Below are 144,179 nucleotides of genomic sequence, written 5' to 3' on the forward strand. Positions count from 1 at the left end.
ATATTATGATAGAAATAGTGCTGTTAACTGTATATACAAAGCATTCAGAATTAATATTGTTATCACTTAATGACTTAAATCAAATGTCTGAATTACAAAAAATTGTCATAATTGTTCAGATGTTACAATAGTGACACAGGTATATTATATAACACACCTGTTTCAAAATATTGGCTTTCAAATAAACTTATTGTATTTATTTTAAGAAATGTAATATTCTTTTTTATCAACAATAAAATAAAATTGAAAAATATAGTACATGTATCCCCTTGTCATAATTGTTCAGATGTTATAATAGTAACATAATTATATTATATAACACTCATGTTTCAAAATTTTGGCTTACAAATAAACTTAATGTATTTATTTTAAGAAATGTAATATTCTTTTTTATCAACAATAAAATAAAAAGTGACAAATATAGAAACCCCTTGTCGTATAAGCCTAGTACAATGGCTTTACATCATAAAGTCATCAGTGAATACTAAAAGATTTTGTCACAAGTTTTGAAATGAACTGGTAGAGGAAAAGATCTTATCAGTGATATAAAATCAATATAGTAAGGCCAATCTCAGTGGACCAGAAAAATCAATACTGGCTTATCAAATAAACTACAGACTACATTAGTTTATCAATAGTGCACAAATTGTTCACTAGTAGTTCACTCCTAGTGCACAAGGGTGTAAAGTTTGGTCTTAACAGTACTGTAGTATTACGAGTGCATGGCAGCGTGTTGTTCGCCTACGAAGAAGGAGCAATAGTATAACGAGTACATGACTACGTGTGGTTCGCCTACGAAGAAGAGGAAATAGTATTACGAGTGCATGACTGGGTGTGGTTCGCCTACAAATTAGAGGAAATAGTATTACGAATGTATGGCTGCGTATGGTTCGCCTGCGAAGAAGAGGTAATAGTATTACGAATGCATGACTGGTAGTGGTTCGCCTTCGAAGAATGCCTGTGTGTGGTTCGCCTACGAAGAAGGGGAAATCGTATTACGAGTGCATTGGCTGTGTGCGGTTCGCCTAGGAAGAAGGAGAAATAGCATTTCGAGTGCATGACTGTGTGCGGTTCGCCTATGAAGAATGTCTGTGTGTGGTTCGCCTACGAAGAAGGGGAAATCGTATTACGAGTGCATGGCTGCGTGCGGTTCGCCTACGAAGAATGCATGTGTGTGGTTCGCCTATTGAAGAATGCCTGTGTGTGGTTCACCTATTGGAAAATAAGCTATATATATATATAAAATCAACATTTCCGTTAAATCTATTATTTCATAATTTTCAGGATGGCATCGCCGCCTGAACAGCCGTGCCGGGATTGCGCCGCCATTCTACAACCTCGTACGGCTGCTCAGCCTTGAAGTCGATTCCATTGACAACCAAATGAGCCTGGTATCGGAACAACGCATACAGCGCAATCAAAAGGCAGCGTACAGGTCCATGCAGGGACGTGTGTTTGCTGCATGGGACCTGTACCGATCTGGAGATCTAACCGACACCGGTCTACTAAAAAAGATTGAGTCCATATATGTGCACACCATCCCCAAACCGAACGAAAGTAAAAACTGAAGAACTTTATTATTATGTGTTGTGTTGTGAATAATATGTAAAGTACTTTAAAATTAAAAAAGGTTACTGTATATCATATATTAATGTTATTATTTAATTTTGCTGCGTAATCAATATTGAAATAAAGAAAAACACCAAAAAACAGATTTATCAAACACCAAAAAACTGATTTATTAATATAAAAATAATGTTATTTGCACTTAATTCAATAAAAATAAAGGTTGGAAAAAGTTTTGGGATAACATAAGTATGCACATAAACATATATAAAAAAGTGGGGGCGTTTTTTGGGGGCTATTTGACCAATTTTTAAAAGTGAGTAGGGGCTATTTGACCAAAATGGGGGCTATTTTACTTGGGGGCTATTTGACTAGGAAGCATTCTAAATATAGGTCATTGGAATTTACGGTTTTAATACTTGTAAATAGGAAAGTAGAGAAACTTTGATCGTAATTATATGCCGCTTAACTCACATATATAGTTAACAACCTTTTTTATTAAAAGAAGAATTTCATACAGAAGTATTTTTTGAATTATCGATTATATTTGTTTTATTCTTTGCTCAAAATATCTTAATTCAGATAATGTATATATTTCGGACACCGTCGAAGATTTTCGGATGCCAAAATTAAGAAGGCTTTTGTTAAGTGCACATGAAATCCCCTGCCAGAATAAGAATCTGAATAAAGGAAATACCGTGTGATATGCCATGAAACTATATTAACAAAATTGATACATATTTGTGAAAGGCTAGATAAAAGTAGATTGAGAATGAGAGCTACATGTAGACCTACTACAAGTACGTGCTGTATACTGATTGATCAGACCGCGGACATCGTGGTTTATATGTCCGTTCTCAGACTGAAAATGAATAATATGAATTGAAGTTTGTCTTTAAATGTTTTAGGGATGTTTTGTGACGGCTTTCCTGTTGAAATGTTGCAGACAATATGACACTCACGGGGGTGAAGCCGGAATACTAAATGAACTATGTCTGCGTTCCCTGCTGAATCGTATAGGCTGTTTCCGTGGACAGTGTACCCTAAGCCTGGATTTTTCAGGGCGCGATATGTAGACCTCCATCCAAGATTCAGAAGGATTATTGGTATTAAAAACATTATATTGTATATTATCTTATGTAAGAACATCTTTTTATGTACATTTTAGGATTTATCACATTTTTCTTGTGTTTGCTGTATGAATACAGTAGGACACGCCTGCAAATTCCATGCTTCTTGGTCATTTGTTTGCTTGCCCTACGGCATTCATACAGCATAAACGCAATAAAAGGTGTGATCAATAAATATATTTATATTTTAGGCCACACCAAATTGATAACTTGTTCATCGGATTTTTTCCAAAAAAATAATGGGGCGAGCGAGCGAAATAATAATAAAAATAAAAATATTTGTTTTGCATTAAGCAAAAAAGAGGAGCGAGCGAAGAGCGAACAAATATATATAGTGATTTAACTCACTTTTGCTCACATTTTATTCACTTATTATCTAAACAATGATATTGTAAACAGTACAAGGATAACATCCAGTGAAAGAATGAAAACACTAAAATATAATTCTATACAAATATTAGTTTTGAGATCAAGCAAATGCTATTTGAGATCAAGCAAATGTATTTCTTTAAACTATTTCATAAATGAGAGAACTCAAAACCACAGTTTTCCAGTTTTTTAGCTCTACTGGCCAAAGGCCAGAAGAGCTTATGCGATGGTAATGTGTACGTAGTATGTGCATCCGTGCGGTCGTGCGTCTGTAAACAATTGCTTGTGAACACGATACAGTCTTCAGTTTTGATTGTATCTCGATGAAACTTGTACAGTATCTAGATATCCATTAGAGCTCGGTTCCTGTCGAAAACCAGCCAGATCCGCCCATGCATGCCCAGATTATGGCCCTTGATAGTATAAAAAAATGCTATTGTGTAAACAATTGGTTGTGAACACGATACAGTCTTCAGTTTTGATTATATCTCGATGAAACTTGTACAGTATCTAGATATCCATTAGAGCTTGGTTCCTTTCGAAAACCAGCAAGATCCGCCGATGAATGCCTAGATTATGGGCCATGAAAGTTTTAAAGAAATGCTTTCTATTTTTAGCCAGGTCTGCATGAGCGAATTCTATTTTTAGCCAAGTTTACATGTATATGTTAATTCAAGTCTAAAGTTAAGGGAGACAATTTGCAAGTCTAGGATTTTGAGAGACAATTTGCTTTTTGCTTCTGCAGTTGATTTTGTGAATTACTCTACCTTGTTCTTGTTGAAAGCCCAAAGGCCATTTTTTAGCTTTAAGTTCTGTAGTTTGCGCATTCATCTTAACAAAATTGATTGTGAATGTTTAAGTTATGCACCTGGTGTCATTACTGGCCACACCCAGGGTTCACAGGTTTGGTAAACATAAATCTGGAAAGGTTTGAAAATCTTTTTGTGTGTTCGTGCATCCATCTCAGCACAATTGATTGTGAATGTTTGTTCAAATTGATCAATGTTGTCCTAGGATGCCCTTGACTTTGACCTTTTGACCAACTTTTTTTAACTTTTAAAACTACAGAAAATTTTACTATGAGTACAGTTTTGAAAGCATTTTTTTTTGTCAGATGACTTTTACTTGGCACATATTAAAATAGTTCACGCAACTAATCTGCTTACAATACTTTCTGGTCTCAGATGTTGAACGTGCTACGTTTTCAGGTAACCCAAACACAAAACATAAACTATATGTCTGTTGCCTTTTACCCATACATACATGCTCTGGATTGATATGACCACAAAAGCCATGCCAGTAGAGCATAGGCCCTTTTGGGCCTCTTGTTTTAAACCTTTTTGAAAAGTTTTTTCAAAATACCCTATGCATGGCTAAGTAAAAGCCTGGACACAAGCGCCAATGGTCACAGCCACCTGCCTGCACATGGCATATCCAAATCTATTAACTAGGTTTTCCACTTTTCCTGAGGAAAACTTGGTTAAAAATAATTATCTATTAAAATACATTGTCATATCTCATGCCATGGAAATGACTAGACAAGGTGACTTGAAAAATAACTCACAAAATGAATATAGGCATTTGCAGTCAAATATAAACTACAGCTACATGTATCACTCTTGCTTTGACTACATGATTGGCCTTGGTAGCCATCTAAGTTCTGGAAGAGAATTTACAAAAAACCTACACCTTATTGTTAATCATTACAGCTGAAAATATGTCACCGAAAATTCCAGCCAGCGCCAGTTTGATTTTAGGCTTTCTCAGAATTTAATGCCTATCTTTTTTAAATTTGCAGATTTTCCTTAATTTTTTTAGATATCTTATTCAAATTTAGACAAGTAATATAAAACATAAACATAAATACAAGACACTTTTACTTCTTTTGTACTGCAAATACTGATTGTGTCAGTTTTCATATATGGCAAAAAAATATTTCAAGAAAGTACAAGAATATGCAATATTTTTTCATAGACAAAAACATCAGCATAAATATTTAACACTTGAATGTTTTCATATATATATAGTTTAAATATACACATGAACATCTAATAAAATCTACAAACATTTATTCGCAACACAAAGCGTGATTAATACTTTTTTCCAATCACATAGTCAGGCACCATTTTTTTTATCCCTTTTGACTAATATTTACAAAATATACACAATCCGGCTTGTTTGATGTTTTTGTGTGAATGGTAAAACTCATGGGATTGCATGAAGCACATATAAATGTCAGTCAGGTTAATTTTTAGCGTCATCCTACTGTCCATGAACATTGACTCATCGGCGACCAAGGCCTCCACCACAAGCATGCCCTTGTTGCCTCATCGGGACAGGAATTTCATGATCCGCTGCGTCGGAGGAATCTGAAATTTTGATAAGCAATTTATACATAAATGTTCATTGTAGTATAATGTAGTATGCATTACTGAAACAGTTTGATGATGACACAAGAAAGGTGGTGTTCGTTTCTTGGCCAAACTTTAATTTTCTATTACTGTACATGCATTGCATATGAATTAAATAAACACTATACTCTGATCTGTAGCAAAATAAAAACAAACATGCATAAATCATTAAATGTACTGTATCATTATTTTTGAAGGAAACAAATAATACAAAAAATACATCATATTTGCTATATTAACAGCAAAACAAAGAAGTTAAAATACACACCTGAAGTTTTTACCTGGACAGGTGTAGTAGGTAAAGATGAACGGTTGGAAACTGTCTTTTCACTGTAACGATCATCCGAATTCGTTATGATAAAAATGTAACCCACAGCATACGTTTGTTTGAAAGAACAGCTGGTTTTCGGCAACGTCGTATATCATTGGTTATATTACTGCGTCGTGCTAATCAAATCGGAGCACAATATTGAAACAAACAATGACGTCATAACTACTTGCATATTACAAAATATAAATGTCAACGTTCATCTATACTAAGGACTAGGCGACTGTAAATATACAACTATACTGTACTGAAGTTCCATACATGGGTAAACATATTGCCTTTACATAGGCAGTCTAAAACTAACTATTTAACACAGTATCGAGCATCACGAGTTTGTCAAGTTAATTACCTGTTTGAGAATTAGCATTTATTATAGTAAACCAACAGTTTTAATACAAACCATCTTTTTTACAGATTCACTGCCGGAAAGTGTTAAAAACCAAGAGCTTCTTAATAAACTGGATGGAGTAAATGAACAACTAAAAGAATCTATTCGGATAGATGTTATAAGCGACGCTGATTTAACACATAAACAGTACATTCTAGATGAGACAGTATTACAAGATAAGGCTGACATCCTAGTGCCATCGTCGCTTGAAATATGCGTTTGCTACATACATTGTGCAAAATTAGATGATGCTTTTGCAATGGTAAGCCACTTTCATTTACACGGATTATTCAATGTTGACACTACATTTATAATTGAGCATGAACTTAACTTTGGAAAGTAAAAGCTTTGGCGCAAGAACATCACCTTGGGAAGATATCGTGATACAATAATAGATATATTTATACATTTGCAACCCTACGGATCTATGGTTTGTAGGGACGTGGCAATACATACATTTTCATGTACATTTGTATATGAACTTAAACTGAAAAAAGTAGTTTTAATACATAAACACTTGTTTATTTCTATATTACGCCTTACCTATTTTGAACGCAAATGACCCCACTGTAAATAACTATAAAAAACGATTTTCATTCATCGACTGACCTATCGTCGGATATCCACGACTGGCCCTCACCGTTCACCCGAATGGATACTATTGAAATTGGTCGCACTTGCGTATCCGACGACGGGCTATCCTACATTGAAGATCTGAATAATATACATACATTATTTCACTATTTCCAGCATACTGACGAAGTGTTGCGGAGCCTCATAAACGTGACAGGCAGGAAGTCAGCAGACACTGCGTTTCTTGCGTTCGATTTCAACTGCCCAGTTTCCGCTGAAGATATTGATCGAGTGACGAGCTATGTTTTTCAAAAGCTCGGGTTGCACGCGGAAAGTGATAGAGGGAAGTTGAAGTTCGTCTTCGTTGAAAATGAAGAATCATTACCTTTAGCGATATCAGAGTACTTAGAAAGTGAACTCGTTCAAGTTTTTCATGACATGTACTCATTTGTACTGTCGCTCATTCCAAAAGAAGGACATAAGAGATGTGTAACTACTTTGGAGGACTACACTCGAAGAAAGGGGGTGCGCTCAGCCATTCTTGCTTTTATGAGTGATGCACATATGCAAGTTGGGTATGACGAGGGATTTAAAGACGAACAGATTTTAACGAAACTAGGATGCCTTTTCAGATGCATTATATTAACACCATACCTGCAAAATAAGTATGGCATCCCTTCGTGGATTTGTTCTTCCGTGTTAGGTTCAATACACTTTGAGGATAGCTTCCAGTCTAGCGTAACTGAAGACACTTGTAGATTCATCAAGAAGTTTATTGAAAATAAACAAATGGCAATCACGGATTTTATACTCGTTTTTGGAACCCAAACAAAATACAGACGTATTAGCTTGGTAAGTTCCATGTTGCTTACAGATTTAGAAGGTTTGCTGAAAGAGACTGAACAGAAAATGGGATCAGTTGCCAGAGTTGTGCGTATTGCGAAGGAACTAGCGTTCGAAATTGAAGGGTTTCTGGAACAAGCAATCGGGAACGACTTTAGGCCTCATGCAGAACCGCCTATAGTATTCTTCGAAATGCGAATGGAGATTCTCAGGTATGTTTATATTTAAATCAAACGAAGTAGTCTTAAATCGTCAGCACAAACAAGACCGTAAAATCGCTGAGAACTTTTGTCAAACATTTTGATACTCGTAGGACTCCTGTGATACAATTTAAAAACTGATTGCAATTTTGAAAAAACTACTAGCTACGAAATATGTGTTCAGGTATGCGTGTGTTTGCAAGCTGGTTATGTAGTGTTCTCCTAATTAGATAAAATGTTTGGTTAATTGCCACTTAAGAAATCACTATAAATAATTCATGATGTTTTTTACTTATTCAGGTTGAACTATGTGTATTCAGTTGGCACAGTGTATAACGACTTCGTTATATACCTTAACGGACAAGGCTTTGAACCTACGACAACGGAAGAATTGGAAGAGGACCGGTTTTCAACATTGAAAATGTCCGCAGAATACGACATTAAAGCTGTGATGAAGAAACATTGCACCTTCTTTCCGTACAAGATTCAAGTTTTTTCGATGCCTATCTAGACATCTGCTGATAATCACTACTTTCCTGGTTCGAAAAGTTCAAAAGTTGGCAGTAACGGATGGGGAACGCTTGGCGGATTTTTCCGGAATTAACACGGCTCATTTGCAATCACCGGCGACCATGTGCTTGAGTGCGTGAATGAGGCGGAGATGATCGAGATTCACGACGTGACATTAGACCCCGCGGTAATTGGGTTGACCTCGCGAGATATGAGTGTGCGCGCGGGAGAAAATATTAATTTCAGCTTGGTGGATATTGCAGCAATAAATATCAACGAATGTGATAAATGCACAGTTGGGTTTTTGGATGCAGATTGCAAGCTTAGAGTGGCGGAGCGTTTTGAAGGACGTACCGTTTTTATACACGGGGCAAACTCATCTCTTACGACTGGTATTCTTGTGTCAGGCGATTTTGAAAGGAGTTCGACAGATTGCACGAGCAATTATGTTGTTTTCATAGAAGACAAACCTGGTTCAGCGGAAAGATTTGCCATGAAAGGAGATAGCGGGTGTGCAATGAGCGTGACCAAACTTGACGACCACAGTGCAAGACAACCCAGGAAGCTCCTTGTGCCTATTTTATATAGCGGGGAAAATGCAGATGTTGCGGAGACTTTTGATAACATTGAAGAAGCAGAACCGCAGGTACCTGAAAACACCGTGGCCTCCCGATTAAATGTGGCGTTGAATGCTCTTCGGGAAAAGAACCGACGTTTGCTATTTCCAGAAAATTGAGTGTTTCTCCTTATATCTTCCGAACTAAACTTAGGAAAGAGACGTTTTTTCTCCCACCTCATATAAGAAGATCCAATAATTTAACCATGCTAGAAATTCTTATCTTACCCGCGGGCGAAGGTAAAATGCCCTTATGGAACTCCTTTTTAATGTTCACCACACCAATTACCTCCATTGTTGAAGACTGTCGTCTGTAGCATCACTGAAACCTTGTCTTGTGGCAATATTTAGAACGCTAATTAATTATTTCTCACTTTAAATGTCACCATAAAACAGTTTTCACGCATATTTCAAGAAATAATGTTTTACTCTCCTTAGAACTATTTAAAGACCGATTTCATTATTAACATAATCTGAATCACTGCGCGCATATCCATGACAACCACGAATTATCGCATATCTATACGCAATTATTTTCACTAAGCACAAAAGAGTTCCAGCAAAAAATACATTTATACTTAATTTTGTTTAACTGAGATGGGAGAAAAAGTATCTACCATAGCCGCTCGTGTAAGATAGGTTCATCCCGACCCTCGCGCAGGGTGTTTTGCGGAAACGAGGTTAACCGCAAAACACCCTACGCTCGGGTCGGAATGAACCTATCCTACACTCTCGACCATGGAATATCCTCATAATTTTAAACTATAACGTTTTATATTAACGTTTTTCATCATGGTCCTGGAATTTGGAGTGACATGTTTCTTTACGTCGTGAAAGTTTATTTCTTTCAATTGTATTTTTTTACCTGCAACTAAAATTGCAAGATTAATTATTTGGCAACGATTACTTTTTTTATTGCTTGATTGTATATTCAATGATTATGCTACACGTTTGCTTCATTTACAATGTTTGCTTTGTTCACTTTCTTTAATTATTTACAAAGTGAATAGAATCCAGATTCTCTGAGTTTTGTATATTGCCGCGATTTGCCAAAAAAACATTTATGATTTTAAAAATATGGTAAATGATTTCCTTTTTTGTATGTAAATGTTGAAAATATATTGATTGAATGTGGTTTTACTGAATATATCTACATTATTTACAATATGAAATTATTGTAATTTATAATCATCATATTAAACTGAGTTATGTTTGCCGAAGAAATGTATGATAGTGATAGGTGATAGTGTGATTGTATGTTTTTTTATGTTGCTTAATATGTAACTTAGTATATGTGTTTTTGTAATACTTTTTGTGTGAAGGCCATGCTGAAAATAAGTAGTACGTCTGTAATGATTGTACACTTAGTATGTAACCTTCGTTAAATAAAGTTATTATTATTATTATTATTATTATTATTATTATTATTATTAATACAGATATCTACAGTGAATTATGAGTTCATCGATAAAATTATGCACGGTGCCATTAATTGATCTTTTTTAAGGAAATATTGGCACACTCAAAATCATGTTAACGGGAAAAAGGAATGCAACCCAATCTATATTCTTAAAGATATCGGCTCTTTCATATATAATTAATTGACAGCCATTATGTTTTTATCTAGCCAATAAAAATGTCTTGTTATTATATTGTTATTATGTTTTTTTGCTGACGAATATATGAAGCGCTGTCGAAATCTGAGAACCACCTATATACCTACTAAGTACCACTTATACTTGTTCATTTGATGTTCTTGTGTATTAATTCATTTGTTAATTATAACAACTTTTAACAATAAACCTAGATGTTAATGGCTTTGTATAACCGAGTATTGTCCTCCATAATCTGCAGTGACTTCTGTAATCATGACATACAGGTGAAATTACACCAATTCGGAAGCTTATCAGTGTGGCATGTGTTTTTAGCTCAACCTGTGCACAGCGTGAGCTATTTTGATAAGTTGTTCGTCGTCAACATTTTTCCTTCAAACTTCTTCTCCTCCTAAACCACTGGGACAATTTCACCTGTACAGGAGTGTTTCTTGGGCGGTCTTCTTCCAGATTCCTTCAATTAATGTGGTTCCATGCAGAACTCGGATTGCCATTGCAACCAAAATGATTTTTTTAAATTTCCTCATAATGCGCTGGCCCGACTTCAACATAATTTCACAGAAATGTTCCTTAGAAGAGCGTGTATTAAATTCCTTTACCCTAATCGTTTAAAAACATGGCCGCTAGGCGCGGGGCTACGTTTCACTGTACGTTTATGGAAAACTTTGAAATAAAAAATCCTCATAATCTGTTGGCCAAATTTTCAAATAAGTTCACAGAAATGCAAGTAAAGTAACCCTCTATCAAATTTTTGGCTACTTTTCAATGTATGTCTATAATGAAAACTTTGAAAATCTTCTCTCAAGAATCCGCTGGTCCTATTTTAAAATGAGTTCACAAAAATGATCTTTAGATGGCACTATCAAATTCCTTCACCCCATGTTGATTTTATCAAAAACATGACCGTCCGGTTCGGGATTACTTTTCACTATATGTCTATATGGAAAACTTATAATTTCACTGATATATTCCTAAGGTGACCATCAGTCTGTTGCCTGGGGCAGGGCTAGTTTCCACTTTATGACTAGATGGAGTTTTCCAAACGGGCGAATTCACCGCAATTGCCTATCCGGTGTGCTAGAAAAAGAGGTCTACTCACTCGGAGAGTTATTGTCCATTAATTGGCCTTGTCCAATTGCCTATGAAGCCTTTCTCCAATTGCCACCAAATTCAATCAGAACGTGTATTGGTATAATATCCCGAACAAGATCGATAAACAGACATATCGCTGAATAACCGAGAGTCATCGCCCTCTAATTATTAAAATGATCTCTTTATCGGTTTTGTCCGATCAATAACGTTTGAATCCTATGTCCAATCATTCCAAAATTTAGTCAGAATGTGTATTGGCAGAATATCTTGGTCAGGTTCGATATCCACTCCAGAGATACGACACTTGAATTGTCAAAAACTGTCTTGACATAGTGTTTTGAAACTGTACTGTTTTGTTCCCGTGTATTTGTATTGCCTTGATATTATTAATGTCTCGATTGTTTATAACAATCAATAATTTTGTTTGTGATCGTAACAAAGAAATGTGAAATATATTCATTGAATTTATATTTATGTTATTTTTTTTTACAAAATATAATTTATCAAAAATATCGTTTGTTTGTGTTGAAGAGGTTGTATAGGTTTGTATAAGTTGGTCTGCCTGTTTCACTGTAGATGACTCCTCTTGTTATGAAGGCCAAGGTCAAGGTTAATGTCAGCACAATACCATGAACTATTAGACAAGTTTGACCTAGAACAATACAAATTCAATTAAAGCTTTAACTTTCCCTGTAGATGGTCACTGTTCTTTTGGGATCCAGTAGGTCAAAGATTCTTCTGAAAACATTGACCTCACACTTACTGAAAAACACTTTGACCTAGAACCATGCAAGTTTTAGTGGTATTCAAAGTGAGGTAGAGAAACACCACGTATACGTGTTGTTGTACATGTACATGTAACACATACCTGGATGATGAAATGCACAACAATACTTATGTCCTCATACATGTACCCTTTCAGATGTAGTGGTTCGCAACATGCCCAATACTGCCAAATGATGATAAAATTTAAGCAAAACCTGGCAAATGTAAATGTGTCTAAGTTTCCAGAAAAAAAAGTCCTGAACATATCTCTTCTTTTATATGGAATGCATTGTAAAACAGGAGTTCGCATCAATTTTATGACATTTTCTATTCAAGTCTTTGGAAATGGTTGTCATTAATACGCAAATACATGCTTCTACAGCGTATGAACTCGACTGAACACATATTTAAACGCTTTGTGGCCTTCGCAACCAACCCGAAATGAAAGCGTAGTTTAGACTGGTCAGCTATGGTCAAAACCCTTGAAAAAAACGCTTAACTAAGCCGAACTAATAGTGCATTAAGACTTAACCTTGTTTACAACCAAGCCCCGATGGCATCGAGACATATCAGTGGCTTAACTATAAAATTGTAATTAGCGTACCAAGGGGATGCACCACTGGCATAATTGTATGACCTAATTATATCAAATGAATATGCCTTATAATATGTATTTCATCACATTTCGTTTCGAAGGGGATGCGATTATGTGAGCTTACGTTCCAAGTTTTAATTTAACAAACTTAATTTTACTGCATTGTTTTTCAATATTTTGCATTGTAAATGTCGGTGAAAAATAATTACAAGTGATTAACTTAACCGCCATTGATCTCGTGTCGTGCAAGACAGCTTTAAGCGACTAATACATGTATGTTCCTCATAATGACAATATAAGCAATAGTCACTTATAAATGTTTGAACAATACCAATTCCAGAAGCTCACTCATTCTATTCTCAAAACAGGTACTAAAGATGTCCAGCCTATAGAACAAGGGTCATACCTAACTCATACAGCAGCAGGTGCTAGCAATACTTCTGAAAATGACGTTTTCATGTCACCTGCCAGACATTCAAACAGAGTTCAAATTGAACAAAAAGAAACGTCAAGAGAACTCGCTCTGAAAGAAAATAAACTTGGTGAAACTAAAGAACCTACCTAAGTATAAGCATATGCCCAACGAATAGCGGCCAGGAGTATACACAACGAAACCCCTTTATAATGGAATTGAATACTTAATACTGCCTTGTTCAATTCAACAAACAGTACTACTGAGGTCTACGTGCGCATCTGAAACAAGCAAATGGGGTTCAAACTATCGATAGCAATATCTCAAATATGATATTCTCCATATATACATAAAAGGGAAACCCCCTTACCAGCCAAACGCCAATGTTCGACACTAGCAAGCTGACTAGACAGGGAAACCCCCTTTACCAGCCAAACGCCAACGTTCGACACTAGCAAGCTGACAGGAAAACCCCTTTTCCAGCCAAACGCCAACGTTCGACACTAGCAAGCTGACAGGGAAACCACCTTTACTAGCCAAACGCCAACGTTTGACACTAGCAAGCTGACAGGGAAACCCCCTTTACCAGCCAAATGCCAATGTTCGACAATAGCAAGCTGACAGGGAAACCCCCTTTACCAGCCAAACGCCAACGTTCGACACTAGCAAGCTGACTAGACAGAGAAGCACCCTTTACCAGCCAAACGCCAATGTTAGACACTAGCAAGCTGACAGGAAAACCCCTTTTCCAGCCAAACGCCAACGTTCGACACTAGCAAGCTGACAGGGAAACCCCCTTTACCAGCCAAACGCCAATGTTAGACACTAGCAAGCTGACTAGACAGGGAAACCCCCTTTACCAGCCAAACGCCAACGTTCGACACTAGCAAGCTGACAGGGAAACCCCCCTTTACCAGCCAAACGCCAACGTTCGACACTAGCAAGCTGGCAGGGAAACACCCTTTACCAGCCAAACGCCAATGTTCGACACTAGCAAGCTGAGAGGGAAACCCCCTTTACTAGCCAAACGCCAAGGTTCGACACTAGCAAGCTGACTAGACAGGGAAACCCCCTTTACCAGCCAAACGCCAACGTTCGACACTAGCAAGCTGACTAGACAGGGAAACCCCTTTACCCGCCAAACGCCAACGTTCGACACTAGGAAGCTGACTAGACAGGGAAACCCCCTTTACCAGCCAAACGCCAACGTTCGACACTAGCAAGCTGACTAGACAGGGAAACCCCCTTTACCAGCCAAACGCCAACGTTCGACTCTAGCAAGCTGACTAGACAGGGAAACCCCCTTTACCAGCCAAACGCCAACGTTCGACACTAGCAAGCTGACTGGGAAACTATTACGATATACAGCAAAAGAAAATAGATTCGTCGAGCCTCCATCTTACAAAAAGCAACCAAAAGAACCAAGACCTTTGTATAATCAACCCAGTGGCCACATCGATTCTTCATACGTGCAGATAACATTTACAGCGTATTATCACCACGCTCCCATCTATGATCATAAATCGGTGGCTATGCTGTTAATTACGTTTTTTTGGTACCAGGACCATAAAATAAACATTCACATCGAAGTCAAAGCGGTAACAGAATACTGTTCAACGTGTCTTCGTGAATAACGCATCAGATCCTAACTCGGCATGTATGATAGAAGAATTGTATAGTAAAAGTCAATATGAACGACGACAATACGTCTCCCAAGAATGTTATATCACTTGATGCTTAGTCAACGTTTGATGTAGTTGACCACAACCGCATGCTTAGAAGACTTCGAGACGAATGTTTACGGGGCTTAGTTCACCTCTTCTGAATAGATTTCGCGCAGAACTGTAAGACTGCGCACCAAGCTTCAGCTTGCAGCGGGGATATATGTTCTGTAAACAACAAGGAAATATTTACTGATCAACACCAAGTATATATGTTACATGTAATAAAACTTTGTGTTACTATACCCTGCTTGAAGCATACGCGTGCAACACTAGTTGACATTGATTCCGATCGCATGGACTTCCTGGATCCAATATGCTATGAAGGGTTGGCGAGTAGTGTTCTCTCGAATAAGAAAGCCTTAGCGATCCCATGAAGTAAAGCGTCAGTGAAAATGTTATTCATTTTGGACGTTGCTAGAATTAGGGCTGTGGGTAAGCGGAACACTTCACGAGGCATTCGGCAGGAGACCAAATTTAAAAGTCTGCCAGTTATTCATCACTGTGGTCGAAACAAAGAAACAAAATGGAAAAGAAGGAGAAATAGAATTACGAGTGCATGAATGCGTGTGTTACGAGTGCATGACAACGTGTGGTTCGCCTACGAAGAAGAGGAAATAGTATTACGAGTGCATATCAACGTGTGGTTCGCCTACGAAGAAGAGGAAATAGTGTTACGAGTGCATGACAACGTGTGGTTCGCCTACGAAGAAGAGGAAATAGTGTTACGAGTGCATATCAACGTGTGGTTCGCCTACTAAGAAGAGGAAATAGTGTTACGAGTGCATGACTACGTGTGGTTTGCCTACGAAGAAGAAGAAATAGTATTACACGTACGAGTGCATGACAACGTGTGGTTCGCCTACGAAGAAGAGGAAATAGTATTACGAGTGCATGACAACGTGTGGTTCGCCTACGAAGAAGAGGAAATAGTGTTACGAGTGCATATCAACGTGTGGTTCGCCTACGAAGAAGAGGAAATAGTGTTAAGAGTGCATATCAACGTGTGGTTCGCCTACGAAGAAGAGGAAATAGTGTTAAGAGTGCATGACAACGTGTGGTTCGCCTACGAAGAAGAGGAAATAGTGTTACGAGTGCATGACAACGTGTGATTCGCCTACGAAGAAGAGGAAATAGTATTACGAGTTTGTGGCTGCGTGTGGTTTGCCTACGAAGAAGGAGAAATAGTATTACGAGTGTATGGCTGCATGCGTGTGGTTCGCCTATGAAGAAGTGGAAATAGTATTACGTGTGCATAAATGCGTGTGGTTCGTCTACCTTGAAAGAAGGAGAAATAGTATTACGAGTGCATGACTGCGTGTGGTTCGCCTAAAAAGTCATCGGTTCGCCTACGATGAAGAGGAAATAGTATAACGAGTGCATGATTGCTTGTGGTTCGCCTATAAAGGAGAAATAATAGTATTACGAGTGCATGAATGCGTGAGGTTCGACTACTGCGAATAAGGAGAAATAGTATTATGAGTGCATGACAGTGTATGGTTCGCCTACATAGAAGAGGAAATAGTATTACGAGTGCATGACTGCGTGTGGTTCGCATACGAAGAAGGAGAAATAGTATTACGAGTGCATGACCGTGTGCGGTTAGCCTACGAAGAAAGGAAAATAAAATATATATAGACAACATGCATATGGCCAAACTATTTCTTGTACGTTAAATTCCTTAGTGTCACTTATTCAAATATTTTCAAAGCTAAACAACCGGTAAACTTCAAAAAAAATTACATAATAATGGTGAACATTACATTCATAAATTATTGAGTAAGCGGTCAATCGACAGTAAATCTAGTTCAATAGTTAAACCTAACCGTACAAATTTACTTGCATTCTTTATGTATTGCTCAACGTCAAGGTACTACAGGCCGGGTCGAACTCGTATGGATGAAGGGAAAACGTAACACAAGCTTTGAATGAAAATAGGGCATTTATTAATGCCATAAAATTGTTTTTACGAAATATCGTAAAATAACACATTCAGTGTCAATAGCATGTGTATAACAACATTTCATTCTAAATATAGTTCATTGGAATTTCCGGTTACTTGTAAATAGGAAAGTAGAGAAACTTTGATCGTAACTATATGCCGCTTTACTCACGTATATAGTTTGCAACCTTTTTTTTATTAAAAGAAGAATTTCATACAGAGGTAATTTTTGAATTTTCGATTATATTTGTTTTATTCTTTGCTCAAAATATCTTAATTCAGAAAATGTGTATATTTCGGACACCGTCGAAGTTTTTCGGACTCTTAAAATAAGAATAAAATCTGAATACTGGTAAAGGAAATATCGTGTGATATGCAATGAAACTATATTTACAAAATTGTTAATATTTGTGAAAGGCTGGATAAAAGTTGATTGAGAAAAAGAGCTACATGTTGAGTATATACTGATTGATCAGACCAAAGGGGGTTGTCATGGTGCCAGGACTCTATACAAGGGTCAATTGTGATCAAAACTAGGTCCAGACCCCCAAAAAACATGTGACCCCCCTTATATATATATATATATATATATATATATATATATATATATATATATATATATATATATATATATATATATATATATATATGTTACACCCCCCTTTGGATCAGACCACGGTCACCGTGGTTTATATGTCCGTTCTCAAATTTAAAAAATGAATATTGTGAAATGAAGTCTGCCTTTAAATGTTTCAGGGATGATTTGTGACGGCCTTTCCTGTTGAAATGAAGGGTGAAGCCGGAATACTAACTGAACTATGTCTGCGGTCCCTGCTGTATCGTATAGGCTGTTTCCATGGACAGTGTATCCTAGGCCTGGCTTTTTCAGGGCGCAATATGTAGACCTCCATCCAAGATTCAGAAAGATTATTGGTATTAAAGACATTACATTGTATATTAGCTTAATCGGGGACATTTATTTGAAATCAAACGCTTATACACTCCTACGCACAGGGTACAAAAGGTAGAAAATTTAGCTCTATATATGCTTATCAAATAATGCTCACCATGAGCCATTTTCTGACCACTGTGCGCAAGAGTGTATACTCATGGAGGATGACTAAAGGAATTGTTTTACTTATGTAAGAACATCTTTTTCTGTAGATTTTAGGATTTATCACATTTTTCTTGTGTTTGCTGTATGAATACAGTAGGACACGCCTGCAAATTCCATGCTTCTTGGTCATTTGCTTGCTTGCCCTACGGCGTTCTTACAGCATAAACGCAAGAAAAGGTGTGATCAATACATATATTTTAACGAATTATCCATTATGATGAAAAACAAGCAGTATCTTTTTCAATTGAGCATTTGTTCTGAGAGCAATGTAACCCACAGCATACGTTTGTTTGAAAGAACAGCTGTTTTTTGGTAACGTCGTATATCATTGGTTAAATGACTGCGTCGCGCTAATCAAATCAAAGCACAATATTGAAACAAGAAATGGCGTCAAAACCCCTTGCATATTACAAAATATAAATGTCAACTTTCATCTATACGAAGGACTAGGCGACTGTAAATATACAAGTATACTGTACTGAAGTTCCATACATGGGTAAACATATTGCCTTTACATAGGCAGTCTAAAAATAACTATTTAACACAGTATCGAGCATCACGAGTTTGTTTAATAACCTGTCTGAGAATTAGTATTTATTATAATAAACCAACAGTTTTAATACAAACCATCTTTTTTACAGATTTACTGCCGGCAGTTGTTAAAAACCAAGAGCTTCTTAATAGACTGGATGCAGTAAATGAACAACTAGGAGAATCTCTTGGGATTAATGTTATAAGCGACGCTGATTTATCAGTTAAACAGTACATTCTAGATGAGACAGTTTTACAAGATACGGCTAGCATCCTAGTGCCATCGTCGCTTGAAATATGCGTTTGCTACATACATTGTGCAAAATTAGATGATGTTTTTGCAAAGGTAAGCAACTTTCACTTACACGGATTTTTCAATGTGTTGACACTACATTTATAATTGAGCATGAACTTCACTTTAGAGTAAAAACTTTGGCGCAAGAACATCACCTTGGGAAGATATCGTGATACAATAATAGATATATTTATACTTTTGCAACACCACGGACCTATGGTTTGTAGAGCATTGGCAACACATACATTTTCATGTACATTTATATATGAACTTTAACTGAAAAAAGTAGTTTTAATACATAAACATTTCTATATTACGCCTTACCCAATTTGTACGCAAATGACACTACTTGAAATAATTATAAAAAAGATGTTCATTCATCGACTGACCTATCGTCGGATATCCACGACTGACCCTCACCATACACTCGAATGGATAATATTGAAATTGGTCGCACTTGCGCATTCGACGACGGGCTATCCTACATTGAAGATCTGAATAATATACATACATTATTTCACTGTTTGCAGCATACTGACGAAGTGTTGCGGAGCCTCATAAACGTGACAGACAGGACGTCAGCAGACACTGCGTTTCTTGCTTTCGATTTCAACAGCCCAGTTTCCGCTGAAGATAACGATAGAGTTACTAGTTATGTTCTCCAAAACCTCGGGGTGCACGCGGAAGGTCATCGGAGACCGAATTTGAATATTGTTTTCGTTGAAAATGAAGTTTCATTACCTTCAGCGATATCAGAGTACTTAGAAAGTGCACTTGTTCAAGTTTTTCATGACATGTACACCTTTGTACTGTCGCTCATTCCAAAAGAAAGACATAAGAGATGTGTAACTACTTTGGTTGGCTACACACGAAGAAAGGGGGTGCACTCTGCCATTCTTGCTTTTATGAGTGATGTACATATGCAGTTTGGGGATGTCGAAGGATTTACAGACGAACATATAAAACGGATTTTAACGAAGCTGGGGCGCCTGTTCAGATGCAGCATATTTACACCGTACCTGCAAAATAAGTACGGCATCCCGTCGTGGATTTGTTCATCCGTGTTAGATTCAATACAGTTTGAGGATCACTTCCAGTCTAACGTTACGGATGAAACCAGTCGATTCATCATCAAGTCTATTGAAAATGTGCGAAAGGAAATCAAGGGACCAAATGATTTTGTTCTCCTGTTTGGAAACCAAACGAAAGAAAAACGTTTTAGCTGGGTTAGTCCCAAATTGCTGACTGATTTGCACGATTTGCTACAATTTGCCGAAAGGAAGATTGCATCAGTTACCCGAGTTGTTGGTATTGTAAAGAAACTAGCGTTCGAAATAGAAGGGTATCTAGAACAAGCAATCGGGAACGACTTCAAGCCTTATGCAGAACCGCCTTTTGTACCAGGCGAAATACGAAAGGAGCTTCTAAAGTACGTTTATTTAATAAAAACGAAGAAGGTTTAAATCGCCAAAAACATAATCATGAACTCGTTGAGATAAATTGTTAAATATTGATCATTTCCGTTATATTCCGGTAGTACAATTTACTACAATTTTATTGCAGTTTAGAAACCACTATCGCCTACTTCCTAAGACTTATTAATTAGGTGTTTCTAGACTAGAAAGTTTTGTATTTGAGTCTTTTCTAAATTGATTAATTGTTTGGTAATTGCCACTTAAGAAATCAATATGAATAGTTCATGATGTTTTTCTCTTTTTTTTTCAGGTTGAACTATGTGTATTCAGTTGGCACAGTGTATAACGACTTCGTTATATACCTTAAAGGAGACGGACGTGAACCTATGGAAACGGAAGAATTGCAAGAAGACCGGTTTTCAACATTGAAAAGGGCCGCACAATACGACATTAAAGCATTGATGAAGACCCATTGCACCTTCTTACCTTACAAGCTGCAGGTTGTTTCGAGGCCTATCCAGACATTTGCTGATAATCACTTCTTTCCTGGTTCGAAAATTTCAAAAATAGGCAGTAACGGTTGGGGAACACTTGGTGGATTTTTCCGGAATAAACATGGATCATTTGCGATCACCTGCGACCATGTGCTTGAGTGTGGGGATGAGGCGGAGGTCGGGATTTTCGAAGGGACATCAAATCCCGTGGTGATCGGGTGGACCTCGCGAGATATGAGTGTGCGCGCGGGAGAAAATATTAATTTCAGTTTGGTGGATATTGCAGCAATAAAAATGAAAGAATGTGATAGATGCACTTTGGAGTTTCTGGATGCAGATTGCAAGCTTAGAGTGGCGGAGCGTTTTGAAGGAACATCGTCAGATTTACGCAGACGTACCGCTTTTAAACACGGTGCAAAATCTTCTCTTACGACTGGTATTATCGTGTCCGGTGATTTTGAAATGAGTTTGGCAGACTGCACGAGTAATTATGTTGTTCTTATAGAAGACAAACCTGGTTCAGCGGAAAGATTTGCCATGAAAGGCGATAGCGGGTCTGTCATAAGCGTGATCGGACTTGACGACCACAGTGCAAGACAACCCAGGATGATCCTTGTGTCTATTTTATTTGGCGGGGAAATGCAGATGTTTGCGGAGACGTTTGATGACATTGAAGAAGCTGAACCGTTTGAGCCCGAAAACACCGTGTCCTTCCGACTAAATGTGGCGTTGAATGCTCTTCGGGCAAAGAACCAACGTTTGCAATTTCCAGAAAATTGAGTGTTTCTCCAAATTTCTTCCGAACTAAACTTAAGAAAGAGACGTTTTTATCTTAAACTATAACGGTTTATGTACGTTTTTCATCATGTTCCTGGAATTTGGAGTGAGATGTTTCTTTACGTCGTGAAAGTTTATTTCTTTGATATGTTTTTTTTTTACCTGCAACTAAAATTGCAAGAAGGAACGACCAGATAAATTATTTGGCAGCGATTACTTTATTAAATTGCTTGATTGTATATTCAATGATTATGTTTTACATTTGCTTCCAATACAATGTTTGCTTTGTGCATTTTCTTTAATTATTTAAAAAGTGAATAAGTCCTGGAGAAGATCCTCTGATTTCTGATGGGCTGTAAAACACTTTAAAATCTATTACACGCATAGGTCCTGCCCCAATACAGATAACCACAGTGCGCCCATAAATAATGAGTTCATCTATAGAATATGCACGTTTCCCTAAATTTATCTTTTTAAGGAAATATTGGCCCACCCAAAATAATGTTATCAGGAAATGGGGATGCATCCTAATCTAAATTATTAAAGAAATCGGCTCTTTCATATATAATTAATCGACAGCCATTTTTTTTATCTAGCCAATGAAATGTTATCATTTTTTTCTGCTGACAAATATATGAAGCGCTGTCGAATACTGAGGACCACCTATACTTACGGAGTACCACTTATACTAACACTTGTTCATTTGATGTTCGATAATTATTACAACTTTTAACAATAAACCTAGAATTGCATGGCTTTATATAACCGAGCTTTGTCCTCCATAATCTTCAGTGACTTCTGTAATCACACCAATTCGGAAGCTACTTAGTGTGACATGTGTTTTAGCTCACATGCGCACAGCGTGTGCTATTGTGATAGAGTGATAGTCCGCTGTCCGCCCGTCGTCAACATTTTCCTTCATACTAGTTCTCCCAAACCATTGGGACAATTTCACCTGCACAGGAGTGTTCCTCTTCCAGATTCCTTTAATAAAAGTGGTTCCATGCAGAACTCGGGTTGCCATAAATTTTGCAACCAAAAGGATTTTTTTTTAAATCTCCTCAGAATGCGCTAGCCCGATTTCAACATAATTTCACAGAATGTTCCTTAGATAAGCCTGTATTAAATTCCTTTACCCTAATCGTTTAAATCAGAATCTGTTGGCCGAATTTTCAAATAAGTTCACAGAAATGCAAGTAAATTAACCCTTTATCAAGTTTTTTTAACCCATGTTGATTAATTAAAAGACATGACCGCTGGGGGGGGGGGCTACTTTCCAATGTATGTCTTTATGGAAAACTTTTAAACTCTTCTCCGAAGAATCCGCTGATCCTATTTCAAATTGAGTTCATAGAAATGTTCTTTTGATGACACTCTATCAAATTCTTTCACTCCATGTTGATTTTATCAAAAACACGGTCGCCCGGTGCTGGGTTACTTTTCACTATACGTTTATATGGAAAACTTATAATTTCACTGATATATTCCTAAGTTGACAATCAGTCTGTTGCCTGAGGCATTTATGACTAAATGGAGTTTTCCAGCACAGGCGAATTCACCGCAATTGCCTAACGGTGTGTTAGAAAATGAGGGATAACGCTCTACTCACAGTTATTGTCCTTTAATTGGTCTTGTCCGTCCAATTACCTAAGAAGCCTTTCTCCAATTACCACCAAATTCAATCAGAATGTGTACTGGCATAATATCTCGGACAAAATCGATAACCAGACATATCGCTGAATAATCGAGAGTCATCGCCCTCTAATTATTTAAATGATCTCTTATTGGTCGTGTCCAAACAACAACTTCTGAATCCTCCGTCCAATCATTCCAAAATTTAGTCAGAATGTGTATTGGCAGAATATCTTGGTCAGGTTCAATATCCACTTGTCTATTCAGTCACTCCAGAGATACGATACTTGAATTGTCAATAACTGCCTTGACAGTTTTCGCTCTCTTAACTTTGCCTTAGTTTAACCACTCATCTAAAAAACAGTTTGCGCTCCTGTTTTGCAATATCATGATATGTATTGGTCAGTTCAAGCTTAGTCAGATTGTTCTCCTTGATAAAATTTCGACCGCTTGTGTAAGTGGGTCACATCGAGTCACAAAGTCGGCCACTAGGTTAAATGCTAGAAAACTTTGATTTGGAACACACGAGATACATTATATTTGGTCCAATATTCAAGAATCTTAATCAAATCTTAGATTGTTTTGTCTGGAATCTAAACTTTTTGTATCAGTTGGTCAGACTTTGTAAAACAACTGTGATCAGAATGTTCCCCTATATATGTGTTATCTTGGTGGACTTTAAAAGTGGGTCACATGGGATCAAAAACTAGATCATTAGGTCACATCTAAAATCTAACGAACAATCAGGCAATTTATCCACTTCAAGCTTCATGAAACATTATGAAATGATTGTCTCGATGAAATTCTGGATAAGTTTTAAACTAGCTTGCCCACCGGCGAAGATAAAATGCCCGTATGGAACTCCTTTTTTATGATCACCACATTGTAATCACCTCCCTTGTTGAAGACTGTCGTCTGCAGCATCATGGAAACCTTGTCTTCTGCCAATATTTAGAAAGCTAATTAATTATTTCTCACTTCAAATGTCACCATAAAACAGTTTTCACGCACCTTTCAAGAAATAATGCTTCACTCTCCTTAGAACTATTTAAAGACATATATTTGACTCTTAACATAATCTGAATCACTGCGCGCATATCTATGACAACCACGAATGATCGCATATCAATACGCAATTATTTTCACTTAGCACAAAAGAGTTCCATCAATAAAGACATTTTCACTTTATTTTGTTTTACTGAGGTGGGTGAAAAGGCATCTACCATAGCCGCTCGTGTAAGATAGGTCCGACCCGAGCATAGGGTGTTTGCGGAAACGAGGTTTACCGAGTTTCCGCAAAACAACCTGCGCGAGGGTCGGAATGAAAATCTTACACTCTCGACCATTGAAGATACTTATAATCTTGCCCACGGGCAAATATAAAACAAGTACCCGTATGGAAATCCTTTTTTATTGTCATCATACAATTACCTCCCTTGTTGAAGACCGTCGCATGTAGCATTATGCAAACCATAACTTGTGGCAATATTTCAAATCATAATTACTTATTTTTCGCTTCAAATGGCACCATAAAACAGTTTTAACTCTCCATTAAAAAAAATGCTGCACTCTCCTCAGAACTATTCAAAGAACGATTTGACTATTTACATAATCTGAATCACTGCGCGCATATCAATGGCAACCACGAAGTATCACATATCTATACAGACATTTTTTTTCACTACGCACAATAAAAGGTTCAACGGAAAATTTCATTTATACTTTATTTGGTTTAACTGAGGTGGGAGAAAAACCTAGTTTCCGCGAAACATCCTACGCTCGGGTCGGTATGAACCTATCTTACATTATCGGCCATGGAAGATACTTATACTCGCATATTCAACGTTCATAAAAGTCCATCATCACACTTCGGCCGTTTTGCATGTTTCGGTTGGAATATTTCACCAACATTTGATTTCCATTCCATCTTCTTTGCCTGAATCATGTGGAGGATATCAATTCAACAAGTTTCCTTGTTTTCTTTCGTTTTAACTTATGCCAGCGAATCAAAGCATGGTTATTCCATCGCAGACTCTCAAACAACACATTGAATCATGAAAACAAATTAATGACTGATAAGATTTTTTACCGATGTTTAGGTTTGAAGCCCGATTAAACAGAACCAGTTCGGTCACACCGCTGGCTGAGACATGGACATGAACCAAGCTAGCAACGGCAAACATCGGGCCGACATAAAGCCGATTTCACAAGCCATATCGGCCATGCATTGGATTTTAGGTGGATGCTTCACCTTTTTATGGCGTCTCAATATCAACTAGCCGCCTTTAAGACGAACATTGAAACAACTTTGACGTTTCAACTTTCAGATTACTGGTGTTTCATCGTCATACTTTAATCAGCGTATTTTTTAACACTCAGTATTTATTTTTTAACACTCAATATTTAATGCAAGTTACATAAATATTATTTCATATTAAAATTTATTATACAATGTTAAAACAACATAATTAGTTTAAAAACATTTTAAATGTGATATGTGTTACACCTGGTACCAATCCTGTTCCCAGGTTACATATACGAATTATTGGTTTCTGGAATTTTGAAATATTGTGTAATAGTTACTTATTAGAATAAAACATACACACTGTTCGTCAACGGACAGCTAAACCAGAGACGAATGAGTCTAACAACTTAAATATACAACAAAACCGATTCACACGGAACAATGACAACTTTTCACAGAGATTTGATTGCAGTTAGTCATGCGACAGACAACAGTGGAAGAGAAAATGGCCATTGAAAAGTAGTATACATGTATGATATTGGCACGACCGATCGACCCTGGTCGGATAGATATAGTAGTAACAACTCTACTTTAGCATGCTCTTCAAGAAATGTAAAAATGTAATTGAGTTTCCTTTGTCGATAGTTGACTCATAGCGAACTGCCATGCTTGAACACCTAATCTTTATTAATTTAATACAACATCGGCAACGTGAGCCGCCTACATCAGCCCGATGTGTATATCTCAGTGTGGACATACCACGTGGTTTGTGACGTCACATTTAGTTATAACGTGAAGTAAAATACCGCTCGACTCAAAAAGGATTATCGCTGTAAGTGTGTTATTTTTATATCAATTTTTATAAAACCTAGCGGAGGCTAAGCGGAAAAATGTACACTACACTCGGTTACTAAGCGGCATGTTCAGTAATTTATAGTTTTTTTCAAAAATCGTGGGCAAATGCTGAAAATGGACAAAGTATTGTTTGTTATGACGAGAAGCAAATTACGTTTCTGGTCCAAAAAGTTGTTTATATATATATTCACCATGTTTGCCTTAAAACGGAAGTATCGGAATTCATATTCTATTCTCAGGGTATATACATACCTACAAATAAGGCATACAGTAAATAGAAATATCAAACGTTTGTATTTTGTTATGACGAAAAGCAAAACCTATTTGGTTATGACGAAAAGCAGTTTTTAGGAACAATTGCCGACCTCGCTCCATCTTGCAATGAGCCCACTTTGAACCTGTCTTGCATCGAGCATCGGTTATGTTTAACAGCAATTAAAAGACATATACATATAGTAATATGACAACTACATGTCACTGCTAAGTATGTCACTCAATTTATTGATCAGAAAACTTTATGATTCCAACAACACGTTGCATGTTCTTCATAAGCTTGTCTGGTATTTTTTGAGAAAAATGGAGTTTGTGTCGTCGGTAGATTAGAAGTGCAACTTGATTAAATGCATATTTATAGACATATGTTAAAGTGAATACATAGTGATAAACCTTGATGTCGAACAATTGAAGCAAAACCATGTTTACTGGCACAATAAAGAGGGTCAATGATTTAATCAAACAAAATGTTTTCTTTTTTTAGAATGATGCGGCCTCCCCTTGCCATGGGGAAGCGCTGCAGGCGAGCAAAGAAAAAACAAGGGGGAGGACGTAATTTCGTTTCATGCAAACATTAAATGAGAAAATCGTTTCATGGCAAACAAAATGGCGGATTTAGAATGAAAAGTACTGATTCAGGAACCAACTTTTGCCTGGTAAGTGGACTTTTTCTTAAAATTTTGAAAAATGTATGCGTCCAGTATGTGGCGAAAACATATTCTTCGATCTTAGTTAGGTATCAAAACTTTAAAGATAAAAAAGTTATTAAAAAGATTGTGGCTTAGGAGGCAATGTGTACAAATAAACGTGTTGATTTTATCCACAAGTTTTCGTATTTTCTCGGCAAATATGGCATATCGATCGTGTTGTAACGGTGCTTCCATGTATGTATTCCTATTTTCAAAACTTGGTTATTGCTCGACTGTACACGTTTCCTGGCCGATTTTTTTTCCTTAACCCCACCCTCTCCATTTTGTTTATTGCAAGCACATTATCCACATTTTGGTGAAATGTAAACAAACTTCTGCACAATTGTTTAGCCTTGAGAGGCTACGTTTTTAGTTCTGAGAATCGCTAATGATCACGAGTCTTTCAGTTTGGTATGTGATGTGTATCTTAATTTGATGCCTAACTAAGATGTTTTCGCCACATACTGGACGCATACACTCAAATTTTTAAGAAAACGTCCACTTACCAGGCAAAAGTTGGTTCCTGAATCAATACTTTTCTTTCTAAATCCGCCATTTTGTTTGCCTTGAAACATTTTTCTCACTTAATGTTTGCATGAAACGAAATTACGTCCTCCCCCTTGTTTTTTCTTTGCTCGCCTGCAGCGCTTCCCCATGGCAAGGGGAGGCCGCATCATTCTGAAAAAAGAAAACATTTTGTTTGATTAAATCATTGACCATCTTTATTGTGCCGATAAACATGGTTTTGCTTCAATTGTTCGACATCAAGGTTTATCACTGGCGTATACACTTTAACATATGCCTATCAATATGCATTTAATCAAGATTGATAATGAAAAAAGACAAAATGGCAACGTTTACTTCAATGAACGTTTGTTAAACTTACTTTCAAATGTTTTAAGGGTTTTAATTGAAACAGAATTAATGTAAACTACATGTAGGTGCACTTCTAACCTTCCGACGACATATAAACTCCATTTTTGTCAAAAAATACCAGACAAGCTTATGAAGAACATGTAACGTGTTGTTGGAATCATAAAGTTTTCTGATCAATAAATTGAGTGACATACTTAACAGTGACATGTAGTTGTCATATATGCATATGTCTTTTAATTGCTGTAAAACATAACCGATACTCATTGCAAAACAGGTTCAAAGTTGAACAAAACAAAATAACCCTTAAAAGACTTGATATCGAAGGAACTTATTGACGTATGCAGTGAATACAAATTACTGCGCGTCATGACGTCAGTAAACATCATCGCACGCGCTTATTGGTGAAATGTACAAAAACGCGCTTTCTTATGTATTTTCTTCACAAAAAATGTTATTTAAGGTATGCTAGAAAAATATCTATCATGTGTGTCCGTTCCGGATAGAAAAATCCGACCCTCGGGCACGCTGCGTAGCCGGTAACTCGGCAAGCCTCGTTACCTGGCAACGCAGGTGCCCTCGGGTCGGATTTTTCTATCCGGAACGGGAACACATGACAGATATTATTAATCCGGTGTGCTAGAAGTCTATATACTGTATGCCTTATTTGTAGTTATGTATACATCCTTAGGATGGAATATGCATTCCGGGACTTCCGTTTTAAGGCAAACATGGTGAATATATATATAAACAACTTTTTGGACCAGAAACGTAATTTGCTTCTCGTCGTAACAAACAATATTTTGTCCATTTTCAGCATTTGCCCACGATTTTTGAAAAAAACTATAAATTACTGAACATGCCGCTTAGTAACCGAGTGTAGTGTACATTTTTCCGTTTAGCCTCCGCTAGGTTTTATAAAAATTGATATAAAAATAACACACTTACAGCGATAATCCTTTTTGAGTCGAGCGGTATTTTACTTCACGTTATAACTAAATGTGACGTCACAAACCACGTGGTGTGTCCACACTGTATCTGCTAGTGCGGAAAACTCAGTACCCCCCGGGTACAAATTACGAAGGGAGGGTTGGATGGACGGAGTTTAAAATGGTATTCATCGAAGATATATGCAATGAAATATGTAACACAAATATATGTTTCTGAATGCAGGTTTGTTTAGATAATCCCTGTGTCCGGTGCTTTTATAACTATCTATAGATTGTTTGTTATGAATGCAGAAAAGAAACTTCAGTATCAAACCCTAAAAACGCCAACTTTATAAACTCAAATATTGTAAGAGCTCATAGATTAATTATAGACCTCATCAATTTCATTTAAGAGCCTGTGCTCCACTATGATCATGGTATGGATAAAATCAATGGTGTTAGAGAAAATTCCAAATAAGTAGGATATCTCTACAATTCGATGGAAGATATTGTAAGATCAACCTTATTGAATAGGTCTTCAATTGAATTAAAGCTAACTCCATATCAATAAAAGACCTTCCGTATAACTTAATTGTAGATATATTGCCAAATTATTATAATAAATGTTGTTGTTTCAAGTATAACCGAATTAATGATCTCAGCAATTAAATGAAATAACTCATTATCAAAATAAGAGCTATAAATCAGTTATAGATAAATATGGAGATATTATTTTTATAACTTTGACTAGAGCTACGTACAAATCTGTTGTTACCCTCAATTATTGTTTAAGAGTTCTCTTCAATTGATTTGTCGCTTGCAATAATTCTTAATGAAAACAACAACAAATTAAACACCTGTTCAAATCAAATTAAATGGTTTTCAATTGAAGAGCTCTTCAAATAATTTAAAGAGGCCCTTTAATATTTGGAGAGCACATCGAATCTATGAGTTTTATATCTATAGGTTTAGGTAATCTGGAGTCCTTTCCCTTTACACTATCGCTACGTACTGTATTGAATATCAGTATGCAGGGAACCAGACAATGTTTGGAAAACCATTAACTACTATAAATAGCTTTGTTGCTAATTGGAAATCCCACTTGGAAACGAAAGTCGCTGTTTTTAATGAAAAATATTCTTTCAGCGTATTTGTATCCGCTTTTTCTCAAGGTAAATAGTTGATTTTACAAATAATAATATTGGCGAAACGGCTGAGTAACTTTTTACTCATGGAGATTCATAAAAAAGGCTTAATATCAAGCTTATAAGAAGTGCGTTTATTTTGAGATATATACTAATGAGTAATGGTGACGGATAAACTCATTTTAAAATCATCTTAACATTAGCTTGGCTAATATCTTTGGCTTATTTTAGTTTTCTTTCCCAAATTTCTTCCAGTTTATTCAAGTAATGTGCCAAATTCCTGTGATTGAAAACAAAATCAGACGTTTTATTGGAATTGGATAATCTTATTTTAGGCATGTGATTCTGATATTTATAATTATACCCCTCTTTACAAAGTAAAGGGGGGGGGGGGTCTATATAGGAATCACGCATGTCGTCAGATCTATCTGTCCATCGGTCAGTCCGTCCCGTTTTTGCACGATCAATATCTTTCTCCTTCTAGGTCCGATTTAAAGAATATAATATATATATAATATATATATATAGGATCAAGTTCACTCCGCAATCGTCCGAACTAGGTCATGATGTTTTGTTGTACAAGCCTGAATGGTATGAGGACATGTCGCCCTAAATTCAGAATGGTGTTCCTACCTTCGAGGTCAAGAACACAGTATCTTTTTAACTATGTATGTTTTACTATATATAGGCCTTATTGATAATGATGTAGTTTGTGTCCGGATTTTTTTTGCATAGCAATCATCATAGTAAAAGGACGTGTCGCACACAATATCCGTGTCCCTCTCTTCGAGGTCAAGCTCGAAGCAACTTTCTGAACTTAGTATGTTTTGATTTATAAGCCTTATTGATGATGTGTCACAGAACAGTACCAATATTTTACAATCTTCCTCATGCCACTACATTATTGACAATCTTGTGGCACGTTTACCTTCAGTGAGACACGTTCCACGTGATTTTTTCGTTGTTATACCCATGTAGTATTTCCGACACTTGGGCATGTGGGGATTCGGTCTCATTTTGTGATAGCCCTAGTTTCACATTTGTTTGCAATTGGTCACTGGAAGGAAACAAAAATAAAATCCGATATCAACGATAAATGTATTGGTCTTGTTCTGAAAGTACAACATTATTAATATTTTGATGTTAATATCAAATACATTGATAGTTTCACTTATTACAGATCAATTGATTTGATGTCATCTAAGCTTCAAACCGACTTAATTCGGGCCACTTAAGTAGGAGGGATGTCTCAGCCAAATTTGAATGCCCGGAGGGAGGTGATCCCGACGTGGCGTGTCTATCCACGGGCTCATTACTACAGGAGGCGGCTTCTTGATCTTTTCCCGAGGTTTAAAAGGGTAATTGGTAAGTTTTTCGATCAATTAAAATGTGTTCTAGATATCTGAAATTATCAATTTTGCTCTACATGTACTATAAATAAAGCAATAAATTTTCAGTACTTCCGTTTCGCAAATAAGGCCACTGGAGAGGTTAAAAAATACTGTAATATATATCGTATTGTGAAATCATGTTTTTCTAATGCAAGGTATGATAAAAAAAAACACAACAATTTCAGTTTAATCATTGTACTTGTTTAAACAATCTATATAAGACGCCGAAAACGCTTGTATTATTTTGAAAGTTGTTGAATATAATGTATCACGATATCTATTTTAGGAGCATTCCCGAGCAGTTTTCACAACACAGGGAACCTACAGTATTTGGAGAAGCTCACCACGATCTATGATATGACGCTTGAGATTAATGTTATTGGAAATGAACCTTTACTGTTAGACAACATTCTCGTGGACCCCGTCCCGCTGAAAGAGGAAACATTTGCAGTCATAGATCCAGCTGGAGTCAAAATTAGCGTGTGTTTCATTAAATGGCCGAGCATTGATGAACACTTTGAAAAGGTATGTTAATTCACGCTCCAACATAGTATTCCAATTACACAGTTTATAGATTAATTAAGTTTATTAAATCAAACAAAGAGACATCGTTCATAAACTGTTATTTTCTCAACTAAATGAAACTAATATATACACATATATCATAAAGGCTGGTCTTTTTAGTTAAACTAAGTATTGCATGTTAATTTATCTTTATTTTTAGATTTTGAATCAGGCCATCGATAGATTGAAAACCACAAGGAAATCTGGCATATGTGGCTCCTTTTTCTTTCTGAACGTAGAAAATGAAGCCACAACGGAACAGCAGTTTTTGCTGAAAACCTTCATTCTTGGCAAGATTGAAGACAAAGAACACTGCCATGTTGTGTTTGATAACGACGGTGTCAAAGTTGCAGACGAAATCTCGAAATACTTGGAACAAGATATTTGCATTGGTTTCCACAAAATCTATGACCACCTTAGATGGTTCTATCCCGCTGATAAAAGATCATCTGGATCTCCTTTAGCGGATTTGGAGCAATTTATCAAATGTCACCCAATGCACAGTACGATGTTCGGTTTTTTGCAAGACGCGCTTAAACACGACAGCGATGACGTAGAAGAGATGGAAACGGAATCAGAGCTTGAACAGGCGCAAACAGATAAAAGTAGCGTTTTGACCGAAAGTGCAATGCAAAAGTTGGCAAGAATGTACAAATGCAATGTCGTACATAACTTCATTCTTCAAAAGTACCCACTTTCCACTCAAGTTTGCAACTTGATGCTGGAGGAAGCAGAGTTTGAGAAGCGCTTCAAGGAAAGTGTGTCCGAAAATACCAAGAGCTTCATGATGAAGGCTGCAGATCAGGTTCTCCAGGCAAAAGGTAAACCTTTAATGCATCGGACACTTCTAAAGAAGGGAAGCAAGAGAACTTTCAAAGAGAAAGAAATTCGGTATGATTGGTTGGTTGACAAAGTAGTGGCGGACATTTCGAAACTAGTGTTTGATGTTGAAAAAAGCTTGGAGTCTGCGTTACGTTATGTTGAGATTGTGCGTAAAATGGCGTACGAGGTCGAGGGTTATCTTCAACAGGCGGACGAAAACTTTCATCTAGCATCCAAAGCCCCTGACGTATCACAGGAGTTGAGAAAGGCTCTCCTAAAGTATGCTTACATAAGTTGTTAAAATAATGCTCTTTTGCATCATTTCAATGAAAAATGTTTGATAAAATTACTACATGTACTTAAAAATGGGTATTATTCACAATGTTTTAAATTAATGAATTTTAATTTTTAATTTCAAAAAATGAACCAATTACATAAAGTGTTTCTTTTCAGTCTGAATGCTTTGAGATTTACATTTTACTTTATTTCAGATTATCAAATGTTTATGCTGTTGGCACGATGTATGACGAGTTTGCCGTCTATGTACGAAGCCAGACACTCGAAAGCGGTGGAGAACCAATGACTGAGGATCGATCGTATTACAATGCCATTGAAAGGGAAATCAGGTCCTTGATAAAAGAACACAATTATGTACACTCGTACACTGTAAAGATCGTCACAAAGGAGCTACAGTCTTTCGTTCTTGTCCAACACGAGCATGGAAAAACAATTCATTCTCCATGGCCTGACCAACAAGCCAGATCAGATTTAAGACAAGGAACGCTTGGTGGGTTTGCTGTGGACGAAGCCAACAAGCTGTATGCCCTGACGTGCGCTCATGTTGTGAACAATCCAAACAACACAAACTCCGTTTTTGTTCACGAATCCGGTGCAATTCTTCGCCTTCTGGGGGAATGCGATCCGCAGTTTTCTTTGCTAGACAACGAAATGCGCATTGACTTTGCAGCGGTAAAAGTGGAAGAATCAATCGAGCCAAATTGTATTCGGTTCCTTAAAGATGAAGATGGCATGTACAGAGTTTGGAAAGTGTTTACGGGGTGTTCAGAAGACTTACGGCGTCAACAGGTGTACAAATTTGGAGGCCGAACTCAGTTGACATGTGGCCTAATTGTATGCGTCGACTGGGAACTAGCATCTCCAAATCTTCCTGGTCAACAGAATCCAGTTGCTTCCTCGATTGTTATCGACACAATGCCTGGTTCTGGGGAACATGTTCGCTTTGCTGAAGAAGGTGACAGTGGCGCGGTCGCATGTATGATGCAACTCCTCTCAAATGCGATGTATCGAGATAATCGGCAGGCACGAGTTTCTGCCCTTTCAATGATACATAAAGGAGGGATGCAAATCCATGGTGTCAGTGCTGAACAGACTGCTTCGTTTGATTTGCAAGCTGGTTTTGACAATTTAAGAACCAGAGGCATAGCTACCTTGAGTCCGCCAGTGTAAATTCTCATTATGTAGCCATATTAACTGTTTCGAGATATTCAACTGACTTTAACAAACCTGTTTTTTTATTATATCATTACATTATATATCCAAAGTAACAGATGAAACACATTCTGAAAATGTGCTGATACCCTCAGTGTTAATAATCATGATTTGCTGATTGATGTTATACTGTATTTATTTGCTGGAACGATTAGTGCGTGGACACCTGGCTTCATGGACTCGTAGGCTTTACAATCAATTGATTGAATGTTAATTAATTCATGTTTTATTATCAATTAAAACAATATATTACAACTTACATGTGTGTTTATTTATAGCAGTATGTTTTGCCCATCTTTATCAACAATCAGATTGTTAACGCTCTAGAGGTCACATTGTGTATCCAATCTTCATGAAACTTGGTCAGATTTTGTGTGTTTATGCAAATCAGGACAAAATCAAAATTTAGCCAAAAACTAGGTCACAAAGTCAAAGTTAAGGAAAATATTGTTGGCACTATAGACATAAAATGTTTGCCCCATTCCTCATTGGTAATGGTCAGAACGTTTGTACCCATTAGATCTGGGTCATGTTCTAATATTGATCATGTAGTGTTAAAAAACAAGGTCACTAGGTCAAAAACTTAACACTCTAGAGGCTGCCTTTTCACACCAACTGTCATAAAATTTTGTCAAACTATTGGTTTTAATGATATGTGGGTTAATTTTGAATATTGGTTATCATACTTATGTCGGGTCAAAAACTAAATCACCAGGCTTAATTTCAGAAAAACCTTGTGTACACAAAAGAGGCCACATTTTCAATTGGAATTTCATTAGAATTGGGTGTATCGAATATAGGTCATCTTGGGTCAAAAACTAGTTCACCAGGCTATATTTGTCTTAAGGAGCAATGGTACTCATGTGAGCGATTTAGAGCCTTCATGACCTTCTTATATGCTATATGGCTTACGCAAAAAATGCTAGGAAAACATTGTATGTCAACTTTGTAAAAAATGTGCTCAATTGTTTATTACATCTTCAATTCATGCATAATTTTACCATTCCATATATGTTTTGTTCCATTGTAAATATTTGCAAATATGTGTTAAGCTTTTAAAGTCGGTATGGCCAGAGCTGGTACTGACATGACACATTGTTTTGGAACAAATCATGATGGTGTGTATTTTTAATTTGTTTCTGTCAGTTGTTTGTAGCATATTATTTTCATAACACCGACCATGTTCCAGCGCCAATTTTCCCCTAAAATTGGGCATTTTAGTATGCTGAAGAGGTCTGTAGTTTACGGGGAATGTGTGTCACAAACCTAGAGTGAAAGCATGGTCAGTTCATGCTTAGTTAGATTGTCATAACAAATTTTCCTTCCACTCAAAACCTGTGACATGCATTCCGGGTAAACTACAGAACTGTTCGGCATAATTATAGGCAAAATTGGACAAAGAATCTTTTACATATGTAGTAATCAGGAGAAACAAATGAAAACTACATGACATCTCAGCTATTTTAATGCTTGGTTCCAAAACAATGTCACTTATGGCTTATGGATTGGAAGGAAAACATTGTTATCTTCACTTCTATATAATTTACCATTTTATTTTCTCTTGAATGGCATCTCTATATATTTTATATTGTTAAATTGCTATTCAAATTAAAACGTTCAGCTCATTTCCTATGTTTATGTTTAATTTTAGAATATAAGGTATATTTAATGTATATGCTTTTTACATAATATGTACATGTGTGTACATACATAGTGTACAATTCAGTTCGAACAGCATTTGCTAACAATTCTTTAATTTCAAATATACTATAATGTAACTTTGATGCAATATTCTAGTCTCTTTATTTATGTTAATACATGTCATTATTCTTATTACTTTCTGACTGATGCAGACAACATCTAGGCATGTAATCAGCTAAAGCTAGCCATCATTTTATTTTATTTGAAAATCTTAATTGTTTTTCATAGAAAGAATTTAACACAAATTATTATGCATGCCATAAAAATATGTTCAATTTGCGATGTCTCACAAAGTACTTTTTCATTTTATCATATCATTTTCCGCTCATCATTGTAAAGGAAATACAGTTGTCCATTTGCTTACCATATGCATGTTTCAATGTACATATTTGCACATACGGTTGTTTTTTTTAAAAAAATGTTTGGCTATATGGCTTATAGGATTGTAAGGATAACATTGTACATAAGTGATAAATGTTATTTACTCCTGATTCAATTTAGTAGCATTTGAAGTGCCTTGTATTTCGTTTTGACAAGAAATTTGTTGCATTGCTACTCAAGTTGTCTCCAATTACATACAGTATATATAAAGAGTTTGATAACGTGTGTATAAAATAGTTCTTATGTGTCTTGTATTTCTTTTCGACAAGGCTGCCCTTGTTGGTTTACATGCAATATTTAAGCTTTACTTGAAAAATAAATGTAATGTATGCTTTTTTGAGTACATTTGGTCATTTTAGGTGTGTATATGTTCTGATATTTTGAGCTCATCTGATTTTTTGAGAAAAAAATGATGAGCTATTGTCATCACCTTAGCGTTGTCGGCATACACACAGATATACCAATTATGAGTTCTTGGTTAAGATTTTTGTTCAGGTCACCCTTTCTCCTTATCTATCAAAACTATATATTTAAGAATACAGAGACAACAAATTCACATGACCGTTGGTATTCGCTCTGCGGTGCTCTTGTTTTGTTTATTCGTGTACATACATTATAACTATCTGCAAATCTTCTTTGCATAATTCAAGTTTAAACAGTAAAAGATTCTCTGTAAGGCATAAAAAGAACCATTGTTATATTATTGTTAAGCAAACAAATAAAAAAAATCTGCTTCAAGTTTTACTTTTAAAAAGTCACACAATTAATATAGATGCTTTTTAACAATTTCATTACATAATATGCTACAGTGTGTTCATATCATTTACTTCAGTTACATTTTAAAACAACAATAACTGTTCCTTTGCTACATGCTTAAAACTCATGCTCATTTTTAGCTCTACTGGTCAAAGGCCAGAAGAGCTTATGCGATGGTAATGTGTACGTAGTATGTGCATCCGTGCGTCCGTGCGGTCGTGCGTCCGTGCGGTCGTGCGTCTATAAACAATTGCTTGTGAACACGATACAGTCTTCAGTTTTGATTGTATCTCGATGAAACTTGTACAGTATCTAGATATCCATTAGAGCTCGGTTCCTTTCGAAAACCAGCCAGATCCGCCCATACATGCCTAGATTATGGCCCTTGATAGTATAAAAAATGCTATTGTGTAAACAATTGGTTGTGAACACGATACAGTCTTCAGTTTTGATTATATCTCGATGAAACTTGTACAGTATCTAGATATCCATTAGAGCTTGGTTCCTTTCGAAAACCAGCAAGATCCGCCTATGAATGCCTAGATTATGGGCCATGAAAGTTTTAAAGAAATGCTTTCTATTTTTAGCCAGGTCTGCATGAGCGAATTCTATTTTTAGCCAAGTTTACATGTATATGTTAATTCAAGTCTAGAGTTAAGGGAGACAATTTGCAAGTCTAGGATTTTGAGAGACAATTTGCTTTTTGCTTCTGCAGTTGATTTTGTGAATTACTCTGCCTTGTTCTTGTTGAAAGCCCAAAGGCCATTTTTTAGCTTAAAGTTCTGTAGTTTGCGCATTCATCTTAACAAAATTGATTGTGAATGTTTAAGTTATGCACCTGGTGTCATTACTGGCCACACCCAGGGTTCACAGGTTTGGTAAACATAAATCTGGAAAGGTTTGAAAATCTTTTTGTGTGTTCGTGCATCCATCTCAGCACAATTGATTGTGAATGTTTGTTCAAATTGATCAATGTTGTCATAGGATGCCCTTGACTTTGACCTTTTGACCAACTTTTTTTAACTTTTAAAACTACAGAAAATTTTACTATGAGTACAGTTTTGAAAGCATTTTTTTTTTGTCAGATGACTTTTACTTGGCACATATTAAAATAGTTCATGCAACTAATCTGCTTACAATACTTTCTGGGCTCAGATGTTGAACGTGCTACGTTTTCAGGTAACCCAAACACAAAACATAAACTATATGTCTGTTGCCTTTTACCCATACATACATGCTTTGGATTGATATGACCACAAAAGCCATGCCAGTAGAGCATAGGCCCTTTTGGGCCTCTTGTTACGTTATACAGCTCCGATATTGTTTTATGCAATATTCTAGTCCCAACAGTTTATTTAAAAATAACAGCTACATTTCTATTTTTCTGCATGTTATTATATTCATAATAAATGGTCTTTTTTAAACATATCGAGTTACTACTGATTTCATCCCTTTCATGATAAATCATCCTTTTAAATATTTCAAGGTTTCACCTTGCCCAGCTAAGCATATCTTTCACACTATTGTACTTGTTTGTTTAGCTCGACTATTCACAACATTAGTACAGCTATAGTAGTCCCCATGCCCATGCTTCCCAACCAATATGCAAGTTAGAAAACTTTGTCATGCATTAATTGCAAATTAAAGCCTTTTTTGTACTCGGTAAGTGTACATTGGAGTCCATGTCAATGACCATTTGATTTATTACATTGAAGCTTTATTCAACGTATCTCAACTATTTCACTGACTAATCAAGTAAGTTTAACTTTGCAATGCTGTGCTAGCTGCAACATGCTGATGATCTTGCTTATTTCTTTGTTTCAAATTTTGTAAAGGAAACCCCAATGCTCACTATGAAGTGAGAGTGGTCTAGTGGTATAGATGTCCTTCTCTCACCCAAGAGATTGTGGGTTCGATCCCCATCAGGGGTACTTTCTCATGGCCTCTCAAAAAGGGACACAGTACTGGTTTCTGCCCAGAAAACGGACTCGAGAGTGATTCTATAAGCTTAACTTTCGTCACAATCGAGCTAAAATGAATTACTAATGATCATGCAGAGAATACGCCAGTGCTTTCAGCGCTTTGATTATTGAACGTTTTCCTTAACAGCATGGTACAAAATAGTTACTCATCCGCAAATCTCGTGATTGAAATTATACATTAACGCTAAATTGAATACCATTTGATGATTCTAAACACTCGTGCACTGCTTGATAATTGTTTACGAACCTTAAGAGACGTTTAGTAACGAATGAGAGGTGCGCATTGGCATATGTTTTCATTTCACTCTATATATATACGACAGCGAGAAGGAACCAATATGGTGCAGACATGATGGGCGTCAATTGCAACCACATTTTAGTATGCGTTTCAACAGATAATTACGATTAGTTGTCTTTTTATTGAGTTCAAATCCTTTGGTGATTCAAACTTACATTAAAACAGCTGTCGTAATAAAAAGTGCGTTCACCATTATGGTATTCAGAAGTTAAAGAAATCAAGTTTTAAAACTATTCATTGCATAATTAAGTTAATATCTTGTAACACCTGGCTCAGCTGTTTTCAGTTAAAAGTTTACTTGCAAGTGTATATCAGTCCATTAATCGGCAGAAACTGATACTTAAGTTAGATGTGTTTGGACTGTATTCCTTTGATGTTCGCTCTTAGGCAAATAGAGAATAACATGACTTGATTTTACATAATTTGTTGCTCCTTTTATAAGCTTCTATCATTCTATTAGGATAACGCTATTATTAAACCAATTCGTAATAATATAAAGACCCGTGTTTTTCTAATCATTGGCGGGATTACAATATCAATGCGCGTCACTGTGGTAGAAATGTGTCTAACGAACATCGATTCCTCGCAAGACAAACAGTTCTAAACAGGGTTTTATCTTCATAGCATGCATTCCGGTACCATGGCAACCAAGATGAACACTACACTTCTTGGTTTGACATGGTCACATTGAACAATTTGCAATCATCATATAACGTATTTATGGCTAAAATCTCACATTTATTTTGTCAAAAGACGAGGAATTGTATAAAAATTATTAACAAATAATTACAATATGTTTTGCAAATGATTCTCTAACCACCTTAATCTATTATTGAATTGATATAAAGAGAAAACAATCTGAAATCATTTGAAATAAAGAGAGAGAGAGAGAGAGAGTATTTGTTTATTTCAGTGTAAGATCGTATTTTATTTCACGAGAGTCATAAACATATATTCACGAGTTGCGAAGAAAAAATGTAGTTTTTCTATGATCACGAGTGGATTAAAATACGATCTTACACTGAAATAAACAAATTTTCTGTTTCTTTTATGCTTATTTTCGGAGCTTTATTAGTTTTTGAAATTTATTTCTTAATTACCCCCTTTTTTGAAAAGGGTGTTATTTACGCCGCTACCCGTGGGGCGCCCCTCACGCAAAATTATAGCTGTCAACTTTTTTATTTCCGGTTTTTTGTGAAATAGTTCTCTGCTATTCATTCTTATAGTTTATTATCGCTCGTTTTTAAGTTCAAAGATTTTATGTAAGTGCACATATGTTCCAAAAAATAACGAAAACACTTTATTTTAAGTGGGGCATGAATAAATAACCAAATTACTACGCCACTATTTAATGAATGAAAATTTGGAAGGTCAAATTAATGTGTTAGCAAAACAAATGCGGATACTCATTGGATTTTAAACGTTCTTCTACGTTTAAGACTGCATGTGTTTCATTATAAATGAATATTCAGTCATCTTACTGTCAGAGACCAGTCTGTTTCGCTTGAAAACGGGTTTGTTTTCCAGTTAAAGAGTGAAGGCCACGCTAGTTTGTTGACAAATTTTGAGGCGTGGGTATCGTAATATCGTAATTGTAAAATGTCGTATCATCTGTAAATTGTTGTGTGAATTCTCCGGGAAGCTCATTTTAAGAATTACAACGGCAAACAGTTCAAAATACATTTAAACGATGATATAAAATTATATTAATGTTCGATTAGCTGTTTTTGTCTGTAATTTGTTTGGTATCAAAGCAAATGTTCGAACATTCAGCTTCAAGATCAAGAAAATGTTTGAAAATCGGGATAACCGGTAATAAACGGTAAGTTGTTAATTTCCAAATATATATTTATTTACATTTATAAAACATTTCTGTAATTTTTAAACATTTTTTTGCCAACATCTACTGGTTCAAAGTGAAGTGTTCTGCTTTGATCAAGGCAAGTATTAAACTACAAATGAATTCAAAAGTAGTTCTAAAAGTTGATATTTTCACTCATTATTTTGCAGTGAAAATATCAAATTGATATTTTCACTGTTGTTATTTCACTGTTAAAAACCCATATTTCATCGAAAAGCATGAAAGAATATATATTTAACCTGCTTTAAAAATACAACAACACAAAAACCCTTCTCTGAGGTTTAGTAGATCTAGTCGATTAAACTGCTTAATAACTCAAAGCTAACAAATAGAGGAAAATTGTTTGTTTCAATGTAAGATCGCAATATATTTCAATAACACCAATAATTCACTCATGAAATAAAGCTTTTGGTACTTGGTGCAGTATATTCTATATATTTCTAAAGAGGATGTCAACTGACAGTTAATTGTAGTTTTTCACGAAAGTGCGTCAAATTGAAGCAAGTGTAACGTCATTTTAGATATTGTGTCCCAGTGAACTCGTATATCAAATATGTATTATCACTGTTTGAAACAGTGAAATATTAGTTCTATTTCATTGATGAATATATATAAACCACCGGAGAGCATTTAATAAATAGGATCTTGCATTTTATGCACACCGGATAGGCATTTCTTGCACACCGGCTAAGCATTTCTTGCACACCGGCTAAGCATTTCTTGCACACCGGTTAAGCATTTCTAGCACACAGGATGGGCATTTTCGATGAATTTAGCCATGCTGGCACCCCCTCCCACAATACCGGATGAGTCACGCACAGCAACACACGATCTCTGATAAGTTTTTATTGTATTATAAAAATTACATATCATTTAAAAGAAGTGCTGTATAATAATTGTACTCAAAATCTTTAATTGAAATAGACATATCTACTCGTCCAAAATGCGTTTTTTAAGAACTATTTTGACGTCAACAGCGATCTAAAATTACTACGCGTCATTGCGTCACCAAACAACGTCGCCCAAGCTTTTTGGTGATATTATTTGATTGATTATATGAAAATGAGCACACCTGTATCAAACCTGGCCTGGCATTTTGTGTCAGGCCAGGCCATATATATATGAACACGTTATGTATAGTCCCTACTTTATAATTGAAAACGCTGTCTTCAAATGGCATGATGGTCACTTTTCCAAATGTTCAAGTTCTTGTTTCTATTTCTGATATCTCGTAGATCACTTCCAAGTTCTTGTTTCTATTTCAGACATATCGAAGATCACTTCAAGTTCTTGTTTCTATTTCAGACATATCGAAGATCACTTCAAGTTCTTGTTTCTATTTCAGACATGTCGTAGATCACTTCAAGTTCTTGTTTCTATTTCTGACATCTCGTAGATCACTTTGGGGTTCACTCTCCGAGACTTTATTCTGAATGTTCGTTTGGGCAATCGAGGTTTGGAAGGTAGGACCCCAGAACAAGCTCGCCTGAATCTCCGATTACGTGCACAATATATCACAGGGTAGAGGGCGCTTTTGAGACAACCAATAATCAAAAAGAACACATTCACAGGATCACTTTGTGATTCTTCGTTGTTGTTGTTGTTGTTGATTGAGATTCGTTTTGCCATGTAGGGCAACCAGCACATAAGTGACGTCACATACAGGATGATAATTGTTCCGAATGCTCGTCGCTTTGCGTCAAAATCGCCGGTGACGCGGTATGGGTGCGCCACTGGCGGAAGTCCGAGTTGGCTGCTGTACTGTGTCACAGAAACGTTAACTGTACTTCCAGAATGATTGTGAATCTTTTTAGATGTCAACTGAACCGTTCGTAAGATTGTCGCGTAAAGATAAAACATGACCACCATGGGCAGAAAAAACGTTAACGTCACCAAACTTGTAGTGTAGGCTAGTGAACTCTTGGAATACCCTCTGTTGTCTTTGCAAAGAAAATCGTCATGAAACACAAATCCATCAACGTTACTTAGAAACTGCACAGACGCGAGAGACACCGACAACGCCCAAATGACCGCCATACAGCACTTGGCGACGCAAACACTGAGGCGGTCCCGCCGGAAGACGATTATTAAAAAGCGATCCATGCTGATTACGAGCAACGTGCACGCGGCCACAGACACCGCACTGTCCTTGGCCACTGACAGACAGACGCATACGTTTAGGGCGACGTCACTTGAAGGAGCGGCCAGTTGGTACAACATGAACGGCATCAGTGTGAGCGCAAGGAGAAGGTCGGCGCACGCGATATTCGTAAGGAGCAGATTTATGGCGGACCGCATCGGTCGTTTCCGGTACACGATTACACATGTGAACACATTGCCTACTGCGCTGCAGCACGTGGTAAACAGGAGAATGGCTCCAAGGATGATCCGGTCCCCGAGCGAAAGGTTCACGGAAGACTCGTACAGGTCAGCACCTGAAGTCAGGTTTCCTAGTGACATGTTTTTCGATTAGTCCCAAACTCAAGAGTAATTCCAACACAGTCTGAACTGAATTATATGAATGTATCCTACTTATGCAACACTTCATCCCTGATAATAGCATATTTTCATTATACGAGGACTAATTATTTTATTTACCGGCGTATTTATAATTCCTAATGCAGTAATGCAAGAAAATCCTGTAAGTTCTCTTCATAACCAATAAATACGACAATAATCGCCCAGAAGTACAGCTAGCCGTAAGAATCACACAAGAGCATTTTATCGCAGATTTTTACTTCATGTTTAGAGAGAAACTCTATCTTGATCTAAGGCAGTTGACAATATCACGATTCGACGTGCTAGCAGTTGATTTTATCATGTGAGTTCTAACGAGATAACGGTTCTAGTTTAACTGATTCACTTTTGCCCGTGACATTTTCCAAAATGTCATTTCACTCTTGTGGACCATTTTTGTTTCGTTCTTTTAACAAATAACAAAGCCATCAACAACTGAAGTGACAAGGTGATAGATGTGTAACTCAAATTCTTTAAATACATCTATGAAAGGGTTGTTTATTTAACCAACATGACGGTAGGCGGCATCGGAACGCCCGTCTATTGCTTTCTGTTGGGCAATAGTTAGTATATTTGCGCTAGATTGACATTGTCAGTGTCATTGTTTTATGTTACCAAGATGGATGTTGAGTCATGGTCAAGGCTTAAGTGATAACACGATGTCAACTAGACCAGAACGAAGGCGATGCCTCGATTTCTTTTCATAAAAATACCAACAAAGAAGAGGACCATGATGGCCCTGAAGCGCTCACATGAGATGAGAAGAAAAACACTGCCTATTACCATTTGTTGGTTAGTACACCCAGTTGACATGAAGTAGGCCATTAGTCGACTTTGCGCTTCAGCAGGGAGTTGAGATTATTTGATATTATAAAAGGTATAGTCTAAGATCACTACTGACCAAAAACCTACTTTTTAACATCACAAATTACAACAAGAGGGTCAAATGGCCCTGAATCGCTCACCTGTCATATATTGCACATTGGTTTGATAAGAAATCTGGATGGTTCAAAGTAGTTAAGGTTTTTTAGAAGTCTGGGTCATTTTTTACCCCTATGCCAAAGTTTGGACAATAAAGGTAGAGGTCCACTTAATGATGTATTATGCCAAATAGCTCTAGTCCTTGTGAATTCGGAGAGAATTTTTTTAATGCTTCTATTATATACAAATATTGAAAACCTAAGCCTATGAACACGGGGCGTGGCCAATTTTGACCCCAGGGCTAAAGTTTGAACAATCTTAATAGTGGTCCAATAAACGATGCTTCATACCAAATATCTAAGGCCTTCGCCTTTTGGTTTCGTCGGAGAAGTTTTCATCATATACATGTACATATATATGGAAACCCATGACCGCCCGGGTGGGGCCATATTTTGACCCTAGGGCCAAAGATTGAACAATATTGGTACAAGTCAACTAGATGATATATCATGCCAAATATCTAAGCTCTTGTCACTACTTGATTTTACATGTGTATCTATATATGTATATTTGTTATTATTTGTTGTATGTGGCCCATATTGAAAATTGGTATGTGTACTGAATATGTTATCCAGTTTAAATTAAGACGTTACTTGTCTTTGTGAGTTCGGAGAAGATTTTTTAAGTTTTCACTATAACACATATAGAGAAAACCCATCAGCCCCGGGGTGTGGCCAATTTTGACCCCACGGCCATAATTTGAACAAATTTTGTAGAGGTCCACTAGACGATGAACCATGCCAAATATCTAAGCTCTAAACCACGTAAGTTCAGAGGAGATGATTTTTGAAGTTTTCACTATAAACATATAGAGAAAACCCATGACCCCCCAAGGGGGCGGGGCCAATTTTGAACCCAAGGCCATAATTTGAACAATTTTTGTAGAGGTCCACTAGACGATGAATCATGCCAAATATCTAAGCTCTAAGCAACGTAAGTTCAGAGGTGATTTTTGATTTTTTTTTACTATAAACATATAGAGAAAACCCATGACCCCCCGGGGGCGGGGCCAATTTTGACCCCAGGGCCATAATTTGAACAATATTTGTAGAGGTCCACTCGACGATGAATCATGCCAAATATCTAATCTCTAGTCCAAGTAAGTTCAGAGAAGAAGATTTTTGAAGTTTTAACTATAAACATATAGAGAATACCCATGACCCCCCGGGGCGGGGCCAATTTTGACCACAGGGCCATAATTTGAGCAAATTTTGTAGAGGTCCACTAGACGATAATCATGCTAAATATCAAAGCTCTAGGCCAAGTAAGTTCAGAGGAGAAGATTTTTGAAGTTTTCACTATAAACATATAGAGAAAACCCATGACCCCCAGGGGCGGGGCCAATTTTGACCCCAAGGCCATAATTTGAACAATCTTTGTAAAGGTCCACTAGACGATGAATCTTGCCAAATATCTAAGTTCTAGTCCAAGTAAGTTCAGAGGAGAAGATTTTTGAAGTTTTCACTATAAACATATAGAGAAAATCCATGACCCCCCGGGGCGGGGCCAATTTTGACCCAAGGGCCATAATTTGAACAATCTTGGCAGAGGACCATTTGGTGATCCTACCTACCATATATCAACGGCCTAAGCCTTGTGGTTTGGGAGAAGAAGATTTTTAAAGTTTTTCCTTTTGGTTGCCATGGCAACCAGAGTTCTGCATGGAATTAAATTCTTTGAACAACTTTGATAGAAGACCATCCAAGGAACATCCCTATGAAGTTATATTAATATTGGCCCAGTGGTTAAGGAGGAGATGTCTTTTAAGTAAATTGTTGATGGACAACACACGACGGACAAAAGGCGATCACAAAAGCTCACCTTGTCACAAATTGACAGGTGAGCTAAAAACACTACAGCTTAACTTATAATATGTCAATGTTTGGAAAAATCATCAATTTCAGAATGTAAAAATGAGAAAATGCGATCTTATCTTTTCCAGACATTTACACAAATATTTCATTTACGTGTTGTTAATCTAGTCAACTTTTTTAAAACCTTTTATTGGATTTTAAATTAAAACTGGCTTTTGATAAGACAAAGTTGACCCAGGGATTGGCCAGTTTTGACATCAGGGGCACAATTGGAACATACCTAGTGGAGGACTATTACATGATACCAGTGTCTGGGCCTGGCAGTTTCAGACAAGAAGATTTTCCGAAATAAGTATGAAAGAAATTTGTTAACCCCTGGTTGGGGCAAGTTTTGACCGAAGGGGCATAATTTAAACAAACTATAAAGAATACCACTAGGCAATCTAACAAACCAAATTTCTAAGCTCTAGGCCTCATAGTTTTTGACAAGAAGATTTTCCTTTTGTTTGAAGTATCATCGAAATTGGTCTCGTGCTTAAGGAGATGTTTAAGTTGTTTAAAGCAGGTGTTGATGCCAGAGAATGGCCAGTAGATGCCGGACATAGACCAATCATAACAACTCAATTTTAGCACTTTGTGCTCAGTCCAGCTAAAAACAGACGACCTTAACAATCAAATTCAACAATTTTGAAACATGTTCAGCTTTCTTGATCTTGTCTGCATCTGTTTTGTTCATAATGGCTGAGCCAAATTAGAAATACAAGAAACATCTAAATGTCAGTGATGCTGACTGCAGTCCGCTTTATCACTGAACAACAAGAACAGCATTTTTGTAAAATTTGATCTGGTTTATTTAAAATTAACATAACAATAAAATAGTTTTTCATAAACAAAATCCTCGATTATATTTCATAATTTTCCAGTATAGCTGCCAATCAAATGTTAACATACACAGTGCTCTGGTATTCTTACTAACTTTCATTTACTTTATTAGTTTATGAGTTTTTATAACTTCATCTAATCAGTATTGACATGCACATGATATTCAAATAAACTTTAGCTAACACACACTGATATCACATTGTGTACGAACATTTCTTGTAAAATAATGTGAAGTATACATGCACAAGTTCCTAAACTTATTGTAAATGCCCACATAAATTGGCTTTCGTTTCCTTTTTCTGAATTAAACACATAATGGTCTAAATGCTACTACAAAGTAATGCGTCATATTTCATGTAAACATTCAAACTATGGACAGTCCTAGGTCTGAGGCAAAGTTTTAGCCCCATCTGTTCACATTGTATCACGGGGGGTGGGGGGGGGGTTACATACTGTATATATCATCCACTGGTTTCACAGCAATATATCAAGGATTTTTTTTTAACATTACAAGCAGAAAAAAGATCTTACGTAAATTATGTCAGATTCAACACAAATGTTTAACATTAAAAACATGGCACACTTTTGTTGTAGCTTTTCTAAATTCAGTCACCGGAAACCAGGATGTGGTGTTTGGTGTGGACGCACTGGGTTAATATAGTTGTTAATGACACTGCATTAAAACACCATCGTTAAAATTAGGCTCATAGTTTGACACGTTCATACACAGTAGGAGCAGTGTCAAAATTTTCATATATACATGAATACAACCCAGTGCTAGACAATTCTAATCAAATCATTTTTTAAATATATTACACAACCTTTTACACTTAAGATTCATCATCATCAAATATCTTAATGTGTAACAAATGCACTAACATTGACTACAGAATACATGTATATCACACATGTCAGTCATATCAATATTACTTAAGCTTTTTCAATTTTTGCTAGATTTAATATCCACAATTGTTTGCTGAGCAGCTAAAATCTCTAATAATAAATATAACAATAAAAGGCCCTAGTTTGTCAGCTAGGGTCAAGAGGGTGCCTTTGTTTCCCGACTATTCCAGTATGCGTCTGTCTGCATCTCTGTAAGGCGACTAACTGTCCGCTCAAACGCAAACAATTCCTCCTCACCAGTGAAGATACTAGTGTTGGAATCAGTGCTGTCCTGAACAAGATAAAGTAATTACAGATTACTGTTTTTTAATTCAACCATGTATTTTTTTTTCATTTCTGAACTGCCTAATTCAGATACTAGTTGGATTGTCCCAGTTTATCAATGATAGGAGTCAACAATTCAACTTGTCAAATATTTGCAAAAGAAGCCAGATTTCAAACTCATTTAAAGTATTTTACATTAAATTCCATGTCTTAAATAGTTGAGCAGTTAATGCAGACATTGAAGTTTTGCAGGAAAACATTTCCCTTGAAAAAAATTTTGAAGGTTACAAATAACTTAAACCTTTTCTGCCTGAAATACAGAAAAGTTCATATATAAACAAGTAGCCCAACTTACTGCTTTAAGCCCAAGATCATCCATCAGCATTCTGTTCATATCTTCTTCCCGGAGTGTCACCTTGCCTCGTGTGAACAGCTCATTAGGAGTCGCCTCTGCGGAACATACCAGACGTACCTGCATGGGGAAACGTGGAGCTATGTCAGGAATGTTTTTCATAACTGAGTGATGTCTTAACACAAACAAGAGAAAAAGATGCTAAACAATAGATATTTGTAAACATAATGGCCCAGGATTGCTGCTTTTTCCAAATATTTGCTAGACAGCAATAAGGTGTTTAAAGAAGAAATGCATTGACAAAATGACTGTGAGCTTGCATTTTGACACACTAACCCAACAACAGCATATGGGTCAAATACTACTAGTGAACTTTGATGCTCCTAATGCAAGCTGTTATTTAGTTATTTTGCCTTTAAAATTGTAAAAACAACATTGGCTGCGACTTTTGACTTTCTGACACTTTTTTAGTGGACAAAGTGTCCATAACACTTGACCATGGCCTTGACATTTGCCAAATGACCCCAAACAATAGGGCTCATCATCTATAAAAGGGTATCCTATCAGTGAAGTTTCATGTTTGAAGTCAAACCATTTGCAAGTTAATGTGCCATCAAAGTTTTCATTACACTGTTCAGTGTTCACCATGACCTTAACCTTAAACCTACCTGCCTCTAAAAATATAGAGGTCAACTACAGGTTAAGGACAACATACCAGTGAAGTTTTACGGTCCTAAGTGCTATGAAGTGACTGACAATCCTACTGATATGACTGTGCAAATCTGTATGCCTCATCCTCTTCAAAAGTGGCATACAAACTTTTTAATCCATTCAAAAATTGAGTCAGCACATTTTGGGTGAATTGATCGGACCAGGTAAATACAAACAACTTGTTAAAGATGGCTGAAGACAAGATAGGAATCAAGATAGCTCATACAGATGACCCCTGGAAATACCTCAATAAATTTCACACAAGTACATATACATGTACATACTATTTTAATGGATGATTTTTTAGTGTACATTATGTAACATTGAACATGAATGACGTTGAATATAACATAGCACAATAGCCTGCAAGATACTTTACCTTATTATCATAGAAGGTGTCGACCAAGACAATGAAGCGTTTGGCCTCAGATTTGTGTTTCAGCGTCATCTTAGGGATATTTCTCACAATCACCGAGTCAAAGTGTTTACTGATCTCGAGGTAGTCAATTGCACCAAGTGGCTGTGGTAAGCAATCAAACAAAAACACACTATTTAATGCAGTATGCAATCAATTCAATATTTTTTCTGGTAAGGTATTTGTATTATAAAAATTAAGAAAGTAATCATTAAACTAGTTACATTATATATCTAGTGGTTAAATGAATAATTGAAATAAAACGTTTTCATACAGCCTGACACACTAGCATTTTAATTAATAATACATGCACCATGTACATCATTATATACCAGTGTATACCAGTGTCGTAACATGTACATTGTATACCAGTGTTGTAACATAACATGTACATTGTATACCAATGTTGTAACATGTATATTGTATACCAGTGTCATAACATGTATATTGTATACATACCAGTGTCATAACATGTATATTGTATACCAGTGTCGTAACATGTATATTGTATACCAGTGTCGTAACATGTACATTGTATACCAGTGTCGTAACATGTATATTGTATACCAGTGTCGTAACATGTACATTGTATACCAGTGTCGTAACATGTACATTGTATACCAGTGTCGTAACATGTATATTGTATACCAGTGTCGTAACATGTACATTGTATACCAGTGTCGTAACATGTACATTGTATACCAGTGTCATAACATGTATATTGTATACCAGTGTCGTAACATGTATATTGTATACCAGTGTCGTAACATGTACATTGTATACCAGTGTCGTAACATGTATATTGTATACCAGTGTCGTAACATGTACATTGTATACCAGTGTCGTAACATGTATATTGTATACCAGTGTCGTAACATGTACATTGTATACCAGTGTCGTAACATGTACATTGTATACCAGTGTCGTAACATGTATATTGTATACCAGTGTCGTAACATGTACATTGTATACCAGTGTCGTAACATGTACATTGTATACCAGTGTCGTAACATGTATATTGTATACCAGTGTCGTAACATGTACATTGTATACCAGTGTCGTAACATGTATATTGTATACCAGTGTCGTAACATGTATATTGTATACCAGTGTCGTAACATGTATATTGTATACCAGTGTCGTAACATGTATATTGTATACCAGTGTCGTAACATGTACATTGTATACCAGTGTCGTAACATGTACATTGTATACCAGTGTCGTAACATGTATATTGTATACCAGTGTCGTAACATGTACATTGTATACCAGTGTCGTAACATGTACATTGTATACCAGTGTCGTAACATGTACATTGTATACCAGTGTCGTAACATGTATATTGTATACCAGTGTCGTAACATGTATATTGTATACCAGTGTCGTAACATGTACATTGTATACCAGTGTCGTAACATGTATATTGTATACCAGTGTCGTAACATGTACATTGTATACCAGTGTCGTAACATGTACATTGTATACCAGTGTCATAACATGTATATTGTATACCAGTGTCGTAACATGTATATTGTATACCAGTGTCGTAACATGTACATTGTATACCAGTGTCGTAACATGTACATTGTATACCAGTGTCATAACATGTATATTGTATACCAGTGTCATAACATATAGATTGTATACCAGTGTCGTAACATGTACATTGTATACCATGAGAAAAAAGGCATAACTTCATAATGCAAGAACATTCATATTCAACCAAAACTTCTCAGCTATTTCTGTACTGTCTGATGTGCTTATCAGGCGTCCAATCAAACATCTGGATTTCACCTTGTTAATTATTTATGAGAATGAATTTTCTTGAGTCAATCTGCCCAGGGTATTCACTGGAGCTGGACACCAGGAATAGACTGGGTATTGAGGATGACTGTATACATGCAGCATGGCACTGAATTGAATGCATCCAACAATTTCCAAGAATCCATATAACGTGTACCTGAGCACACAGACTGTTGAATGTAGCATCAAGCACTCGACCACAGGTTTTTGGCAAGCGTAAATCTCTTCCCAATATTTCAAGTGTTTTGGAGTGAATTACTGAAAAATTTGAAAATAGATTAAAAAGATTAGAATATGTGCATGAACTTCATAAACAAAACCATTAATGTTTTGGGCTTCTTTCAATACATATCTTCCATATTGGTGGCCATGGTCGTGGGTAGCATATGGGACCCAGGATCAGAGGGTCCCAGGTTCTTCCCTAACTCAAAGCTTTGTCAATAAGAGTGCTGGTTATCATATTGTAAATTGTCAAGCATGTAGTTGGCATTGATGACAGAGTTAATAACACATACATATATATCTTCATAGCTTAAAAGCTCAAGATAAGGCAAAATAAATATTTCCGTACCTTTACTAGACGTCACAAGATAATTAGTTTACGTATGTGTAATCTTATTCCAATGTTGTCTGTTGTAAGCTGATAAACAGGCTTACTTAAAACAAATATATTAGCTAGAGTCATGAGAATTGATACATATACGCAATATCTACATGTGAACAAAGTTAAATGTGAAAATCTTAAATGATGTCAACAACAACGATGATGCCACTGCGATTGATACCAAGGCTTTGACAATATCAAATCTATTTTCTACCTAAAACAGACTATCTGAAATTCAAATTAAAACAGCAATGCCGCATAAAACAGACATGCCATATAAAGAGCATAAGGCAAAGAGGAAGACATTATCAAGCACAAATTCATTGTACACACCATCATCCTCGTCAGCTATGAGCTCCTCGAAGACCTCATCCACCTTTTCATCACATTCACTCTCCCCCGTCCTGTAACATACACACACACGCATGGAATTAAACAATGATCAAGTTTTGTTAAAAATTGATCTTTGCCTCAGAAGTTTTCATTAATAAGTTTTAATTTGTGAAAATAATTATCACTAACAACAACAAAATATTATCTTTTACTTGACTATAAAATGAAGTTTAATATTTAATAGAAATTTTTAACATTTACTTAACAAATACATAGTAGTTAAACGCTCTCTCTCTCTCTCTCTCTCTACAGAAATAGGGTTATTCAAGTAACATATCTCATCAAGGCTAGGATTGTACATAGCCCTGATAAGCCAAATGATCCCAACTGCAATTTTTAATTACCAATATATCATATCATATGATTTTAGTATTTAGCTTGGCCAACATTTCCAATCATTTACTTGAATCAATTTTTATCATGAAATTGATGATTAATTGAAAGGGCATTTCCAATAATTTCAGATCATGGATAACGATTTCTGTCCAATTTTCACATTCATCAGTCTTTTTTTGTTATATTTCTACTGCTTGTGCCTTCCAAAATTTAGTAATTTACCAGACATCTGTAAATGCAAAATCATCCCTAAACAAGAGCTGTCACAGTATGTGATGAATGCCCCCGAATGTGACATTGACCTACGAACAAGGTCAGTACATGAAAAGTTGATCTTGCCTTTACGTGTCAATACATATGGCAAGTTATTTTAAATTGCCTCTGAACATAAAAAAATACCACCCATACTTGACAACCTACACTGTTTTGTCCTTATATACAGAATTCCCTTGTGAATAAACACTTAGTGTATCTTTCACCTTAGAGGTAGGGACATGAGTCTTGCACACGACATGTCATCTTCTTATGTGGAACACATGTAGCAAGTTATTTTAAAATCTGTCCATACAAGAAAAAGTTACAGCCCGGACACGACAACCTATACTCTATGTCCTTATATGCAGCACTCCATTGTGAATAAACACCAAGTGTGACCTTGACCTTTGAGGTAGGGACAAGGGTCTTGCACACGACACGTCGTCTTGGTATGTTGAACACATGTGGCAAGTTATTTTAAAATCTGTCCATACAAGAAAAAGTTACAGCCCGGACACGACAACCTATACTCTATGTCCTTATATGCAGCACTCCATTGTGAATAAACACCAAGTGTGACCTTGACCTTTGAGGTACGGACACGGGTTTTGCAGGCGACACGTCGTCTTGGTATGTGGTACACATTTGGCAAGTTATTTTAAAATCTGTCCATACAAGGGAAAATTACAGCACGACAACCTATACTCTATGTCCTTATATGCAGCACTCCATTGTGAATAAACACTAAGTGTGACCTTGACCTTTGAGGTAGGGACACGAGTCTTGCACGACAAACGTCGTCTTGGTATGTGAAACACATGTGGCAAGTTATTTTAAAATCTGTGAAATCTGGGAAAGTTACAGAGCCGGCCGGCCGGACGGACGGTGCGATTTTAATATGCCCACTACATATTTCAACTAATAATAATGTTCAGACAGCAGCTTTAGACAGTGAATAAAAAAAATAAGATTCTTTCATTTAATATTGTTGTAAAAAAAGTCAATATATAAATAGATTATAGCAGTAAAGCTTACAGGAAGTAGATGGTCCCTTCTTTAGGCAGACTGGTCATGCGGTAATCTATCCCGGAGTCAAGACACTTAACCTCACAATGACTCTGTGAACGAGAGGAGAAAATAATCATTTACATGCATCCTCACAGCGGCTTTTGAGAATGAGAGGAGAAAAAATGTTTATATACATGTATTTACCTTTTTAATTTTAAATCAAGTGAAAAGAAACCAGCATTACTGTATGTATTTATTTGTGGCCCAATGAAATTTGAGTATTATTCAAATTTTCGCTTTAATAGAACGATTGGTTGCTGACTATATTTTGTTGCACATGATTTTGGTGCTTCTATGTTGTTATTAATAATGATTCTTTCCTAGTAAATGAGATTTGTCTGAGTTTTTGGTTTTGAGAAGAATTAAGAATTCCATGAATAAATATTGAAAAAAAACCCTGAAATTTCTGACGTCACTGACACTGAAGGTGTGTCACAAAAAACAGGATTAAAGCTTGAATCTCATTGGTCTACACATTATTGCTTTCACTAAACATAATATATATTCTTAAAATATTACAGAAAATAGGCTGTGCCCTCACTTTGAGCTATTCTACTTCCTTTAAAATTTGAAAAATATATACTTGTCTAATACATTACATAAATGTGTCCCTTCTTTGTATATATACAAAGTCGATCAGTCCGTGTATCAATGTTATTTCATAAAAAAATTGTTTTATGACATCAGCTATCCATATCATATTTCTGGCTGGTCCGCATCTCAACAAAAGTATGATATGGACTGCTGATGCCGTAAATCTGTTGAGTGTGGCATGCTGTTCAATACAGGGACAAATTGCCATAAATAAACATTACTTCATTTGTTCAATAAAACACATTAAAAGCATGTGGCTTTATAATGACCTGCCAGTCAGCCCCCACAGGTGAATGGACCTCGGTTAACACCTCAATCTATATACACCTCAGGGGGCTGACTGGCCGATCAATGTAATATCATATGACCCTCAGTGGTGTACTGTATATTATTTCTTAATTATTTTATAGTTGATGTTTTATCAGGAGTATTTAAGCAGTGACTAGGACAACAATAGATCCAGGAAATCTTGAATAACAAGCAGACACATTTACTCCTTGACAAACATTGTCCTCTACATTGACTTTTAAAATGTAAATGTTATCATAGAAAATTCAAACATTCAATTTAGTTGCACATGTAAGTAGCTTAATACCTGAGATTAATCTAAAAGAAAGTTAACTACTTTTCATTTAAAAGGCAAGAAATTCTATAAATCCCAAAAAGGTACATGAAAATTCTAGATTAAACTATTTCAGTACAAAATGGTTAACATACAAAAAAATAAACAGAGTTACAGGTACCGTATTTTCTTGACTATAAGGCGATCCGCTTATAAGACGACCCCCCTACTTTGCCCATGAAATCTGGTGTTTTTGTCTTGACTATTCTTTATGAAATTCTTATAGACTCGCCTATAAGACGGGCCCCCTACCTTAAGCTTCAAAATCAGGACCAAATTTCCGCGTCTTATAGTCGAGAAAATACAGTAAAAAGTTGTTGAAAACTGTTTTGACTTGATAAACTGAATTTAGTACTAACCTTTAAAATATCTATAAAGGGCAAAAAATTTATTCTCTGCAACCCATTCTTGTACAGATCTGGAAAGAAATTAAATGTAAATGATTACAGAAGATCTATCACATATAACCAGAGACTATTAATTTCATATTCACTCTGGTTACTGCCCATCTTTCAATTTGGTATCATTTAGCAAATAAATATAACATCATCAAATAATTTTGCTGGATTATTTTTTTTATTCAGTACAAGTGCTTTTAGCATGAGAAACTAATAACACTAATACTAATCACGTATCATATGATTAAATTTTATGTTTGTTTTTTGAATTAGCGAAAATAGTTTCATCCGTTTAATATTACAATCTGTCAGAAAGATACATTTAAAAGTAACATTGGTAGCTTGCTTGTTAATAGGATACCTTAAAAAACCCTGAGCATTATCAATTTTGTATAACAATGGTTAATGTTACATTGTCCATGTTCCGTATAGACAATTAACAAGAGGCCCGAGGCCCAAGAGGGTCTATGCTCTACTGGCATGGCTCTTGTGGTCATTTTCAATACAGAGCATGTATAAAGTAGACCCATAATCTAGGCATGCATGGGCGGATCTTGCTGGTTTTCCAAAGGAACCGAGCTCTAATGGATATCTAGATACTGTACAAGTTTTATCGAGATACAATCAAAACTGAAGACCGTATCATGTTTACAAGAATTGTTTACAGACGCACGAACGCACATACTACGTTCACATTACCATCGCATAAGCTCTTCTGGCCTTTGGCCAGCAGAGCTAAAAAGCAGTACCATCGGGGTCTCTATTTGAGGTAGCAACAACTATAACTCCATTCTTAAACAGCTCCGTAAACAGTCTCTTTAGAATCATGGCATCAGCAATGTCCGTCACCTGAAAAGATATTATAGGTCATAATCAAGTTTCAGTCATTGAAATAACCCACTTTCCCAAATTAATTAAGCTTGTACAAGTCAAATTACGATTAGGCACATCATAGGTAAAAATTATATCAGGTCCTCCCAAAAGGGCAGGTCATGTTTGAGTTCTGAATTGGCTCATTTTTCTGAGAAGCTATAATAACTGATGTCTCCATTGAACAAAACCTTTCTTCTCATATTCCACTAAAGTAGTCAAAGCTTAACAAACATAGAATAATTAATTTAAGATACTGAAGATTAGTTTTTTCTTACCAATTGTTAAGCAAAGCCCCTAAAAATGGTTGTACATTTAAGTCAAACCTTTTTTTAATATTTGTTAAGACATTTATGATATAATCCTATAGTTGTCCACGCAATGCACTCATGTAAAACAAACAAAACAATATTCTGTGAAAGTTTACCTGAAACTCATCGAAGCAGAGTAGCCATGTCTGGTTACTGATGCTATCTGCTACTGGTGGTATGGGGTCGTACGTTTGCAGTTTCTTTACATCTCTCTCCCGTGGCAGAGACTGCTTCCAAGCATGGATCCCTGGATAACAATAATGAGCATGGTCTAATCTAACCTACATGTACCACACTAATTTTCAATACCAACTGTTACTTATTCTAGATTGAAAGCAATTTTTTTTAAATGTCTGCTTTCAGTGATGCAAGAGATTCTTATTGCACAAAAGCAAATCTTTCCACATTATTCTCAATTAAAATTCTTATTAAATAAAACAGAAAAGCATCGGCAAGTAATCAATTTATGTAGAAACAAAACTTACTCTGATGAACATCCAGCATAAACTTGTGGAAGTGTACACGCTGTTTGCCTTGGATTGGACACTGGTCGTGAAATAAATCCATCAACATAGTCTTTCCACAACCTGAATGAAATGGTTTGCCATATTTAACAGCTTGTACAAAGATATAATGTAGCTTTACATTTTTAAATGTTTACATCTTATGTAAATGTGTAACATGCATACTGGTAGGTATACAATGTTTTATTAAGTTTTACAAATCATTACTTACAGACATATTTTCATTTACATGAAAAAGATAGTTGTTGCATATATTACAATTAGACCATGGCAAGCAGAAATGAGTCTAATAGTATTTTATTACATTTATTTATATTTTCAACATTTATTGCTGTTATTTCAAAAAGAACGGCAGCACACACAGGTTGACAAAGGTCATTAAGAATGGCAAAGATATTATCAAAGTAATTTATCACTCTTCTGGTGCAAAACATACTTGATGTCAGGGCCTTTTAACCAGTTTTGGGAAGACACCCTCATGTTTTTTTTCAGTTTTGGAATACTATTTCAAACATTTTGGGAACAAATGGAGAAAATAAAGCAGTAATTTAAAATATATCACTCAGAAACATCTTTTAATCAATCATGAATTTCTCATTATATAAAAATTTAAAGAACAGAAAAATGTTGTTATTTACGATGTGTTTTTTTAACGGGAATTACAGAGGCTATTTTCTGGGGGAAAAGGGACTTGCCCTTGGGGAAGTATATGGGTATCGGTTACAGCAAAGAAAGGTAAAAATTCCATCGATGTGATGCTTAGACTTTTAATTTAAAATAACTAGTAAAGACCCATTCCTGCTCGTTCAAGTACATGTATAGTAGCTATTGAATGCTTTGACCATCACATACCTACACTTCCATACAGATACAGGCCTTTAGGTGATTCAATTTTCTTCTCACCAAACAACTGAAAACACAATTAAAGGCATAAAACTACACAGTTGCATAAAGTATGTCCAAAGTAAAACATTCTATAAGACAAGAATAGCTATTAGCATATGATGCCTATGATTTATAAAGTTTAATACATAAAGCATACAAAAGTGCTGAGAAAGTTGGATTTTATTTTACCTCAGTTTCATTTTTTGTTGTTCAAATTGTTGAATAACTTTTCAGTTTAATCATAAATACTGTATGTATCTCTTACAATCATGAATACATATAATATTAGGAATTAGTGCAAGACTATTGTAACACCTTCTTTTTCTATATTGATTTACAACTGTCTTGCACAAAGCCCGTAATAATGTTGTTTACACCATCCTTCAAAACAATAAGATATATTGTTGAGAACACTTCACCAAATCTGGTGCCACTTTGTACTGGTATGAGTTCCTGTTGGTCCAACTTCTGCTATACCCATATAATTATACATGTATTAGCATCAGATGTGAATAAAAAATGAACAAACTTTTTGAAAAAAAACATTTGGTTTCACAGGTGGCTGGTAGTCCTTCACTTGTTCATTGAGTCTATCTAAGGAGGCAACAATGGTTTTCTGGTATTCATCTTCATCCAACAAACCATCATGGACTCTTGACATATACACACTCAGTGGAGAGTTTGCATTTGGTGGGACTGAAACTGATCAAAGGTACAATGTTATTCTAATACAAAATTCAATATATTTATAAATTATTGTAATGTTGATATCACTCACTCACTCACAATGGGCAATTTAGAAGATCAAGAGTTATGTTTGTAGCTAAGGGCTTTAATTGTGCAATGAAATTTTCGGCCGATGGCATTTTCGCACAATGTCACATCTGGAAATGGGATTACAGGGGTTACAGCAATGTTTCTTTTATTGATTTAATGATATTATTTGAAAATTTCTTTCCAAAACCTACTTCATCTGTTACATAAATGGTTATCACAGTTTTTTTCATGTTTTATCAATTTATGTTTTTCAAAAGACAAGTCCACATTTTAACAATTCCCTTCATAGATGCATACGATAGAATTGTTCATGAAATAGTCTGTATAATAATTGGGGCAAATCATTTAAAAAAATCAGATCAGTGTGTTACCGTAGTTGATATTATATTTGAGAGCATTATATAAATATGTCCGAATAATATAGTCCGAATTACAAGACAGTATTTCTTAAACAAATGCCCTTGACACTAAACTAAATGAAACATTCTAAAATACCGTGTTCTTCTGTCGAAGCTGTCTGTAAGCATCTTCTTAGAAACCTTTTAATCTCTCGGTTTGGTCGTAATATCACAAATTTCCTTAACATTCTACCTCACTTTTAGAAGTGTTCTGTCAAAATGAGTTACTTCCCTTTACTTCACCTAATAGGTTAAATTTAACTAATAGAGGATGTATAACACTTAAGACCTAGGAATAAATCATCTGTTTATACCAGGTCCTACCCCTAACCATGTACCATATTATATTTCATAAACTCAACCCTAAGCAATATCAACAACACAAGGAATATTTTTTAAAAATAAATATCAAGTTACAGTAAGTTGAATTAATAATCTGCTTATGAATCTTCTAATTGTAACCAGTACTGGGCGAGTGCCTAAATCGGAACAGTACCTAAATATGGAACACCCATTATAAAAGTGTTTTTCCGATCGAGAAAAGTTTATTTACGATCGAGAAAAGTTTATTTACGATTTTAATCAATATAGATGCTTGCTTCAGATACAAGTTCCAAGGTACAAGATTCTCCGGTAAGTATTTCAAATACTGCGATCATTTAAAGCTTTTCATGTTCAAATATCAAAACATGGCTTGCGGAGGAAAGACTTCATGTTTGCCACAATCACAGCATATTGGTACAGCCTGTATTTTACTGAAACCATCAAATTTTACTGACAAAAATGACAAAAAAGGACAAGCTGGAAATAACATAAAGTATAAATTTACTTAAACAAAACATGCATGGAGCAATAATTTTAAAAGAATACATAAAAATAAATAACAAATTAAAACTGTTCCATATTTAGGTACTCTGTGGATGAAAATGGCAGTCCTTGATTGTGTGGTTAATAAAGTACTTTTCATGCAAAATTGATAGTATCTTGAAAAATGCCATTTTGATCAACCAATTGGTCTTGAATCCTTGTATGCTGATGGAATATTTTGTAGTTGTGGTGCAAGTCTAACTAAAACTATTTCACAAATAGTGCCGAAAGTGTTCCAATTTAGGTACTCACCCAGTAGACAATAAGTCTGATCTTAAAATATCAACTTTCCTATCAACACTAAATAAACAACACAAACACAAAGTCATAGTTAATTATGTATTTGATAATCTCTATATAAAGAACTAAAAGACACATTCGAAGTCTCAAGCTATATTCACAAATTAGAAAACATGAAGTACAGACAAGTACTTGCAAAATTAAGGCTTTCGTCACATAGATTAAATATTGAAGTTGGGAGACATAATAACATTGTAAGAAATGAAAGAAAGTGTACATTTTGTAATTTAAACGATCTGGAAGACGAGTACCATTTTGTCTTAAAATGTCCAATGTATGCTGATGTTCGTAGAAACTTTATACCCAGATACTATTCAGAACATCCTAGTATGGCTAAGTTTATCTCTCTACTGCAAACTGATAATAAATCACTTCTTGTTAAATTAGCAATTTTTTGTCTAAAAGCCTTTGAAATAAGAAAGAACAATGCTTAATGGTTTTATTCATAAATTGTCACCAAAAACTAGACGAGCTGTATAGGTCTTTGTATTTCCTTTTTACATGTTTGTTTGTTTTGTTTCCTGTTGTTGTTTTATCACACATGATGTATCTCCAATCTATTGGTATTAGGTTCCTTTATAAACGGCAATACTGCTTCTATTTTCATGTCTTATTCGATTTCTTTCCCCAATTTTCAAGGTTTATGTGTTAAAGAATATATTTAACATTCTCACTTCTATATCAACCACCATACACGCTGATTTGTGTGTAACTTGGTTGATGTTTTCCTTATTTTCTTTTGTTCTTTCCATTTTTGAGTAATTTCTGAAAAATCTGTCAATGATGCAAAACTCATTTTAAATGTGTTATACATGAAATTTTATATATTTTGATTGTTTATGTGTGTGTGTATTCTATATTTATGTTTATATTTGTGTAATGTGACGATGAGCTGTATATGCTTAAGTCAAAAATAAATTTTCTGTTCTGTTCTGTTCTGATAATTCGAACTTTATCGAGTTGCAATCAAATTGATGATAAATAAATCAATCAATGACAAATCAACAAGAATTTAATTTAAGTATAAATTTATCAATCAATGGCAAATCAACAAGAAATTAATATAAGTAAGCACATCAAATTTCAACAAAAGCAAACCGCCTTTTAATGCAAACTCACATAAATGCACCCAATCATAAATTATAACAAACCCTTAAACAGTTCTGCAATACTATTAGTAATAGAATCATAAATATTATATAAATATACATTGAAGTCATTTATATGAAAATCCTTAAACCAAAACATACTATCACTGTACTGTATATATCTTAAACAAATTTCATCAATAATAATTTAAATACATAATTTGTCAAGACATATCAATCATTGATACATTTACCAATTTAAACAAACATATACCACATCAAAACATACAAAATATTAAAGATCACACAAAATGCAAATTTTTAATAATATATTATAGGGCAGGGAGGGAGCGCATTTTTTTTTACAAACTTGCAACTCGAAGAAAATATGTTCTAATGAAAAACCGCGAACTTTTTCTTTATTTATACCCTTAAAACGAACAGTCAATCAAATTAAAGTTTAAAAGCAATGACCCTTAAACAACAATCATACTGGCTACTGCAGAAACTAAAAACCAAAAGTGAAAGTAAATTGCGCAGTAAATAATTAAATATTTTAAAGTTAAAATAATGCAATTATACGGCCTTTTATAAAGGGGTAATAAGTTAGCTATTTAGGTTGGGGATTAATTATACGGGTAACGCGATGCTGTAAGACACAAGCTATACGGGTAGCGCACTGCTGTTAGACACAAGCTATACGGGTAACGCGATGCTGTTGGACACACGCCATACGGGTAACGCGATGCTGTTAGACACCAGCCATACGGGTAACGCGATGCTGTTAGAAACACGCCATTCGGGTACGCGATGCACTAGACACACGCTATACGGGTAATCCACTGCTGTTAGACACAAGCTATAATGGTGACGCACTGCTGCTAGACACATGCCAAACGGGTAACGCGATGCTGTTAGACACAAACCATACGGGTAACTCACTGCTGTTAGACACAAACCATACGGGAAACGCACTGCTTTTAGACACAAGCCATACGGGTAACGCGATGCTGTTAGACACAAGCTATACGGGTAGCGCACTTGTGTTAGACACACGCTATACGGGTAACGCGATGTTGTAAGACACAAGCTATACGGGTAGCGCACTGCTGTTAGACACAAGCTATACGGGTAACGCGATGCTGTTAGACACACGCCATACGGGTAACGCGATGTTGTTAGACACAAGCCATACGGGTAACGCGATGCTGTTAGAAACACGCCATTCGGGTACGCGATGCACTAGACACACGCTATACGGGTAATCCACTGTTGTTAGACACAAGCTATAATGGTGACGCATTGCTGCTAGACACATGCCAAACGGGTAACGCGATGCTGTTAGACACAAACCATACGGGTAACGCACTGCTGTTAGACACAAGCCATACGGGAAGCGCACTGCTGTTAGACACACGCTATACGGGTAACGCGATGCTGTTTGACACACGCTATACGGGTAACGCGATGCTGTGAGACACAAGCCATACGGGTAACGCACTGCTGTTAGATCCAAGTCATACGGGTAACGCACTGCTGTTAGACCCAAGCAATACGGGTAACGCACTGCTGTTAGACCCAAGCCATACGGGTAACGCACTGCTGTTAGACACACGCTATACGGGTAACGCGATGTTGTTTGACACACGCTATACGGGTAGCGCGATGCTGTGAGACACAAGCCATACGGGTAACGCACTGCTGTTAGACCCAAGTCATACGGGTAACGCACTGCTGTTAGACACAAGCCATACGGGTAACGCGATGCTGTAAGACACAAGCTATACGGGTAACGCGATGCTGTTAGACACAAGCTATACGGGTAACGCGATGCTGTTGGACACACGCCATACGGGTAACGCGATGCTGTTAGACACCAGCCATACGGGTAACGCGATGCTGTTAGAAACACGCCATTCGGGTACGCGATGCACTAGACACACGCTATACGGGTAACCCACTGCTGTTAGACACAAGCTATAACGGTGACGCACTGCTGCTAGACACATGCCAAACGGGTAACGCGATGCTGTTAGACACAAACCATAAGGGTAACTCACTGCTGTTAGACACAAACCATACGGGAAACGCACTGCTTTTAGACACAAGCCATACGGGTAACGCGATGCTGTTAGACACAAGCTATACGGGTAGCGCACTTGTGTTAGACACACGCTATACGGGTAACGCGATGTTGTAAGACACAAGCTATACGGGTAGCGCACTGCTGTTAGACACAAGCTATACGGGTAACGCGATGCTGTTAGACACACGCCATACGGGTAACGCGATGCTGTTAGACACAAGCCATACGGGTAACGCGATGCTGTTAGAAACACGCCATTCGGGTACGCGATGCACTAGACACACGCTATACGGGTAATCCACTGTTGTTAGACACAAGCTATAATGGTGACGCATTGCTGCTAGACACATGCCAAACGGGTAACGCGATGCTGTTAGACACAAACCATACGGGAAGCGCACTGCTGTTAGACACACGCTATACGGGTAACGCGATGCTGTTTGACACACGCTATACGGGTAGCGCGATGCTGTGAGACACAAGCCATACGGGTAACGCACTGCTGTTAGATCCAAGTCATACGGGTAACGCACTGCTGTTAGACCTAAGCAATACGGGTAACGCACTGCTGTTAGACCCAAGCCATACGGGTAACGCACTGCTGTTAGACACACGCTATACGGGTAACGCGATGTTGTTTGACACACGCTATACGGGTAGCGCGATGCTGTGAGACACAAGCCATACGGGTAACGCACTGCTGTTAGACCCAAGTCATACGGGTAACGCACTGCTGTTAGACACAAGCCATACGGGTAACGCACTGCTGTTAGACCCAAGCCATACGGGTAACGCGATGCTGTTAGACACAAGCTATACGGGTAACGCACTGCTGTTTGACACACGCCATTCAGGTAGCGCGATCCTGTGAGACGCAAGCCATACGGGTAACGCACTGCTGTTAGACACACGCTATATGGGTAGCGCGTTGCCGTTAGACACAAGCTATACGGGAAATGCACTGCTGTTAGCCACAAGCCATACGGGTAACGCACTGCTGTTAGACACAAGCCATACGGGTAACGCGACGCTGATAGACACAGGCCACACGGGTACCGCACTGCTGTTAGACACACGCTGTACGGGTAACGCACTGCTGTTAGACACACGTCATACGGGTAACGCTCTGCTGTTAGTCACAAGCTATACGGATAACACACTGCTGTTAGACACACGCTGTATACGGGTAACGCACTGCTGTTAGACAAACGATATACGGGTAACGCTCTGCTGTTAGACACGCGCCATACGGGAAACGTGATGCTGATAGACACAAGCTATACGGATAACGCGATGCTGTTAGACACACGCTGTATACGGGTACCGCACTGCTGTTAGACACAATTAAGCTATACGGGTAACGCGATGCTGTTAAACACACGCTATACGGGTAATGCACTGCTGTTAGACACATGCTACACAGGTAACGCCATACGGGTAACGCCATACGGGTAACGCGATGCTGTTAGACACACGCTATACAGGTAACGCCATACGGGTAGCGCCATACGGGTAACGCGATGCTGTTTGTCACAAGCCATACGGGTAACGCACTGCCGTTAGACACACGCTATAAGGTTAACGCGATGCTGTTAGACACACGCCATACGGGTAACGTGATGCTGTTATACACACGCTATAAGGGTAACGCGATGCTATTAGACACACTCTGTACGGGAAACGCACTGCTGTTAGACACACACCATACGGGTAACGCTCTGCTGTTAGTCTCAAGCTATACGGATAACACACTGCTTTTAGACACACGCTGTATACGGGTAACGCACTGCTGTTAGACACACGATATACGGGTAACGCTCTGCTATTAGACACACGCCATACGGGTAACGTGATGCTGATAGACACAAGCTATACGGATAACGCAATGCTGTTAGACACAAGCTATACGGGTAACGCACTGCTGTTAGTCACAAGCTATACGGGTAACGCACTGCTGTTAGTCACAAGCTATACGGGTAACGCACTACTGTTAGACACAAGCTATACGGGTAACGCACTACTGTTAGACACAAGCTATACAGGTAATTGTAACGCTCTGCTGTTAGTCACAAGCTATACGGGTAACTCACTGCTGTTAGTCACAAGCTATACGGGTAACGCACTGCTGTTAGTCACAAGCTATACGGGTAACGCACTACTGTTAGACACAAGCTATACGGGTAATGCACTGCTGTAAGGCACAAGCTATACTGGTAATTGTAACGCACTGCTGTAAGACACAAGCTATACAGGTAATTGTCACGCACTGCTGTTAGACACAAGCTATACGGGTAACGCACTGCTGTAAGACACAAGCTATACGGGTAATTATAACGCACTGCTGTTAGACACAAGCTATACGGGTAATTGTAACGCTCTGCTGTTAGACACAAGCTTTACATTAAATGGTAACGCACTGTTGTTGCCATTATGTATGAAACGCTCCTCATATGTAGTGATATCATTAAATTACCTATGAAAGCTATTGGCAACATGTATAAGCCTACCTACATCGTAAACTTACAACACTCAGAATGATGATGATGTTAGATAAGGTTTGTACGCTAGCTTCCCGATATAAATACAACACCAACAATGATGTTCAGAATATTCACATCGAACACTAATCGTATCCGTATCTCGAGTGCTCCACCACTTGTTATCTCGAGTGCTCCACTACCTAGTATCTCGAGTGCTCCACCACTTAGTATCTCGAGTGCTCCACCACTTGTTATCTCGAGTGCTCCACTACCTAGTATCTCGAGTGCTCCACCACTTAGTATCTAGAGTGCTCCACCACTTAGTATCTAGAGTGCTCCACCACTTACTATCTCGAGTGCTCCACCACTTAGTATCTAGAGTGTTCCACCACTAAGTATATCGAAAGATCCACCATTTTGTATATCGAGTGCTCAACCACTAAGTATCTCGAGTATTCAAACACTTAGTATCTCGAGTGCTCCACCACTTACTATCTAGAGTGCTCCACTACCTAGTATCTCGAGTGCTTCACCACTTAGTATCTAGAGTGCTCCACCACTTAGGATCTAGAGTGCTCCACCACTTACTATCTCGAGTGCTCCACCACTAAGTATCTCGAGTGCTCCACCACTTAGTATCTCGAGTGCTCCACCACTTAGTATCTCGAGTGCTCCACCACTTAGTATCTCGAGTGCTCCACCACTTATTATCTCGAGTACTCCACCACATACTATTTCGAGTGCTCCACCACTTACTATCTCGAGTGCTCCACCACTTACTATCTCGAGTGCTCCACTACTTAGTTTTCTCGAGTGCTCCACCACTAAGTATCTCGAGTGCTCCACCACTTAGTATCTCGAGTGTTCCACCATTTAGTTTCTCGAGTGCTCCACCACTTAGTTTCTCGAGTGCTCCCCCGCTTAGTTTCTTGAGTGATCAACCACTTAGTATCTCGGGTGCTCAGTTTCTCGAGTGAACAACGACTAAGTATCTCGAGTGCTCCACTACTTAGTTTCTCGAGTGTACCACTTAGTGTCTCGAGTGCTCCACTACTTAGTTTCTCGAGTGGTCAACCACTTAGTACCCCCAGTGCTTCACCATTTAGTATCTCGAGAGCTCCACCACTTAGTATCTGGAGTGATCAAACACTTAATATCTCGGGTGCTCCACCACTTAGTATATCATTTACTCCACCACTTACAAGTTCGAGTGGTACACTACTTAGCATTTCGAGTGCTCCAAAAGTTTATGGCGAAAGGGTGATCGTAATGTTCTTTAATTATCATTGTTTATACTTGAAGGTGAGCTTCTAAAGATATTTCTGTTCTCGTCGCTATTAAGATAGTAAGCCGAGCGCTCAAGAAAATGAGTTGAGACCCGAGTGCTCGTGATAGTAAGTCGAGATAGCTTACCTGTGACCAGTGCTTTAGAAAGTAAGTTCAGACTCCAGCGCTCGTGATAGTCAGTGGAGAGCTCAAGATAGCCTACCTGGGTTCAGTACTCAAGAAAGTAAGTTCAGACCCGAGCACTCGCGATAGTAAGCCGAGAGCTCAAGATAGCCTACCTGGGTTCAGTGCTCAAGAAAGTAAGTTTAAACCCGAGCACTCGCGATAGTAAACCGAGAGCTTAAGAAAGCCTACCTGGGCTCAGTGCTCAAGAAAGTAAATTCAGACCCGAGCACTCGCGATAGTAAGCAGAGAGCTCAAGATAGCCTACTTGGGTTCAGTGCTCAAGAAAGTAAGTTCAGACCCGAGCACTCGCGATAGTAAGCCGAGAGCTCAAGATAGCCTACCTGGGCTCAGTGTTCAAGAAAGTAAGTTCAGATCCGAGCACTCGCGATAGTAAGCCGAGAGCTCAAGATAGCCTACCTGGGTTCAGTGCTCAAGAAAGTAAGTTCAGACCCGAGCACTCGCGATAGCAAGCCGAGAGCTCAAGATAGCCTACCTGGGCTCAGTGCTCAAGAAAGTAAGTTCAGACCCGAGCACTCGCGATAGTAAGCCGAGAGCTCAAGATAGCCTACCTGGGTTCAGTGCTCAAGAAAGTAAGTTCAGACCCGAGCACTCGCGATAGTAAGCCGAGAGCTCAAGATAACCTACCTGGGCTCAGTGCTCAAGAAAGTAAGTAGAGGCCCGAGCACTCGTGATACGAAGTCGTGAGCTAATGATAGCCTACCTGGGCTCAGTGCTCAAGAATGTAAGTTGATACCAGAGCGCTCGTGATAGTAAGTCGAGAGCTCACGAAGCCTACCTGGATCCAGCGCTCGACATTGTAAGTAGAGCTGCGAAGAGAATTTGTGTCCTAAAGAAACATAACGTGAAGTTAGCGGCCTAGCGGCCTAGCGGCGTGAAGTTAGTGGCCTAGCGGTGTGAAATTAGTGGCCTAGCGGCGTGAAGTTAGCGGCCTAGCGGCGTGAAGTTAGCGGCCTAGCGGGCTAGCGGCCCAATATGTTGTCTTATTTTAAAGCATGGATACATGCATTTTCTTCTTAAACAATGATCTATTAACTGTTTTTATGCACAAAATATCAATTTGAAGCGATTTTCAACATTTTTTTTCAAAAAAGTCGATCAAACATTTATCTATTTTAAAGCATGCAAACATGCCTGCTCTTCTTAAACAATGATTTATTTGCTGTTTTTATGCATAAAATATAATTTTGAAGCGATTTTCAACATTTTTTCAAAAAAGTCGATCCTGCGATTCAGCGGCCTAGCGGCCTAGCGGCGTGAAGTTAGCGGCCAAGCGGCCTAATATGGTATCCTATTTTAAAGCATGTTTGCATGGTTTAAAATAGATATAGGTTTGATCGACATTTTTGAAAAAAAATATTGAAAATCGCTCCAAATTGATATTTTGTGCATAAAAACAGTTAATAGATCATTGTTTAAGAAGAAAAGCCATGTATCCATGCTTTAAAATAAGACAACATATTGGGCCGCTAGGCCGCTAACTTCACGCCGCTAGGCCACTAGGCCGCTGAATCGCTTAATCGACTCTTTTGAAAAATTGTTTAAAATCGCTTCAGATTGATCATTTGTGCATATAAATAGCAAATATATCATTGTTTTAGGCCGCTAGGCCGCTGAATCGCTGGATCGACTTTTTTGAAAAAATGTTGAAAATCGCTTCAAAATGATAGTTTGTGCATATAAACAGCAAATATATCATTGTTTTAGAAGAGCAGGCATGTTTGCATGCTTTAAAATAGATAAAGGTTGAGACATTTTTGAAAAAAATGTTGGAATCGCTTCAAATATATATTTTGTGCATAAAAAACAGTTAATAGATCATTGTTTAAGAAGAAAAGGCATGTATCCATGCTTTAAAATAAGACAACATATTGGGCCGCTAGGCCGCTAACTTCACGCCGCTAGGCCGCTAACTTCACGCCTATGGAGGCTTTTCGTTGCCAAAAGTCCAGACGTGTAATTCCCACAATGTGCTTCTTAATCGTACTAAATATCTCTTACATTTGTCAATGTAGACGTGCTATTTGTTGTTTCTATTCGTCAGTTTTTCCGTATTGATTTGTCATTTGTCGTTATAGTAGTCAAAATATATATTTGTCAGATCGACCCTGTATAAACTCACTAAAACATAGATCGTATAACTTGCCTTTAACAATACAATATGATGATGTAATTTAGAAAGCCGAATCATGCATAATTATGTAAAACTGCAATCCTACAGTCGACACTCGCATTCGTAAAATGAACATTTGCAGTCCAACAAGTCCAGGTTTACAAAAGTCAATTGACAAGTTCAGAATTAGAAGGATAGACGATTTCGCCTATACCTTATATGGTAAATGTCACCGGAAGAAACGAAGGTGAATGGGCGGAGCTAACGAATCAGATTTTCTTTCGTTTATTTCCGTCGAATTAAGCAAGGGAGATAACATCTTCGCCTACCGCCTGTAAATTCCCGGTTGTAAGTCCGAGTACTCTCTCTTTATTTCACAATAAAAACTAAAATTAACTTCACCTTTTATTTTATTTTGACGATCAATGTTTCTAAATGGGTTATAAATCACCATATTTTAGTCAATTGTAGTTGGGTGTATCTGAGCTGGGCTCACGGACCCAGATTTATACTGCCACTGTCAGTTGTTTTTTTACTTATATACCCAAGCAAGCAAAAATTGTCCATTTATTTTATTTACAAGTGGACCATGGGCGGGTCGTTCAGTGGGGGGGGGGGGGCTGTATGTCCTGTGCCCCCCCCCCCCCAGTTGGCCCGCAAGTAAACTTAAAGGTTATTTTTTTTGTCAATATTTCTCAGAAAAAAACACTTAATTACGCCATAATGCACCAATTCAGACTAAAAATATTTAAAATATTCTAGGGGGAGTACCCCTAAACCCCACTTCCCACATTTTAAACATATTAATGTCATGCCCACTCGAGGGATCATGTCCAAAAAGTTGTGCCCCTAAGTAACGCCCCTCTAACGCAAGTCCCTGTTCAAAACCTGCTCCAGCAAACCCACGAAACTTTTGATGGACATCATAATGATATCCACCTAGTTTTGTCTGATGTTATACATTTACAATCTTAATAAGCATGTATGGTGTAAACGTGTAATTTCAATACATCATTGAAATAAAATATCCATGTGGATGGAAGAACAGCCCTCCAACCAACTTGTGTCCCCCAGTTATTAATTACGGGATCTGCCACTGTGAACCATAACAATCAAGTGGGGGGGGGGGGGGGGATTTAAAGAACATGAAAAAAATAGATATCGTGAGTCTTAGATTAGAAAAACAAACGCGCGATTTTTCCCCTCCAAAAGGGCTAGGTCCGCTTCACCCAAATGTGAAAAAAAGCCCTGACTGTTGAGTGTGGGTGGGGTATAAAAGGTAGCAGCAAGTAATAATTGATTATTAGCAATAAATTGACTTCATCATTAAAATACTTTATTAATTACTTATAAAATAATATTCGTTACAGTATAATGTACGAGTAATATGAAGTTGTAATCTAAGTGTATTTTATCCATACAGTTCCAGCTACCAGGTAAGAAACCTCTGGGGCATCTTAGTGAATAATTGATGAAAGTTTAGATTTTTTTCTTCGTAAATTTTAAATTATCTAATATTACTTGCAATCTTAAACATTGCAAAAAGGCAAGAAAGTGTCCTCTAATGGTAGAATTTAAAATAGTGTTTATGGTAATTAAAAGCTGCACTCTCACAGATTGACAGTTTTGACAACCTTTTTTTTGTCCCAGACTCGGCTGATTTTGGCAGCAATGCTTTCTATACAATTAATAAGATTACTCACACTAAAACAGATTTAAATTGTTTGGAAAACTGCCGACTTTTTCATTTTTCTTAAAACGTTACTGTAGTATCACTTTTAGCCATAAAACATCAATTTGCAACGTTAAACTGAAAAACTGCATCTGATCTTTTGTCAGCAGTCTTATACCACTGGTATTCAGACATTTACGCAAAAAGTTGGCTAATTCCAAAACAAAAAATAAAAATAGTTGTCAAAACTGTCAATCTGTGAGAGTGCAGCTTTAAAAGAAAAATAAGACAATGGGACTTTTCATTCTTGAAGTTTAATTTAATGCTAATGACTTACATTTTGTTGTGTTTGAGTCAAGTATCATTTTGCATACATCTCATTTCATGTCATATGTGCGTATTAATTACTATTATATAGACAAAAACATGTTGTTATATCATATATTATTTTATTCGACATGAAATAATTAATAATCCATCCTGTTTCCAAATCATAGTCCATAATGTCATAATATAGATGATTCGTAATGTCCATAATAAGGTTCGCAATGTCCATGGTCCAAAGTATCCATAATTGGTTTAAATAGAGCCGAGTGATAGCGGAAATTTCCGAAAGACGTAATGAGGAGTTAAGACATGGTTAAGGCGGAGTTAAGACATGGTTAATGCGGAGCTATCTATAAATAAAATTAAATTCGTTCTCGTAAACATGTTCAACTGTAGAACTAAGAACTGAAATCTGTCTCCTACACACCGCAATGTAAAACTCGGCATGTGACGTTCACAGATTGACGTCTGTTGAATAGATGCAAGGAGAATAAAACTCCAATTGGTACAATGAAAAATTAAAATGTGCAGAGTAAAATGTAAACATACAACCGATGAGTTGGCGGTTGTAAAATGTAAATTGGTAAATCATCAATGTTACAAACCTAAAATACACACATACACGTCTGGACTTTTGGCAACGAATAGCCCTCATACACGCCGCTAGGCCGCTGGGCCGCTAACTTCACGCCGCTAGGCCGCTAGGCCGCTAGGCCGCTAACTTCACGTACATAAGAAACTTCCATGTACTGTGTATGAGTTCACTTAACTAAAGGCGATGGAAGAAACTAAACAAAGAATTAAATCGCTTTATTTGTAAAAGCAAACTACACATGATAAAAGACACATACGCAAATGATAAAACATATCTGAAAATGTTCACGAAGTAATATTAAAATGTCGGTGTACAATAATAAAAATAAATGCCAAAATATAGCTCTAATGCTCGACCACCTTTCGTTTCCTATGTTCAAGAAGCACTTAACTAAATATTATTTTCCCAGCTATGTACCAACCGACACAACTTATCCAGTTCGGTACAAAGTTGTAAGATGCACTTGTAAGCCTTTTACTGAACACCATGCTTATCAGTCCGCGGTCCGCCCCGGAGACCGGTTGGTCAAGTGAGGGTCAATTTGTGGATCTCTGCCTCTAGTTCCTGTTCATCCACCGTCAGCCGTGGCCGCCGCACGGAGTGGATCGCTTCCGGATCACCAATCCAGTGCAACTCCGAAAGGGAGGTAATTTGGTCGCTGCCTTCATCCACGCTCTCTTTGGAAGAGTTGTTTGAGGTAGCTCTCTTCTTTTGTCCGAGACTCTTCTTCCTGGTTTTAGGTGATCCCCTAGGTGTTCCGGCGGTGCTAGAACTACCGGAAGAGCTGTAGTGTTTCCGGCTCAGGACACGCTGCGCGGTAGACATGGAGTTCACGCGCCTGCGCGGACCCTCGTCCTCGTGGGATACTTCCGGTATCTGGAACAGGGAACCGTTATTTCCGGTGTTTAGATTCAGGTCCTCGAACTCCCGGGACCGTCGCCGGTGACTTCGCGCCGCATACGCCCGCCCTGAAATAACACGCGCTTACAATAAGTTGCCAAACATACATGTAGTGAGAACTGAGTGTAAAGACAGTTTTAATCTGACATGAATCTCCCTCGTGCCCGTTTCTGGGTAGAAAGGTGCACTTGGGAAGCCAATGACCGATTCGCTGGTGAGGCCCGGATGAGAGGCGGACATATATACAAACAGAACACTCCGACCATCAAAAACTGTTTCGTACGATTTTATTTAAGGCGATTAAATTAATTGATGACTTGTTATTATTTAAACTACTTTTGGGCTCGTTCCATCATAATATTGCTGGGCATATTATTATTATCGTTTTACAAAACATTCCATCTGCTTATCTATTAAATTTCAAAACTGCACAACACGTACGGAAGAAAGAATACATTATATGCACATGATTATAAAACTCCGTACCCGCACCATGTATGCGCCTGTCAAGCTCAGTGGGTGAGGGAGTGTCGGGGCGGAAGGTGACAGGATATGGCTCCACGGGGATGGGCAGCTCATGCGGTACCGCCCGCTCCTCCTTGCTGACCTTCCGGTGCCCTGACTTGGTATCTGAAACATCACTTTATTTTAGTTGATACAATTCTTTTTAGCTTGTTATGTACATGCTGATATTGACTGCGATGAAGTGCATTATGCGAGTAGAAACCTTTAAAAATGCCAAGTAAGAGAACTAACCGTTTGTAGGCTCGAACTTAAAAGTGGGTCACCTACTCCAGACCCAAATTTCTCGAAACGTCTTTTGTCTTTTATAACATGATTAAGCTATTAAGCTTATTTTTTCTATAATTTGTGTTATATTTACATTTTTAAGAATTTTAAGATTTTAAATAGTCATAGTCTTTAAGATATTTACAACAAACCATTTTCATTTAATCAAAATCAAATTTTAGTATGTATTTTGGCTTATTGAGATAAGCTACTTAAACAACAAGTTTCAAGAAAATGGGGCTACAGTGTAGGAACAAAATGAGACGGGGTATTTTGGTGAGTCGGTCAAGTCACAACATAGTCGTCTTTTGTCAGTGTAAATGGTCACATATTAATAAGTACTTCAAATCAAGATGATAAACTTCGTTTTACGAATGACACTGATTTAGAATAACCTCAATAGAGTGTCATCACGTTATGTTGCAATCTGTTTCAAATAAAATATGCGTGTAATTAAAATGCAATTCTATACCTATAAATACATACAAAGTTGGCACGAAAAGCACATTTTACGAACGCAAACCTTAGCATATATATACGAAACGTAAAAACTGATGTGAACTATAATGATAATGAAATACATTTGTATTACTCTACTGGTGCTACAGACGGTGGTGAGGAACTCTGTTAATCAATGAGTAATGGAGTTTGCACAAATATTTGCTGAAGGGTCAATTTATTTTATTATCCTGTTATTGAATTTGGAACCGGGTTCTTGTATTTATTACTATAATCAACTCAAAATGATGTTTTTATCTTCTCACTTGGGAGAATAAATACTTCCAACCGTTGAGTAAACATGCGGCTGCGTTGATAGATTGAATTGTAAACAGAAATGTTGACAGAGATTAAACATGCATATATCACTATGATTTAAATAATCTTAACCTTTTATATATATTTATATATTATATATATATTATATATATATATATGAATATATATTTAAAGAATAGAAACAGACACATATTCGTTTCAGAAAAGCGTCCAATAGGTACTTCTTTTTCAAGTTTACCTCGAAAATGCCCATGGCTTTTGGTATAAATATCATGTTTTAAAGTTTGATATCACGTGAATCAGTATGAGAGATAGGAGGATCGAGACTCACCCCTGAGGTTATGGATGATGTGATTCTTTGCTTTCTCAATGTTCATCTGGCGGAGATGTTGTCGCAGCTGCCTCTCCTCGCGTGACAGGCTGGCACTCGCAAGGCGGCGCTCACACTCGATCCCCAGCGTCCGCCTCTGGAGGGAATTCCGTCGCGCGTTGTTCTTCACATTACAGTCCTTAAAGCTTTTGACACTCTCCCGGATGTAGCGGTCCACGTCTGTGTCCGCTCCCGGCCGTGCGGGCTTCACCGACATCAGGGAATGTGATCACCTCTTCCAGCGGAAAGAAACTCCGTTTCGCTACTTCCGATTTCGGCCTACGAGTTTGACTTAAATTTATAATGTCGGCAAATCAAACTCCCTGTTTACGCGTTGCTTAAATACTACTTTTGCAAAAGGCGCTTGTTTAGCACTGTGTTTTTTTATTCATATAATTCACAAACGTCGTAGCTGCTTAAGTTAATATTGTTAAACAATTATAATAAGTCAATAACCTTAAAAAATGTATTAGTCAACGCCTTTGAACAAACGTTTGATAAAGTTTTTGTCACAATCAAGTTTATGTTTCACAAACTTATGTCAACACACCTTAAATTAATAAAATTTGCTAAAAGTGAACGACCCGTTAAATACGGTTTATAGGAAACAATAAGAAAATTCGATTTTCTCATAAAAATGTCTTTGGCCGGCGCTATGTCCTGCAACGAGAAAATATTGTGGTGATAAAAGGCTGTTAAATGTACAACAAGAGTTGTTGACAAACAGATTCCACTATATTAAATTTATATTAAATTCCTGAGCATTGACAGCCATTCGGAACAATTCCATTAATCAAATATTGAGATATTGTTCTTACAATATTTCGAGATATCGATGGAAAACTTGTCTGTGTTCTGATAACTAAACAAACATGAATGGATTTGACTATGCCACAAGTAACAATTGTCTTCTAAAGTATGAACTCTCACTATATATATATATACAAGAGAGAGAGAGAGAGAGAGAGAGAGAGAGAGGAGCGGTTCGAGGATTTGCCGTTAGTAGGAGCATACTTGGGATTCAATTTAGGACCTGTGTCCTCTTGTCATTTGTTTGTTTCTGTTAAGACGCTCTTACGAATGCATACTTTTTAACAAATATATAACAACCGTATCTTGAAATCGAAGCCAATAAATCGCTGTTTTGATAAGTACCAAGATTTAAAAGCCTGTACTCGACGTTTTTTTACCAAATTGAATTTGGTACCAAGATTTATCCAAGTGTCTTGGTAAACACAAGTATAATGCCCAAGTTATAAATATGTCACATTTGAGTACCTTTCACTTAATTCGCAAAAACGCGAATCAAACCATTTTCTTTTATGTCTATAGATCTTTACAAGTGAGTTCACACAACCGTCCACATCTTTCGTAGTAAACACCAGTCTTTGCAATCATGACTATGTCAAGCCTAGATCAAATGTATCACCACGTGTCGTAATGTTTTGTTTTCATGGTTTTACATGTTATGGAAGCAAATGGCAGTTGTGAAGAATAATGGCCGCTCATAGCTGATCTGGGTGCAACAATCAAAGAAAACGTAAAAATTTGAACCAAAACAAAGGATTAGATAGCTTTTAAAGTATAAGAAAATCGAAGTTGTGGGATTTTCTTATCTTCCCTAATTGCTATTTGACGACATCTACATATTACTAATGACAAAATGAGATTGACACTTGACATACTGAGCCTGTAGTGCTTATATACGCCTGATAAGCCAATGGGTGCGCTCATTTGTCAAAACCAACTAATATACAGTTTCCCTGATTCCCAACAGTTTCCAGTCGAATGACAACACACATCAATACGGAACCGTTTGCTAGGAATCATTTTTTAAGTAACATATACGATTTATCGACGTTTTTTGGCAATAATCTGCTGTTGTTTGCGATTTTTAAAAGAAATAATGTTATAATGCAATTGGTTGCTTCGAACAGTCGGAATTGTGACAGATGTTGCGTAATAGCCGACAGTTCCACTGCCTAATCGTGCACCTCCATTCAATTCCATCCAACAACTTTATCAAATGAGCTTTCATTCTTTCTTGCATTTAAATAGAGAGAAATATATTCATTTAGATAAAAGGAAATATTATATTTTAACTCACCGCGTAAGACGATTTTAATTTTCCAGAACTGTTGGCGTGTTTATTGTAAGCGATACTAAAGGACAAGAGTCTGCCTGTTTTCTCTTTTATAGAATGCCCGTGTCTTGAAATGTGTCCACCCGTATCAACACATAACAACCTTGGCCTTAAGAGAAAGTAAAGTATTAAATTTCGGAAACTTAATTTCAACATAGCTGAATATGCGTACAAAGAGCACGTTTTGTTTAATTATTCAAACAAATAGGCCTACCAAACACTTCATTCAAATATTTGTTATTAATTGGAATCTATGAAAGGTTTCTTTTAACGAAGGCGGCCCTGTACTCAGCATGGAGGAGTTTTTTTACCCGCTGAATGGGGTCTAGAAATACTTCACTAATTAACTGTTTGAATAAGGACATTGCTACAATGTTACAGGGTCGATGGACTTGAAAGAACTTTTATTTTCATGTAAGACATAAACACCACGTCTGTGACGCATTTTGATAAAAATCATGCACGCGATCATGAGCCCGTCATTCTAACCTAGCTGCTCTTAGCACTTTAAAAAGAAGAAGGAATCGTCATGAAAGTAAATGTTTTCTTCCATAAGTTAAAACATAGAACAATTTGCACAGTCTTGTTTCGGGACACGCCATGCACACACAAACCGCAATACATGCCTTCTAACTTGTCCTGAAAGTAAGATGTTTTCTTCAAAATGCACTATATGAATAAGTACTTTTTCATATCCCTGTTTCGGGACAAACACAAAAAGTTTGGTGAACATGGTTGTAACGCGAGGAAGGAGGTCAGTTCTAGAATTTATAACAAATGTCTTGGAGCGTGGCCTGGTCTATGACCGATGGATTTCCTGTTTCTACCCCGCCAACCACTTCCACCCCCGTCTCTTCAACAGAAACACAGAAATAAGAGTAGAAAACCCATATTATTAGGAAATGACACCACGTTGTAGCATACGATAACTCTTACAAATAATTATGATATTCCCTTTAACCCTTTAATATGATTTTCCAAAAAACTGTACCTTAGAATAGTTTTCTCATTCTTTCAAACTATAATCCAAACTAGTTTTACGGTCTGGTATTCCAGTGGTAAGCTGGGTTTAAATACTTGGGACACTCATGTGTGGGTGCGTTAAAGCGGATTCAAGCTCGACTTAAGATAAAACAAACCGACTCATAACAATATTTGTTCAGCAATTTCATTTCAACAATTGTCAAGCCCCCGTTAATCAAGAACTGTTTGATTTTCAGTTTGACGTTATGTTCAATGGCTTCTGCTTTAAGGTACTGGTACTGTAGGAAATAAAGTGCCCTTGGTACATGAAAATTGACAGCCAAGTTTACTTTCCCTAAAATTAAGTAAACCTACACTTTTTGGTTGGGAATCTATACGTACCAGCAATATTCAGGGAGCGAAGGTCTCTTAAACAAATGTCTATGACGTCGGAGCAGGTTTGACATTGATATCAAAACAGCATTTACGTATAAGGAGAGATACCATCATATAATCTGACAGTATATGACATTAATAAACAAGGTAAAGTACTTAGACACTCAGGAGAACGCGTATTTACGAAATTAAGAACCTAACCGCCATAATTCGTATCAATTACAAGTACTTCAAATTTGGTTGAATCAGTAAATGGGTCGTTGTGTCATCATGAAATTTGAACTTTGGCATAATCGTGTCACCGTCACACTGCCATCGTGATGTTATTTAACTTTTACTCTTCTTTTGATCAGAAAAAATAGTCACATGGAAAATAAAAGTCATTATATATGCACATTTGTATATACTCTGCGCGTACATGTACTTATAATTGTATATTATACTCTAAGCACACTATGTACTTATGAGTGTATATACTCTAAGCGCACTATGTACTTATAATTGTATGTACTCTAAGCGCACTATGTACTTATAATTGTATATACTCTACGCGTACTATGTACTTATAATTGTATATACTCTACGCGTACTTTGTACTTATAATTGTATATATATATATACTCTACGCGTACTATGTACTTATAATTGTATATACTCTACGCGTACTATGCACTTATAATTGTATATACTCTACGCGTACTATGCACTTATAATTGTATATACTCTACGCGTACTATGCACTTATAATTGTATATACTCTACGTGTACTATGCACTTATAATTGTATATACTCTACGTGTACTATGCACTTATAATTGTATATACTCTACGTGTACTATGCACTTATAATTGTATATACTCTACGTGTACTATGCACTTATAATTGTATATACTCTTCTTTATAACACTTCGGGCCAGTGTGCCCCGAATGAAGGTGTGTATGGACCGAGGCGTTATGGACCTCAGTGGTGTGTAATATTTTTTAAATATACTCTAAGCGTACTATGTACATCCTCGTTTTACGTAAAAATATACTCTAAGCGTATTATGTACGTATACTTGTATATACTCTAAGCGTACTCTGTACATCCTCGTTTTACGTATATTTGTATATACTCTAAGCGAACTATGTACATCCTCGTTTTACGTATAATTGTATATACTCTAAGCGTACTATGTACATCCTCGTTTTACGTATAATTGTATATACTCTAAGCGTACTATGTACACCCTCGTTTTACGTAAAAATATACTCTAAGCGAACTATGTACATCCTCGTTTTACGTATAATTGTATATACTCTACGCGAACTATGTACATCCTCGTTTTACGTATAATTGTATATACTCTACGCGAACTATGTACATCCTCGTTTTACGTATAATTGTATATACTCTAAGCGAACTATGTACATCCTCGTTTTACGTATAATTGTATATACTCTAAGCGAACTATGTACATCCTCGTTTTACGTATAATTGTATATACTCTAAGCGAACTATGTACATCCTCGTTTTACGTATAATTGTATATACTCTACGCGAACTATGTACATCCTCGTTTTACGTATAATTGTATATACTCTAAGCGAACTATGTAGATCCTCGTTTTACGTATAATTGTATATACTCTAAGCGAACTATGTACATCCTCGTTTTACGTATAATTGTATATACTCTAAGCGAACTATGTACATCCTCGTTTTACGTATAATTGTATATACTCTACGCGAACTATGTACATCCTCGTTTTACGTATAATTGTATATACTCTAAGCGAACTATGTACATCCTCGTTTTACGTATAATTGTATATACTCTAAGCGTACTATGTACATCCTCGTTTTACGTATAATTGTATATACTCTAAGCGAACTATGTACATCCTCGTTTTACGTATAATTGTATATACTCTACGCGAACTATGTACATCCTCGTTTTACGTATAATTGTATATACTCTACGCGAACTATGTACATCCTCGTTTTACGTATAATTGTATATACTCTACGCGTACTATGTACATCCTCGTTTTACGTATAATTGTATATACTCTACGCGTACTATGTACATCCTCGTTTTACGTATAATTGTATATACTCTAAGCGAACTATGTACATCCTCGTTTTACGTATAATTGTATATACTCTAAGCGAACTATGTACATCCTCGTTTTACGTATAATTGTATATACTCTAAGCGAACTATGTACATCCTCGTTTTACGTATAATTGTATACACTCTACGCGAACTATGTACATCCTCGTTTTACGTATAATTGTATACACTCTACGCGAACTATGTACATCCTCGTTTTACGTATAATTGTATATACTCTATGCGTACTATGTACATCCTCGTTTTACGTATAATTGTATATACTCTAAGCGTACTATGTACATCCTCGCGTTACGTATAACTGTATATACTCTAAGCGAACTATGTAGATCCTCGCGTTACGTATAACTGTATATACTCTAAGCGAACTATGTAGATCCTCGCGTTACGTATAACTGTATATACTCTAAGCGAACTATGTAGATCCTCATGTTACGTATAACTGTATATACTCTAAGCGAAATATGTACATCCTCGTTTTACGTATAATTGTATATACTCTAAGCGTACTATGTACATCCTCGTGTTACGTATAATTGTATATACTCTAAGCGTACTATGTACATCCTCGTGTTACGTATAATTGTATATACTCTAAGCGTACTATGTACATCCATGTGTTACGTATAATTGTATATACTCTAAGCGAACTATGTACTTATACTTGTATATTCTCTAAGCGAACTATGTACATCCTCGTGTTACGTATAACTGTATATGCTCTAAGCGAACTATGTAGATTCTCGTGGTACGTGGTACGTATAACTGTATATACTCTAAGCGAACTATGTACTTATACTTGTATATACTCTAAGCGAACTATGTACTTATACTTGTATATACTCTAAGCGAACTATATACAACCTCGTGTTACGTATAACTGTATATGCTCTAAGCGAACTATGTAGATTCTCGTGGTACGTGGTACGTATAACTGTGTATACTCTAAGCGAACTATGTGCATCCTCGCGTTACGTATAACTATATATACTCTAAGCGAACTATGTAGATACTCGCGTTACGTACAATCATACATATATTCCTCGCGTTCTATTATATATAACGAATTAGATTTAACGATAATTGTCATAACAATAAACGTCATAATACTCTACTTGAGAATGGAATGAGGAGCTAGCAAGCTAATAAAATTACAATTATTTATCAAGTAGTATCATAGGTCATTGACAAAATAGCCACTATTAACAAAATGTTCAAAAAAAACAACCACAGATTTACAGCATTCCGATATTTTACTGACTGAAACTGGACGAGTGTTTAAGACTTTGAGGAATTTCAATGATCTAACCTCGCATGAGGTTAATTTTAAAAAAAACAACATTGAAATTCTGAACATAATTTCTAAATAAAGGAGATGGACAAAACCTGTAGGCCCCAGCTTGACTTGTACCTTGGATTATGGGAAAGCCCTGTAACAAGAGGGACGTGCGCGCTATCATCGGGCGAAGTGGTCGATTACCTTGTCCCACATACTGCCTGAACTTAAAAGTCTCAAATTCGTGTCAATAGCTTGAATTTTAGCACCACTTTTATTTCGAGGAGTTGGTTATCATAAATTTTGCAAATCGATTCATGACCTAGACTAAGTAGACAATTGATGTATTTTTGCGATATAAGTGTATGCCTGATGAAATTATGTGAAATTATAAGAACTATTATTTGAAGAGGTTTTCAGCAAAATGTATAATATCCGTAGTCATTCCATCGATAATAAAACAAATAACAAACTAGTGATGGCATTGAGTTTGTGACAGAAAAGTACAATGACAATGAAGAATCCGAGAGTGCTCGGCCACGGAGTAGCGGTCAGCACTGGTCAATAGCGGCCGAAAGCGATCAATATTGGTACATTTCGACCCAGTCCACTTCCATGGCAACCATGTCACCCTGCCACGAAGGCTGCCACTCATGCCGTGCAGCCCAGAATTCCTCTAACTCCTTTGTGGAGCCGTCCCTCCATGGTTTCCGGGAGTTGTACGTCCAGTCGTCCGGGAAAAATCCGCTCGTGCCGCCGACCGCCACATTCAGGATCAAGTAAAACTGAAAACAGAGAATATGACATGCCTTAATGTAACAATTCGGACAGGAGGCATTAAGAATAGGTATGTCTGATGGTCATAATAAAGAGAAACAAAACCAGGAAACAGCCAAATTAGCAAATTAAAACAAATGCGAAAACAAAAGTGTAAAAACATTAAATGGGCAATCTAATGTGGAAAAGCGATGACATGTATAATAACTAACTGGCTGATCGAAGGGGGCCATGTGGGAGCCGCCGGCCCAGGGGTTGGAACCCCCGAAGCCTCCCTTCTGCCAGAAATTACCGCCCGTTCGCATCACCTCATGACCGTCCACCGTGATACTGCAACAGCAGATTTCAACGTCCGTAATCAATGTACATATAAAGTGGCATTAACACTTAACGATAAGTTAACAAAAATCTTACACCAGTGAACTTGTAAAGTGGTGCAATACTATTTTGTTTTGACCTTTTTAATGGCTGCAATGTATTGTTTTAAATAACAAACTTGTGTGATGAACATACTATTAGATCTTTTAACAGGTGCAATAGGAGGTGGGAAAACGTGCGCCACGCCACTGTCTTTCATTTACATATAACCACACGACACTGCACCATCGTCATACGGTCCAATTCCAAAACCGCGATCATAGAACGAACGTTTAGTATTTTGAGATGACTTCTTCTTTTTTGTATAAAAGATTCCACTCACGAGATGTGGTCCTGGGTCCAGTCCACACAGTAGTCGTGCATCTGCGTAGAGAAAGACCCGTCGTCCCTAAGAAATACAAAAGAAATAGTTTTCACTCACTTCCCTGTTTAAGTATGAACACGGCGAGTGCGCATCCGATATTATTAGTACACTCGGGTGCCTACGAGCGCTTCCATCCATTGTATATCAGTTATATAGAGGGAGATTGGCAAGGGAAAGAAGTCAATCTTCGGACGGCACAAACAAACGACTTTGCCCAAAGAGCATACACGGGAAACGCTATTGCCTTGTTTATGGTTGATGTCCAGCCTATTGCCTTCAACGGCTAATGTCCGGGATGTCAGTGCTTACATCAACTAAACGTGTCACCAAAACATTTCATACAAGTGTAGAATATTGCTGACATGTTGATGTCGAAATCACTGAAAGCTGATGACGGACGTATTCCATTTTATTTGCGTCCATGCGGTCTTGAACGCACTTGTGATAAACCATTGCATCTAAAGACAATTTGAACGTCCCTTTTTCCTTTCAGCAAAATATTTGTTCATTTAAATCTTTGTGTATGCAATTCAGGTAGATGCCCCCCCCCCCGGTTCCGTCCAACACTTTACCTCTCCCCGTGGGTTAAGTAGAACTTGTTTTGTCCTGCGTCAGGGCCCCAGTGCATCGTGGAGCCGACCTCATTCCGACCATGGTCGTTACCGTCGGGAGCACGGGCGACACTGTTTCCTAGACAATGGAAACTGCTCATGTAATATATGATCCAATCGTTACATGCACGAGGTTCACATGCGTATTTTCGAACTGTTGTTTTATTGGGTTCAGAATAAGCTCCAAACAGCAAGGTAAGTTTATTTTATATATATATGGATATCATATGTTTAATGTATCAAAAAGACTGACACGATGTGATACACAAATACCAACAAATTAAACAGCAACAAGCGAAAAGGGTTTGGAATCGTTCAACTTTCATTAAGCAAATTGAGAGCGCTATTTTTAATTAAACAAATCAAACAGTCGTTCATGCAATTCCGAAAACTTCAACTGAGTGTTGCAAAGTGTCCAAGTTGTCTAAATAAAGTTGAACGCTAAATACATACTCAATTCCTCCTCAGTACGGTCAGGGACGCCGTGAGTGGATGGGCTTAGGGCGGTGTGTGTGGGTTCTTGATAAATTCGGGGGCCACGTCTTAACGTAAGAAAGGGGCTGTTCGCCCTTGTTCATTACCACGACTCTCCATGAGATCGATTTCCCCGGACCGCGGCCACTGGCCGTAGTGACTGCTCTGTGGTAACATCCAGATCGCTGAAAATATGAGCAGTACGTAGAAAGAATGTGCGAAATATTACGAATACTCGCTATGAACCATTCTCCGAGATATACAAAATACTTTTCTGCATTGACTTCCATAAATTTCAAATACCGTACACAAATTTTGATTAAGTATTTACATGTATGCATGCAACTATTGACTATTTTTTTTATGAAAAAAACTAATTATAGATATAAGTAAAAACAAACAATTTCAAATAAAGATTTGACGGCATGAGAGTTATATCCATGATGTACATGAAACAGCAAGGAGAAGTTACCCCTGTGTGGGGTTTGGGTAGCAAACGACATGGTGTACCTGGCCATATCCAGTCGCCCTGGGGGATACGCGCCCTCGCACACACGTAACCAAAGCGGACGGTTTTGCGGCTCTTGAGCTTGGCGGACATGACTGGCGGCAGGAGGCCGTACCTGCCCTCCCGGTGACAGCCGTACCGGTCCTCGTTGGTGCATTTGCCCCAGATCGCTTTGGACCAGAAACAGGAAGTGAGTGAGAACACATGGGCCGAATGGTTATAGGCCTCTGTCAGTTGTATAGTTTTTTTTTTATTTAAACTCGATCCTGAAGACAGTGGCAATGCAAAAGTGTACATCAGCTATGTGGTATAATTAAGATATGTGATAGTTTTTATTAAGGACATAGATATTTTGTTTTTAGGAAGCTGCAAAGGAACTCAATATACCATTTAAAATTGTGCTCTATATAAACAGAAACTTATTATAATATTTCTAACTTAAATGGTCAATGTCGCCAATAGACATTCATACACGACATCGTACATCACTTAGTCTAGTACACCCAATTCGCAGCGTTCGATTTTCTTGATCACTTACATCTTACATCCATAACTCCGGTAGTTAGAAAGCTCTCATTGAACTTGTCAGCGGTCAGGGTCTGAAGATAGATGACTTTATACTAACCATGTCATACTTAGTGTGTTTGTGTGTGTGTGGTTAAGACTACTAGACATTTAAAACAGAAAACACATGAGTCACTTGTTTGTTTACATCGGTTGTGACCCGTGGTGACCAATGTGAGAACCCCTTTGAAGTCACGTGATTCCACACCCTGTATTTTGGGGGTTGAATTATTTTTAAAACCGCAAGATTGGTCGAGTAGACTTAGGACCTAAATCTGTTTAAAATCCTTATATTCGCTCTACTTGTAGGATCAGCAGAAGGGTGCCGTCTTGGTGTGACCTTTCCTTAAGCCAATCATTGTACTTACGCTTAGTAGTAAACAGCTATATAGTTAAATGTATCTGAGTTTCAGATGAGATTAAGGATATACATTTAATCAGATAAATTGAGATAAGACAAGGACATTGTGTTCTAATGACAGTGCAACACTGGGAATCAAATTGACATCTGCCTTGGCCGCGTGTGATACATCATCATCCTCATCATCATCAACAACATCATAATCATCAGCATCATCATCATCGCTGTATATGTTGTTGTTTGGCCGAATGAGCCGGTCCACATCATCCTTCATTGCCAATCCATAACCTCGGCCATTTTACATCGAAAACAACCTCGGAAGTCAATCGGAACCCGCTCCTCCTTTTAAAACAACGGTGTTGTCCAGCTCGACATTGCAGCTCGACATTGAAGATTTGCTATATACATCGGATGTCGAGCTAGAATTCCGTCCAGCTCGACATTGCAGCTCGACATTGAAGATGTGCTGTATAATATCGAATGTCGAGCTAGAATACCGTCCAGCTCGACATTGCAGCTCGACATTGAAGATTTGCTATATAACATCGAATGTCGAGCTAGAACCCCGTCCAGCTCGACATCGCAGCTCGACATTGAAGATTTGCTATATAACAATGAATGTCGAGCTAGAATTCCGTCCAGCTCGACATCGCAGCTCGACATTGAAGAATTGATTTATAATATCGAATGTCGAGCTAGAATACCGTCCAGCTCGACATTGCAGCCCGACATTGAAGAATTGATTTATAATATCGAATGTCGAGCTAGAATTCCGTCCAGCTCGACATCGCAGCCCGACATTGAAGAATTGATTTATAATATCGAATGTCGAGCTAGAATACCGTCCAGCTCGACATCGCAGCCCGACATTGAAGATTTGCTATTTAATATCGAATGTTGATTGTCGATTGCCGATGGCTGAGCCAACTTCACACACATATAAATTTTAGTGTTTTAGCCAAAGAAAAACCCATCGGATAGGCTTACTGTTAAATTGAAATTTCTACGCGATCTACATGCAGCGTATTTAACTGTAAACAATTCTGACTTTGTAAATTATCCACATTACTGTAAATCGTCCACATACATACGAGGTTGTTTTCGATTGCCTACGTAGATAACTGTCCTTGTCGGTGTTGTTCTGCTCTATAAACTCACAGGTTTAAGGAAGAGGTGTCCGTTCCGTGTAAATGCGTTCAGAGGGTCGTTCGTGTACACCTGAATCTCCCAGTTCTGGAAAATACATATAAGATACTTTGAAGTTTCCTTTAACGGCTGATTTAGGTACCCACAGGACATAATTGGATAAAAACCTGTAGAATATCATTTGGTCGAAATATTTGACACAAAAGTGTTTGGGACTTCGAGCCAAAGAGAAAGATCTACGTGCACCTTCTTATTTTGTGATTATTTCCCATCTTGTGCATTCAAAGGACAAGTAAAGCTATCTTTCAAAAGAACGAACTGCATTGAAAAGAGTTGTTTCGACGTACACTGCTTACAGGTGGACAGTAAATGTTGCCGTGACTTGCCGCAGATGTCATACCCTTGGGCGGACATGGCGTGTGTACACTGCCCTACAGGTGGATTGTAAATGTTGTCGTGACTGGCCGCAGATGTCATACCCTTGGGTAGACATGGCGTGTGTACACTGCCCTACAGGTGGATTGTAAATGTTGTCGTGACTGGCCGCAGATGTCATACCCTTGGGCGGACATGGCGTGTGTACACTGCCCTATAGGTGGATTGTAAATGTTGTCGTGACTGGCCGCAGATGTCATACCCTTGGGCGGACATGGCGTGTGTACACTGCCCTATAGGTGGATTGTAAATGTTGTCGTGACTGGCCGCAGATGTCATACCCTTGGGTAGACATGGTGTGTGTACACTGCCCTACAGGTGGATTGTAAATGTTGCCGTGACTTGACACAGATGTCATACCCTTGGGTGACTTGCCGAATATGTCATACCATTGGGTGGACTTGGTGTGTGTACACTGCGGTGAGTAGAATCCATAAGTTTCACGCTGTTGTGCGACATCCAGAGTGGATCGCAGTTGACAACACCATTGGACGTGGTACCACTGATTACTATACATTTCCGTCGTTCGGAATGTCGGGCTTTATTTTCTTCATTTAAAAACGTGACAGTAATAAACATGCGGCCATACTACAAACATAGTTTTGCCAAATCGATTATTCGGGGACATTTTTGGTCTGGAGAGTTACAACCACACATTATGTATTGCCTTATATGCTATTGGAAAAGTAAACGACTTACATATCCACCGTACATGGAAACCTCGTACTCCCAGGCGCCCGTGTCCAGGCTGTTAAAGTCGTCCCGAAATACTAGCGTCCGTCCACGTCTCGGCCGCTCCTGGGGGGACACAACTACCGCGCCGCGATCATCACTGTCTGCACAATGGAATATAGAGGATATGCTCAACCACCTTAAGACTTTAAGGTGAACAAAGAAAAACTGACTTACACGTGTAACGTGCGACGTCAAACAAACACCAACAGATCCCTTCGGAGAAAAGCTTGCTCGACCCTGAAGGGGTCCGCTGGTCTTTATACAGTAAATTCTCAATCCACACAGAGCCCGGGCTTTGCTCATTTGCATATTACCAACCAAGTTAACATACGAGTACGTACTGTGAGCGTACTTCCATCTATAACGGAATGTTATACTATGAACGCACATCCGCCGCCTACAGCGGAACGTTACATTACTAACCAAGTAAACATACGTACTATGAAGGTACGTCCATCTGTAACGGAATGTTACCGGGCTTTGCTAATTTGCATATTACCAACCAAGTTAACATACGTAATATGAACGTACTTCCGTCTATAGCGGAATGTTATACTATGAACGTACATCCGCCGCCTTCACCGGACCGTTACTTTACTAATCAAGTAAACATACGTACTATGAGCGTACGTCCGTCTATAACGGAATGTTACACTATGAACGCACATCCGCCGCCTCCAGCGGACCGTTACATTATTATGAACGCACATCCGCCGCCTACAGCGGACCGTTACACACGTATCCCTTTTAAACAAGCATAAATATGTGAACGCGAAATGTTTTACATGTTTTTTTTTTTATATTTTATGTGACTAAGAAACTAGAAAGCCCTTTGCATAGATAAGTTCAACAAAAAGGTTAATCTGATACTAATTGAACAGAATCCATTAAGTTGCGTATTTAACTGGCAATAACCACTTAATACATGATCACAGCACCATGGATCCAACATACGCGTTTATCGAAATTGCCTATTTTTATTTTATTCGCAAAACCACATTTTCATATAGTATCGGCTCAACGGGCATAATTGGTAGTAAATGATGTCGAAATAAATAATGAATTTACAAGAGTTGAAAAGTTTTATGTCCCTACCTGTGTCGACTGTACCGGAAGTGACAACTGGTTCCCCGTTTGTCTGTCCTATCAGTGTGTACTTGAGCTTTCCAGACCTGGAGCCTGCCACATCCGCCCGGTGCCTCCAAACGCCATCCACTGACATGATCATGGATAAATCATAAACATATATTTTGTTATGGTCTCTTACGACACATATTGCTTATCATACAAAGACGATACGCGAGGGTCGACTTATTTAGGAAATATGAAAAAAAATTAGGAAAGGGTTCTATTTCCAGACCTCTTGTCAAATCCCTTGATTAACCGTGGAAACCGTATTACCTGAAGGATACAATGTGCCGACGGAGGATTTCCCAGCAAGATGATACTGCACTGCGGTCCATCGAACTCCGGGTACATCTGAAATAGAGGCAACATTCGTAGTGACTACAACAAGCGGATAGCAGCCTTGTTTTCAGTTGATCTAGGGAGATAACTGTTATTAAAATGACAGCAGTTGTGGGTTTTGTAAAAGATGTGCGTATTCACGTATGTCGCCGGTAAGACGTGGCATATATATTGTTGTCACATATGTTGTGGTTAACCAGATAATTACCCCCCCCACACACACACACACACAAACACACGACACCATGTATAGTCGAATAAAGAAAACACCTAATCATCTAATTAATTATATGTTAGTGTTCATTGGTGTACAACACATTTAGAAGACAATTAAAACGTAATCATTATATAACGCATGTGCTGTCTTCATACAATGTTTAAATTACTTATTATTTGGTTTCCCTAAAAAGCAACTGACCTTCAACGGATATTTCGAGCTCTCCCTCAACCGGAAGGTGTTTGATTCTCGGTTTGGGGAGCGCTGCCGTCAGAGACAATGCGGCTAACAGCGGAAGTAGTGTCTTCATGTTGACTGACAAAGGGTCAGACGACCAGGCAGCAATTTATAGAGATAAATTTATAGAGATAAGGTGACATGATTGTGAATTATATAAAGGCTATTCAAGTGCATTATCTAGCTCATGACACCGTTTCTAAAAGGAACCTCTTTCACACACCTAACTGATGGCAGAGGTGCACAACTTGAGAATATAACGATACTTACGTTAGTTCTAGTTATCCAGTTATTGACAGGTGAAATCTAGAAAGAACACTGCCAACGTATGCCAACGTTCAACTCGTCTTTTTTTCTCAAGGGACACAACTAAACAGATATTTTAACCAAAATGATAGATTTGCAAATTATTGAAGTTGTTTCTGATTAATATATTTTCCGTTTTTAAAGGTATGACCAACATTAAAATTTGACCCCAGACTCACAACAAATCGACTTCTTGTCGAACTAACACCATTCACTGTGAAGGAGCATAAAATCACGCGACCGAAAATGCAAACGACCACGGTGAAATTGCGACAATAAAACATTTATGAGTTCGATGTTTTTTTTCTTTATCAATTTGAATCGAATAATCATGGTTCGCCACTTGATTTTCACTTTCATCCAGTAAATTGTCTATCATTTTTGAGAACATTCAAAAACAAATTGGGTACGGCGATTCTGACGACCACATTTAGTAAATATTACAAACAACAATGATAAATCAGCTAGTTCCAACTGTTTCTTCACAGAAAAAATTTATGAACAGCAAATATATCATACCATTTTGAGTACCTTTTTCAAAGTATAATGATGTTTTGAAAGAAATCGTTAAATATAAAATCATGAGAACATGTTCAATAATAAAGAATAATTGTATTTAAGTCAAATAACTTGCAACGTTGGATTTTCAAATATTTGAAGAAAAACACAATAAATGTATTATTCCTATTTTATTACAAATAAAATCAACTGTATAGTATACTTGCAAGACACAAATAAAATCATACAAACACTGTGCAATAAGTCATTGATATGAAATTATGAAGAGAGGCATACTACAGAAAGACTGAACGAAAAACGTAACAGGTATTCAACATGTCCACCTAGCGTTACTACAGGCTGGCACTGCAGGAGCGGGCCTGCATTCATTGGCAGAAAAATGTGCTCTTTTTAGCATAATATATGCCGGGATACGCATCCACTTTCCCAATGACAGACCAACCAATATAAATATCTTGAAGGGGCTCTAGGCCAGCTCTGCATGTCCTATCTTGTCTAGCTTTGCCCCTGTTTAGGAGGATTGTAGACGTCACTCAGATTGAAGTTTTGATTCACATGAAATAATGTTGATATAATTTTGTACAACTCATAAGACTCTTTTCACGAAACAGTACAATAAAAATGACTGTGCTTCCCCACATGTAACCTAGTTATCACACTTACGTAAGTTTAGCTATTTTTATAAGTCCAAGCAAGCTTATTCAAATATGTTCAAGAGAAATTAAATATAATATTACACGATATTTAACAATATGTACTTTTATCTGAGAATTATTTAACAGGGAGTTAGTTTTAAAGATCAGGTTCTAAAATTCAAATAAATATTTTCTTTATTTTGAATTAAAATATCTAACATGTAAATTAATTTAAGAAAACATATATGCATTCTCAATCATGCAAAGAATTTGTCCATATAGTCGCAATAAAGCAGCTCTATTACACAGAACAATAAATATAAAACAAAACAATTTGTATCTATATCACAGCGTTCACAATAGTTCATCAGCTTTCCGAGCCAGTCGTGAGGAGCTTTAAAGCCTTGGTGAGATTGTCGATGGCCGTCTTCGAGTCCTCGTACTGCAGGGCGCTGCTCGCATACTTGCAGAGCTTCATGGCACGCTGGTACTGACCTGCCGCCAGCTGTACTCCATCTGAAGACAACAGGCAATTGTTGCTTAGCAAGCTAGTAACACATGGCATGGGTGCTTATATGTAAATAAGTATGGTAAGTTCCTTCTATATCAGTGAACAGAGCGTCTTGTCACCAGCACTCTATCGGAATGAATTTCCTCTCAGAATCCAATGTTAAGTTCTATTTCAACTAACGTTTTGTCTTGATTTGATTATTCATCAACTGCTTTAGCAATGAAAAGATACTAAGGTTTTGGACAAATGTATTTTGATTAAGATTCAACAAAATTATGCTTAACCAAGTTTTTAATTACTCAAGCAAATATAATTAATGTGCCATGTAGTGGTTGAAAATTATCCCAAATCATTGGAAATAATTGGACAAGCCATTCCAATCAAGTACTGATTATGTAATCAATATCAAAGTCTGTTTTTTTGTGTCTGGCTGTCATTTTCTATAAGTAAGCTGACATCTTTTCAACCCCCAATTTATCCATGGTGTACATACTGGCATTCTTTGGTGGAGTCCAGTCTGTGGTGAATGTCTGTGTGGGAGGGGGTCGGGATGCCTGCTGGGGCTCCTGGGGAGTGGAGGGAGGGGCATGAGTACCCCCTGAAGGGTCCTAGGGGATATAAAGAGGCAAAATCAATAACGCAATATGTATATGTAAGTGACATATTGTTCACATATATTAACTACAAAATATGAACAAAAGTCATGTAATGCAGTACTGTTTTACAATATTTAATTCGACACACAATAATGAGTCAAAATAAATCAGATTAACCATCATAAATACTGTTCAACCGCATGATTTTTTATAGAAATGCACTAAACATGACAACAGATCTGAACACATATATACATGTACTGATGTCATAATCTGGGACCCAGTCCCAGTTAAAACTAACAGAAATCATAAAATAGTTCACTTTTATTAAGCAGTCTTGTTTACTTAATCGGTAATATTCCTAAACTCTTTCTAAACTCACCTGTGGTGATCTGTTGGTAACTGTTGGTAGGTTAAGTTGACTGGTGGCCGGGTTTGTATCCTGAGGGGGCCCCTGGCTGTACCCCTGGGAGGGGCCAGGCTGCTCAAACCCTATGGGAGCCCCACCAGTGGCACCTGCACCCTCATCTTAAAATAGGATAAAAAAAATGTATTTTGTAACTATCATGTATCATCAGAACAAAAACATAGATATTAAGTATTTTGGGGTACTCCAAATTTGTCAAGTCATAGGTAAATATAATTGTAATGAGGTCAAACCACCTCATATAAATTTTCATGACTAAACTAATGAGGAATTTACTATCACATCAAAACCCTGGAAAAACAAATGCATGTCGACTTTGATTCAATACATTCTTTGATTCAATACATTCTTAAAAAAAAACAGCTGAGACACAAACTAAAACCAGTTTTATAAAATTCCTATCCATTTTGAATATTGTATTTAACATTCACCTTCAAATATGACCTTGACCTTTCAGATAAGAGAACAAATTCATTCTTAACACATCTTCACAGTGGTCGAAATTAACACAAGCCCGCAAGCCCTGCACTGGTAAAATGTCTTCCGGGCTTGCTCAAATTCTTAATTTTATATAGCAGGGCTTGTTAACAAATTTGGTGCCAAGCAATAGTATAAGAATTCGGGCTTGTTCATCCAAAAGTCTAATTTCGAATACTGGGCTTCACATTGTGCTCCATATAGATGTATGAATTGTATGAATTCTAATGAATAGTTAAATGTTATGGCTGAGATTCGAGTTATTGCTATGAAATCCAAACTGTATAACATTAACCTCCAAGTGTGACCTTGACTTTTAGATAAGAGCATGAATGCTAGACACACTTTCATATGGTGCTCTACAAATGTGTAGAAATTGATTGATTCTCATCAATAGTTTAAAAGTTAAGACTGAGAAATGAATTACTACAATGAAATCAGAATTGTATAACCATAACCTACAAGTTTGGCCTTGACCTTTGAAGAAGCTTGCCCAAGATGCCCCACAATTTTGTAGAGAAATTCCATCAATGATAACAAATTGTAAAAGAGAGACACAGAAAAAGGACCAGATTATCTAGTTTACGGACAATATGATAACTATTTGCCCAGGGGTACAATCAGAAGGTAATAACCAAGGGTGGTCATCATCTGATTTACACATATTATTATTTGTTACATTTGTAAAAAGTTTCATGATATCATCTATTGTTTTAGAGTTTGGAGCTATGACCAAAATGTAGGTTTTGCTAAATGCTGCCATTGATGCTGTTACTTTCACTACAACAATTCCTAAACTGTTTGTCCCCACAAAAAACACAACAGACAACCTAATGAAGAGCAATTTCAACAAGAGTGCCGCTGAATGAACACACTCAGTCTCATCATTTGTTATCATACGAAAAGGGGGCATAACTCAAAAATATTATACACAGAGTTATGGGCCTTGCTGTACATGTGTGTATTTTCTCTGGCAACAATAGGTTCAAAGTTGTTTTGAATATCTTGAACAGTTTTTGAATCATGGTGAAGGATAAAGTTTTTGTACGCCAATAACATAATGTCTATGACATATATAACTGATTACTTCAACTAGAACTCCGCGAGTCGGATGTGTCGCCTGACGAATTATTTACTGTCGACATTATAGCTGTTAGATTGGCATTTTATTCATTTATAGAAAATGATGTTGCCATTTAACTTTCAAGTGTAGGTGGCATTTGAACCCTCAATCAGATATACCTACGGAATAAGTTTCAGGTTGAAACCTCCTATAGTTTACGAGATATGCCACGGACAAAACCTAAGCAAGAAAATTAACAAAGGGCAATAACTCTATATGGCAGCAAGAGTAACGGTTCTTGTGCACTGCACTTGCCCTCAATGAGATCTATCTAGCTATGAAGTTTCAAGTTGATACCTCTTATATTCTTCAAGATATGCCCCGGACAAAACTTTAAGCATGAAAATTAACAAAGGGCAATAACTTTAAAACTAAGAAAGCAAGAGTTACTGTTATTGTGCACTGCACTTGCCCTCAATGAGATCTATCTAGCTATGAAGTTTCAAGTTGATACCTCTTATATTCTTCAAGATATGCCCCGGACAAAACTTTAAGCATGAAAATTAACAAATGGCAATAACTTTAAAACTAAGAAAGCAAGAGTTACTGTTATTGTGCACTGCACTTGCCCTCAATGAGATCTATCTAGTTATGAAGTTTCAAGTTGATACCTATTATATTCTTCAAGATATGCCCCAGACAAAACTTTAAGCATGAAAATTAACAAAGGGCAATAATTTTAAAACTAAGAAAGCAAGAGTTACTGTTATTATGCACTGCACTTGCCCTCCATGAGATCTATCTACATATGAAGTTTCAAGTTGATAACTCTTATATTCTACAAGATATGCCCTGGACAAAACTTTAAGCATGAAAAATAACAAAGGGAAAATAAAAATATGGAAGCAAGAGTAACAGTTCTTGTGCACTGCACTTGCCCTCAATTAGATCTATCTACATATGAAGTTTCAAGTTGATACCACTAATAGTTTAGGAGATATACCCCGGACAAGCGAAAATGGGACGCGGACGCCGCCGTCAACGACGCCGCCGCCGCCGCCGACAAAAGTAACCCCTATGTGTCGTCTTTTCAGGCGACACAAAAACCAGTTGAGCTAATCAAAGCTTGTAACAGAGCTACTGTACCTTCTTCTCCCCCCAGCGGCCCAGCAACAGGCGTCTCCCCATTCTTTAAACAGCGGTGAATGTAGGCCGCCTTCCACTTCGCATACTTTCTGTTTTTTTCTATCTAGAGGATGAAACAAAATAGAATAATTAATTTTAGATATTCATTAATGTTTATAAAATTAATGATAATTATAACTGTTAAAAAGATAATTTAGCTGATATTTGGCCCCATTCGCAATCCCCAAAAGTATACTTTTTTCACAAATATTGAACTAAATATTCAATCCTGAAAAAAAGTGCCAACTGTCACAAGATATGCCAGTCCAATTTTTAGGACACCAGGTTTGGTGAGAAGTTGTAGAACATTTAGCCACCTTTAGAAAGCGGACACTGTAACGACAGTTTTTGTCATAACCCTGGAGTGACTCAAGCAATATGGCTAGTTAACAAACCTATCCAAGATTTTATTCCCATTCACATTCTGACCAAATTTGGTGATGATTGGAAAAAGGATTCTGAAGAAGTTGATCAGACAAAACCATTGTAATTACTATGACTAAAGGACGATGACTCTCGAATAGCTAAAGCGATAAGGCTGGTTATCAAACTTCTTCAAGACTTTATGCCCATATACATTCTGACCAAATTTTGTGATGATTTGGCAAAGGATTATTAAGTAATTTATCAGACAAGACCAATTTGAGGTAATTTCTATAATTAAAGGGCAATAACTCTCAAGTGACTAGAGTGATATGGTTGGTTATAAAACTTGTCCCAGATATTATGCTAATACACATTCTGACCAAATTCAGTAATGATTGGACAAAGGCTCTAAAGTGATGGAGGTATGAGGGTGATCACTCTTGAGTGACAACAGCGATATGGCTGGTTATCAAACTAGTACAAGATATTATGCCAATACACATTCTAACCAAGTTTGGTGGTGTTTGGACAAAGGCTTCTGAAATTAATGAGTAGACAAGACCAATTTTATGTAATTTCTATAATGAAAGGGCAATTATTCTCGAGTGACTAGATCGATATGGATGGTCAGCAAACATATCCAAGCTATTTTTATATGATATGTGCACATGGCCCAAATTGCTTTGCTGTAACCTCAAAAATAATAAAGTAGGTAACAAGAGGAGAGGCCAGCTTTGGCCCTAAGGGCATAATTTGAACAAAATTGGTACAGGACTAGCCTATCAGGACCAGTATATAAAGCTACATACCAAATATAGAGGGTCTGGGCCTAGTGGTTTCAGACTAGAAGATTTTCAAAGCTTTGCCTATATATCAGAATGTAAAACAGGTGACCCCCATGAAGTGGATAGTTTAGACCCTAGGGACTAAATGTGAACAATCTTGATAGAGGATCACTAAACAATGTTAAACACCAAATAAGCTTCATCAAGAAGATTTCTCCTTTCTGTTGCCATAGCAACCTGAATTCTGCATGGAAATTATTTCTTCGAGCAATTTTAAAAGGGCAGCACACAAGAAATATCCCCATTTAAAGCAACTGTTGATGACGCACGACAGACACCAATCACAAAAGCTCACCTTGAACACTAAGTGCTAAGAGGAGCTAAAAAAATAACAAAAAATAACATTTAGCAAGTAAAACTAGTACAGATACGTTTAATATGGTGGAAAAAAACAACTACGCAATACCAGAAGACAAAATCACCACACACTACAAAATCATCACACACTACAAAATCACCACACACTACATAACTTTTCAAAGTATTTGAAAATGATTCATAGTGATACTATGTGTGTATAAACTTTTATTGTGTTCCAAGCTTTTAAGGAAGTTAATTTGAAAATGACAAATATTATAATTTATATTTGCTCACATCTTCGCTAAGTTCACCGAATACTGACAGAGTATCAAATAGCATGCCGGCTGTGTAGAACGACTTAACAACATTCCTGAAATAAAAAAAGGTGTTCATACTATAATTAAGTATCTTATCAATACACAAATACTTTTACTTTAAAATAAAAACAAGTAGAATTCAGTACAAGCTCTCTTCATGTCATAAATGTTTGTATAATTGTATGCAACAAGTTACATGCTGAAATTCATACAAGACAGACTCTGTAAATCAAAGGATCTTTTCTCAATACCAGAAGCCTTTGAACATAGTAGGGGGTTTTAAATCAAGGTTAGACCTAATTCAAACTAGAACTGTAAGCCATAGGCTAACGAATACCCCCCACCCCTCCATGTCTAGGTTGTTTGCCCTGGAGTTAGGCCGGACAAAGCTAATTTTGCCTACAAGGGGAGATAACTCCAGTCAGGGTCATGTGACCTGTACCAAATTCACAGAGGCGAAAGTTTACAACATGGCCATTAATTTCTGAAAGTTTGATAAAGATTTGTTGAATAATAACAAAGATGAATCCCGGACAGGGCTTATTTTGCCTACTTTAACACATCAAGGGGAGATAACTCCAGTCAGGGTCATGTGACCTGTACCAAATTCACAGAGGCGAAAGTTTACAACATGGCCATTAATTTCTGAAAGTTTGATAAAGATTTGTTGAATAATAACAAAGATGAATCCCGGACAGGGCTTATTTTGCCTACTTTAACACATCAAGGGGAGATAACTCCAGTCAGGGTCATGTGACCTGTACCAAATTCACAGAGGCGAAAGTTTACAACATGGCCATTAATTTCTGAAAGTTTGATAAAGATTTGTTGAATAATAACAAAGATGAATCCCGGACAGGGCTTATTTTGCCTACTTTAACACATCAAGGGGATATAACTCTGGTCAGGGTCATGTGACCCGTACCAATTTCACAGAGGCGCAAGTTTACATCATGGCCATTAATATCTGAAAGTTTGAAAAAGATTTGTTCAATAACGACAAAGATGAATCCCGGACAAAAAAAAAACGGACGGACAGACGGACGGACAACCCGATTCCAGTATACCCCCCCAAACTTTGTTTTGGGGGGTATAATCACTTATCCATTACTTTTAGAAGGAATAAATTGTTGAATGTGTGTCCCTGGCCTTACTTGTTGAACCTGGAAGCCCTATCCTCATTGTCAGCATACAGGAACACCTTGAGGGCATAGTTCTCCATGTGAGCCTGTCCCACCACCTCATTGTGCACCGCCTCACTGTCTGTCTCCTTCTTCACCTGTAATTAAGTACCTCACCATTTAGAAAAATATGATTTACCGGTAGCTTCATGTAGTATGTTTCTTAAAATTAAATGCCACTCATCAGCCTCAAAAAAAAATTAAACGAAAAAAACACAGAGATAGGAAAATAACAAGTACATTTTAATAGAGGAGTCGGTGACAATAGGATTTACAGTTACAATTGTTGTCTGTATGAAATTAGATCTGTGATAAGTGAAGAAAGATTGGTAGATTTTTGGCCATCAAAACCCCCACTTTTTTGTTTAGGTTTAAAATATAATAAAACAATGTCTACCAGATACTAAGCCAATAACAACAAATCATATGGGAAATAAATATTAATTAAATGATACACTGTGTACTGGGTAATTGACTGTTTAGAAATAAGATTACAGCAATCATGTGTCTACACATTAACTGTCCTGAGGTTCTCTAAATGGAATCAAAGTAATAAAAAGTAAACCTTTTCCAAATAATCCATCAATGTTACATGGAATACCCTGCATTCTGGCGACTTCTTATCTATTTCCATTCCATTCTGTAATGCATATAGGCGACCTGAAACATAACAATTTTATCATAAAGATTTATACAAGTTATGTGACAGCATAATGTCTCATAGTATATTTCAGGCTATGTCAGACACAATTTCAGAATTAAAAGCTGCAAGTGCCCCTGAAAATTTACTCGCCCTGCACACAATTTACTAACTCTACAATTTCTTGGATAAAAACTGGTAACACCAATAACACTTAAGCTAGTTCCGCAGCCAATCAAATTCACTGTCAAAGCCACTGGGGCAGGGTGCGTTGTTATGCCACATACCTATGACCACACCCCCTCTCAACTCAAAAAAATCAAAATAAATAAATTTGTCATATTTCCCAATTTTTATATGAATGTTTACACCTGGTTTTTTTACTGGAATGATTCAATCGAAATCATTAGGTTTGGAAAATAAATGGAATTAATATTTGAATGTGCTGGTGGGAGAGTTTGATTGATTTCTCATCTGACCTTGATATTCACTGGCACATTCAAGCAGGCAGGTGAAGTTGTAGATGTAGAAAAAAGTTTAAAAGCAAAATAAACATACATTTTATTAAACAAAGGGAACAAAAATGTATGATGTTTACAATGATTACGATTAAAAAATATACACAAATAGACAGTGGCAACCAAGGGACAGGACAGGAATAATTACCTGCTTAAACTGTTTAATAAACAGCGTAATAACTCAGTTAGTTATAAACTATGAAAGCTTATTTAATATAATTAGTTGACTACTCAAACAGTCCTCTCTAGATGTCAGAAAGAGAATGGCGGACTAAAACCATATGCAAAAATGAATTGCTTGTGAGCTTTCACAAGTGTATCCTCCAAAGGGCACATTATAAGAAGCGTGTTTATTTTTATAATTTACGTAAAAGCCTAAAAGGGCATCCTGGATTGATCATATTATTAGTTCGTAGTGATATTAATATTTCAATTATTTAAAAAACTGTCTTAAATCTTCAAAGCATCTGAATATACCCTAAAGAACACAATATTCTTTTTGTATATAAGGAAAAAACAGAACTCCTGATAAAAATTCTGTCCCATACCACAATCCTCAATTTATATTCACATTCACCGTGATTGCATATCCTAGATGGAATATTTATAAGAAAATAACGAAATTAATGATTCATTTTACAGGTAGCAAAATGAACTTGTTTTCAACCTCCTTTAGCACTGTCACTTTTTGTTTTTCTCCTAAGAAGCATCTTAAATGAAGAAAAAACATAGACAACTTTACATTTAAAACAATCAGACTTGCCCTAAGGCCAAAATAAATCAATTGCTAGATTTTTTGTTTGTTCTTATGTGTACCTCATCATGACATATAATTAAAACCATTTTCTAATTAAACAAACCTATATCATTTGATAAAGGTGTACTCAATGTAAATTCTGATTGGCTGACATCTTTTAGCTTTGCCTACTTGTGGATGTCCTAATAATTAGCAGATGGTCATTGAAACACGTGTTATCTGCTCATTACACAAATACTCATGAAAATGTCAAATGACAGTGACAAGACTCCGGCAGTTAAAAGGGCAGCACAGTGCACTGTGTTGCGATGTGCTAAAAACGTAATAATGTTTCAACTTTGACTAGACAAAAGGAATACTAGACATAGTGTTGTGATCACGTGTGTGTCACATGGTCTAGGATGTGGGGGTGCTGCAAGCAGGGCCCCGATTGGCTGGCGGGGAAGCCTCTGATTGGATGAGAGAAAAAAAACGCACTGGAGGAGGAGAGGCGCCCCCCCATTAACGACACACAGAACCAGGAATTCAAAGAACACACAGTCACAGATCAGCTTTACCAGAAGCATGGATGGTTAGTCCGATGCCTCCTCTCTGTGTCCTTATTAATTGTACTACGCCAACAAGTAACATACAATAATATCATAAAATGGCAAAGACCTTGATATAATTTAAAGTGCTTTTTTGTCATGCTTATACTAGCGTTTTAAGGAAAATAAACACAAACATGTACTTTGCATGACGTTGTTGTTATTTTCATAAAAAAAGTCAAAGCTCAATTCAATATTTGTCCGAAAGTGAACGACATCCGAAAATCACATTATACGCTTAATACATTTAGCGCAGTACTGCGCTTGACTCTTACTTACAGTAATATGAAACGACTGGATCCCGTTTATCATGTTCAGTGGCTGTTTTTAAATAATGCTGTATAGCCTTTAATTGTGGTGGTAATGGGGGTAAAGACATTTTGCAATTTATTTATTTTATTTTTTTTTCAAACCCTTGCCCTACTGTAACCCGGAAGTATGTTTTCAGTCCAAACGTACGGATACTGAAACGGCCTTTTGAACTAGATTGGTACCCTACGTTACTTTTCCTTCCAAAATATGTGGAGCGCACCGTTCATGTCAGTAACACTCGGAAGAGGAGTTGACATTAAACAGAGATAGATCGAAAAGAGAAAGAGGGTACCAATCCATTTTGAACTAGATTACACCGTTGCAAAAGTGATTAGTTAAACATGCATCACGAGTTTTTTTGATACGCTTTTGAAACAAACGTCGAAAAAACATTTTTGTTGTGTGTGTGTGTTTTTTTTTTTTTTTTTTTTTTTTTTTACTAATTATACGTTTATTAGCCATGTATTCATCATCTATTGATCATTGCCAAGGACGGATTTCTGTGCATAATTTAATTATTTAAACACTGACTTTCCCAAGTATGGGGAATATTTGTGTATTTTTCTCTGCTCTGAGAGTGCTTTTACCATCATCGGATACGCATTCCGTTAATACCAGACAATCAACGTAATGAGCGAGTCGTGGGTATCCGAATATGGACTTTTACATTAGAATTACTCAAAAGAAAATACTTGCAGAGCTCTGCTGACGTACCCATATAAAAAATATGTGGAGAAAAGAGAAAGAGGGTACCAATCTATTTTGAACTAGATTACACCGTTGCAAAAGTGATCAGTTAAACATGCATCACGAGTTATTTTGATACGCTTTTGAAACAAACGTCGAAAGAACATTTTGTGTGTGTGCGTGCGTGTGTGTGTGCGTGCGTGCGTGCGTGCGTGCGTGCGCGCGCGCGCGCGTGTGTGTGTGTGTGTGTGTTTGTTGTTGTTGTTTTTTTTGGTTGTTTTTTTTGGGTGGGAGGGGGGTAGTTGAATCGCCTGACACGTTTTCTAAGGGGTAGTTTTACCGTCTATTTTTAATAATTATACGTTTATTTGCCATGTATTCATCATATATTGATCATTGCCAAGGACGGATGGAAAGTCTATTTCTGTGCATAATTTAATTATTTAAACACTGACTTTCCCAAGTATGGGGAATATTTGTGTATTTTTCTCTGCCCTGAGAGTGCTTTTACCATCATCGGATACGCATTCCGTTAATACCAGACGAATGCAGCGTAACGAGCGAGTCGTGGGTATCCGAATATGGATTTTTACATTAGAATTACTCAAAAGAAAATACTTGCAGAGCTCTGCTGACGTACCCATATAAACCATAATTCAAATTTCGAAGCTTTATTCATGGCTTGTTCGTGACCTATATTTTCATAGTTGTTCTTAGTGCAGACGGGGACCCGAATGACAACTCCTACTCACAGGTGCAGATAAGAGCTGCCTTAACATATCAACTACTAAATCATTGTGCGTGTAAATGTATGCTTAGGGAAACTTGGATTAACACATTCACCAGTGACGAACATAAATTTGCTTCCAGCATGCCCGGTATGCATTATTTACATCTTTCAATAGAGTTGTAGTGACCCTCATATTGTTATATAAATATTTTTACCACCAGGAGAACGACTATACAATTGTGCTTATGAAGTATTATCCGTTTTCAAAATTATCAATCATTATTTTAATATTCAAATCGATGAGTCCAACTTAATTGCCTTAACATGCATGTGTTCTACTTTTCATTTAGGCCAAAAAAATAAATGTTTGTTTAGGGTAACCTTCCCAAAATTTCTAGGTAGGGTAGGTAGGGATTTTTTTTTTCAAAATCTGTCGTAAGTTCAGAGTGTTTTCTTGCACATGGCAGTCTTTCCTACATTACTGTCATTGCCTGACTTTGTTTTATCATATAAACAATAATTCTGATTAAAATCTGCATTTATCCGCCCTTCGTAACTCTCTATTCGCTAACGAATATTTTTTTTGCTCAGAAACGGAAAAAATAAGTTAGCGTCGGCGCATTTTTATAGGTAGGGTCAAGTTACCCGAAACAGACATTTTTTTTTTCGGCCTTACACTCTAATTCAATCTTTAACAATACATTTGGAATCAAAGATTGGTCCCAACATGCCAGTGAATAATATTCACTGAATACGGATATGGTCCCAGGTTTATTGGAGCGACTAAAAGACGGTGGGACGGTGGTGATAGCGGAGGGCTATGTCTGGGAGATTGAGCGACGAGGCTTCATGCAGTTCGGAAACTTTCTACCGGAAGTAGTGCTGAAAAACCCAGAAGTCGTCAAACAACTGCACGAGGAATTTGCACATGCTGGAAGTGATGTCATAGAAGCATTTACGGTAAAAAAAAATATCACGAGTATTTAATACGTATCTGTGGTTTTTTTCCTAGCGTTAATGGTTCTTGCCTCTTGGTTCTTGGTTCATGAGGACCGGGATTGGAAACGAGCCTGCACCTTGAAAGCAAACAAAGAAAGCAAGTCCACGGAAAGCTAGTACTTTATGTAATATAAATATTTGATTGAGTTCAAATGCAGCTCATTTACAGCCATTCATGATATAACCCAAGAGATAACCATACACTAACGACTCCCCTTGTGCACTAGTATTACGGGCATCGGGAGATGTTCCGGCTGCGTGGCCGGGAGGCGGACCTTGAGGCCCTCAACCGGAAGGCGCTGTCCCTGGCGCGCGAGGTGGCTGACAAGCACGGGAAACTTATGGCCGGAAACCTGAGCAACACACCACTGTATGAGGCGGGGGACACTGCCACCCATGACAAAATATACGACATGTTTAAGGTAACGTATAGGGAATGTCTGTTTTCAATGCTTTAAAGCTGATGGCCACTAGTAAATCGGTTCATTTGATTAAGTCAATAGTTTCGTTTCATATACGATGTTTCTAATTTCCATTGATGAATCATTTCTTTAAGAAAGTTTGCATAAAAATAATGTAATTTTTCGTATTTATAAGTGAGTTATTGAGAAAAACATCTTTATTCATAATAAAGAAACACTTATGTTTCCACAAACAGTATTCTGGCTGGAATGTTTATCTAATCTATGCAACAAGAACGCCATGGTGAAATAGGGAAACAAGTCTAATGCCATATAAAATAACAAAATGGCAAATGATGTTAAAACTTTCGTCCTCTTGACATTAGGAACAGGTGTTGTGGGCGGTGGAGGGTGGGGCGGACTTCATCATCGGGGAGACGTTTTCCGCCTACGGGGAAGCCGCCATTGCGCTCAAGGCTATCCGTGAACATGGAAACGGTATGGAGAATGTTTTTTTCGACCGTGTGCTTCAAAAGTTTACGTAGTTAATTTTCTTTAAAAAATGGTATTGGTACACTACCTTGTAAAAATGAAGCGTATTTATTTACATGTATTTTGCTTTAAGACTTTCATCCTCGTCCATATTTAGGCCTTCCGGCAGTGATCACGATGACCGCGCACGTCCCTGAGCGTACGACGGACGATATTCCCATACCGGAAGCGTGCCGGCGCCTGGAGGAGGCAGGAGCCGCAGTGGTGGGTCTCAACTGCTCTCGGGGACCGGATGTCATGATGCCGCTCATTAAGGAAATAAAAAAGATATGCAAGGTGAACTAGAGCCTAGACAGCCTTTACACACCCTAAGTGCTGCTTTCTTACATAACGAGTCATAATTATAGGGATATGAAGGTGCGAACACTCCTAGTCATCACCATCGTATCGTTGTATCAACCAAACGTGAAATGTATTCATATATGTTTTACATAATTATGCAGGTGCCAATTGCCGCCCTTCCAGTGCCATATAGAACCAACATGGAACAGAAAACATTCTTCAACGTCAAAGATTCAAAATCGGGTCAGTCAGTTTTCGTTCTGAAATGTCGAGTCACAGTAAAAGCGTTTTAGGTCATCTGTTTATCGAAGAAGAAAGAGTCGGGGTTTTGTGATAGCCTTCGTGTCACTGTCGGCGCTATCGACGTGAACAATCTTTAACATCGGTCATAACTAAAAAATCGCTCAAGTTTATCAAACGAAACTTAGAACAAATGTAAGCTTGTTGCCATAAACACTCCACACATGAGTAAACTGTCAATAACTGGCTTTAACAGATTTTATTTAATGCCGTTTTAAATAAACGTAAAAAACGGACGAGCATTGAAACCCTCGTCTGGTGCTCTTGTCCATCGTCTATCAACGTAGTTGTTTTCTCCTTTTTGTTTCACACATATGTTCCATGAAATTACTTATCCCAGGTGAGAGGGTGTACCCGGACAACCTTGACTGCGTGCGCTGCTCGAGAATAGATATACGGCGGTTCGCGGAGGAAGCACTTGCGGCCGGCGTCCAGTACGTGGGCCTGTGCTGCGGAAACAGCCCAAACCTGACCCGCGAGCTGGCAGAAGTGTACGGTAAGGATCCCCCAGCGTCCCACTACCGGACACGAACCGATCTCAGCATGATATTCGGCGAGGCTGCCCAGAATTACGGGTCCGAGGTGGCGCGGACCTCCCAATGGATGACAGGAGATGGACTTTAAATCCATATATATATATATTTACATTTATTATCATTTAACTCACATGTATACGTACATATTTGTATATTGTTGATATTATTACTACTGCGGCGGCCTATGTTGCGTGTATGTTGTTTACATGTATTCCCCTTCTCTGTTTTGTTGGCGGTCTAATAAATTTGTTTCGTTTTATCTTTACAAAATGAGAATACAATTCCTGGTTTTGGCAGATTTATTCACGCAGACTCCTTTACTTTCTTTAAGTCAGGTCGTCTTTATAAAACAAATATCAGAATATTGCCAGGACAAGGGTGAAGTGTTGTTACACTTCTTGCAGGTGTTGGACGCCAAACGTCCAATCGCTATCGTGAATAATATGTTACGAGGATACCAAACTTGTACTCAGGAACCATACATTAATGTAAAGGTCTCGCGTACTCGTGTAGACAGTGACCACGCTGTCTGGGAAACTATAGAATGCAGTGCTTGTCCTGATTAAGTTGTCCTTGGTATGCGAATAAATGGCACAATACGGGACATTTATCAACTGGATTTTGACACACCTTGTAAATTGCAGTACTTATCTTATCGCTAATGTAAATTATGTACACCCGTGATATAGGTTAAAATAATGGTTAGTAAAAGTTTAGACTTGATAGTATCTACAATTTAAGTTTAAAAAAGAAAAGCTTAATATATTTTACTATGCTGATATTTACTTCATAAATGTTTAAATAATTTACTAAACTGACGGTATATTACATCGCCGGCAACCCCGACACTTTTGTTCCATTAAGGCTACACGAGTAGTGTGTGATGTTATATTGGGGGTATCCAACGCTGGGTATACTAGTATAAGTGATAAAGTGAACAAGACATTTTAGGGGGTTCGGGTGGATTATTATTATAATGCAGGGTTATGTTTTAAAACTTATTTATTTTAACAAGAATAGTTCCAATAAAGTATTTAACAATTTCTATCACGAATTAACCATAACAATACTGATACTAATCCTAACTACACATATACACTCTACAACAGGCAATATATCACTGAATTTCTTAACATTTATGGTGGTACTTAAAAGAACAAAGCCGCGTGTTACATGATTTGTGAATGAATATTAAATATCACGAATATGATGTCGAATTTTGACGACAGTTCAGTGGCGATATCGATTTTGACAACGAATCCACCAAGGTGTACCGCTATTATTGTCATTGCCGGTGGAGCCGTCAGTGACTTCCGGTAGTGTTAGGCCACAGAATCAGGAAGAGGAGACCAAATGAGACTGCCGCCATCATGAGAACGTGGAACACAAGCATGAACACCATAAGGCTGCTTCCGGAGCCCACAGCCTGAAAGAAAACAAACCGAACACGTGACGTTAGCTCAGTGTTCTCAAGACAAAATTATACACATTTATAAGCAGAAAGAACGTCTTTAAAAGTACATGCGAAGGGGACTACTAAACATATGCTATGCTGTAATCTGATTTACTTTCGAATACATGTTTTTAGCATAGATACAATGGAATTGGTTTCAATGTTGACAATGTATGAATGTAAAGGACCTACAATATAAATATATTTATGTTTGCAAGGAAAGTAAACGCCTGGTCTTTAGTGTAATAACTTTTGCAGTCTTGTGCCATGAGGCTGCTGTCAAATTCTTGCCTGAGGTATTTTTTGGTTCAATTCATTCAATGTTCTAGTTAAAGCGTCCGGATTGACGGTGAAGTGGTGTCTATATTACGCAGAACAGCACAGATCAGAACAGAACAGAACATTTATTTCTCAGAAGACTCATGTAACCGAATATCATACAAAATGGCGACAAGTACAAAAATAAGTTTAATAACACATGATAAGTTTTGGGCTATTTATGCTAGAAATGGTTTGTTTTTCATTTTCCACACCTTTTTGATGTCGTCTGAAGACATGGAAAATGGAAGCGACATTTGATCTGTATGCTGAAAAACACAGTACTAAACATCCATTTTCATATCATTGCAATTGTAATACAGTCAGTTTCTTTACTTAACACTGGACTATGTCTCAAGTATTTTGGTTAAGATGTGATTTGTTCTGATAAGATACGATTCATTTTAAGACAACCCCATTAGTATGGTCGAAGTACCTATTTTCTCCCTTACACCGCATGCACTCCATTCAACAATACACAATATAGGCCCTGAATGGTGAACTACAGCACGATATTCTTTATTGACTGTTGTTATCTGTTTGTGCAAAATACAAACTCAGTCTAAAAACTTTTCTGACATCCCTCGTTGTGAAAAAAACCACCCAAACATCGTTGACTTGGGAATGGATTGGTATTCAGTTGACCACGAAAACTACGGACAGTAAAATATGGACAATATAAAAGCTTACTACAGCTGAAACGCCACTCACATTGGCCTTGTTTAGGGCCTAATAAAGGGTTAGAAAAAGGGGGAACTAAGGGTATGCAAGTAAATGCTGTTTTGAAAACAACTAGTCAACCAACTTTTGACACATCCGGAACTCCTCGGCCATTTACCATCGAACCTCGGATGTATATCGGTACATCAGTAGAAGTAGTTCGTACACAACTATTTAACAGTATTAATTAATTGTAGTGTTTTAACGTATATCGTGTATTACTAAGTCTAAATTGATTGCCATTGACGTTTATGATTGCATAAATAAAAAATGATTCCCAACAGTAAAGTCACTTAGTTAAACAAAATGACTACATGATCTACTTGCAGCGTAGTTAAATATTAAGATTTCTGACATTGTAAACCGTCCGTATACATCCGAGGTTATATTTCGAAGAAAAACGGCCAGGAGTTCCGAATGGCATTTGAAAAGGAAGCAAAAATCCACGCAAGGGTGAATACATTGTACAAACCTTTGGCGGTAATGTTGTGGCACTGAACTGAACATATTGATCTTTTTCTGTAAAAGCAAATAACATTTAGTCTTACACTTTTTGACAACATTTTCACACATTTGCGGAGTGTCTCAAACAAAGTGTGATAATACAGCTCTTATATTGTGATGGGATGTAAAATGTTTCCTGTAGTGTATAAGCAAAATATTCTTAATAAGTAAAACATGTTTTACTAAGTTATAATTAGTACCGGTTATTTATTTAAGAAGATGATATATAATCACACCGAATATGTTGCCTTGGGTGAAACCAGGACTGACCAGTGTTCGTTTTTAAGATGCAGTCTCTCAGATTTGACGTTTTGACAACTTTTTATATTTTTTTCTTGGAATTTTTGTGTAAATATCTGCAAACCAGTAATATAAGATTGCTGACAAAAGACCAGATCGCATATTTTCATATTTCCATTTTCCATTTTATGACCAAAAGCGTTACTAACGCTTTAAGAAAAATGCATAAAACATCAATTTTTGTACTGAAATCTGCGATTGTTTTGTCAGCAGTCTTATATCACTCGTATGCATTTTCGCATAAGTTTGCACGTTCCAAGACAAAAAAAAAGAAGTTGTCGAAATGGTAAATCTCACAGGCATCTGAATCATTGTTTGTCACTAAAATATTGTTTAAAACCATTTTGGGTACATACAATGAGATAAACAACACATCTGAAGATATTTAGTGTCTTTGATATACAAAAAAGAAACAAGGTATGTAACTCAAACTTACCCGATTTCACGGTAGAGTCCAGTTTTATGTAAATTTCTCAACCAACATTAAAACAATCCATTTTCAAATAAGTGACATGGAAAGAAGAGTCAATTACCTTTAAAATGGTGTGCGATATGTTGGTATAACTATATTGTCTTTAGACAAACAAGCATAATTCAATGTCAAATTCTCATGTTTTTCTTTAGTCGGAAAGAGTACAGCAAATTAAACATTCAGTTTTACTTCAATTTTCCCCGTGTAAACAGTACTAAACACAGACCTATTAAAGTTATTTTATGCTTTAGTGTACAGATAAATTAATTCCATTCCATAATATCACGAAAAGACTAACATCACAATGTTAGAAACAACTGTATCAGTCTTTAAACTAAATCCTCTTTAAATTTCGTAGGCACCCGGCCATTTTACCGACAAGCGCCCAGATGATGTCATTGACATGTACATTTAACATCTTTGTACCGGCTTGAATGTGAGCCACACATGCTTGGATGGGTCAAATACTCTTCTTTGGAGGTTGATCAGAAACATCTGAGCGCTGTCAGAAAAATGTCCGCCTCAAACAAAATTTTAAAGTGGATTTAATTTGAAGACTGATACGGTTCTTTCTTAAACTGTGGTGTTAGTCTTATTGTGATATAAAGGAATGGAATTAATTTATCTGTACACTGAAGCATAAAATAACTTTAATAGGTCTGTGTTCAGTACTGTTTACACGGGGAAAATTGAAGATTTTAATTTGCTGTACTCTTTCCGACTAAAGAAAAACACGAGAATTTGACATTGAATTATGCTTGTTTGTCTAAAGACAATATAGTAATACCAACATATCGCATACCATTTTAAAGGTAATTGACTCTTCTTTCCATGTCACTTATTTAAAAATGGATTGTTTACATGTTGGTTGAGAAATTTACATAAAACTGGACTCTACCGTGAAATCGGGTAAGTTTGAGTTACATACCTTGTTTCTTTTTTGTATATCAAAGACACTAAATATCTTCAGATGTGTTGTTTATCTCATTGTATGTACCCAAAATGGTTTTAAACAATATTTTAGTGACAAACAATGATTCAGATGCCTGTGGTAAATCTGTGAGAGTGCAGCTTTAAGAGGCCATGAAAATGTTGGATCTCGAACCAAATAGCTCCTATGTTACAGGGGTCCATTGTTACCAATACACCATTATACCACAGGATTGTTTAACACAGCAGTGCCATTTGCAAACATACTTGACTTGCTGCATCTGTTGTGAATTTCGAAGATGATATACACGGCGACGAAGGCGGCCACGTATGCCACCATCAGGTAAAGGGCGCTGCTCTTGTCCACGTGCGCCGCACTCAGGTGGCAGCCGAAAAACACGTTAATCACTAAAACATAGTAGGAAAATTGAATGAACTGGGCCAGTAATATTAAATATTATTTATATAATAGTAAAATGTGAATGATATGTTCCGTTTGATTTAAAGCTGCACTCTCACAATTGAAACGTTTTGACAACTTTTTTTCATTTTTTGTCTTGGAACGAGCAATTTTTAGCGAAAATCCATTGAACCCAGTTAGGTTATACTGATGACAAAAAAATAGATCGCAGATTTTTATATTTATATTCAAAACTTGATGTTTTATGCATTTTTCCTAAACCGTTAGTAACGGTTTAAGCCATAAAACATTAATTTTCGAACGGAAATATGAAAATCTACGATCTGATCTTTTGTCATCAGTATTTTATCATTGGTACTCAGATATTTACGCAAAAATTTGCTCTTTCCAAGACAAAAAATAAAAAAGTTGTAAAATTGGTAATTCTGTGAGAGTGCAGCTTTAAATGTAGTGCATATACATGACTCTAATCACAGGTGTCTTTTAATTGTTAAAATGTACACTACCGCTGCCTTCTAATAATAATAACAGTACATTATCATTTGTACATCTACCTGCTAGTATATGTGCCGATGTCCCCACAAAGAAATGTGCCCAGTTAAAGATGTATCTCTTTTTGCTTTCCGGCGCGGGGCGGAACAGCGCCATAATCGGCTGTAAAACACAAACACCGTTTTCTCTACACACCCATACGATATATTTGCATGTATCGAAATAAAGAAAAATGATAATAAAAGCGCTGTCACAAGAACGTCACAAATGCCCCCCCCCCCCACCCGAAAGGCCTCGTGGGACAAATAGCATTTTGGCTTATATGGACAGGTAGTCTTTAGTATCGAACATATTTCTCATGCCGACCATCTTCACCGTCCAATGCAGCTTGAAACTGTTGCTCCCTTTACGCTCCAAAGAGCAAAGTACGAAGAAACAATTTTATCCCACCTCAGTTAAGTAGATCAAAAAAATTAACCATGCTAGAATATTATAAGTATCTTTCATGCAGAAACGAGGTTTACCGAGTTTCCATAAAACCCCCTTTGCGAGGGTTGGGATGAACCTTTCTCCCACCTCAGATAAGTAGATCCATTAATTTAACCATGCTAGAAATTCTTTTCTAGCATGGTTAAATTATTGGATCTACTTAATTGAGGTGGGAGAAAAGAATTCCTAGCATGGTTTAATTTTTGGATCTACTTATCTGAGGTGGGAAAAAAGAATTTCTAGTATGGTTAAATTTTTTGATCTACTTATCTGAGGTGGGGGGAAATTGTATAATTAATTTACCAATTGATATCGAAATTAAATAAAAAAAAAAATCGTGTTTTAGTGGAGAGCGAACCCACACAGACAGTCAAGAGAAAATAGCAAAACCACTCGGCCATTATGGCTTATATATATGCTACAATTGGATATTTCAAGTTAGACAACATTTATTAAATACCTTGAAAACATCACGCGATAATGTTAATCAACCAATCACGCTTCAGCCTTTTGCTGAATTGCGTTAGCAACAGTCTTGGAAATCGTGGACTTCTTCAAAGACAATATTTGAGCATATATCAACATTTGTTGAAGGGTTACAGCCATAAGCTATCATATTAGTTTCAACACTCCTGATGTCACACTTTATTTCGAAAAAAAATCCGTAAAAGTGCTTTATAAAAACCATGAGCGAGTCCAAATGTTAATGATGTAAGTAAATGGCTTCATCATGTTTAATAGCAGTCAACTGTTTACACAATTAAAAGGGAAATAAAACGGGGTACTAAATTTGACAAATAAAAACGGAATTAATTTTAACTTAACTCATAAAATAAACTGGATAGCAGAAGTGAATGTGTAAATTGAAAAGCAATTCATTACTGTTAGATAAAACTCTTAGATCAAATTTGATCTACAACGACAAAAGTCAGAACAAAGCTATTCATAAGTTTCTAAACAAACGTCTGAATGACATGACGAATGAGCAAGTTTATCAAATCTATATTACTCAATTTTATAAAAAAAGTCGTATATTTATGGTTACAGGGATCGGCTGTGATATCTTGGTATTATATTGTTCATATATCGAGTCAAACATTTTGAATTATTATTATTACATACTTTTGTTGCAACAAAATTTATATATTTATTTACTTGGAAATTGAAGGATTCCCCTTTATGTACTATTTGCAATGAAAGTATTAGGCTTTGAGAAATTATTGGAGTGCTGTACATGGAATTTTTAAAAGCTGTGGAAACAGAAAGCAATTAAGAATATCAAATATACAGTAATAGGTTATGACATTTATCAAAAACATATGATAGTATTCGCATTATTTAAGTGAAATTGCTTATTGTATTTACAAGACCTACTTTCTTTGTGAAAGAAGATCCAAACATATAGGTGTAATGTAAGTACTATTTATATAAGATTTCATAGTTATTTTTTATTATCATTTTAATACCCGTTTTGAATGATTTTGAATGAATATTACAACTAAGTAACTGTGAGTATATTTTGGATAATAGAGACCTTGTATGAGAATTTATGTTTAGAGAAAGTGTTAGTATTAGAGCTGTAACGATTCATGTTATACATACATTAATGACGGTCAACGCCGCCACCACAATGCCCAGAAACGGATGTGCTTTTGTATACTCCTTCCCGACTTCCGGTACAATCTGAAAAAACCCGCCATCTATGCATGTATAAATATAAATATAAATAATATCTTAAAATAAATTGTACATTGTACACACTATAAAATAACAGTATGTTTAGTTTAGAATGTTCTTGCACGCCTTTATCAATTTCAAAGTGCCTTGCGAACACTTTATTTAACAAACATGAACCGGCGTAGTGTTCAAAATCATGCTTTTTCCATTGGCTATTTGATTTAGTCGATCTACATGCAGTGACTTCAGCAGACTAATCATGCACTAATTTTGGACAATGACTGTCACTAAAAGTGGGAAAAATATATCATTTCTAGCACTTATCATAAATTGTATGGTGCAGCAAATACCGAGAACACTTCAAATTAATATAGACACACCAACATAATAAAAAATAGATGATTTTTATGTGAAAAAAGAGCCACAATATAAACCATAACTCTAATATTCATTTTGATTTAGCCTTACAATCTAGCCTTACGCAATATTTTCTATTGTTTTGTTTTCTTTCATAACCATTATATAGAGAAACAGACACAGTTACATGACATACATTACTAAGCTTTACGATTATTACCAGGCCGGCTAGTCAACGGCATCTACTCTGTCATTATGGATAATATAAGATGTTAGAAAATTAAATAAAGCATATGTCCGTATAGCCCGTGTGGGTGTTTACAGTAGGCAATCATATTATTTTAAGAAGCAACTAAAAACGTTACAGTAGAAAATTGACATAGAATGAGATTGTAATGGGAATGTAAACCATGTTTAATTGTTAGAACTAAAGAAAAAAAGTTACTTTTAAACAGCGATAATTAAAAAGCATTTAAAAGTCATCTGATTATTTATAACAAACGGTCAGCTGTACTTGTGGTTAACACCTGCATTTGATCTTTAGTTGAATGACATTGGAGAACATTTTATGCAGCGACATTATTGCTTTTTTATCAGTGCAAAAATAAATGATATGCCTGTTACTAGTTAAAATGTATAGAAGGAGGTCTTTGGAACGTTATGACTCCCAAGGATCAACAACACTTGTATGTAAATACGGCATGGTAATTTTATGTAGTTAGAAAAGGAATGACGCGCAAACCATGATTGTATATGCCTGTACCTTGCTGAATCCCTTGCGCTCCACGAAGATGGCTACAACGGCGGCAATCACACAGAGGGCAGCCAGCGTCATCATCGTGCGATGGGCCTGTGGATAACATGGACACTTGCGCTTAATATATAAATGTCAGTCAAAGTGAGTTTTTATTAAGTGATACAATATCACTATAAAAGTAGAAATTCCAAGTGCATTAAAACAAAACCCACACACCTGTACATTGTAGCCCCAAAGCAAACCCCACACACCTGTATCATGCAGCTCTAAAGCAAACCCCCTATACATGGCCATTGTAGCTTTAAAGTGATCCCGAATACACCTGCACATTGTAGCCCTAAAGAAAATCGCCATAAATCAGTACATTGTTGCCATAAAGCTAACCCCAATAAACCTGCACATAAAAGCACTAAAGTAATCTCCTATACATGTGTACATTGTAACCCTTAAGAAAAAACCCCATACATCTGTACATTGTAGCCCAAAAGCCAACCCCAATTCACTTGTACTTTGTAGCCCTGAAACAAATCCCGATTCACCTGAAAATTGTAACCCTAAAACAAACCCCGAATCACCTGAACATGGTAGCCCTAAACCAAACCCCAGTACAGCTGTACATTGTAGCCCTATAACAAACCCTGATTCACCTGTACATTGTAGCCCTAAAGCAAACCCCAGTACACATGTACATTGTAGCCCTAAAGCAAACCCTGATTCACCAGTATAGTGTAGCCCTTAAGCAAACCCCCATACAACTGTATATTGTAGCCCTAAAGCAAACCCTGAATCACCTGTACATTGCAGCCCTAAAGCAAATCCCGATTCATCTGACGTTGTAGCGCTAAAGCAAACCCCAATACACATGTACATTGTAACCCTAAAGCAAACCCTGATTCACCAGTATATTGTAGCCATTAAGCAAACCCCCATACAACTGTATATTGTAGCCCTAAAGCAAACCATGACTCACCTGTACAATGTAGCCCTAAAGCAAACCCCGATTCACCTGAACATTGTAGCCCGTAAGCAAACCCTGATTCACCTGTACATTGCAGCCCTTAAGCACACCCCCATACACCTGTACATTGCAACCCTTAAATAAACCCCCATACACCTGTACATTGTAGCCCTAAAGCAATCCCTGATTCACTTGTACATTGTAGCCCTAACGCAAACCGCCATACACCTGTTCATTGTAGCCCTAAAGCAAACTGCCATATACCTGTATATTGTAGCCCTAACGCAAACTGCCAAACATCTGCACATTGTAGCCCTTACGCAAACTGCCATACACCTGTACATTGTAGCCCTTACGCAAACTGCCATACACCTGCACATTGTAGCCCTTACGCAAACTGTCATACACCTGCACATTGTAGCCCTTACGCAAACTGCCATACACCTGCACATTGTAGCCCTTACGCAAACTGCCATACACCTGTACATTGTAGCCCTAATGCAAACTGCCATACACCTGTACATTGTAGCCCTAAAGCAATCACTGATACACTTGAACTTTGTGGCCCCAAAGCATACCTCCATAACCCTGGATATTAAAGCCCTATTGCGAACCCCATTCACGTGTACATTTAGGTCCTAAAACCAACCACATTGCACCTGGACATTGTCGCATTAAAGCAAATCGTGATATACCTGTACATTATAGCCCTGAAGTAAATTCCAATAAACCTGCCATATTAAAGCCCTAAAGCCAATCCCCTTACACGTGTACATTTTAGTCTTAAAATCAACCCCAATACACCTGGACATTGTAGCCCTAAAGCAAACCATGATACACATGCACATTTAAGCCCTAAAACAGACCCACACAAACATATACATTGTAGCCCTAAAGCAAACCACATACACGTGTACATTGTAGCCCTAAAGCAAATCCTCATGCACATGTACATTGTAGCCCTAAAGCAAACCCTGATACACCTGTACATTGTAGCCCTAAAGCAAACCCATATACACGGGTACATTGTAGTCATAAAGCAAACCCTCATACACGTGTACATTGTAGCCCTAAAGCAAACCCTCATACACGTGTACATTGCAGCCCTAAAGCAAACCCTCATACACGTGTACATTATAGCCCTAAAGTAAACCCTCATAAACCTGTACATTGTAGCCTTAAATCAAACCCTGATACACGTGTACATTGCAGCCCTAAAGCAATTCCCATACACGTGTACTTAGTAGCCCTAAAGCAAACCCTCAAACACGTGTACATTGTAGCCCTAAAGCAATTCCCATACACGTGTACATTGTAGCCCTAAAGCAAATCCTCATACACCTGTACATTGTAGCCCTAAAGCAATTCCCATACACGTGTACTTTGTAGCCCTAAAGCAAACCCTCATACATCTGTACATTGTAGTCCTATAGAAAACCGACATAAACCTGTATACTTTAGCTCTAATGCAAATTTGGAGTAGATTACAGTGTTCTATCTAGAAGGGCCTTTCAATTAACAGTTTTGTCCAGTAGCAAATCCCGTATATTTATTTCAAACAAATACTTGAATTTGAGCTTGCATTTATCACAATGTATTATTAAATTTATTATTATACCAGATTTTTTGAGCGCCCTTTTCATAACAAATATACGTTCAAGGGCGCTTAAACGTACACGTACAGATAATTCCTAAAATTATATTCCGTACACTTACCATAAACCAATACATGAGTTTAAAATTTCTGATAATGTACAGCGTATTCCTAAAACTATTCCCCGTACACAAACCACAACACAGTGTTGAGTTAGAGCAGCAACCTTGGCGTGTCTTGCTCACCACACAATACAACAAGCTCCAAATCGAAGCCCCACTCACTTACCACGAACCAGTATTTAGGGTTGAGCTTACATTCTTCATAATGTATAATGTAGTCTTGATACTATACTTTGTACAATGAAGTCCTGAACTCACCAGGAACCAGGACTGTGTTTTAGCCAACAGCCTGTTTTCTAGTACATGAATCTGCCTTCCCTACAATGTACAATGAAGTCCTCAACTCACCAGGAACCAGAAATTGTGTTTTAGCCAACAGCCTGTGTTCAAGTACAAGGACCTGCCTTCCCTACAATGTACAATGAAGTCCTCAACTCACCAGGAACCAGGACTTTTGTTTTAGCCAACAGCCTGTGTTCTAGTACATGAACCTGCCTTCCCTACAAAGTACAATGAATTCCTCAACTTACCAGGAACCAGGACTTGTGTTTTAGCAACAGCTTGTGTTCTAGGATGGATTTGCAGTGACGGGCAACAACAATGCCTACACTTGAGAAAAACAGCCAAGCCACCGTCATCAACGCACCTGGAAACAATATTGAATTGACACATATACGAACACTTAATATTATATGCGAGTGACTTATGATAGATAAGTTCCATCATGCCCCAACGGGTCGTATATATGTGTACATGTATATTGAAATGAATCGTGTTCCGGTCAGTTATAAACTTAGTTTGCATTAACGTTGTGATGCACAAGTATCAGAATTATTCTGAGTTAACCAATGTTAACCATCTTGCGGAACTGCATGATCACTGCCAGATAAACTTCCGGCGAAATTCAAACTATTTAAAAGCCAAATTTCATTGGTTCAAGCATTACACATGTTTCCCTTCTATGGTGGCATATAACTGTAGCAAGGATAACCTGTTAACGTTCGCGAATTGTTTCGTGTTAACCATTTAATTTTCGCAATAATTATCTAGCTTAATAAGTAAAATACTAACTTGTTTATGAACAAAAAGAGTTTTTCATTAAAAACACAAATATTAATTAAAGATAACTTAATAATTCATTTATTGTTTTAAATATATTTATTCTATCCCCCCAATAATAATGGTAAACAATAATATTTTTTTATCATCATTCGTTATATTTGGGCACCACATTATCACACCAATTTTTGTTGGAAAGTATATGTTTTACTCCTGCAAAAGATTGTAACTCAAAACTAAATAATCCCCGTGTGCCCCGATGAGCCATCTTACCGTGTGCCTTGATGAGCCATCTTACCGTGTGCCTTTTTGAGCCATCTTACCGTGTGCCTTGATGAGCCCTCTTACCGTGTGCCTTTTTGAGCCATCTTACCGTGTGCCTTTTTGAGCCATCTTACCGTGTGCCTTGATGAGCCATCTTACCGTGTGCCTTGATGAGCCATCTTACCGTGTGCCTTGATGAGCCATCTTACCGTGTGCCTTGATGAGCCCTCTTACCGTGTGCCTTGATGAGCCCTCTTACCGTGTGCCTTGATGAGCCATCTTACCGTGTGCCTTGATGAGCCATGTTACCATGTGCCTTGATGAGCCATCTTACCGTCTGCCTTGATGAGCCATCTTACCGTGTGCCTTGATGAGCCATCTTACCGTGTGCCTTGATGAGCCATCTTACCGTGTGCCTTGATGAGCCATCTTACCGTGTGCCTTGATGAGCCATCTTACCGTGTGCCTTGATGAGCCATCTTACCGTGTGCCTTGATGAGCCATCTTACTGTGTGCCTTGATGAGCCATCTTACCGTGTGCCTTGATGAGCCATTTTACTGTGTGCCTTTTTTAGCCATCTTACCGTGTGCCTTGATGAGCCATCTTACCGTGTGCCTTGATGAGCCATCTTACCGTGTGCCTTGATGAGCCCTCTTACCGTGTGCCTTGATGAGCCCTCTTACCGTGTGCCTTGATGAGCCCTCTTACCGTGTGCCTTGATGAGCCCTCTTACCGTGTGCCTTGATGAGCCATCTTATCGTGTGCCTTGATGAGCCATCTTACCGTGTGCCTTGATGAGCCATCTTACCGTGTGCCTTGATGAGCCATCTTACCGTGTGCCTTGATGAGCCATCTTACCGTGTGCCTTGATGAGCCATCTTACCGTGTGCCTTGATGAGTATAGAAGTGCGATCTCCCTCTCCAATAATGCTGAAGGCCGTGAAGTTAATCTTTGCACTGCTGCTCACGGGATCAACCATGTGCTGGCTCATCAGACCTAGAAGAAAGGGGCCTATGCTATACTTTCAACTCAAATCGCGTGAGCATTTTGTATGTCTGTAGGTCCTAATGTACAGTCGTGTTTTTTAATGTATATGCAATCTATTTCTGTTTTGCCCGTTTTTGCCTGTTGTTTTTTCTGTCTGCCTTTCTGTCTGCCTGCATGCCTGCCTGTCTTGTCTTGTCTTGTCTTGTCTGTCTGTCTGTTGTTCTGTCTGTCTGTCTGAGCTAAAATAAACACTCAACTCCTATGTAATAATTGGTTTCTGTATTGTTTGGTCATTCTCATAACTAAATTTGGCTAAGGCAGTAAAACGTTCTCGTTCGTGTATTAATGCGATAATAATTTTGCATCAGGATGATAATACTTCAGTTAGCGTGTATTTTTATGTTTAAGTGACATTACCGTTTGCGACGGGCCCTGTCCCAACCAGGATGTACATGGGGTCGGAAATGTTCCAGAAGTTTGTCTCGTTCATAGCACGTAGGCGCGTGAAGGAGCACGAGAAAACCTTCCCGCTCACACTCGCGTCCATCCCCGACAGGCCCATGGTCGGCTGACATAATCGTAGAGGTTGAAACAAATTATTATATTACAGTAACTAAACAAAAGTTATATTTACCAAGGGGATGAAGGGGTGAAGTTTGTACAACCATCAACAAATCAAATCAAGGTTCATTCATCATTTAAAAGTATTCTCTCGCGATTTAAGGGGTCATAAGAGAAAAAAAATCAATTTCGTTGGAAAAGTCCTTGTAACGATGTATCGCCGTCCTTCGAAGTTCAAGTGTTATGGTGAGCATATTTTTATATTTACGCATAACGAACCCTAGTACACGTTTGTATCATACGTGTTTTGCTCAACATCACAGGGTTCAAATGCCGTTGATGTGGTCTAGTGGTGTTGAAGTGGGTCTGCTTATCACCTTGGAAGAAATCATGGGTACGAACCATCACAGAGAAACAATCTAATGGTATCTCAAAATGTACCTACCGCGAACCTATTACGCCTTAAAACTTTTAAATATACCGTGTACTAAAATGGGCGTGGGTATACGACTGTTGTACTCACGTTGCTAAAGGGTACATTTGCGTGCCCATTGTTGTAGGAAGAGGACAGGGAGAAAGATTGACCGCCCTGTGTCAGGCACGCTGCCACGGTCGTCTTGTCCTGCCAATGGAGAAAAACTCGAGGGTCAGTTATGGTCTTTCCAAATGTTAGAATCACATATTGAATTGTTAATACTCTCGAAGTAATACACCACAGGTGAACTGACCATTTTGCCCGTTTTAGACAGCCCAACCGCCATCCAAACATCGCTCATATCGTCTAGCATCATTTTGATGTTAAACGCGATGATGTCACTTTCATCTGTGGCGGCGGCGGGTCCCCAGGTGACCAGATAGTGACATCCACTGGAGCACCTACTCGCGTCCGGGAAACATCCCTTGGTCTTTCCGCATGCCGGGTCGTACGGGATGCTTGATTGAGCGGGCTGGAACGTGATATTGCAATGGATAATGAAAGCGTCAGGCCGCAGTGTACCGCCAGGGCGGTGTTAAATACATATCTATACGCTCTTTACAGGGAGTTTTTCCAGCAACAGTTTTCATCGAAACGTGTTTGATTTTGATTATAAATTGAATAGCACGGATAAGCACGGTACTTTAACGAAATGAAAATTTTAGCAATGATTAGTCCCCCATTTACTATATGGCATATATGTTTGTTCAAAGTGTTATACTTACAGAGGTTATGACCGGCGACTGTGTTGACTTCGTTGGCGGAAGTGTGGAGATGGATGACGGCCTCGCGGACGAGGAGGCGGGTAGTGGCGGGGTTGGGGAACCTTTACACCCGACGATCGTAGGATGTATGGAACAGTCTTGTACCGTGGCCGAGAAGATGCCCAACCAGTAACGACTCACGTCATACGACTCCACAACCGACAATCTATACAGAAATAAGCATTACGTTTTCTTCACATTATGTTTATATGACGTTTGGTGATCGTCGGATACTACCAGCAGTAGCTTACACATTGCATTATCACCGGTGTAGTTTTAATGCAATGTGCACTATGCACATTACTGATCGTATGTATTCGTGCAGTTTCATACGATGAGTCAGAACATTGCATATTTCTGGAAGTCTTTGCCAAACTTTGTAATTTAATGTTATTGTACATGCGTATGGATGCTCACCTGAATCGTATGTCCCCGGCAGGAGCCGACGGTGCAATCCATTTGAAGGTAACCGACGTCTTGTTACTGTTAGATACGTGCGTCAGGCCTTGTTTGGAACCCTGAAGAAAGTAATTACATACGATTGAATTTAGTTTGAAACATACACAACAACTATATTTTATCGTGTTTTACGACAAACTGATAACAGACACAGATACAGTTATTTGTAGCTGTGTGAAGTTAAGTATACGACATTGGACATTCAAAAATGAATGACGTGCCAGCTTAACATTGGACATTCAAAAATTAATGTCGTGCTGGCACGACATTGGACATTAAAAAATGAATGTCGTGCTGGTACGACATTGGACATTGGACATTCAAAAGTGAATGTTGTGATGACACGACATTGGACATTCAAAAATGAATGTTGTGCTGACACGACATTGGACATTGGACATTCAAAAATGAATGCTGTGCTGACACGACATTGGACATTGGCTATTCAAAAATGAATGCTGTGCTGTCACGACATTGGACATTCAAAAATGAACGACTTGCCAGCTTAACATTGGACATTGGACGTTCAAAAATAAATGTCGTGCTTGCACGACATTGGACATTCAAAAGTGAATGTTGTGCTGGCACGACATTGGACATTGGATATTCAAAAATGAACGACGTGCCTGCTCAACATTGGACATTGAAAAATGAATGTTGTGCTGGCACGACATTGCACATTGGACATTCAAAAATGAATGTTGTGCAGGCACGACATTGGACATTGGACATTCAAAAATGAATGTTATGCTGGCATAAAATTGGACATTTAAATATGAATGTTATGCTGGCACGACATTGGACATTGGACATTCAAAAATGAATGTCACGCCAGCTCAGCATTGGACATTGGACAGAAATGAATGTACACGTACAACGTCGTGTCAGCGCGACTTCCATTTTTGAATTTCCAATGTCGTTTGATTAGCTAACTTCACACAGCTGTTATAGGTAGTTTAATAAGTTTGTCATTTCATACCAAATTACGTTTGAATTTCGTTGGCGCATGTTGAATAAGTGCATTTTAACTCTGGACAAAACGGAGATTACAAAACGGTCAAATAAGTTACGACCACATTTGTAAGTCTGTAGATGATGTATATTTGAAGAGCGATTTATTTTTGTTGGTTTTTCTTAAAGAGGCATCCCTCCCACGAAAAGAGTCATTATTTGTCAAGCTTGTCCAATTGTTGGCAAATTCATTGTACATGTATGTATAGCAAGTAGGGGTGTAATTTTCAGAAGGCTTTTCTGTTTATCTATCTATAATATACTTTGTAACAGATGGAAACTTTGTCCGAAGTAGGATATCATATCGTTTTTAACCTTTCGCCTTCCACGAGACATCGATGCTAACCGTTTCCTCATTGTGTATTCATGTGTGTACATATGCATTTTGATACGCAATACCGCGTACCATCCTCGACCTCGACCTCCTACCTGCCCACACTGTGTCTGTGTGTTGTTGTCCACGACGTCAAACGTCCCAACTGGGTCGGTGCTGGTGTTATCAGTTTTTAAGACCTCCATCAGCAATCCCCGGAACTTCACCCCGCTCGGCGAGTAGATCGTCCCTGCATGGCGAGTGAATCAAAAGTTGCTGTTGTTGTTTTTTCGATTTTTTTTAAATAATATATCTATATTTTGTCATCTTTATTTTCCATGCTGTTGCAAAACATTGCTAAATAGTAAATACCACCTTGTAATGTCGAGATTTGCCCTGTTCCACTTCTTTGTTTACTGCTGCGTTATCAAAGCCGATTGAATTGATTTTATATAATAATAATTGTTACAGTATATCACGGTATAGTTATGTATACACCTACGTTTATTATTGTTCATATCTTCACATAGTAACAGGCAATACATGTTTCTTTAAATACTATTTTCATTTCACTTTTTCACAGTTAAATACGGGGAATTTCTATTTTCAAACTTTTTAACATGATATGAATATATCGAATTTAAGAATTTTAGTGCATCTATTTAAACGCAAATAGAAACAAATCTCCCTTCTCTTACCCGTGATTTCAGCTCCGGGTGTGTAGACTAGGGTGCTGGTTTTGATGGCGAATGGCGCTTGACCGGAAGTGGTGGTGGGTGGATGTAAAGGTTTCATATCCGCGCACGCTTGAAGCGGCGCACCTGTGGGGTACGCCAGACCCCCGGGGCATACTCCAGCCAGTAAAAAGACCGTCTAGAAATATTTTAGAGGGTCAATTGTTAATGTGATATTACTATTTATAATCAATATAACGAACGTAACTTTTAATTGGTTAACATTTTACTGCTTAGGCCACACCAAATTGATATTTCGTTCCTCGGATTTACCGCTCCTATTTTTTTGAAAATGTAAAAAAAATATTTTTATTTTTTTTGTGCGCCCGCACCTCCATTTTGATCGCCAAACATTTTTTTTTTCAGGTAATAATTTATTAAAAGGCTAAAAATAATCAAGTATAATTTTTTTACGCTAGTTTTCGTGTTTTTTTTAAAGGGAAGTTATCGATGCGTAGTGTTTTTATACTATATCTCGATCGGTTTAGCATGGGTTTAAATTCAATCAAAATGGCGGCTTCCGGTATAAACAATGTGGCTCGAAGTTTGGAAATTAAATCTTATTTTTGACAATAAATATGTTTTGAGCATGCTTGAAGTCATTGTTGATCGTCTCATGCACTAAAGGGTCATTATTAAGCAATCATTATGCAATAAAGCATGTGTATCTGAGACTGGTAGCGATTATATTGCGTAATTAGTGACTCGTTTTGAATGGAAATCGGAATGATCAACTTAGTACTATTTTATTCAAGTCATAATACAAGGGACCAACATTTTACCTCGTTACGACGATGCTGAACTGGAACATGAGTCATTGTTTGGTCCAAATTGATGTATCAATCTCATTTTTGATCAAATTCTGACGAAACAACAGTTTTGAACATATATCTTTTCACAAATAGCGATATAAACACTGGACCGGATATAACTCAACATAAGTAAGCTTAAGTTTATCACCTTATATTTTGTTTTTATTTGCAGCATAATCTGGGATTGTAATGCACTTGTCAATTGTAACCACTGCCCCGCCCACCCCTCGCCCTTGTTCCAGGGGTATACCGTGGACAGCAGAGGCAATGGGCTGTTTTTACCTTTCAGGTGGCCCCGCAGTGCCTAGTGAATGTGGTTTTGCCTTCATATGTAAAATAGTCGGGAATGGGCCTCACATAGTTATTCGGGGTTGCGGGGCCATTTGGCAGGGATTTTACCAGTAGTGTGTCCCTGCAGGTCGGGTATTTAACCAGGGTTTTGAGAGACCGGAAGTCAAAGTACCCACTATTTCAGACTGGGGGGGGGGGGGGGGGGGGGGGGGGCATAAACAATTGGCTGGTGCATAAAAACATCTAAATAACCAAAAGAATTACAAAAAGTACTCTGAAAAATAACCTTGTTCTTTTTGTTTTAATAAGCACATGTCTGCATTTCCTGTGATAATAAAAACAAAATTTAGTCTATGTTATAAGGAGTCTAATGTTTGATGATGCCTGTGTAAGTAATCATTTTTTACAAATCCAAAATCAATCCTAAATTATGTCTAAATACAGTTGCATATGATGTTAAACTGATTCAGGTAGATTTATATAAGTTGTTTCAAACTTTTTACTCAAAGCAGGGTTATTTATTATTATGAATGATCGTCATATTAAAGTACGTTTTAATTATATAAGAAATAAGATTTATCCATATAGTGTTTGTACTAAACTGATGAATAAATAGTATGTATTCTGACATTTTCCCAACGTCCATTAGAGGTTCAGTTCAAAATGGCATTAAAATGGTTTTAAGGGCAATTATTTTGAACAAACTTTCTTATTTATATTGAATAAAAGGAAAAATATATTTTTCGCTCTTCGCTCGCTTCGGTTTTTATGAAAACTGACAAATTTTGCTCGCTCAAATTTTTTTTGGCAAAAATCCGAGGAACTAAACATTAATTTGGTGTGGCCTTACTTTATAATGCATGAATGGAAAATAATACTTACTGATAACAAAGTGTAACCTTGTATTTGATAAGCTGTGTGAAGTAAGCTAAACATACGACATTGGACATTGGACATTCACAAATAATATTCGTGCTGGAACGACATTTTTAAAAACGAACAAATATTAAATTACTGGTGGGGTCTTAAAGATTTGCTGAGATAAAAGATCATCTCAGATGTTAGAAAAAAGCATGGAGTATGACCTTTAAAAAACAACAACATCTTATTCTTCATTAGAACCATTGTTTTTCGATATTTATTCATCCCTTTCGGTAAATTGAAAAACTAATTTATGGAAAAATAAAGATGAATTCCACGTGTGTTAATTTGTCCTTCATATAGGGATTTACGGGAACATTATATACCAAAGTTTTATTGGAAAAGACCAAGTTTGTTTAAATTTGTAAATCTCTTAAATACGACAAAAACATAAATTAGCTATTTATGTGATAAAAGCAAATAAAGTGAGAAATTCTTTAACCAACATTCCTGTGTGATACATATTGTATAACCACTGGCACCGGATTTTCAAACTCAAACATTTTTTTTTAAAAATAAAAAAAAATCTAACGTTAGTATATTATACAGTACAAAGTGCATATTTGAAAAAAAATATTTTTCAATATTTTTTTACATATTCGGTATTATAATTTTTAGTAAGCAATTATCAGATTTTTTTTGATTTTTTAAAAAAATGTTTGAGTTTGAAAATCCGGTGCCAGTGTGTATAACTATGTATTTACGCACTCCCGCGATAATTTCGGGTTACCCTTTTGTATGCTATGATCGTTATATTGTTATATATTCCATTTTTAAGCATGTTTACAATAATATTTTGTATGCGATAATAAGCTGTATATGCTTAAATCGAAAATAAACCTTATGTTATGTTATGTTACTATTTTTAATAATTGTGGAAATATTATATTTTGAAGTAAGAGTGCGTTAAAAGGGCGAATGCTTAATGTAACAGGTCGTCTTAAGGTAGCACATTTTAACACATAAATATTAGCTTTTGTGAATATCTTATAACTTGCAGTGCCTGCGGCTGAAATAGGTGGTTTGGAATTACAAACTTTATTTTTTTTTTTTTAAATAAGACGGTCAAACATTTTAATTTTTTACATAATGTTGCCAAAAGATTAAAGATAATTACTAATAAGGAACAGGTCATGAGTATTTCTAGAACTTGTTTTTTCGCTTTTAAACATCGATGTTCTAATTTTACGCGGTCAAAACAGTATGTTAAATTCGAAATACCATTTGGCGATTTCAGTACAGTATAATTATATTTTTGGTGATGTGATCAATAATGTATTATTCCTGAAAGCAAATATATGTCTTGTAACTCTGATACCAAATTATCACCAAAAGTGATGAAAACTAAATAAAATAAAGGAATCCAGGAAATGATACACATTAAGAAATTATCAAGCTGGTCATAGTTTAAAACGGTGCCCATTAGGGATGTACTATCTTAAATATGATTAGATCAGGTTTGGTTAAATAAATTTGTCTGATACTACACTGTAATAAAAGTAATGGTAAGCAAATTATTTTAGTTTGTAAACAGCTAATAAAGAACAATTTCACATTTTCAACAAGAGCATGCTTTGTATACAGTAATGTGCGAACCCGCACGTTTTATTAAACCTATTATTACATCTACTTAGATATACAATACGTTAAAGAAATCACTATGGCAAATGACAATGTTCAATTGGACTATATGGCATACAAACTACTCGCATCATTGGAACGTCGGCAGGACGTTTATAGCTTGGCCAAACTTCCTCATTCCGAGATTTTTTTTCTACAAATTTGATCTTGTTTTTTTACTTTATAAGCACTATCCAGTTTCAACTATTTTATTAAAAAGAAATATTAAAGCAACTTTTAAATCCATGTATCGTTGGAAAAAATAATTGATTGTTGGATAGAAATAACCAGATAATATTATTTATAGGAATGATCTTAACACAACTTCGAGTACATACATACTTTCAAAGCATTCCTAAAGTGTCCTTTTCTTTAGAATTTAAATGCAACTTACAAATAAAACTTTATAGCCCATTTTACAACTGGTGCACGCCAGATCGTCTGAAGTGGTAGTGTTAAGAAATCGGTCATACCAAGTTCATACATTTATGTAATTTAAATTTATCAGATATATGATAAAACTACCCATAACAAAACTATTGTATAAAGATAACAGCGTACAAACTAGAGTAAACCAGACAGCAAATCAATCGGGTTCACAAGGCCACCGTTGGAAACAATGTATTTTTTTTAATACAAAGGAAATATATTTTATAAAGATTCCACATAGGACACACTAAAAGTCGAAAGTCAAATAAGACCGCGTTTGACCATTTTTGTTTTGTTTCGAAACCTTTAATTGTTATTTCTCCGTTAATACATGGTCGTCTAGGGTTTCACCTGATTCTTGGCATTAAAAAAGTTTTGAAGCACATATTTATTGTTAGTCATTAACATACATTATGTCAGTGTAGTCTCATTGATTTTTTAACGGCTAAACAGTTATGGAGCTGGTACGAAGAATGATTATCCCGAAGATTACTTTAACCTTGTATCGTGCTTGTGTTCAGCACAAGGTCTACCATCATCAGATACACCGAATACACTACTGTGCCTCGTTGTGAACCGTCGGCGAGTTTACAAGGAACATACCTTGAATAATAATTGCGGCTGTTTCATTGGTTCCGCAAGAAACCCTTTTCGGAAATCTTACTCTCACACATGCACAGAAACGCATACATATGTTTTACCGTAGAAAAAGTATTCTGGTTAAAGTTCAAATTGAACTCGGTCCGCCTCATCACTAATATTTTAAACCATGTACTTGGACCACTCGTTGAGACAATTGAAAGTACAGGTTTATTGAAAAGTATTTAATTGTAATATAACATTTTAATGGAAGATGAGTTGTCCCTCTGCCTCATGAATATTATTACGAGATTTTGTCAGTCAATTTCTCCACGGTATTGAAGTGTAAGGGAAATAGTACCGAGGCTGCAGACGGTAAACAGTCAAACACTTGGCAATGCAGCATGTTCACGGAACAACATTTCTAAACACACGAGGGTAAATATCGAGTACTACTTATAAATCTAGCGTTTCAAAGTTAATGTCAGTACATAAATAATTTCCTTTAAAAATTATTTCATAAAATGGGCGTTTTAGAAAATATTTTCAGTGTGCATGTGATGAACGCGTTATACAACGTGGTAAACTCGGTAATAAGGTCGTATCGCATTACAGTTGTGACACCCAACCGTTTGTTGAGATATAAATACATCCGTACACTAATGTTTGCGTGTTGTATGTTCTAATTTTTGTTTCAATTAATTCAATTGATATGAGATATGAAACTAATTATAGCTGAAGCCACGTCACAATAGGTTAGACTAGACTTGTCATTAAGCCAATAACAGTTAAGCTACAGACGCATGAAAGACTAATGCTACAGCGGCTCCAAACCCCAAAATATATCACTGGTTTTCTACAGATACTTGATGAACTTATTTGACAAATGATAATGATATTGATTTTTGAAGACTATTGGAATTATGCATGTAGGCATTCCTCGTGAAATGGTGCTTGACGATGGGATCTTCTAGTCCAGATTGGTGCTACTCAGATACCACTGCGGAGCGGGTTCTGGATGTTGAGTGAAGTCGGCGGAGTTCTGAAGTGATAAAACATCCTCCCCAATGTCAGACTGCCTGCAGTCATATAACACCCTCTCCATTGCCAGTATGCCTGACGTCATATAAGACCCTCCCTTGTGCATGCAGCCATCATAATCATCATCATCATCATCATCATCATCATCATCATCTTCATCATCAGCAGCAGCAGCAGCAGCAGCAGAAGCAGAAGCAGCAGAAGCAGCAGCAGCGTCGTCATCATTATCCTCATCATCATCATCACCACCACCACCACCACCATCATTATTATCATCATCACCACCACCAACATCACCACCGCCATCATCATCATCATCACCACCACCACCACCAAAGAATACTGCTCTGTTGTAGTTGTGTATGAAGCTAAATCTGTAGTGTTTATATGTTTGTCTGAATGAATTGTCAGATAGCAGTTATATAATGATAGCTGCAGGGGACGGTTGTCAAATGGTTAATGATGTATGCAAACGAAGTCATTTTCTTTTTATTGATTTTTTTCAGTTACAAGATATAACCAGTACCAGATATGTACGGCCTTGAAATAGTGTTGCACATACGATAGTATCTATTTTTGATTTTGTTTTATGTGCGTTTAAAAAATGTGCTGAAATTAAATTCCATATACTAAGAGGGACACAAGGTGTGTCCGTTGAATTGAAATTTATATGCAGAACGATATGCAGTCTAATTGTTGTAAAGTTAAGTAAGGTATTTAGATTTCAAAATATTGTTTTCTCCTTTAAAACATTAATAAAATGGTCAACACACCAGATATATTACTGATCACCAACTCATTTGGCTATGGTTCGTAATACACCATGAACTATTGGTTATTATCAAATTCGTAAAGTCTGAAAAGGACAAACTATATTGATTGATTAAGTAACATGCAACGCTAGTGCTTCGATCAATTCCAACTTTTCGGGAGCCGGACAAAACACTCTCGGACAAAATATCCCCTCTCATTTTGTTCAGGTGGACAACCCCCCCCCCCCCCCCATCATCATGTTTACAAGGCGGACACAATACCAACGGACAATGAACGGAAGGTGTTTTGTCCGGGGGGGGGGGGATGTTTTGTCCTACACTCGAAGTTTTCCAATTAAACGAAATCTGACCAATGCTGTGGTTTGTATCTATCAGACTTTGTATCTATCTCAACACATTTATCTGCCAAATAATGGCCTCCAACAATGACCAGAAATTCACATTACAATGAGAATTATCTCCGAAATACTTTTAGTTCTATTTTTGAATGGAAATGCTGGAAAGTGCACGAATGTATCGGGGAGATGGAAGAATTATTTTCAAGGGTTTTTCACAGGAGATTTGGAGAATGTGTGCCAGTCTGTTTCTCATATTAATGACGTTATGCATCACTAAGAATTGTCATGTTTTGTAGTAAGTTTTAAGTAAAAGGACGCATTTACAAATGTAACTGCTCCTTGAAGCCTTTTGTTACTATCTTTGTTACTATGGCACCAACGCTATTCGAAATCATGGACATCAAAGACACTATCGAGCATAAATCAACAATTGATGAACGTTTCCAACAGTCAGTATCCTTGTTTTATCACTCCTTTAGATTTGTCACACTGTATTTCGTCATACAATACAATAATACAATTCCGTCCTTACTTCAAGGGCAGTAATGTCAGGTGCGTCCATGTTTCTTGGTTTATTGTTTTGGCTGAAAAACGTCCTCGATTCGGTGAATATTAACACTGGTTTATGTTTCACCGATATATTTTATAAAAAAACTTGTGCACCGAATGAAGTTCAATTGCTTGTTTAAGATGACGCTTGTTATAAATGAAAATTATGTCCGTATTAAAATATCTCGTTTAAACAATGCACGTTCTTACTTCCGACTCTCTCAGTTCACTTTATTCTTCAAAATTACGATTAAGAACCATTTTCTTTTGTGCAAACCTCATCCGATACCTTGTTTTGGACAATGATAGTATTTTTTTTGTTTTCCGAGTGCAGATAGCCAGATTTCGAGATAAATCGGCTCATTTAAGAAAATGCTTACTGGTTCATTCTGTTCATTTCTAGAAGCCAGGTTCATCTCAAATCTGGTTAATCTATGCCACGTTATCTATCATGTTATCGTTCTATATATGTTTAATCGAATGTATTTTATCTATCATGTAATGAGGAGCCCTTTGTGTTCAAGTTACTTAATAAATAAGTTGAATCTTGAATCTTGTTATAAATATCCTAATTACCAGTCTAACGTTCAGAAACAACGACCTCAGAACATATACAGTCGAACCCCGTTGGCTCGTATTCTCAGGGACCGGTGAAAATACCTCGATCACCGGCAAATTCCAGCCAAACATGAATGTGAGTGAAGTTAGCAGCACAGCAGCATAGCAGCAAGCTGCTAGCAGCAACAGCAGCTAGCTGCTGTGCTGCTGGCAGCTAGCTGCTGCGTTTTTACTATGAATATAATAATATATATTTACTATAATACAATAGTATATAATTGTTTTTTTTATTTCAGCTGTTTATAGGAATACAAATAGGAGTAAGAAAAAAAAAGATTTTACTGATTTAGCTGATTTGGTAAAATTTTGATTACGGCAGGTTTTTTTTTCATGAGCGGCCCACCAATGCAAACATTTTGTTGAGAAAGGCCATAAATAATAACAATGTTAATGAGGATATCAATGATTCGGCGTTACTTTTGGCTTTGTGAACTAGTGCATGTTAAGAAAGTATGCTCATATATTGACATTTATAGTTAACTAGTGTGTGCTTCAAAAGGCAATGCCTGTTTTGCATTTAAAATAGCCAAAACCAAACCAACTAGACATCTCTTATTTCTAATCAGGGATATGCATAGGTCTCCGAGTCACAACAATGATTCCATATTTCATTTTAATTTTAGCAGGGACCGACTACTCCCAAATTTGACATATACAGGAAAAGACCCTTTGTAATGGAAACACTTAAAGAATTAACTAGGATCTTTGTACTTCTTCTTCTATTAAATAATATTGGTATATTATATCAATAGCCGAACGTGACAATTAAACGTAAAAGGGGAATTAATAAAGAACCAACTTTTAACATCTTAATTTGACTTGAGTCATTTGAACGATAAAACTTTGTCTGCACTTCAACAGCGACTCGCAGTTATGTCAGTTAATACCACAAGCTGGTCAAATGCACGTGCCGCTAAGACAGTGTGGCTCGGGCTCGGTGAAGCTGCACTACTCAACCGGGGTGCGCGGTCGCATACGAGGAGAAATCTTGCACCGTGTGACTTTGTATCTGCAAATGTCCTTCTTGAAAAAAATCCTTTCTTGTTTTATTAAATAAGTACCCTACTGATTTAATTTATTCTTGTATGACCCTTTTATAATTTTTAAACTTGTTCATGAAAACATATTAACTATATAATTGATAGGCAAAAATCATTAAATGCTTGAGACACAGTAACATTTCTTATCATCACAGTACAAAGTAAAATAATGCCAACCATATTTACGAATAGCAATTCAAAAAGTCACACTATACAGAACCGATGAATAAACGCAAACACACTTACATGCACGCACGCACGCGCGCGCACACGCACACACCCATAAGCATATACACGAAAATATTAATACAAAGTCATAACGAAAGTTATCTTAATGGCCTTGTGCTGCTTAGCAGTTCTCCGATCTGGGAATCCAGCCGTGCAGTTATAAAGGTTTTATTATAGAATTGGACTTTTCATCTTTTGTTGTTGTTGCTTTCAAACGATAATAACAGTATTTATACAATGCCTTTGAATAAGAACAAGAGTGATGTTATATATAATAGCCCACCAATATATTTTAACAAAGGATGCTTCACAATTTGGATATAACAATGGTGATCATGCATTTAAAATGGGTTTAAATATAAATGCTATATCACTGTTTAAAAGCTTATCAGTCATATTTATTTTGGTTTATTCAATTAATTCATTTATAGCTATGTATATTGTTTATATGTATTAGTAGGATAATCTACTCGAAAAGTGTCAACCTAAAAGGCCCTGAGCCAATTAACAAATACACAGGAAATGGCTCCTACTGTGACACCAGTGTAATATTGAGAAGATGCACGGCAGTGGATTATCATGGCAAATATTCCTTAAACTAGGCAGAAGTCAATACAATGAACACTCAAGGTCAATATTATTGTATTTTTTTCGGAACTATACGGCACAATATTGTGCGGGTGTTCTTTAAATTGACTTTGACACAATTAACTGTTTACATTCACTCTGACGGAGTTATTAAAAATAAATATTTAAAATATCAAAATCAAGTTCCATTTCTAGAAATACATATTTGATATTAAAAAGTAATTACGAGATAATCGCCAAATTATAACCAATCAAGCTTAGTTACTTATGAAAATCCCTTAAACAATAAAGGTGTTAATCATAAGTATTTCCCTCTCATTGTCCTCTCGAATGTCTTAAACGATTGAGCAGAATAACGTAAATCTTTTTCGATAAAAATGGCCGAGGAGCTCCGAATGTCTCTTGGCTATATTGGACTAACTTTAACGGATTGAAGATGTTACACTGCGGAAAATGGTTTAATATACGAGAATGTACTGAAACCCGTACATTCAATTTGTACGGTAAGTGTACGGGATGTTGAGTATACGGGAGTGTTCGGATTCGTATATTCATAAAACTCGCACATCTTGAGTATACGGGATTCGATGTACGGGCGTGTACTAACCCGTACATTCGTTTTGTAACAAAAAACAATGAATTCTGTAGCCAATTTAGGTCTTTGGGGGTTTGATTTGAAAGCACATATAATATGAAAGTCATTTATACCATTGACTTAAACATATCACTGTTTCGTAAAAAAACAGGATGGTGTCAGTAAAAATTACCTTTGTAGAAAATTTAATGCTTTAATGGGATAGTACTTATACTATTTTGATGGATGAATCGGTACATCTCCGTATATCTTGAGTGTACGGGCATGAACGGTCTCCATACATGTTGAAAATACGGGAATTTATGCTATTCCGTACACTTTGAGAGTATGAGATTACACTCTTCCCGTACACGATGAATATACGATGTTCGGAAATAAACCAGTTCCCGTGCACACTGAGTGTACGGAATAGTAACACTTCCTGTACATTATGGGTATACGGTAATGTACCCTTTCACGTACACACATGTTATAAAGGTTTTGAATTTTGTAATAAAGTCTGGTAATTTGGTGTTATATTTGACAGCATACATGATATGAACAAAATTTAAATCATACACTGGTATACATTGTTCCGTGTTACGCAGGGAAACCGCAATGTGTTAGTAAGGGTCCCGTTGTGTAGGAAATGTTATGCTTTTGGTGGGTTTTAACAACCTTTGTGAAATTAAAGCGACATGTTTATAATAATAAATTATAAAAATCGACAATGCTGGTAGGGTTGATGTACGACTGGTACTAACAAAATTTTGATGAATGTACGGCACCATACATCTCGGTATATCTTGAGCGGATGGACATGTATGGTCTCCGTGCATGTTGAGTGTACGGGAATTTATGCTCTTCCGTACACGTTGAGCGTAGGGGTTTATACCATTCCTGTACACGAAAAATATACGGGCGTGTACATTTCCCGTATATTACGGATGTACGGACATATACAAGTTCCCGTACACGCTGAGTGTACGGAAAAGTTACAATTCCCGTACCCTATGGATATACGGAAATGCACTCTTTCCCGTACGCCCATGTTATAAAAAAGTTTTGAATTTTGTAATCAAGTAAGGTTAATTCTTGTTTCATTTGACAGCATTTATGACATGAACAAATTTTATACCATTGACTAGTATACATTTTTCCGTGTTACGCCGACAAACAGGAATGCGTAAGTAAGAGTCACGTTTTGTAGAAATTGTAAATGATTTTTGGGGTTTTAACAGCCTATGATGAAATTAAAGCGACATCTTTATGATAAAAAAATAAGACTTGGCTGTTACTGTGGTGTTACATTGGACAACATATATGATATGATCTGCATTTATTAGAGTGAGTGAGTGAGTGAGTGAGTGAGTGAGTGAGTGAGTGAGTGAGTGAGTGAGTGAGTGAGTGAGTGAGTGAGTGAGTGAGTGAGTGAGTGAGTGAGTGAGTGAGTGAGTGAGTGAGTGAGTGAGTGAGTGAGTGAGTGAGTGAGTGAGTGAGTGAGTGAGTGAGTGAGTGAGTGAGTGAGTGAGTGAGTGAGTGAGTGAGTGAGTGAGTGAGTGAGTGAGTGAGTGAGTGAGTGAGTGAGTGAGTGAGTGAGTGAGTGAGTGAGTGAGTGAGTGAGTGAGTGAGTGAGTGAGTGAGTGAGTGAGTGAGTGAGTGAGTGAGTGAGTGAGTGAGTGAGTGAGTGAGTGAGTGAGTGAGTGTGAATTGATGTATGCATGAATTGATGTATGCATGAATTGATGTATGCATGAATTAATGTATGAATGAACAAATAATATATTCAAACATTATTATATAAATTGTAACACCTGCTTTGATGAATGCTGATAAAATACAATCATATCTAAGATTAGAGACCGATTGCTAATTAAAAACAGATTATTGAAATCGAAATTTCTGTTCTGTTCTGTTCTATATTATATTTTTACCAACGCTCTATCGATTGAGCTCACTCAATACTAAAGGTGGTGATGGTGTTAGTAGTTTATACTCCGGGTCCCGGCGTGAGCACATTTAAGGGTCCCAGAGAGACAGTTCAACCACCGCACAACACTCCTGGGCAGAACCAGTACTAGGTGCCTTCACCTCTGCAAGGAACTGACAACTTCTGTACATGCCAGGGGCAGTGGTACAGTGCGAATTGTCGTCGAAAGGATTTCATAACAAATCACAACAGTAGTGACCTGGTCCGCCCGGGAATCGAACCCGGGTTGTCCGATTCAGAGTTTTACACTCTACCGATTGAGCTAACAGGGCGGACATACTCATTACTGAGTGGGTGTGTAAGCTTATTTATATTCGCACTCGAGCCTTGCCCGTTCGGCGAGTGCTCCATTAAGATTGTTAGTCATTTTAGGTTTTTGGAGCATTGTGCAAAGACAGAATGTAACCCTGAATGTTAGAGCTACACTGGTTCTTTAACGTGCACTAGTGTATAGCACTGTCACACGGAACCCCCATTTAACGTCCCTTCCCGAAGACGATTAGTTTTTGTCAGTGATGCGACGGGGGATCGAACCTGTGACCCCTGGATTGAGAGTCAAGTGTGTTATCTCAAGACCACGGATCCGCCACACTCACTAGTGCAGATAGTCGGAGGTCGTTTGTTTATTTGAGTTTATCAAAGTCTGCCCGCGCCCATTGGCTGCATTATGGCTTGACCCCGCCGTGACGCCATCACGAGTTAAATTGTGTTTTAATGCCATAAGTGATATGAGATAGAATGACAGCAATTCGCAGTCAAATCCAGACTTTGGAAGACTTGAAGAAACAGAGTGAGATACAAGAGATCCAGGTGTGTTACCCTAGCTCTTTGCGAAGAGACCTCTTGGTTCTTTAACGTGCTCGGTGTAAAGCACCGATACACGGGATACAACTTTCCTGGGTTGAACCAGTACTGAGTACACCACTTTTCCAAGCACTACCCTTTAAATGCCAAGCGCCTTAACCATGGCGGATAACAAAGGGCAACTGATAAGCCACGCCTTATTTGGACGCTGATTGGTCAGTCTGGTATTGGCCGGCTAATTTGACTGACAGCACGCGTTATGTCAATTAGTGACATGATCATTTGCTTATAAAAACACATGGCCAGTGGGTCATAAAACTATACGAAATACAACTAAAACACACACATTCTAAATTTTATTAATTAATTCGACAGACTGTGGAAATTTTAATGACCGAATTATAAATCAATTGAAGTAATGACATATAAATAAATCTATAAAAAGGCAGCTTCCTTATCTCACTAATTCTAGTATTTAAACTACCTAATTTAAACAATTGTGACAACTGTTTTGAAGAATGATGATAAAATCCTTTCCGAGATCATATCTAAAATAAGAGGCTACTGTTTTAAAAGAAAAGAGACTGATTATTTATTTAAATCAAGAACAAAAATATTAATTTCAAGTTTGCATGTTATTGAAAGTTCTGAATTAAAACTTATTGATCATCTCATAAACTGCATATTGAAACCGGCCGATATGGCCGAAATAGAATAGATAGAGCCCAACGTTATTGTACTATATGTAACTCTAATGATTTAGAAGATGAATATCATTTAATCATAACATGTCCTGTAAATAATGACTTCAGAAAAAAATGATAAAAATATATTACATTAGAAACCCAGGTATGTATAAGTTTATCGAAACTATTGTTATCAAAAAACGTAAGCATACTAAGTAGCTTAAGTAAATTAATAAATCAAGCATTTATGTTAAGAAATTCCTTACTAAATAACAACGTTTAGATCTTTCAAGTATTATGTCATTTATAAATAGCCTCCCTTAATACTTCATTAGTTAATATAATATATATCTCAGTTTGCATTTGAAACGAATCTTTTTCCATTTATTGAAACTTTTTTTTGTTCTTTAATTTAACTTACTTATACTATTGTCTTTTATTTGTATATAGGCCATGAATCGTTGTGACCATATTGAATATTTATATGTGTGTTTATATTTTTTTTTATTTTTTGGCAAGAAACCGTTAAATAACATGTTTACGACAAAAACATGTCTGGTCGTCCGTCCATCCTTAAGACCGCCCGCCCGTCCGACCGCCCGCCCGCCCGTCATTCCGTCCGTCCGTCAAATTTAAGAAGCAGCAAACCATATTTTTTTTATTCCTAAATGTATTTAAAACGGCTCTAATTGTAAGCTTACTTTTCTCATAATTTGTTACCCATTACTAACTTTATTTTCATTGATAGCGGTTGACCCTAACCCACCCATTGGTATGAGGGAGTTGCAATAAAGATGCCTTATCTTTCAAGTTGCACTCTTACATGTTTGACAATTTTAACTTATTTAAGTCAGAATCAGCTAAATTTGGCATCAATGTCTTCATTTCTGTCATTAAGATATCTCACAATAATGATCTCAACTATTTGGCAATCTGCCGAAAATTCTATTTTTCTTAAAGCGTTAGTATTATAGTAACGCTTTAAGACAAATAGAAGAAAATTTATTTAAGGAAAAATAACACACAATCTAACTAAATCATTATTATTATTATTATTATTTTTATTATTATTATTATTATTATTATTATTATTATTATTATTATTATTATTATAATAATCATAATTTTTATTATTATTATTATTATTATTATTATTATTATTATTATTATTATTATTATTATTATTATTTTAACCTGACATAATAAAATATCTATGAAACATAGCAATGCGTATTTTAATTTGGTCGGGAAATTAGGTCAACTTCCGAACGACTTCCGTAACAGTTCGGAGATTTCAGTTGGTCCGCATTTGGTCCGGTCCGGCCACTCTTTTATACCTACCCATGTACGGGACCGTTCTTTCCCGTAAATTCAACCATTTTCCGCAGTGTTAGTACAAAATGCGGTACACATGTTGTGAATCATCATTCATGAAGTATGATAAGCCGTCTCATGCCACGCTTGCTTTCAGGTGTTCTAATTTTATTTGTGTTATGTTAGGCTCTTTTTCATTGGCTATAGGCAATCGCCAAGGTTTACCGACTGCAAATCTATTAATAGAATACAGTGAAACGCCTCTGATTGGCTGAAATTGTCTCTGTTTGCTCTCCGAATCTTGGCGATTGATCCAGAGTATAGTCACATATCATCAACATTCTGGTGATCGAGAAAGGTTAACATGATGGGTTTTAAACTTTTCATGTATGGCTTATAGAAAGCACATTTTTCTATATAATCTGGTCATTTTATACTGTCAGTGAGTTCAAATTTAATTTTTAAACGAAGCTGATCTCTGCATCTTTTAAGGATTTCAGAAAGTTGTTTTTTTTGGACACTTAAAAGTTGCAAATATAATTTCGAAATTTGGATTCAAGGCTCTGTCCCCTGCACCCTATAAATAACAAACTAAGCACAACATTTACTTTTTATTATTATTGAAAGCAACTGTTTGCTTTTTTCATATTTTAAATACTGAAGAGAAAGAATGACACATAAAAAAACTCAATCAAATCTTACAAACCCTACCTACATATAGGCGCGACCCTACCGATTGGTTTAAAAAATATTAAAACAATTGTATTAATACTTGTGGTACATCTTCTTTGTGAATAAGAGTGCATTTTTTTTAATATGTAGTTTAAACATTTTTACGTTTTATACAGGAATTCTTAAACGCTATTCGCCAATGGAAAATAACGTTCTTATATCAATATTCTTAAATCAAGCCTTATAAAAAATGCCTGTTTTAACCCTAACCAAATCTTTGTTTTGCCTTATAGTTCTTAACACAAATAAATTATTATAACAGTACAACAATTTAAATAAAATATTAAATGAGTCGCTTTGCTTTATAAATCTTTAATTTTAAATTACAGTACCTGTTTCTCAAGTTATAAATGAAATTTTTTTCCACCCAGATATGTATTTCGGGAAATGTTATTATACACATGCTATTGACACAAGTTTATGTTTTATTTTACGATATTTCGTAAAAACAATTTTATGGCATTAATAAATGCCCTATTTTCATTCAAAGCTTGTGTTACGTTTTCCCTTCATCCATACGAGTTCGACCCGGCCTGTCACTTAGTACCTTGACGTTGAGCAATACATAAATGGTATGATGTCATTGCCAGTAAGTGTTACTGACCATCAAATTTTTGATCAAACAAACGCACTGAACGACCCCTGCTGAGAAAAGTTATAAATAGGTCAGAAATAAGTTGATTACATAAGAAACACCCGCTGCTGACAGTTTATAGTATATTAATTAAGCATCATCAAAGGAACTCCAGATAATGGGAGCAGAAAGAAAAGCACAGCGGGTGGCTGCTAATAGCAACTAAAATGACTCAACAAAGGGCTACACTATAACCACAGATCAAGAGAGGAAATGTTTCACTTTTCATTAATCTTTATATATATATATATATATATATATATATATATATATATAATAATTGAAATGAAAGAAGTCGATCATTTTCATGTACTAAATCGTTAAATGGTTTTAGTATGTACGGAAATAAATATAGAGAAATAAATTACTTGACATGACACAGCCGTACACAGCCATTTATTATTTTGTACAAGTACATACTGAGCCAATAGTTCAGAACTTCAGAATCTTTACTGCTCTAGAAGTTTAATGGAAACACTTGTGATCTGCAGTATTTCTTAACAATCAAAGTCACTGTTATCTTAACATTCCAATAACAGGATGATGAGGATTTAAAATCAGTGTTTCAATGTCTAATATGTTGTTTAAATAATTCAGCGTATACTTTGTTGCAACCCTTTTAAAGGGACTGTCTCACAGATAATAAAATAGCGGAAAAAAAATAAAATTGCCGAATAATGACATACACTTGGCATCGATGTGTACAATGCATTGAAACTTACTAATTGAAGTACCACATAGTTTACAACTTATTTAAGTTTAGCAGTTATATTGTATTTTACCATTAAAAAAAGATTACTGGGTATGTCTACCAGGTAGAATTCATTCCTTATGTGTGATTGGCTAGTTGGTGTTTTCACGTGATACTACCGAGATAGCTATATATATATGTATAGTCCCATAGTCATGGTAGCTCAGTAAGGAAGACGCCGAATTTCAATTTTGGCGACGCGGGTTCGAACCCAGTCTCGGACACAATCTTTTTTTTACATTTTGGTACTTTTTTACAATTATGACATCAAAGCGTAACAAATTCTATTAATGTCCTGAGATTCGTTACAGAAAAAAAACTTTTTGGTGCAAATCTGTGACACAGAATTTGCTTAATGAAACCCCCTCTGTCCCCCTCTACTTAAACACTGTTTACACTCCGTACCTCTTATACCATCCAAAATGTTACCTCTGTGTACCCTCCGTTGATACGTATGTACGGTACTAGTCAATAGTTTGCCCGCCATTATAATGTTTGTCGTTAGATGCGAACTGGGGATTGCAAATTTCTTTATATAAAGCATTAAATGTAAATTTTTGGCAATATCTGTCTCTAAATATATAAAGCTATTGTTTTTGTTGAGCAGGTGTTATTCGCCTATTGTTTGTTTTATTTTCGGCAATTTTAATTCGAACCTGCGCTAGACGGACCAACTTCAATTGCAAATCAGCGCCAAGGATTCAAACCTATTGTCTACTAGCCGGCGTTAATAAATCTCAATTGACATGCAGAATAGATCCCTGCATGGAATTCAGTTACATATACTTTTTAATGAGTTTTAAATAACCATGATTGTTTCGAATGAACCTGACAATGCCTAGCTGAACATGAGCCAAAGGAGCGTTAAGCGAAGAATGTTCAACATTACACTTTTCGCTAAAGTTCCCTCAGTCGAATTTTCGGGTTCTATTTTCGGCTACTCAGGACAAAAGCTCCAACTATCGAAATAGCACACATTGTAGGGCTCGTGGCCTAGTTCATCCCTGCACTTTTCGTTATGGTCCCCTTACTCGAATTTTCGGGTCAGTGCGTCCCCAAAATGGCTTTTACAGCAGCAAATTTCGATTTTCGAGCTCTATTTTCGCCTACTCAGGACAAAAGCTCCAACTATCGAAATAGCACACATTGTAGGGCTCGTGGCCTAGTTCATCCCTGCACTTTTCGTTATGGTCCCCTTACTCGAATTTTCGGGTCAGTGCGTCCCCAAAATGGCTTTTACAGCAGCAAATTTCGATTTTCGAGCTCTATTTTCGCCTACTCAGGACAAAAGCTCCAACTATCGAAATAGCACACATTGTAGGGCTCGTGGCCTAGTTCATCCCTGCACTTTTCGTT

The 144,179-nt window shown here is 37.1% G+C and overlaps 9 protein-coding genes across 10 annotated transcripts; 3 read left to right on the forward strand and 6 right to left on the reverse strand.

The window, feature by feature from the left end:
- The first annotated feature begins 2,025 nt into the window (after positions 1–2,025).
- Positions 2,026–22,449, forward strand: LOC128237083 (uncharacterized). Its single transcript, XM_052952288.1, has 10 exons — positions 2,026–2,672; positions 6,219–6,454; positions 6,943–7,820; positions 8,109–8,317; positions 8,798–9,031; positions 15,895–16,238; positions 18,089–18,098; positions 18,833–19,068; positions 19,548–20,446; positions 20,743–22,449. Exons 1-10 carry the CDS (start codon positions 2,558–2,560, stop codon positions 21,704–21,706), a joined length of 4,125 nt encoding a protein of 1,374 aa, XP_052808248.1. The 5' UTR covers positions 2,026–2,557; the 3' UTR covers positions 21,707–22,449.
- A 7,827-nt stretch (positions 22,450–30,276) lies between these two features.
- LOC128238847 (uncharacterized) lies at positions 30,277–34,889 on the forward strand. The gene is made up of 5 exons (XM_052955130.1): positions 30,277–30,371; positions 31,525–31,709; positions 32,022–32,260; positions 32,460–33,400; positions 33,613–34,889. Exons 2-5 carry the CDS (start codon positions 31,589–31,591, stop codon positions 34,586–34,588), a joined length of 2,277 nt encoding a protein of 758 aa, XP_052811090.1. The 5' UTR covers positions 30,277–30,371; positions 31,525–31,588; the 3' UTR covers positions 34,589–34,889.
- Positions 34,890–42,497: 7,608 nt separating this feature from the next.
- LOC128239227 (probable G-protein coupled receptor 63) lies at positions 42,498–44,397 on the reverse strand. Its single transcript, XM_052955772.1, has one exon. The coding sequence runs from the start codon at positions 44,067–44,069 to the stop codon at positions 42,972–42,974; it is 1,098 nt and encodes a 365-aa protein (XP_052811732.1). The 5' UTR covers positions 44,070–44,397; the 3' UTR covers positions 42,498–42,971.
- A 3,377-nt stretch (positions 44,398–47,774) lies between these two features.
- On the reverse strand, positions 47,775–60,516 carry LOC128238808 (AFG1-like ATPase). 2 transcript variants are annotated; one of them, XM_052955067.1, is made up of 13 exons: positions 60,384–60,516; positions 59,641–59,813; positions 59,079–59,136; positions 58,188–58,289; positions 57,819–57,949; positions 57,271–57,370; positions 56,483–56,541; positions 54,875–54,957; positions 53,189–53,259; positions 52,409–52,509; positions 50,413–50,553; positions 49,326–49,442; positions 47,775–48,977 (listed from the first exon to the last, which is right to left on the reverse strand). In XM_052955067.1, exons 1-13 carry the CDS (start codon positions 60,472–60,474, stop codon positions 48,843–48,845), a joined length of 1,362 nt encoding a protein of 453 aa, XP_052811027.1. In that variant the 5' UTR covers positions 60,475–60,516; the 3' UTR covers positions 47,775–48,842. The 2 variants fall into 2 exon arrangements, with proteins under 2 accessions (XP_052811027.1, XP_052811028.1); XM_052955068.1 differs by having other exon boundaries at positions 59,641–59,807; positions 60,384–60,510.
- A 13,095-nt stretch (positions 60,517–73,611) lies between these two features.
- On the reverse strand, positions 73,612–76,493 carry LOC128236531 (uncharacterized). Its single transcript, XM_052951440.1, has 3 exons — positions 76,082–76,493; positions 74,677–74,814; positions 73,612–74,252 (listed from the first exon to the last, which is right to left on the reverse strand). Exons 1-3 carry the CDS (start codon positions 76,335–76,337, stop codon positions 73,810–73,812), a joined length of 837 nt encoding a protein of 278 aa, XP_052807400.1. The 5' UTR covers positions 76,338–76,493; the 3' UTR covers positions 73,612–73,809.
- A 6,998-nt stretch (positions 76,494–83,491) lies between these two features.
- LOC128238777 (beta-1,3-glucan-binding protein-like) lies at positions 83,492–91,378 on the reverse strand. Its single transcript, XM_052955018.1, has 12 exons — positions 91,254–91,378; positions 90,770–90,847; positions 90,464–90,583; positions 89,333–89,469; positions 88,211–88,285; positions 86,666–86,726; positions 86,130–86,297; positions 85,727–85,804; positions 85,107–85,224; positions 84,493–84,558; positions 84,005–84,122; positions 83,492–83,800 (listed from the first exon to the last, which is right to left on the reverse strand). Exons 1-12 carry the CDS (start codon positions 91,360–91,362, stop codon positions 83,597–83,599), a joined length of 1,332 nt encoding a protein of 443 aa, XP_052810978.1. The 5' UTR covers positions 91,363–91,378; the 3' UTR covers positions 83,492–83,596.
- Positions 91,379–92,271: 893 nt separating this feature from the next.
- LOC128236671 (vacuolar protein sorting-associated protein VTA1 homolog) lies at positions 92,272–102,943 on the reverse strand. The gene is made up of 8 exons (XM_052951693.1): positions 102,799–102,943; positions 100,583–100,677; positions 99,991–100,115; positions 98,814–98,889; positions 96,970–97,072; positions 94,239–94,384; positions 93,754–93,868; positions 92,272–93,265 (listed from the first exon to the last, which is right to left on the reverse strand). The coding sequence occupies exons 1-8, from the start codon at positions 102,896–102,898 to the stop codon at positions 93,117–93,119; spliced, it is 909 nt and encodes a 302-aa protein (XP_052807653.1). The 5' UTR covers positions 102,899–102,943; the 3' UTR covers positions 92,272–93,116.
- A 1,351-nt stretch (positions 102,944–104,294) lies between these two features.
- Positions 104,295–107,577, forward strand: LOC128239155 (betaine--homocysteine S-methyltransferase 1-like). Its single transcript, XM_052955652.1, has 7 exons — positions 104,295–104,396; positions 105,018–105,208; positions 105,475–105,669; positions 106,035–106,146; positions 106,298–106,476; positions 106,644–106,725; positions 107,123–107,577. The coding sequence occupies exons 1-7, from the start codon at positions 104,330–104,332 to the stop codon at positions 107,404–107,406; spliced, it is 1,110 nt and encodes a 369-aa protein (XP_052811612.1). The 5' UTR covers positions 104,295–104,329; the 3' UTR covers positions 107,407–107,577.
- Positions 107,578–112,235: 4,658 nt separating this feature from the next.
- Positions 112,236–129,583, reverse strand: LOC128237085 (putative ferric-chelate reductase 1). The gene is made up of 14 exons (XM_052952291.1): positions 129,550–129,583; positions 125,476–125,650; positions 124,894–125,027; positions 123,412–123,512; positions 122,956–123,160; positions 122,484–122,702; positions 122,279–122,377; positions 121,612–121,762; positions 121,090–121,203; positions 119,413–119,528; positions 116,215–116,301; positions 115,020–115,100; positions 112,991–113,090; positions 112,236–112,423 (listed from the first exon to the last, which is right to left on the reverse strand). The coding sequence occupies exons 1-14, from the start codon at positions 129,568–129,570 to the stop codon at positions 112,236–112,238; spliced, it is 1,791 nt and encodes a 596-aa protein (XP_052808251.1). The 5' UTR covers positions 129,571–129,583.
- Positions 129,584–144,179: the final 14,596 nt, after the last annotated feature.

Source organism: Mya arenaria, chromosome 6 (assembly GCF_026914265.1).
Source record: "Mya arenaria isolate MELC-2E11 chromosome 6, ASM2691426v1".
Classification (NCBI taxonomy): Eukaryota; Metazoa; Mollusca; class Bivalvia; order Myida; family Myidae; genus Mya; species Mya arenaria.

Coding starts and splice junctions, on each gene's coding strand:
- LOC128239227 (XM_052955772.1), bottom strand. CDS start 44,069: ATGTCACTAGGAAACCTGACTTCAGGTGCTGACCTGTACGAGTCTTCC.
- LOC128236671 (XM_052951693.1), bottom strand. CDS start 102,898: ATGTCTTTACCCCCATTACCACCACAATTAAAGGCTATACAGCATTAT. Junction 98,890..99,990: donor AGGGCTTCCAGGTTCAACAA/GTAAGGCCAGGG, acceptor TTTTTATTTCAG/GAATGTTGTTAAGTCGTTCT. Junction 97,073..98,813: donor TCGGTGAACTTAGCGAAGAT/GTGAGCAAATAT, acceptor TTCATCCTCTAG/ATAGAAAAAAACAGAAAGTA.
- LOC128238777 (XM_052955018.1), bottom strand. CDS start 91,362: ATGAAGACACTACTTCCGCTGTTAGCCGCATTGTCTCTGACGGCAGCG. Junction 88,286..89,332: donor TTTCCATGTACGGTGGATAT/GTAAGTCGTTTA, acceptor TGTATTTTCCAG/AACTGGGAGATTCAGGTGTA. Junction 86,298..86,665: donor CGGAGTTATGGATGTAAGAT/GTAAGTGATCAA, acceptor TCTGGTCCAAAG/CGATCTGGGGCAAATGCACC.
- LOC128238808 (XM_052955067.1), bottom strand. CDS start 60,474: ATGTTAAGGAAATTTGTGATATTACGACCAAACCGAGAGATTAAAAGG. Junction 59,137..59,640: donor CAAATGTTTTTTTTCAAAAA/GTTTGTTCATTT, acceptor TTGTGTTTTCAG/TTGTTTGGTGAGAAGAAAAT. Junction 58,290..59,078: donor GTATCTGTATGGAAGTGTAG/GTATGTGATGGT, acceptor CATTTCATTCAG/GTTGTGGAAAGACTATGTTG.
- LOC128237083 (XM_052952288.1), top strand. CDS start 2,558: ATGTCTGCGTTCCCTGCTGAATCGTATAGGCTGTTTCCGTGGACAGTG. Junction 2,673..6,218: donor AAGATTCAGAAGGATTATTG/GTATTAAAAACA, acceptor TCTTTTTTACAG/ATTCACTGCCGGAAAGTGTT. Junction 6,455..6,942: donor TAGATGATGCTTTTGCAATG/GTAAGCCACTTT, acceptor CACTATTTCCAG/CATACTGACGAAGTGTTGCG.
- LOC128237085 (XM_052952291.1), bottom strand. CDS start 129,570: ATGGGCTATAAAGTTTTATTT. Junction 125,651..129,549: donor TGGGCTATAAAGTTTTATTT/GTAAGTTGCATT, acceptor AAATATTTCTAG/ACGGTCTTTTTACTGGCTGG. Junction 123,161..123,411: donor GCCGGGGACATACGATTCAG/GTGAGCATCCAT, acceptor ATTTCTGTATAG/ATTGTCGGTTGTGGAGTCGT.
- LOC128239155 (XM_052955652.1), top strand. CDS start 104,330: ATGCTTAGGGAAACTTGGATTAACACATTCACCAGTGACGAACATAAA. Junction 105,670..106,034: donor AAATATACGACATGTTTAAG/GTAACGTATAGG, acceptor TCTTGACATTAG/GAACAGGTGTTGTGGGCGGT. Junction 106,477..106,643: donor AAATAAAAAAGATATGCAAG/GTGAACTAGAGC, acceptor ATAATTATGCAG/GTGCCAATTGCCGCCCTTCC.
- LOC128236531 (XM_052951440.1), bottom strand. CDS start 76,337: ATGTCGGTGAAGCCCGCACGGCCGGGAGCGGACACAGACGTGGACCGC. Junction 74,815..76,081: donor CATCATCCATAACCTCAGGG/GTGAGTCTCGAT, acceptor GTGATGTTTCAG/ATACCAAGTCAGGGCACCGG. Junction 74,253..74,676: donor GCTTGACAGGCGCATACATG/GTGCGGGTACGG, acceptor GTGTTATTTCAG/GGCGGGCGTATGCGGCGCGA.
- LOC128238847 (XM_052955130.1), top strand. CDS start 31,589: ATGTCTCAGCCAAATTTGAATGCCCGGAGGGAGGTGATCCCGACGTGG. Junction 32,261..32,459: donor TTGATGAACACTTTGAAAAG/GTATGTTAATTC, acceptor CTTTATTTTTAG/ATTTTGAATCAGGCCATCGA. Junction 33,401..33,612: donor TTGAGAAAGGCTCTCCTAAA/GTATGCTTACAT, acceptor ACTTTATTTCAG/ATTATCAAATGTTTATGCTG.